This window comes from Lithobates pipiens, unplaced genomic scaffold (assembly GCF_037356315.1).
Source record: "Lithobates pipiens isolate NorthernLeopardFrog02 unplaced genomic scaffold, aLitPip1_a1.2 Scaffold_22, whole genome shotgun sequence".
NCBI lineage: Eukaryota > Metazoa > Chordata > Amphibia > Anura > Ranidae > Lithobates > Lithobates pipiens.
In genome coordinates, this window is record NW_027507784.1 from 46,933,849 (window position 1) to 47,078,027 (window position 144,179).

Sequence of the window (144,179 nt, forward strand, 5' to 3'; positions counted from 1 at the left end):
ACTTTAATGCCCTGTACACACGTTCGGACATTCGAACCACAAAATCTGTCAGATTTTTTCTGATGGATTTTGGCCAAAACTTGTGTTGCATACACACGGTCGGACAAAGTTGTCAGAAAATCTGATCGTTCGGAACGAGGTGACGTTCGTTACGTACGGCGGGACTACGTAGAGCCCAGTAGCCAATAGCTTTCGTCTTGTAATTTATTCTGAGCATGCGTGGCACTTTGTCTGTCGGAATTCTCTACACATGATCGGAAAAAGTCAGATCAGATTTTATTGTCTGAAAATTTTAGATCCAGCTCTCAAACTTTTTCTGTCGGAATTTCCGACGGAAAAAGTCCGATAGAGCGCCCACACATGATCGGATTTTCCGACAACATAATCCGATCGGACCTTTTCCGTCTGAAATTTCCGAACGTGCGTACAGGGCATAACTGACAATTGCGCACTGTACCCAAATAAAAAAAAATATTACCACAAACAGGGCTTTTGGTGGTCTTTAAATAAAAAAACTGACAATTTTGAAAAAACAAAAAAACTAATTTTTTTACTTTCTGCTATAAAACATATACAATTAAAAATGTAAAAAAAAATGTCATTTATTTTATTTTAGTAATGGCAGCAATCAGCCATTAATAGCGGGACTGCGTTTTTGCGGCAGCCAATCGGGCTCTAACTGACAATTTTGATGCTTTGCGGGAACCAGTGATCAGTGCTAAAAATTTGCACGGTCATTGTACTAATAACACTGGCTGGGAAGGGGTTAAGCATCTAGGGCGATCAAAGGGTTAACTGTGTCTAACCAGTGCTTGTGTTTACTCTGTGTGCTGCTTTTACTAGAGGAAGCCCCAGGAATACAAACCCCATTCCCCCGTCAGAACAGAACTCTGCCTTGTTTACATAGGTAGAGCTCTGTTCTGAATCTCTGGCTGATGGGAGGTGCCAATGGGGATTGAGCGGCTGGCACTCGCAGATCGGCTTCTGCAGTGAATAATGACAGCAGGAGCGGCCTGCCAGCGGTAAGCTTGCCTCCTGCAGGCGGTAGTACAGAATCACGTATGTACAGTATCTCACAAAAGTGAGTACACCCCTCACATTTTTGTAAATATTTTATTATATTTTTTGATGTGACAACATGTGTGATTTGTATTTGGGTGCTATTCACTCTTAAAGGTACCCCGAATGCGATGTAATTTTGCTGTAATTGTAAACATTTCTGCAAAATGCACCTTTCAAAATCGTGCGAAACGTGTCGCCCATAAAGTTGCAGGATCTTTTTTGGGCAACAAATGTGCAGAGGACAGCCCATTGAAGTGAAAGGTCTGCCTTATGAACAAAAGTTACTATTGTAGCTTTCACTCGTGAATTACACAAGTATACACAAAACAAATATTAAATTAACAACATTTTAGCCCCTTGTTAGCCCTTAGCAAACCCTAAATTGTATTAATTTCTTCATTCCCTTCTCTCTTCAGTTTTTTTGCCAATTTTTATTTATGCGTTCGTATGTGCACTTTTAAATCTCTCTATTTTGTACCACTGATTTACAAACCAAAAAAAAATAAAAAAATGTTCGTAACACTACTATGATTCTAGTGCCTTTCTAAATAAGACAAATCGCAGAATAAAATTTGTAGTTATCCCTAATTCTTTCAATTTATGCCGAATTTGTTGTTAACATTTTAGGAAACCCTTGTTCTTTTTATTAATTTCTTTATTCCCTTCTTCCTTTTTTTTTTTTTTTTTTTGCTAATTTGTTTTTCTTAATGTGTTTGTGCAGTTTTTAAATTTGCATTTGTTCATGTTGGTAGTGGCAAATTAGAAAAAATAGTAATACGATTCTAGAGTCTAGGGACAATTTGCAGAATAAAATTTGTAGTTACCCAAATTTTTTATTTTTTTTACTTTCAGATTTTTAGTTACAATTTTTGTTAAATTTTTTTTTTAACTCCTTCATTCTCTTCTCTTAGTTTGGTGTAAGCCCTTGTACACACGGTCGGACATTCCGATGGACAATGTCCGATAGGACCGTGTTGTCGGATAACCCGACTGTGTGTGGGCTCCATCGGACTGTTTCCGTCGGAGTATCCGACGGACCAAGTTTTCCAGCTGGGCTATAACATTTTCCGACAACATGATCCAATCGGACTTTGTCCGATCATGTGTAGAGAATTCCGATCAGACAAAGTGCCACGCATCCTCAGATCAAATTCCTAGACCAAAGCTATTGGCTACTAGCCTGAACGTAGTCCCGTCCTAATGAAATAACGTCATCACGTTAAGTACAATTGGATTTTCTGACAACTTTGTCCGTATGCAACAGTTTCGGACAAAATCCGTCAGACAAAATCCGATGGATTTGGTTGTCGGAATGTCCGACTGTGTGTACAAGGGCTTAGCTTTTATAGTTCTGAATTAAAGATGTGGGGGGTGGGGGTTAGAATTGGCCTATTCCCACTCTAATGCCCTGTACACACGGTCGGATTTCCAGACGGAAAATGTGCGATCGGATTGTGTTGTCGGAAATTTCGATCATGTGTGGGCTTCATGTGACTTTTTCTGTTGGAATTTCTGACACACAAAGTTTGAGAGCAGGATCTAAAATTTTCCAACAACAAAATCCGATTGTTTAAATTACGATCGTGTGTAGACAATTCCGACGCACAAAGTGCCACGCATGCTCAGAATAAATTACGAGATGAAAACAATTGGCTACTGGCCTCTTTATAGTCCCTTCATACGTGTTTTACGTCACCTCGTTCTGAACGGTCAGATTTTCCAACAACTTTGTGCGACCGTGTGTATGCAACACAAGTTTGGGCCAAAATCCGTCAGAAAAAATCCAATGGATTTTGTTGTCGCAATGTCTGACCGTGTGTACAGGGCATTACTCAAACAATGTATTGTGTTGGGTCCCAGTTTCTCAGACAGAGCAGAGCTGAACGAAGAAGCATGGTTCATCTCCTACAATGTAATGGGAGCTTATCCTATTATGGTCTGTGAATGAGTAGCTATGATGCAAGAGATAAAAATTGCGGTAGGCTTAACATTTTTCAGGTTGTAATGTCCAGTTTTCTATAGAAATGTAATACGGGGGGGGGGGGGGGCTGCCATTGCTGACCTCATTCTGAAAATGCTACTTGACTGGCTGTCACACTGATACACTGGCCTCAGAACACACCACCTACCTGAAACATGTATGCAGAATTTTGGTATAAAGGCAAAACTCCTTATTTTTGAATCTGTGACTCATTCACACTTGCGCATTGTGACAATGCGGTCTAAAACCCATGCGGTAATGCCTGTTACTACAATGCATGACATGCTCTGTTTGAGGTACTATTCATTGTGAATGAAACCTCAATACATTGTATAGCAAGACCCAAACTATGGAGCACTATGGCACACTACACCACATACTGTATACCAGTGGCAGCTGGTGAATCTTTCTGGGGGGGGGAAGGTGGCAAACAAAACTGGCCCCCCCGTTGCTCGATCGCCCCCGTAGCTCGATCGCCCCTTGATGGCCTGCCCCGCACTTCGCCCATCCAGGTCACTGCTTTGGCGGATTCAGCCCTGCATCCCTCTCTGAGTCCCAGTGGTCGCTTCTCCTCCCAGCCAATCAGGTCTTAGGAATCTCAGCCAATCGGATCTTAGGACTCACGGCCAAACGGGTCTCAGGACCTGCTTCCTGATTGGCAGGGAGGAGAAGCAGGAACACATTAGCAAATATTAATTTGCTAATGTCACAGTGGGTGGGCTCAAGTAGGTGGACTCAGGGCCCTTTTTGAAACCAATTAGAGCCTCAGGCATTAATCATGTGCTTCAAAGGAAAAGCCCTTTTTCTCTGAGCCCTTGAAGAAGCTGACAAGGTGAAACATGTCGGGACTGATTTGTGATTATCCTCCTAAATGGGATATTGATATTTTCATGTTTGATTTCTGTTTTTTGGATGAACCAAGCAGATATAATAACACTATTCACACATAGTGGGAGAAATCATGAATCTCAGGGGTGTTGGGCTTTGGAATGAGAGGATATACGTTTTGAGATATTTCTTCATTGGTTTTAAGGGATAGATATCCCTAATACAATTTTAATGTACTAATAAAACTACCCTTTTAATCTATTTTTGTGTCTGAATGATTATTCTGACACTTTGGATGTAAACCCAAATTTATTTATTTTTTGTCTGGCACAATATAGAGTATGGGATTTCAGATCAGCTGTGCCCAGTCTTGCCACAAAGAGTTTTATTCAGCTCTGAGAAATCCTCATATATTTTTTCAATGAAATAAAACAGACAAACTGTGAAATCTTTGTCCTTTCTTCCCCCTTGCTGTGATTGACAGGTGATTTACATATCTTGTGCACTAGCCTAAGACATGCGTTATATTTTAATTCCCACCCCCACTTTCTTCAGCAGCTCTGCAAGGATTGGCTGTTCCACACCTCAGCATGATTTGGCATGCTGAAGTCATGTGGGAACTTTTCTGGGTTTTGACTGGATGTTAGTGATCATAGAGGAAGTTCAGTGTAAGAAATACACAGGAGAAAATGCATGTTGATAAGGGGAGTGTAGAGGTGGACGGGGAGTCTACTGACATCACGACTTCACCCACCGAGCCCTGCAAAATAAACCCACCCACAAAATCTGTATTTTTTCGGGTCTCATAGCAGACAGAGGGGAGACATTTGACAGATAAGTATACATGCAGGAGGCATGTATATCCTTCTAGATAACCAATGTTGCAGTAGTTTAGAAAGGATGAGAGTTTACATCCACTTAAAAGTCCAACACTTTTTTCTTCTACTATTTGCATCTATACTGGGATGTGGTGTTGGGTGTTCAACTGAGCTCATGCTTATATATTCTGCATTAATAAGAAAGAACAGTAACAAATGGGATTCACACACACACACACAAAAAAAAGTCAAGAAGTAATGAATAGTGAGAGAAGGAATAGTGAGAAGGCCGCTGGCTGATGAAAGTGAAAGGCACAGTCAGTGTACACTTCCAACACGGATGATGATAATGATCAGAGTCCTTCCTTACTAATGCAGAGGCTGCCAGAACACACAGAGCACAGTCCTGGCACGCTGATACAGAAAGCAGTCTAGGGGTGTCTTTTTGTTGTTTCATTACTGAATAACTTGGATGAGGTGTAGAATTGTAAGGGATACTCCAGAACCACTAATGGAAACAGGAGGACGCTCTTCTCTATGCTGCAAACTATTCTGCTTAGCCCTGAACACAATCTTCCCATGAGAGACTAGTAGAGGCCAGAGGTGTGTACTACTGAAGAGGTGAACTATGTGACCCAGCTATCAAGGACTCCCACGAGAAACTAGAGGAGACTCATGTATCACTTAGGAGAGGAACTACGAGCAGGGCCATCTTTAATATTGATTGGACCCTGGGCAAAACTTTTCTTGGGGCCCCTCCCCCCATGCAGTTTTGCTCTCCAACTGCTCTGAGACATACAATAAATAGCAGCTAGACTTAAAATCAGTTACTGAATCAGATTGGGCGGCTATTGCGATTGTTTGCCAGAGGTTACAGTGTATCATGACCGCTTACTGACTGGTTGCTAGAGGTTACAGCACACATTACGGTTCACTGGTTAGTTGCTAGAGGTTACAGCACATGATTTTTGCTTGCTGATTGGTTGCTAGAGATTACTGTGGATATGGCCTCAGGGGGACATGATATACATATGAATGCCGCTGGCTGCTGCTATTTACATATGAATGTCGGTAATTTATATGTAAACACAGGGTCTGGAGGTGAGTCATCTGTACACAACAATAGGGCAGAGCTGGGCAGCATTAGTAGCAGCACTTCACACTGACGTATCGGGACACAGCACAGGACTAAACCCTCAAGGGACGAGGGAATTTAAACTAGGATAGTTGGCAAGTATGAGGCAGCTGCTTTGGGCCCCTTAACAATGACAGGGCCCAGGGCAGCTGCCCCTTTTGCCCTGCCTTAAAAACTGCCCGGACTACGAGGCCCAGCAATCCCAATAGAGATGGGCCGAACACCCCCCCAACCTCCAATGAAGTCTAGGGGATTTTATTTATTTTTTTATTTTTTGTTTACTAGTATTATGGGCAAATGTGACCCGTTGAGATGAGTGCTGGAGACATCATTATTACTATTATTATTATTACGATTTTTCAGTGGTATAGATAGATATCTAATGGGTTTGAAAATGAAATTAAATGTGTTTTTTTTTTGTTTTTTTTTCTCTTTGGGTGTGGCCCGTGGGAGTGTTTTGGGTGGAGCTCTGTGGTAGTTTGGCCACATGCATTTAGAGATCCGCACACACACTTACATATATAGAAACCATTGCCCGTCTAGGCTCTGAGGAAAGGGCTTCTCTCCTGAAATGTGTCAGCCATTGTGTTGGGGTATCGTACGATTTACTTGACATCAGATCCGGGTCTGTCGATGTTCGGTGAGGTGGACTCTGCTGTATTGATTATGCCTTTTATCAATACTCGTTTGTGAGAAGCCATTTTGCTATATGTTTGATTTTGAATAAAGCTCTGTCTATGGTAATGCACTAGGTCAGTGCGCCTTCCTTTTTTGTTTTGTTTTTTCCAGCGTTGAATACCCATTATTAGTGATGGACGAACGTTTCGCCCGGCGGTCGTTTCGCGGCGAATTTCCGACTTTCGCCGTCCGCGGGTTCGAACGCCTTTTTCCGTCGTTCGCCCCGGCGGACTTACGTGTTTAATGTATACAAGAACTTTAACCTTTCGTGACACGTTTATCATGTGTTACAGGACAACCAATTGAGACATGACAGCTCATGGACACTTGGACATTCCCCCTAACCTATAAATACACCCGATCCGGTGGCCATTTTACATTCTTTCTTCTGTCACTGTAGGGAAAGGATCCTGTGTGGAGTAGGGACAGAGAAAACGCTAGCTATTTGGTACACAAAAGTTCTTTTCAGGACTGGTATAGGTGTTAGGTCAGCAGCCTGAGTTTCTTTTGTCAGTTTAGATAAAGGGACAGAGCGCTGTATGCTGCTATTTTAGGGACAGCTCAGCCAGATTAGTCTTTCTTCATCATCATCATCATCATCATCATTAGCTGTTACTATCAGGTCCACAAAAGAGCTGTTCCAGCTAATCGTTCCAGCCTACTCTTTTTTGCCAATTTGTATAGGGACAGGCAGGAAGCAGTGTGTCAGGCAGTGAGGATAATTTTAAAGACTTGCTGTTACTATTAGTTCCACAAAGGTTCTTTTCAGGACTGGTATCAGTGGTACGGTAATAGGCTTGTACACGTATAATATTCTTTCTTCCAAATATAGAAAGAATATTATACTTGACTGCTGCCCTTCTGCTGCAGTCTGCTAATCATTCACAACTCACTTGTTCCACAAAGCTCTTTATCAGGACTGGTAACTTGGTCTGTCTAGGGTGCTACGGTACATAGGCTTGGGTGCGGTACAGTCTGCTGTTCTGTAAGGACCGCTATCGGTCCACAATACATAGGGTTGCCGTGCACTACTGCTGACCGCTGCCCTATACTGCAGCAGTCCTTCAGCGGTATAGGGACTGACGCACAGTCTGCTAAACACTAATACACAACCTGCTTGGTCCACAAAAGTTCTTATAAGGACTGGTAACTTGGTATAGGGTGCTACGGTACATAGGCCTGAGTGCGTTACAGTCTGCTGTTCTGTAAGGACCGCTATCGGTCCACAATACATAGGGTTGACGTGCACTACTGCTGACCGCTGCCCTATACTGCAGCAGTCCTTCAGCGGTATAGGGACTGACGCACAGTCTGCTAAACACTAACACACAACCTGCTTGGTCCACAAAAGTTCTTATAAGGACTGGTAACTTGGTATAGGGTGCTACGGTACATAGGCCTGAGTGCAGTACAGTCTGCTGTTCTGTAAGGACCGCTATCGGTCCACAATACATAGGGTTGCCGTGCACTACTGCTGACCGCTGCCCTATACTGCAGCAGTCCTTCATTGGTATAGGGACTGACGTACAGTCTGCTAATCACTAACACACAACCTGCTTGGTCCACAAAAGTTCTTATAAGGACTGGTAACTTGGTATAGGGTGCTACGGTACATAGGCCTGAGTGCGTTACAGTCTGCTGTTCTGTAAGGACCGCTATCGGTCCACAATACATAGGGTTGACGTGCACTACTGCTGACCGCTGCCCTATACTGCAGCAGTCCTTCAGCGGTATAGGGACTGACGCACAGTCTGCTAAACACTAACACACAACCTGCTTGGTCCACAAAAGTTCTTATAAGGACTGGTAACTTGGTATAGGGTGCTACGGTACATAGGCCTGAGTGCAGTACAGTCTGCTGTTCTGTAAGGACCGCTATCGGTCCACAATACATAGGGTTGCCGTGCACTACTGCTGACCGCTGCCCTATACTGCAGCAGTCCTTCATTGGTATAGGGACTGACGTACAGTCTGCTAATCACTAACACACAACCTGCTTGGTCCACAAAAGTTCTTATAAGGACTGGTAACTTGGTATAGGGTGCTACGGTACATAGGCCTGAGTGCGTTACAGTCTGCTGTTCTGTAAGGACCGCTATCGGTCCACAATACATAGGGTTGCCGTGCACTACTGCTGACCGCTGCCCTATACTGCAGCAGTCCTTCAGCGGTATAGGGACTGACGCACAGTCTGCTAAACACTAACACACAACCTGCTTGGTCCACAAAAGTTTTTATAAGGACTGGTAACTTGGTATAGGGTGCTACGGTACATAGGCCTGAGTGCAGTACAGTCTGCTGTTCTGTAAGGACCGCTATCGGTCCACAATACATAGGGTTGCCGTGCACTACTGCTGACCGCTGCCCTATACTGCAGCAGTCCTTCATTGGTATAGGGACTGACGTACAGTCTGCTAATCACTAACACACAACCTGCTTGGTCCACAAAAGTTCTTATAAGGACTGGTAACTTGGTATAGGGTGCTACGGTACATAGGCCTGAGTGCGTTACAGTCTGCTGTTCTGTAAGGACCGCTATCGGTCCACAATACATAGGGTTGACGTGCACTACTGCTGACCGCTGCCCTATACTGCAGCAGTCCTTCAGCGGTATAGGGACTGACGCACAGTCTGCTAAACACTAACACACAACCTGCTTGGTCCACAAAAGTTCTTATAAGGACTGGTAACTTGGTATAGGGTGCTACGGTACATAGGCCTGAGTGCAGTACAGTCTGCTGTTCTGTAAGGACCGCTATCGGTCCACAATACATAGGGTTGCCGTGCACTACTGCTGACCGCTGCCCTATACTGCAGCAGTCCTTCATTGGTATAGGGACTGACGTACAGTCTGCTAATCACTAACACACAACCTGCTTGGTCCACAAAAGTTCTTATAAGGACTGGTAACTTGGTATAGGGTGCTACGGTACATAGGCCTGAGTGCGTTACAGTCTGCTGTTCTGTAAGGACCGCTATCGGTCCACAATACATAGGGTTGCCGTGCACTACTGCTGACCGCTGCCCTATACTGCAGCAGTCCTTCAGCGGTATAGGGACTGACGCACAGTCTGCTAAACACTAACACACAACCTGCTTGGTCCACAAAAGTTTTTATAAGGACTGGTAACTTGGTATAGGGTGCTACGGTACATAGGCCTGAGTGCAGTACAGTCTGCTGTTCTGTAAGGACCGCTATCGGTCCACAATACATAGGGTTGCCGTGCACTACTGCTGACCGCTGCCCTATACTGCAGCAGTCCTTCATTGGTATAGGGACTGACGTACAGTCTGCTAATCACTAACACACAACCTGCTTGGTCCACAAAAGTTCTTATAAGGACTGGTAACTTGGTATAGGGTGCTACGGTACATAGGCCTGAGTGCGTTACAGTCTGCTGTTCTGTAAGGACCGCTATCGGTCCACAATACATAGGGTTGCCGTGCACTACTGCTGACCGCTGCCCTATACTGCAGCAGTCCTTCAGCGGTATAGGGACTGACGCACAGTCTGCTAAACACTAACACACAACCTGCTTGGTCCACAAAAGTTTTTATAAGGACTGGTAACTTGGTATAGGGTGCTACGGTACATAGGCCTGAGTGCAGTACAGTCTGCTGTTCTGTAAGGACCGCTATCGGTCCACAATACATAGGGTTGCCGTGCACTACTGCTGACCGCTGCCCTATACTGCAGCAGTCCTTCATTGGTATAGGGACTGACGTACAGTCTGCTAATCACTAACACACAACCTGCTTGGTCCACAAAAGTTCTTATAAGGACTGGTAACTTGGTATAGGGTGCTACGGTACATAGGCCTGAGTGCGTTACAGTCTGCTGTTCTGTAAGGACCGCTATCGGTCCACAATACATAGGGTTGCCGTGCACTACTGCTGACCGCTGCCCTATACTGCAGCAGTCCTTCAGCGGTATAGGGACTGACGCACAGTCTGCTAAACACTAACACACAACCTGCTTGGTCCACAAAAGTTTTTATAAGGACTGGTAACTTGGTATAGGGTGCTACGGTACATAGGCCTGAGTGCAGTACAGTCTGCTGTTCTGTAAGGACCGCTATCGGTCCACAATACATAGGGTTGACGTGCACTACTGCTGACCGCTGCCCTATACTGCAGCAGTCCTTCAGCGGTATAGGGACTAAGAGTTTTGTCACAGGGTGATTTAAAAAATGACAGGCAGAGGAAGAGGCAGGCCCTTCCGCAGGGGTGGTAGGGGTAGGGCAGGAGCAACAGCCTTGAGCCAAAGTGGGAAGTTGCAGAAGGTGCGTTCAATTACTTTAAAGGACGCACCAGACTTGGTTGAGTGGCTCACTCAGCCTTATTCTTCTGCACCCTCCTCATCCTCTCGATCTGCACCCTCTTCTTCACTCTCTGCTATGTGCACCCCCAAAGACACTACCACCAACAACACCACCACCACCACATACCTTCCGCTTGAGTGCAAATGGGGGCCTTCATGCTCCAGTGTTTTAATAGGGACCCCCGTATAAAAAGCATGAGGGTCAAGGACCAGTACTGGGTGGCAACGTACTTAGATCCCCGGTACAAACACAAAATGGCGGAAATGTTACCGCCGTCGCAGAGGGCTGTCAGAATGCAGCACTTCCAGGCCTTGCTTCGAGAAATGCTGCATTCTGCTTTTGCGTGCGCTGGCAGAGGAGCAATTCCCACTCCCAGAGAAGGATTTGCGGGTACCAATCCAACAGCGCCTGCAAGAAGAGGCCGGTTTGAAGATGTGTTGGTGACTTCGGATATGAGGTCATTCTTTCAGCCGACCCATCGACAGGTGTCATCCGGATCCAGCATCAGGGAACGCCTAGACCGTCAGGTGTCCGACTACATTGGGTTAACGGCCGATGTGGACGCTCTGAGGAGTGATGAACCCCTAGACTACTGGGTGGGCAGGCTTGACCTCTGGCCAGAGCTTGCCCAATTTGCAATCGAACTGTTGGCTTGCCCCTCATCCAGTGTCCTGTCCGAAAGGACGTTCAGCGCAGCAGGGGGGATTGTGACCGATAAGCGTACTCGCCTAGCTCACGACAGTGTTAACTACCTCACATTTCTAAAAATGAATGAGGCATGGATCTCGGAGGAATTCAACACATGTGATCAGTAGACCATGTATATGTCTATAAACAATTTTTGGAATCAAGCACACAGACCTTCTTAATTCATTTGGCTCACTTCCCTGACCCAAAAAAGCACACCGTACTATATGCCCCTACCCTCCTCTTTGAAGAGGTTGAGCGGTGTCATATTTCTACTGGGGCTGCTTATTATGAGGGGTTCCCACCATCCCTGTGCTGTGCTGACTTCCTCCTGGGTGTTCTTATTATGAGGGGCTCCCACCATCCCTGTGCTGTGCTGACTTCCTCCTGGGGGTTCTTATTATGAGGGGATCACACCATCCCTGTGCTGTGCTGACTTCCTCCTGGGGCTGCTTACGGTGCTGCTGTCAGCGCTGTATGTCACGGAGCTGCTGTCAGCGCTGTATGTCACGGAGCTGCTGTCAGCGCTGTATGTCACGGAGCTGCTGTCAGCGCTGTATGTCACGGAGCTGCTGTCAGCGCTGTATGTCACGGAGCTGCTGTCAGCGCTGTATGTCACGGAGCTGCTGTCAGTGCTGTATGTCACGGAGCTGCTGTCAGCGCTGTATGTCACGGAGCTGCTGTCAGCGCTGTATGTCACGGTGCTGCTGTCAGCGCTGTATGTCACGGAGCTGCTGTCAGCGCTGTATGTCACGGAGCTGCTGTCAGTGCTGTATGTCACGGAGCTGCTGTCAGCGCTGTATGTCACGGAGCTGCTGTCAGCGCTGTATGTCACGGAGCTGCTGTCAGCGCTGTATGTCACGGTGCTGCTGTCAGCGCTGTATGTCACGGAGCTGCTGTCAGCGCTGTATGTCACGGAGCTGCTGTCAGTGCTGTATGTCACGGAGCTGCTGTCAGCGCTGTATGTCACGGAGCTGCTGTCAGCGCTGTATGTCACGGAGCTGCTGTCAGCGCTGTATGTCACGGTGCTGCTGTCAGCGCTGTATGTCACGGAGCTGCTGTCAGCGCTGTATGTCACGGAGCTGCTGTCAGCGCTGTATGTCACGGAGCTGCTGTCAGCGCTGTATGTCACGGAGCTGCTGTCAGCGCTGTATGTCACGGAGCTGCTGTCAGCGCTGTATGTCACGGTGCTGATGTCAGTGCTCTGTATTACGGTGCTGCTGTCAGTGCTCTGTATCTCCTGCACCCTCTTGTTTGCCTACCCTGGTCCCTGACCTTCCCTCTCCTCCATTGTCTTCATTAGCTCCATAGTCCTGAATTGTCAGAACAATTTCCCAAATAAAAAAAAAATGCTTGTAGTTATCGATCCCAAATTCACCTCATACATGTATTATGCTATTGTCCAGGTGGTGGGACTACGTGCTACCCCCTAATAATTACCCCGTGGCCGCAAATTCGACCTAAAGGTTTGCGAAATTCGCCTCCCATTGAAGTCAATGGAGCCCGCGGCGAACGGTCGTTTTCGCGAACGTTTGTGTCCGTTCGCGTTTCGCGTTCGCGAAACGTCCCGTCGGAAGTTCGTCCATCACTACCCATTATTCTGAGGAGGGCTGCAAGACTTTTAGACACTACCTTGTGAAACTGTCGGTATCACACATTGAAGATCCAGACACCAGAGTGCAGGAGAAGTCGTTTCTTTTTTTTGTATAAAAATGACTATACAACCACCATCAGTCCACCAGCTGAAGCTCAACAGAAGATGGGTGTTGCAACAGGACAACGACCCAAAGCATAGAAGTAAATCAACAACAAAATGGCTTAAACAGAAGAAAATACGCCTTCTGGAGTGGCCCAGTCAGAGTCCTGACCTCAACCCGATTGAGATGCTGTGGCATGACCTCAAGAAAGCGAATCACGCCAGACATCCCAAGAATATTGCTGAACTGAAACAGTTCTGTAAAGAGGAGGTCAAGAATTACTCCCGACCGTTGTGCACGTATGATCTGCAACTACAGGAAACGATTGGTTGATTTTATTGCTGTGAAAGGAGGTGCAACCAGTTATTAAAGTGGGAGTCCGCCGGGACTCCGCGTTTTTTTTTTTTTTTTAAAGTCAGCAGCTACAAATACTGCAGCTGCTGACTTTTAAAATAGTGACACTTACCTGTCCAGCGCGCCCGCGATGTCGGCACCCGAAGCCGATCTCTAGATCGACACTCGAGTGCTGCCGCCGCCATCTTGGGTATGGGAATCAGGAAATGGAGCCTTTCGGCTTCATTTCCCGGTTCCCTACTGCGCATGCGCGAGCCGCGCTGCGCAATGAGGACGGTCCCCGCTGCCTCTGGGATCTGTGTGTTTCCCAGCAGGCAGCGGGGCACTTGCGGAAGGGGGCGGGCACTTGCGGAAAGGGGCGTAATGTACGCCCCTTTCCGCAGAGAGCTAGCCCGGAAGTGGGTGCAGTTACCTGGATTATCCAGGTAACTGCACCCCCCTCCCCCCTGAAAGGTGCCAATTGTGGCGCCGGAGGGGGGGAGGAATCCGATGAGCGGAAGGTCCATTTTAGGGTGGACCTCCGCTTTAAATGCAAGGGTTCACATACTTTTTTCCACATGCACTGTGAATGTTTACATGGTGTGTTCAATAAAAACATGGTAACATTTAATTCTTTGTGTGTTATTAGTTTAAGCAGACTGTGATTGTGTATTGTTGTGACTTAGATGAAGATCAGATCACATTTTATGACCAATTTGTGCAGAAATCCATATCATTCCAAAAGGGTTCACATACTTTTTTTTGCAACTGTATATATCTGTGTTTGCGACCTTTATCTTTGGGGACCTCCTTGGGGTATCTTGTCTGGCTCGGTGGCCGCGCCGAACCTCCAATCACACCAGCTGAATAATCGCATGTCTGTGCATTGTGCCATTCACTTCATGTGGTAGGTGTCCTTGAACATGGGAGGAGTGCTTATTCAACATGTTTTCTTATGCGTCTGTATCACAACATTTTTGTTTTGTTTACTCATTAGACAAGTTGTTGAACATATATTCTGCTGTATAAATACCACTGACAAAGGTCATGGACCTGAAACGCATCGGATACCAAAGACACTTTTCAGATACTGGAGAGGATTTGGATAATATGTGTATTTATGCAATTCGACATGTTTACAATGATTATGCAATGTATTCTTGTATCATGTGTTTTTAGATCACCACTTTTGTGACTAATCACATTTTAATATGTTCCAATAAACAATTGGTTTTATCTAATCTTGGTGGGGGTGTTGCCGTTTAAAATCCCATCATAGGGGGAATTTCATATTTTCTTTGTAATGGAATGACCAGAGGTCATTCCACCAGCAAGAATCTTCAGATTCTTGTCACAGGGATCCCAGCTGGCTGAGTGAAGGGGGCCTAAGACCCCATACACACTATTAGATTTTCTGCAGATTTTTGACATCAGATTTACCAAAAACATATAATATGCGATCAAACCTTAAAGCCTCTTACACACGATCGGATTTTCCGGTGGAAAATGTGTGATGACAGGCTGTTGGCGGAAAATTTGACCGTTTATGCGCACCATCCGACAATTGTTGTCGGGTTTTCCGCGGACAAATGTTGGATGGCAGGCTTTAAAATTTTCCCCGGACAAACGTCTGTTGTCGCATTTTCCGAGCATGTGTACACAAGTCCGTCGGACAAAAGTCCAAAGTACAAACACGCATGCTCAGGAGCAAGGGCGAGCCAGAAGTGGTCGGTCTTGTAAACTAGAATTCGTAATGGAGAATTAACATTTGTGACGATGCAAATTATGAAATCTCGAAATGCAGCGCACAATTCTCTTCTTCTTTAATGGGATAATAATGAAACTGCTTTGCTGGTGATACTGATGGAGTTATTGCAAACTAATTTTCATAGGCTTTTTTTTTCTAGTGATATCAAGAATAATATTATTATGCTTTTTTATTTGGGCAAGTTACCACAACACCATTATCCCGTAGTTTTTAAGATCAAAGATACAACTATGTTGGCGTCCCTTGTCATTTTTACATTGTATTTTTTTTAAATGTAACTGCCGACTCCCAAACTGTCATTTGAAGTAAAACGCATAGCCAAATATTATTCTACACAGTTTTTTTTATTGTGCATTAAAAAAAGAAAACAAATAAAATTAGACATGCTATCTGCCAATAGAACTTAACCAAAAAGTGCATTCTATGCATCCAAAAATATAGAAAATATACCAAATCAAATCATTATTATTCAACCAAAAAATAAAATAAAAGCCTCATGCATGTGTCCTGCTTCTTAATATAGGGGGTCAGCAATGCCAAAAGTTGGTGAAAGCAGGGGTTTGTTATCCGGAGATAATTCCAAAAATCATCAGGATTATTCTCCTGGAGCTCCCGCAGCAAAGGCATATGACATAATTGGTCACGATTAATAAAGCAACCAATTTTTGGTCCAAGAACTCCTCCTCCTCCTGTTCCTGGACTGGACTTGGGTCAAAGCAATAACTCCAAGGCCGATAATAAATAACACGTTATCTCCTCCGATTCAGCAACATGTCTGGTTAACGAACGGCTGTTCAGAAATGAACTGAAAAGCACGAAATGAAAAGTGCGAAATTAAAAGTGCGAAATGAAAAGCGCGAATCAACACTCACTAAACCTCTACTAACACGAAATTAGCAGAAAGAGCCCAAAGGGTGGCGCTAAAGAGCTGAAAAACCATGTAGCATGTCACTACGTTCATGTTTGCTGGCCGACAATTCCTTGCCTTTTGTATGCAAGACAAAATCCAGGCACACGCCTTCGGACAAAAGTCAGAGGTTTTGTCTGCGGAAAATCTGATCGTGTCTACGAGTCTTAATGCTGCGTACACACGATCAGAATTCCGGACAGAAAAAGATCAATGAGAGCTTTTCATCGGAAAATGCGACTGTGTGTATGCTCCATCTGAATTTAGCTATCCGAATTTCCGCCAGCCAAAAATTGATAGTATGTTCTCAATTTTCCCGACGGAAAAACTTTCTATCAGGCCGCGTACACACGCGGGGACTGTTCGCTCAACTTTGTCTGCTGAACAGTGTTTGGGCGGACAGTCCGCTCGTGTGTGGGCTTTCAGCGGACAGTTTCAGCGAACAGTTTGCTGAACAAAGTTTTTCGGAAATTCCGAAAAACTGTCCGCTGAAACTTTGTTTCAGCGAACAGTCCCCTCGTGTGTAGGCTTGTTCGTCAAACTAAGTTCCGCGCATGCTCAGAAAGGATTTACACGGCGAAGTTTGCATTGCAGTGTATAGGACGTCGTTTTCTAGTCCCGTCGTACGTGCCGTTCACGTCATCGCGCACGGTTTCAGCGGACTGTTCGTTCGTCGTGTGTGGCCAAGTCCGTCCATGCTAATTTTGAGCGGACTGTCCGCTGAAACTGTTTGACGGACAAAGTTGAGCGAACAGTCCCCGCGTGTGTACGCGGCCTCGGTAATTCCGATCGTGTGTATGCAATTCCGACACGCCAAAAATCACGCATGCTCAGATTCAACTACGAGACAATAGCTATTGGCTACTGGCTATTGAACTTCCTTTTTCTAGTCACGTCGTACGTGTTGTACATCACTACGTTATAAATGATCGGAATTTGATGTGACCGTGTGTAGGCAAGACAGCTTGAGCCGAATTCCGTCGGGAAAACCAGCAGAGCCTTTTCCGACGAGAATTCCGATCGTGTGTACGCGGCATAAGACTTTCAATTTGTATACAATAAGGCAGGCCCTTGCACTACATGATTTTGGTAAATCTGAAGACAAAAATCTGCAGAAAATCTAATAGTGTGTATGGGGTCTAACCTAATAGTCCTTCAAACTTATCATATGTAAAATCTTGGATATCTACACCACCATATAATTTTCAGCAAAAGTGAAAACTTCCATCAGCACTTCTTTTGGGAGTGCGCTAATCTTTATTGATGGACCCGTTTTCAGGGGGTCAAACCAGAATCTATCCCTCCAAGGGGTATTTTTTTTTGCTGTGACTGGAGTTTTCGCCTCAGGCTAAGTTCACATCAATGCATGTCAAGAACGCACACAAACGTGCACACTTTCCCCTTATGCACAGAAACACATTGCCATTTAGTAGACGTGTGGCAGTGCCAATACTTGTTAAAGGCACCCCCATGGATCTGCAAACGCGCACATTTCCATGCCTGCCAAACTGCATGGTGCCGCAGCATTATGTGCTTCATTCCCACGTGTTTTTGGAAAAGAGTCAGACATCTTTTCCACGTTTTTGGTCCTTAATTACATTTTTTTTTTTACACTGGAAAACATGTGAACATACTGAAAATACATGTAAATACAACTCCGTAAGAAAAGCAAATTAATAATGATAAAGAAATAATAATAAATGAAAAAAAAATATTATTATTCATGTAGCACTAACCCTAGGGTTGCCACCTTTTCTTCAAGCCAAACCCGAACTCTTTTGCAACTTTTGGAATTTTTTAATTTCTTTTTTTCTGTAAACACTATAGGATTATAAAAGACCTGGGATACATTTAGGTGCCCAAGGAGAGTAGTAATGTAATGCAAAGAGTGCACCTTGGCACACGGTAGCTGTGGCCAAATCACTCAGCCACAGCCTGGTCTGAATAATGTGTCCAGGTTTCAGGTGGACTGAAATCCGAACACATGATTCAAAACCCAAACTGTCCGGGTGAATCCTGGACAGGTGGCAACCCTAACTAACCCCCGAAGGAGCTGCTGGTTTTATTCAGGCTTACCGTTACCTCTTCTGCTCGCCTCTTCATCCTAGCGGAGTCCCGTGGAAAGTAGCCCAAATGATGATATATCAGACACGTGGTCCTTTTTGAAGATTTATTTAGGAGTAACACTAAAGAAAGACACAAGACACAGTCCATCAATAGAGGGTTAGAGGATAAGGGGAGTTCAGGCACTTGGTAATTGTGGGTTAGAGGTATCAGTCAGATCCAGAGGACAATCAGCTCCACAGACTGGATCCAGCAGTCACCGGATAGGCCCCTCTCACTTGACCCAGCAGCCGATGAGATGCCAAACAAAGTCTCTGCCACAGACTTAATTAAACTTAGAGATTCTTGAGAGTTTTGGGAAGAATTACCATACAGTACCAGATTCTTTCAGCCAACCCGGTGATACTGTAAGGATATTGATCCAGGTTACGTCATCAAACTGACTTTCCAGGCTCCTCCAGAGACACCAGCCTTGCGCTCGGTCCTCCACTATAAAAGTCCTCCCCTGGATCCTCCAGCTTTCCTTGGCTTCTCCCCGCAGGCGAGACAGCACAGGACCACCCCTGGATCAGTAAGCCCCAAGACATTCCTGGGCCTACACTCTCAGCTGCGAAGCCTCGGGCCAGCACCGAGGCGCAAGACCATGTGACACAGACTCCAGGCCAGGAGGGCCCTGGGGTTGGGATCACAGACCCCGGAAAACTAACCCAGAAAAATGGCGTCGGTACCTTAAAAACCCTCTCCCAGAATGCACAGCGGGGAAAACACACCCACTGAACCATTTCTGCGCAAGAAGCGGTATTCAATACATCCAGCCTGCTGCTATTCCACACCCACCGACGGTGACAGCGAAACACCTACGGTCAGGTGGGAATCAGTGCAACCCAGCTGGACTGGTACAGAAACCAGAACTTTTAGAGAAATTAGACTGAGCCAAACTACAGCTTCAGATAATTAAATTTGAAAAAACAATAGCGTCTGCTCATCAGGAGCAGGGCGCTACATTAATAATAATAATCAGAATAATTAAAAAAGCGCTGAAAACGCATCCCAAATAAATTACCAATACAAGTATTGGGCGGCACAGTGGTATAGTGGTTAGCACTCTCACCTAGCAGTAAAAAAGGTCACTGGTTCAAATCCCAACCACGACACTACCTGCCTGGAGTTTGCATGTTCTCCCTGTGCCTGCGTGGGTTTCCTCCGGGTTCTCCGGTTTCCTCCCACACTCCAAAGACATGCAGGTAGGTTAATTGGCTTCTGACCAAAAAAATTGGCCTTAGTATATGAATGGGGACCTTAGATTGTGGGCTCCTTGAGGGTAGGGACCAATGTGAGTGTGCAATGTACAGGGATAGGGGTAGACACTCACTCAGGTTGAACTGGATGGACTGGTGTCTTTATTCAACCTTACTAACTATGAAACTATGAAAGTAACACACCACTGCGGCTTTGAAATTGCACTACTATAACACAATTTCAAAGCCACACATCAGTGTGATTTGTACTGCTGATTTCATTGCGGCTTGAGACTTAATTTAACGCAAGTCGCAATGAAACTTTTTCATATTCGCTGCGACAGGAGTCATGGCAATATGAGCGGTTCCACTGCAAGCAAAAGGTTCCCGACTTGTCATGTGATTTGGAACTGTCTTATCGCATGACAAGTCGCTTTAGTGTGAAGGGGGGGGGGGGCGCTAAGCTGATTTGACAGGTCAAACTGCATGATAAGTCGCACCCTAATGCCGGCATTCGTATGGTGTTAATCGGTGCGATGCCAACTTTGCAGTGCCACGTTGATTCGAAAAAGTAGTTCCTGCACTACTTTTAACGATTTCAGGTGCGACTTGAATAGACATCTGTGCATGAAGCCGCACTGATGTCGGCTTTGAAATTGTGCGATTTCAGATGAAGATGCACAATTTAAAAGCCGCAGTCAATGTGAAGGCTAAAGGTACTTAGATTTTTATTTTTTTTTTATTATTAAAATAATCACAGTGCCATCACCTACATACAGAAATAGAAGGGAGAATGTAAAGTAAACGGTGTGTTTAGTAATAAGGAGATTGCGGTGTAAACGCGTCCTTAGGACACATTCACCGGTCGGGGGGTTTCGGTAAAGATAGGTTGCTGAGCTGCAAAAATGACCCCAAATCACCAGATAAAAGTAAAGAAAGAAAGAAAGCCTAAAACAGAAAACGAATGCAGTCATCACATCGGCTGCAACCTAAGAAATGTTTCCTCTGGGTTTATTAGCACATTGGGAGCAGGAGGCACCATGACAGACAGGCGACCAGCATTCCCAGAGAAGATCTCCCCCCCTCCCCCATATGTCACCCCCTCATGTCACCAACTCGCACACTCTTCTACCATCCTGGACCGTAGTGGCAGTGAAGAGTGACGTCAGACACACCCCCTCCTGACCCCGCCCCTCCTCTCTGCCCACCTGGATGACAGGTAAAGGGCGTTGTGCAGGTGAGTCCCCGCTGCGCATGTGCAGTCCTCCGCTCGCCTTGACTACGTTGCAGCCTCATCTCACCTGGGTCCAGCAAAGCGGAAGTGTCACCCGGCAGCCCTTGTCTCCTGAGCTGTCATTATCCTCGGTGACAACCTCCTTCCTCCGACCGGATCCTCCTCCGTCACCTACCTCCCGGATCGGGGGTCCCAGAGCTGAGCATCGCTTCTCCCGTCCGGCCGCTCCATCACTGACTGTGAGTACAAAACTTCCCCGAACTTTCCCTGCTCTGCCCGGCGAGGGAGGGAGAGGGGAGCGGGGGATGGATGGAGGGATGGAGGGAGGGATGGATGGAGGGATGGAGGGGGATCACTCCGGAGATACATTGTATGATCATTATTATCACATGTCACCTCCTCCGATCTCTATACACAACCCGGAGAGGAAATATTACACTTCTCTGCCTACCTACCGGCTCTACGGTCAGTGCTCAGCACAGGAAATCATTATCTTTCCCTGTGTACCTGGGATGCCAAACTCCAGTAAATTTACTGACAGTTTGTCAAAATTATTGATCCCCCCCCCCCCCTTCTTCTTTTTTGTTTACTTTTACATTTGCCAGTAAATATCAAGGCTGATAATTCTCATGCTGTGTTGACTTTTTAAGTACAAATCAAGCAAATGACTTTATGAGGTGATATCAGTGTTTCCAGATCACGTTTATACTGTTCATGTATTCACTGTGTTCGTTTTCAATAGGAGTTCTGTCATTTCTCAGGTGACCAGTAAAAAAATAAATAAAAAAAGGTTCCGCCAGTCAATTCTCCATGTTTTGTCAGTAAAAAATGCTGCAGGAGGTTGGCAACCCTGCCGTGTACCTACCTTACCTGTGTACCTACCGCCCCTACTGTCAGTGCTCAGCACAGAAAAATATTATCCTTCTCTGTTTCCCTGTATACCTACCTGCCCGACTGTCAGTGCACAGCACAGGAAATATTATTCCCTGTGTACCTACCTTCCCTACTGTCAGTGCTCAGCACAGGAAATAAAATCATCAGAGTAATAATAATAATGAAAAAATATATAATTATTATACAGGATTTATATAACGCCAACAGTTGAAGCGCCTCACAACATGAGGGCAGACAGTACACTTACAATACAAATCAATACAGGAGGGACTAGAGGGCCCCGCTCATTAGAGCTTACAATGTACAAATATATATATATATATATATATATATATATATATATATATATATATATATATATTATGCACTAATGACATTTTATGTGTGTGTGTAAATTTAAAAAAAAAAAAAAAAAAAAAAAAAAATTGTAAAATTGTATATATGTATGGAGAAAAAAAATAAAATTGTAAAATCGTATATATGTATGAAAAAAAAAAATGTTTTATATATATATATATATATATATATATATATATATATATAATATATATATCTCTCTATCTATCTATCACACACAGAATTAGGTAACGTCTGCACTAATGAAATTTATATATGTGTGTATGTAAATAATAATAAAAAAAAAAAAATATATATATATATACATACATACATACATACATACATATAATCTCTCTCCTAGAATATAATGTAAATATATCTATTTTTTTCAAAAGTATTGGGTCACCTGAACTTTAGCGGGAATACCTGCAGATACACTGTAAGGAGTGACACCAAAGTGTACAGATTGAGATCCAGGTGCAGAATGTTGATAGAGACCTTGTGCACAGGGCAGGATGGGGTTGTTGGATGTCCACTGTCCAGCCCCTGTGGCCCATTTCCCTTTTGTCTGATGCCCACTAGGAGGGTTTAGGCCCCCTTCACACCTGAGTGTTTTGTAGCCTGATCCCGGGAGCTACGAAACGCTGGGGGGGAAAAAAAATCTATTATTCTCTATGGAGATGATTCACATCTCCAATCCAAAACGTCTGAAGCTCAAACAAGCTCTGGACATTTTTTTATTTTATTTTTTAATTATTTTTAGGCAGATTACAGGCACTTTTCTTCTTTTTACATTGGTGACACTTTGACCTGTGCAAAATCGTGCGCCTTTCTGCCTGAAAACGCTACGCTCAGGTGTGGGGCCTTAGGGAATCTCCTGTAGGGTATTCAGAACCAGTGCAAGGTTTTGCTATGGAGCAGAAGGGGTTCTGTCCTGTGCCCCACCGTTGAGGCTGCTCTGGTAGATAACTCGGGGAGGGTTGTGGTGCGCTTGTCTTTAGCAGAGCGAAGTGCTCAAGTTGGCACCTGGAGCCACAGGGAGGACTGTGTTTCTCTTAAAATGAAAGCGGGACTGTGCACACAGAATGGGCCTTTGCACACCTGAATGTGTTGTCAAATCAATTGTTTACCAATAAATACTGTAGCGTTGATCTGTTTTAAACAATGATCACCATGTGCCAATGAATACACTAAATAACCATAAGTATTGGGACACCTTTACATGCACTTTTAAGGTGGTGACGATATCACGGCTCCGGCCACTCACAGCGCCGGAGCTGTGATACCCGGAAGACACACCAAGGGAACATATCCGCTCCCTCGGTGTGGATCATCAGAGATATCGGGGCCTCGTTCTTAGCTAAGTATTTCATAATGAGCTAGTATGCAGTGCATACTAGCTCATTAAGCCTTTTCCCTTGCAGGTCAGAAAAAAAAATGTCAGCGGGTTTACTACCGCTTTAATGGCATCCCAGCCTTAGTCCGTAGGGTTCAATATTGAGTTGGTCTCCCTTTGCAGCTATAACGGCTTCAACGTTTGTGGGAACGCCGTCCACAAGGTATGGGAGTGTTTGCCTATTCTTCCAAAAGCCCATTTGTGAGGTCCGGCACTGATGGTGTTCTATCAGGTTGAGGTAAGACCAGTCAAGTTCCTCCACCTTGCTTTTGTGCACTGATGTGCAGTCATGTTGGAACTGGAAGTAGCCATCCCCAAACTGTTCCTACAAAGCTGAGAGCATGAAATTGTGCTGACATCTTAATGCCCCATACACCCGATCGGAATTTTGGTCGGAAAAGGCTCTGATGTTTTTCCCGACGGGATTTCGCTCAAGCTGTCTTGCATACACACGGTCACACCAAATTCCGACCGTCAAGAACGCGGTGACCTACAACACGTACAACGGGACTAGAAAAAGAAAGTTCAACACCTAGTAGCCAATAGCTTCCATCTCGTAGTTGAATCTGAGCATGCGTGAGTTTTTGCGTGTTGGCATTGCATACACACGATCTGAATTTCCGATAGAAAGTTTTTCCGTTGGGAAAATTGAGAACATGCTATCAAGTTTTTGCTGGCGGGAATTCGGCCAGCTAAATTCCGATGGAGCATACACGCGGTCGCATTTTCCGATGAAAAGCTCTCATCGGTCTTTTGCTAGCCAAAATTTGGATCGTGTGTACACAGCATAAGAGTTCCCTTCACTGGAACTGAGGGGCCAAGCCTAACCCCCTGGTAAAACCACCCCCCCCCCCCCCCCCCCCTTCACCAAATAATTTGGAGGGGTGGCCCTATACTTTTTGGCAATATAGTGTGGTGTGTAAAATCAATATTTTGGTGTGACCACCCTTTGCCTTCAAACCATCATCAGTTCTTCTAGGTACACTTGCACACAGTTTTTGAAGGAATTTGGCATGTAGGTTGTTCCAAACATCTTGAAGAATTAACCACAGATCTTCTGTAGATGTAGGCTGCCCCAAATCCTTCTTTATCTCCATGTAATCCCAGATAGGCATGGTGATTTTGGGATCAGAGCTCTGTGGGGGCCAAATCATCTCTTCCAGGACTCTTTGTTCTTCTTTACTCTGAATATAGTTTAATGGCATTGGCTGCACGTTTGGGGTCATTGTCCAGTTGCTGAATAAATTTTGGGACCAATCGCACACCTCCCTGATTGTATGGCATGACGACTTGTGTGCATTCATAGATTTACTTCAGAGCACCGGTGTGAATTTATGCATATTATGTGGCAGCTGGGTCTCTCAGGCGTAGAAATGCACCTGCAATTTACATTGTACGGCCCTATGTGCACCTGTGGGGGGGGGGGGGGGAATAAAACAAATGCAGCCTCCACATCTGAAGACTGGTAAGATGCAATCTATTACATTATGTTCATGGCTTTAGATGCACTGGGGCTGATTCACACCACATATTCTGCATTCACATTTTTAATGTGTTCTGGTGTATTTTTGATGTGTTCCATTGAGGTTTCTCCCCCCCCCCCTTTTTTGTTCTTTATCCCAATTGTGCATTTTTATGGCTTTTCCCATATTCCAAATCCATACAGAAAAAAATGCAACATGTTCTACTTCTGGTGTCTGTACTGGAACTGGCTGCACTGGTGTAAACTAGGGCCATTGGAATCCATGTTAAACGCTGCCCATGGGTTTTTGATACAGAAATGTAAAATGTACTGGACTGCTTCCGGTGGGACCCATTAAAGGCGCATTCGCACCAGAACACGGCGTTTCCTGCACTGTGTTCAAAATACACAACAGTTGCGATCCGCAGCGAGTGTCAGTGTTAAACTGGTTGTAAACCTCAGACATTAAAAATGAACAAAGCATATCCCTCTATAGTGGGTACTTGTCTCAATCCAGAGCACTAAGGCTGCATTCACATCATAGCATTTTGAATCGTGGTCAGATTTGCCGCAAATCTGCCCACGATTTGAAAGCACTGATGTGTGCATGGCAAATCGCGGTGCTCGCATTTGAGATGCCATTAATTTGAATGACACCTCAAATCCCGGTGCAGATCTGCCGCAATTGTCGCACGATAGATTACGGCAACGCGCTTCACGGGAAGCATGTCACCCCAAAAGTAGCTCCTGAAGTTTTTTTGGGCGGCATGCTTCCCACGATGCGCGTTGCCACGATCGCAGCACGATTTATCATGGCAGACCCGCGCCACAATTTGTGGTGCCATTCAAATCAATGGCAACTCAAATGCAAGTCCCGCGATTTTCCATTCACACCTCAGTGCTTTCAAATCGCGGGCAGGTTCGCAGTAAATCTGCCTATGATTCAAAACGCTGAAGTGTGAATGCACCCTAATGCCCCATACACACAAGCGGAATTTCCATCGGAAAAAACATCAAAAAATTCCGCTCAAGCTTGGCTTGCATACACACGGTCACACAAGTTCTCTGAACTTTCATCCGTCAAGAAAGCGGTGACATGCAACCCTGTGACGAGCCGACGCAATGAAGATCAATGCTTCCGAGCATGTGTCAAATTGTTTCTGAGCATGCGTAGGAATTTTGCATGTTGGAATTGCTACAGACGATCGGAATTTCCGATTGGAACTTTTTCAGAGAAATAGAGAACCTGCTGTCAATCATCTTTTGCTGGCAGAAATTCCGCCAGCAAAAGTCCAATGGAGCATACACATGGTTGGAATTTCCGACCAAAAGCTCACATCAGACTTTTACTGGCGGAATTACTGATCGTGTGTATGGGACATTAGTGTCATTTCTGGCTGCTGCCTCATTCCTCTATCAGCAGGAATCACTTGTGACACGTTTTCCTGACACCAAGAGAAAAATGGTGACGGGGAGGACCTCCCAACTGATTGACAGCCTCAGCTCTGTTCCTGTGTGCTGTGTGGAGGGGAGTGCGTCCCTTCCCTCCAATCAGCTGTCAGAGCTCTCATCACTGAGCTCTCCACCTCCTCCCTCCTTTTTTTTTTTTTTTCTTAAAGGGCCCCTTTCACACAAGGCATATCCACTAACACAAGATCACTCCTTTTAGATCTCCGCTGAGCCAGCAGATGACAGGTCCATCTCTGCTCACTGAATGGGGAGGGACCTGTCAGAGCGCCACTGATTTCGTTGGAGAGATCGGAAGAAAACGGACAGCACGTCCGTTTTCATCAGATCTAATCCGATCCACCATACGTCTGTTTTTAGTGGATGGGATGGCAGATGGGTGTCAGCGGACACGTATCGACTGACAAACCCCTGCCCATAGTCAGTCAATGATGGTCCGCTCTGATCTGCCTGAAAAACGCACAGGTGGATCTTTATCGAAAGGGGCCTAAGGCAATCTTTATAATTCAGCACTTTGGCTATAGAGAAGAGGGCTTCCGATAAATAGGTATATCTGCTTATGTAGGAGGATTTGTTTTAATTTCTGTGTATCCCCTGTGGATAGTCACCTCCCGGGGTATATGGAAGGGTTTACAACCACTTTCAGTTAACCAGATCCTAAAGCAGGTTGCTAACGCAGTTTGTTTGCCTGCACCAAATTACATGGTATAGAAACACTATCTGATCCGGTTGCAGTACGTTTTCAAATGTAGCACATGCACTATTTTTGGAGATTGTATAATCGATATGTAGTGCGTATGGTGACCGCAATTCATGGAACAGACCGGTATGGGTTTACCTTATTGCACAGAGTGGAATCATTGTAGTGTCAGTGATGAAAGCTTCCATTGTCATCCGTCAGCTGCAGTGTATACCGGTGATGTCTTCACTGCGACAACACTCCACATTGTAAACAGTTATTGTTCTGCACTTCTGTGATTGGTTGGAGGTTTGCCTCAATTTTTCTTTTTTGCTTTATAAATTAACAACTTTAAATTCATTTTTTTTTTGGGGGGGGGGGGGTTTGCATTTCCCATAATTTCTCTGATCACAATTATTTGATGATTTCTCTATAGCAATGCACAGGCTGGCTGACAGTTTGGATTACTTCAGTAATCAAAAGGTTTTGTTTATAAAGTATCTATATTGTGGTACCCCAGCCATACCGATGTTTTGTATGGCTGAAATCGCATGTGCTCTGCACAGAAATGTGGTGCGAATCACATGCAATGTCTGCACAAAGTCTCAGTTCACACTGGTGCGATGCAGGAACCAGCACAATTCCTGGCAAGAGTTCCCACATTGCATCTGACTCGCAGTTCGTACTGACATCTGTGAACCGCTATGGGTGTCAATAGAAAGTTAATGACACCCCCAAATCGGTTTGCAGAACGCAGTGTGAACTGTGGAATTGGATTGCATGGGTCTTAACACCCATGAGATCTGGTTCCAGTATGGACCAAAAAAAGGGGTCCTGCACCATTTTTTTGGTGCGAATGCGATTGTGATTTCAGCCATACAAATGGAAACTGTATGGCTGAATTTGTATCGCACAGACATTGCATGTGATGTGCACAGCAATGTGGTGTGAATTGTGTCAAATGTCTGGGATTGCATACGTGTGAACCAAGCCTAAAGGATAGCTCCACTTTTGTGGGGGAAAAAAACAGTAAATAAATAATATAGCGTATACAATTGACACAAGTCATACTGTAAAATGCAATATGGCAGAACAACTCCCAGAAATGTAATTTCCTGATTTGGCCCACTGATTTTCCCAGAAGTCAGATTTTGGACATCCTCTGCAACAAAAAAAAATAATTTTTGGTGAGATACTCCCAAAGGCAGAGGTGTCCAACCGTTTGGCCTTCCTGGGCAACATTGGAAGAAGAGTAATTTCTCTTGGGCCGCACATAAAATACATTAACAATTAGGATAGCTGGTAGGAGAGCAGAAAAAGTCAGATTACAAGTTAATGATCATTGATATAGAATGGTCTCCAAACTTTCTAAACAAAAGGCCAGTTTGGTGTCCTTCAGCCTTTTAGGAGGGCCTAACTGTGGCCATTGGTAGTAGAAAAGGTCTTGACATCAGTGGGGCAAAAAAATAAAATAAACGCCCCCTGTTTGGTGTCAGTGGGAGGGATTGTGCCACATCGCAATGTACAGAGATCACCCAGAGGGGAATGCGTTTTCTCAACAAAAGTGGAGTTACTTTTTAGGGCTCCATTCACATTAGCCAATTTTTTTTTTTTTTTTTTTTTTTTTTTTTTTTTTTTTATATATTTTTTTTTTTTTTCAAAATGATGTTTATTAAATTTCACAAGATACAAAAGCATGCATAGCAACTACATCCAATACAATTCTTGGACGTCATATATATAGTCAGCATAAACAATGACGATATCAACAACAATAACTTCGGCACATAGGTGTATCTAAATCAGAAAACAGATATTAGCATTGTGTAACTCAAGGGTGTGCCTTTGAACATAGTACAGCAGTAAAAGTGGGGTAGAGGGTAGGGTAATGAAGGGAGGGAGAGACGGATAAAAAGAAGGGAAAAGGATGGGGGGGAGGTTGGGGGGTGGGAGGGAAGGGGGGGGGGGGGGTTTTGAGAACAAAGTATGGAATGATGAACCAGCAATCACAAGTAAGTTAACAAGAATGATATTCATCAGGAACAAAGTCAGGTTATCTGGGATGAGTACCATTTGTGCCATGGGAGCCATTGGGCCTGGGTTTTTGCATAGGATGGTAGGCCTCTGGACCCAATCAGCTCGTATGTATAGTGGGAGTGCACTAGTGTGGTAACGTCTATGATGCTAGGTATGGTAGAGGATTTCCAGTTTCTGGTTAGGAGTAGTCTAGTTGCTAGAAGAATATGAGTAAGGACTGTGCGGCATGTATGAGGGACATCGTCCGGAAATATGTTGAGTATAGCAAGTTGTGGTGACAAAGAGATTGGAACATTGCTTACGTCCCGAATAAGTTTCGCAACGTCTGACCAAAGGAGATTAATATGTGGACATTGCCACAGAATGTGGAATAAAGTTCCTGTATGGTTGCAGTTGCGCCAGCACAGTGGGGCAGTGCCGGGTTGAAATTTAGCGAGTCTATGGGGAGTCATATACCAGCGAAGAGTAATTTTTGACGTCAGTTCCCATAAGCCTGTGCACCGTGTGGCTTTGTATATAGAAGTAAAGGCTTGTTGCCATTGGGCGTCAGAGAAGTGGAGAAGTGTGTCTGATTCCCAATCTAGGAAGGGTTTGGATTTGAAGAAGATATTTTTCTCCTGCAACAGGGGGTAAATAATCGATATACCTTTTATATGTGGAATCTTGTTTGAAATAGTAATTCCACAGTTTCAAGGGTATTGCACCCTCTATGTTTTTTTTTTTTTTTTTTTTTTTATTTCAGCAAATTTTGGAATTTCTGTCTTTGATTCCAAATTGTGACAAAACGCGTGAAGCAAGTTTGGGTACCGTTATTCTTTATTAGCACCCCAAACACATTTCTCCCCAATACACATATGATTGTGTGATCTCCTTCCTTTTTTGAGCACTTGCTCAGACTCCTGTACTTGTTATGTAATATTTTTTTAATGTAAACTCAAGAATATTGATAAAGAAATGTGGAGAAACTTTAGGATAATACTTCTCCATGTAGAATTGGATTAATGCCTTGTAGCTAATCCGTGCTGTTGTCACTCCCTTGCACGGTCAACAGTCCTTTTTATTTTTGGCCCCGGTCAATGCCAATGTGACTCAGCTGATGTGCCAGACTGCCTCAGACACCCCCAGCTGATAAACTCTCCATTATATTTATATATATATATATATATATATATATATATATATATATATATATATATATATATATATATATAATATACACATACATATTTTTTTTTTTTTTTCCTGCAGATTACAATTATTTCCCATTAGGTACAGCCAATGGTCTCTTATGCTCTCAGCTCTTCTTTGCCATGAATATTTAAAAGTGTGCTCATGGCATAAATTGAAAGTCATTTATTAGAAAATGACGATCAGTTGAATCATATATTTTTAGGGGACACACACACTTACTTTTTAGGTGCCTAATAAACTGTCTTTAAAGTGATTGTAAACCCCGAAAATGAAAAGTGAACAAAGCATATCCCTCTATAGTGTAACCCAAAGCACCTACTGTGACCTCTATCTGTGCTGTCATTCCTCTTATATCTGCATGAGTGACTTCTGAAAGTCTATGCAGACACCAGACAATCTGTAAGTGTGTCTATTTCCTCCACTCAGGTCTCAGATTACACCGAGCTCCCTGCTCTATGCTATGCAATATTTGACATCAAATCCCTGCCCTCTGCCTTCTGAAGGTCAGACATGCTACTCTGTATCATGCATGCCTAAGAGGTTGTAGAAAAGTGAGAGTTGCAGATAAACAGGTACAACTTATGTAGGAGGGTTTGTTTTTATCTCTGTGTATCATCTGAGGCCATTCCATTCACTTTAGACATATGGCAGATAGGCTATAAATGAGTAGCTGGTCCTGTTAAGTATCATAAGAAAATTCCTTGTCCTGTTGGCTACCTCTTCCCATGTTGGCGCCTCAAGGTTTTCTGATGTAATTGTCTCATAATCAAAGATTACAATTACCTACCTATGAATGTGTGGTGTGTGTTGTTTATTTTTTATTTTTTTTATATCTACCTTTTTTAAATTAGCTAAATATTTTTAATCCAATTCGGTCCAGAGGAGGCAGTGCTGACGATGGCTGGGCCACAGGACCTATGGGTCATGGCTCCTGGAATTCACAGCCATTGTTGAGCTCTGATCGGACCTGAGTTGATTCAAAATAGGTAAGTACACAGATCCCCCCCTTATTTATTTAAAATACAGGTTGGGCAGGATAGGTGTGTGTGTGTATTGCTGTAGTGCAGGAACCCAATACTTTTTTTGTTTGTAATCTGGGAACTCCTACTTTGTGATGCAGGAGGGGGATTCCCAAACACACCCACTGCAGGCTCATTGATGTATCTCTCTTATATACAAATACCACCCAAACGGTCCTCTGCTCCTCCCGTGCTCACTTCCAGGACTTCTCCCTAGACTCTCTCATCCTCTGGAACTCTCTACCTGAATCTGTCCATCTATATCTCCTACTCTGGCTGCCTTTAGGCGATCCCTGTAAACTCATCTCTTTTAGAGAAGCCTATCACACCTCCCAACTAATTGAACTTTTATCACTTTAATCAGCTCACCCCTCTTACATATAACCCTTTTTTTTTTTTTTTTTAACCACATGCCCTACCCTATTAGACTGTAAGCTCTAATGAGCAGGGACCTCTTGTATTTTATTGTATTGTAACTGTACTGCCTCCCTTTTTTAGATTGTAAAACTGCTGGCACTATATAAATCCTGTATAATCATGCATGGAGGGCAATAAGTATGCAAGCACCAAGATTATTATTTATTTTACTGTTTTGTTTTTATTTATTTTTTGGGCCATGTGCGTGGAATTTATTTTTTTTACTTCTCAGAAATCAACACTTGTACCAAAAAGTCTGACTTTCTGCTTTGTAAGATTCAAAGGTTATTTATTTTTCTTGATTTGTTTTTAAATTATTAATAATAATAATAATAATAATAATAATAATAATAATAATATTATATATTTATTTTAACCATTTTGGTGCTTAATTGACCCTTTTGTTAGCCTGTGTGTGGTCAATAGTGGTGAGTGGAGAATTTCGGCAAAATTGATTTCCAAAATCTAAGCCGGGGTTAGGCTATAAAAAATACAAATAGAAAGACAAAGAACTGCGCTAGCCACAAAATACCCAATATGATTAGGGTATATGAAAGTGCCAGACCCGCACTGTGGGTTTTAGTATCTAGTGTCTCAAAAGACCACCTCCAAGCGTGGTATAAACCATATACAGATAAGTGCAATTGAATTCAAAAAACAAAAAAATAAATGTGTATCAATAATGTGAATTCCCCGAGCTCAATATATGTGTATCAAACTCTGTGTATAAACCCCTAAACCATAAAAGTAAGAATATAAAGCATATATATTCACTATTAAGCATAAAAATGACCTATCGAAGAAATAGTAAATCTGTGTTCAGAAACACTCTATGTAATGTCCATACAGTCATATATCAAAAATTGAAAAATTAAATTAAAATAAAAATAAAAAGTAAATATCCATATAGTGAATGAACACCAGTGGTACAAAACTTCAAATGAGGTACGGTAGTAAAGAAAAGTTCCAAACGGTTAAACTGCAAATACACGAATTGAAAATCTTCTCCAAAGATGTGGTGTGCTTATCCCATCACCGAAATGAATGAATCAGCTCCTTACCAGATCCAGACGACCCCCCGTTACAGAGGGTCACCACAAGCAGTAGCAGTCAAAAGGGTGTCCGGATAGCGCCTCCTCCTCAGATGGTCACGAATCTTCCACGCGATAGGGTTATGGCTGTTACTCACTCCCAACTCGACGTGGTGTCACATAAGGGAAAACATAGGCTCCAGATAGTGTAAAACCAAATGACTTTAATTCTTAAAAGCGAACGTAAACACTTACATAAAAGACTTTAAAAGCAGGTTCAAAACAAAGACGTGCACCGGCCGGATACACGCCAACGCAAAGACCAACCCGTCCTTCCTGGTCCACAAAGAACGAACACGACTTGGGGTGACGTCGACACGTTCGCTTTTACAAATACAATTATGCCAAGCTTTTAACATCTCACAGAGCACTGTTCAATCCATCATCCGAAAATGGAATGGTTTAGATCAGTGATGGTGAACCTTGGCACCCCAGATTTTTTGAAACTACATTTCCCATGATGCTTATGCACTCTGCAGTGTATTGAGCATCATGGGAAATTTAGTTCCAAAACATATGGGGTGCCAAGGTTCACCATCACTAGTTTACATCAAAGCATATTCATGTGTTAGAATGGCCCAGTCAGAGTCCAGACCAAAATCCAATTGAGAATCTGTGGCAAGACTTGAAAATTACTGTTCAGACGCTCTCCATCCAATCTGACAGAGCTTGAGCTATTTTACAAAAATAAGAATGGGTAAAAATGTCACTGTCTAGATGTGCAAAGCTGGTAGAGACATCCCCAAAAAGACTTGCAGCTGTAATTGCAGGGAAAGGGGGTTCTACAAAGTATTGACATTTTTAAATTCTGAAAACTTTATCATTTTTCTTCCATCTCAGAATTATGTGGCACTTTGTGTTGGGTCTGTCACCATAAAATACATTTACGTTTTTGGTTGTAACATGCCAGACTATGGAATTTTTTTTATTTAATTTTTTTAACCGTAGATTACATTTTAGTTGCATGCACTGAAGTCCATGGTATTGTGAATTTCACCTGCAGTGGTTTTACAAATGAAAGTGTCAGGATATTTGCATCATTGGCTGTAACTGCTGGAATGTTAGTACCGGTACAAAGCGGTGCAAGGTTGGTATTGGCAAACAAAATTATCATAGACTGCAATAAAAAAAAAAAGAAAAAAAAGAAAAGACAGACAGGTTTTAACCCTAATGCTGCATAGACTTTCTGGCAGACTAGGTCCGATGGTCTTCCCGCCAGACTTTTGGCGGGGGTTCCGACGGACTTTCCGAACGAACGGACATGGCCACACATGAACGGATTAAGTCCATTCAAAAGTCCGTTCGTTTTTGAACGTGGGAGTAAAAAGGAAGTTCAATAGCTTCCCTTGCGTCGTATTTTGGTCTGTCGGACCAGCATACAGACAAACGGTTTTCCCACTAGGAATTGGACAGATTTGAAACATTTGTTCTAGTTCTAAGTCTGTCTAAATTTTTTTTTTTTTAAACGAAAAACGATCGGATTAACCCACACACACGATCCACACCCACACACGATCGGATTGTTCCACGGACTGATTCCGTCCTAAACCTAGTCTGCCAGAAAGTCTGGTCGTGTGTACGCGGCATAAACTATCCAAATATGAAAAAAAAAAGTGTGAGAATAAGTGTTGGAAGAATAGGTTGGGAGGCATGGATACCTACACAGTACTGCACATTCTTGGCACAGAAAAACCCATACCCCAAAGTACCACAGCGGGTTTTAAATGCCAAGAACTAACATGACACAAAACTATAGATTGTACTAATCTGCATTGTTACAGGTTCAGATTCAGGGGCACTGAAAGGATGAGGATGCTGCTACCTATAGGGATTTACATAACAGGATAGCCAGGTGCAGAAAATGCAAACCAGGATGAAAATTAGAGCCAGTCAGTTGATATTCAGTTTAAATGTAAATTTTTATATATATATATATATATATAATATATTATAAATTATTATTATTTTTTTTTTTTGAGAACTTTGCTCTAACCTCATCATTTCATCTTCCTTTTGCAGCTTTATCTTGTCCTACAAATGCAGATCTCATAATAAGGGCTGGATATCTGCATAACCAACCAAGACCATGGCTTAGCATGGCAAGGCTGTCAGGGGTGGTGTACAACCACCAACACATCAAATTGTTAGTAACGCATTCCATGTATAATGAAAAGTTCCAGATTGACGCCTTGCTTGCCGAAACAAGCAAGATGGACTCGTATTAATGCTGTCCCTGGACAGTTTTTTGCTTATTTTGTTGGAGTATTGTACCGTCTCCACACTTCTACAACTCAACTGCTAACAATGCTGTTCTTATTTTTCTTTTTGTCTGCTGTAAAGTGTCTTGATGTCTCTCCACCCGCAGCCTAGGTGTGCCTTGTGTAGGTGACATTACTCCCTTATTAGTGCTCTACTATGAATAGTCCTTGAACTGTGGAAGGAGAGGGGACCACACAATAGTTGGCTTGAAGGATCAGATGTATTAGTCTGGTCCTGCTCATAGTCCTGCTACTCTCCCCTTCCCTGCTATGTGCCTCTGAGCTTGTATAGGTTTCAATAGCAACCTCTGCACTTCGGCCACACAACACCATCAGCAGCAGCTTGGCTGTCATAGACACACTATCTGGATTACAGGGGTTTTGTAGTCACGGCCGTTGTGTCCTGTATGAGTGTTACTAGTGGTAGTGTACGTAGAAAGCTGCAATGACTTCCTATAGACATTCTCCCCAGAGGCAGCTTATGGGAACTGGAAAAATATATGGAATGCGGCTTTAACCTTAAGAGCCCTTTCACACTGCCAGCGCCCGGGCATCCAGCAGTAAAGCGCTTTACCATTGTTTTTGCAGTGCTTTTAGGGCGCTATCGGCCGAACAAAGGGTTAATAGCGCCCGCAAAGTGCCACTGCCAAGGTGCTTTGCAGGCGCTTTGGTGGCACTGCTTATTGATTTTAATGGGCAGGGGCGCTTTAGGAGCGGTGTATACACCGCTCCTAAAGCGCCTCAAAAAAGCTGCTTGCAGGACTTTTTTGGACGTCCTGCCAGCACAGCGCCCCACTGATAGCAATTTACAGGCGCTATCTTTAGCGCTAAAGAGCCTTAAAAAAAAAAAAAATTAAAAAAAAAAACCTCAGTGTGAAAGGGGTATAAATCAGAACTCCAGCCAAATGGATAAAAAAAAATTGCACATCAACCCTTTTCTTTGGCAGAGCCATTTTTCAATATTTTACACACATGCTTAAATCATTTTAGGACTGAAGAATACATAAACCCTACACAACATTATATATTTTCTGAAAGCAGACACCCTACTGAATAAAATTAGTGGTAGTTCCATTTTATTTTTATTTTTTTATTTTTTTTTATGTTACACAATATTACCACAAAGGTCTAAGGAACGCAACATTTCAGTTAAAATACAGTCATTTTAGGGCACACAAGCACAATAAATTACCCAATTTGTTGACAAAATATAAAAGATGAGGTTGTACTGAGTAAATGGATACCCAACATGTCAAACCTTAAATTTGTGTACGCCCATGAAATGGTGACAAACATTAGTCCCCAACATTTTGCATAGGCAGAGTATTAAAAGCCCCCATATCATCAGTGTGTTATCATTTAGTGTTACGGAGGAGTTTTGTAACCTGTGTATCACAATCTGAGTTTTCGTGCGTAGGCATGCATCTATGTTCTTGCGTGCGTTTTATGTGGGGGGGCCTCAAACTTTTTTTTTTTTTGCAGGGGATTGTATGTAACTTTAATTTTTTACTATTTAAAAACTTTTTTTTTTTTTTTTCCATCACGTAGGGGACAAAGTCCCCTATGTGATTTTGGGTGACAGATTTCTCTTTAATGAGACATCTGGGGTCTAAAACACCCTGAATGTCTCCCCTGTGCTCCACTGAATGTAATGGAATGCAGATCACATTGCATTACATTGTTTCCCACCTGACATTCAGGAGTCTGCTCGTCGGATTTACATACAATCCCAGTGGCTGTAGTCGGGAATGTGTGTAAAAAAAAACAAAAAAACAAAAAAAAACACTATGACGTACAGACCTGGCAGCGAAAGGGTTAAGACAAAATCGTAAAACCAACTTTTGATGCAATAATCGCCTTTTTTAATCCAGCAATTTTCCCTGTGGTACCTTTTTCTGCCATTAGATGTCCTCTGTCTGATGGCTAGCTTTGCTTAACCCCACTTCCTCTGATCCCAAGCTGTCCAGTCACAGGCTTGAGCAGGTCCAGGACAGTGAAAGGGGAAGCAGCACAATGATGAGCTCATCTCTCTGTCACTCTGCTCCTCTCCAAAAGTGGAAGGAGGTGTGGGGAGCCAAAAAGGGGAACTTCTTTCTTCTTCTTTCTTCTTTTCCTTCTCCTCCTTGGCTTTTTGTACTGCTTCTGCTCCAGCACTGCTGTACAGGGACTATGAGAGGTCAAATTGACACTGCTTGTCTTTACAAAATGTAGAACTGTGACTGGGTAAGTATACTGTATATACTTTGAGGGGCTAACAGAGCGGGGGTTCAGGGTATGGGGAAGGATGTGACCCCCCCATCTCCTATATGACAGTGCGGAGGCCTTATTTAGGGTTGCCACTTTTTTTTTCTTCTTAAAAACAACCCCGAAGACTTTAGCGGCACACAGCAATTTTTTTTTTTATTATTTATTTATTTTTTTTATTTTTATTTTTAATCTTTTTTCTTTATAGGATTGCAGCAGACCTGGGAAACCTTTGGGCGCTCAAAGAGAATAGTAATGTGGCATGCGTACTGCCCCCTCACCCTCCTGTCAGGCCTTGTTCCAATTCACATTTCTGTCTGAATACTGTAGGACAGTCCAGGTTTTGAATCATGTGTCCAGGTTTCAGTCCATTTCAAATCCCAGGCTGTCTGGGTGAATCCCAAACAGACGGCAACATCAGAGCTTAAAGAAGTCCCTCACCAGTGCTGACATCTTCTACTGGGTGCCAGCCTTTGGCCATCTTGATTGGCTGGCATGAGATGCAGTCACTCCTGCACATGCACAGGAGTGCCATCATTTGGGCACATGGGTAGTGTGCCAGAAAGTAAACAGAGCTGTGCATGTGCAGCTCGGTGTACACTCTAGGGATAAGGAACCCATGAAGAAGTGGAGAGCTACCTGAACAACATGGGAGAAGTGAAAGATCACCATGCAGGGCGTTGCCTCCTCACACCTGATTTAAACCTCTAATTGCTGTACTATCATGTCGCAATCACGTGCATTGAGTCGCAACATATCTCCTCCTCACCACCTGTCAAACTTGGATTGTTTTTCAGAGGAGCAGCAGTGCCTGCTGCACTGTGAATGGGCCCTTAGTTTCATTCAGCAGCGGCACCCTTAGGTGTCTTGGGGGGGGGGGGGGGGTTAAAACCCTACAGTTAAGTCGTGGTTTTACTGCCCCCAATCCCTACCTCCTTTAGCTGCTGAAGCAACAACTAAGGGTGTACACGTGCTGACGTAGGAATTAAGCCCCCTGTTGCTTTTGGTGGGTGCTATCGCCTGCCAATTGCGACCCATTCAAGTAAATGGGGCCATTCTGCAAGTGTCCCACAACTGCATGCTATTGTGCGGTCCAAGGGGTTAAATCAGGTGGTCAGAAAGCAACAACTTTAAAAGTAGTCCCTCTGCATTGGACTATGTTTAATACTCTGGAATGGCAGGTCAGTAAGCCCAGACGGCGATCTACCATTTACCTGGCAATGATCCACTGGTAGATCCCGATCTACAGGTTGCTGACCCCCCCACTCTATAGTGCAGTGATGGCAAACCTTGGCACCCCAGATGTTTTGGAACTACATTTCCCATGATGCTTATGCACTCTGCAGTGTAGTTGAGCATCATGGGAAATGTAGTTCCAAAACATCTGGGGTGCCAAGGTTTGCCATCACTGCTATAGGGTATTGCAGACAGGCAGGTAAGTGTATGTTATTGCAGAAGACTGTATGTTCTGCATCAAAGAGCCTGCCTGTTCTCAATGTTTATTATTCCAGAGATGCTGCCACAAGGGACCATGGTTGGGTAAGTACACGTGTCTTGGGGTAGGCAATGTACAGTCTTCATAAATTAAAACTCAAAACGGATATAACACAAATTATTACGATTCTGTAATCATTGGAGTACATTCATATGGAGGCAGATATGTTTGTGCTTATATAATGCCCAGCGAATATTGCACAATCGCTAAGTTTCGTTCTTATAATATTTCCAGAAAACGGAGTGCAGTCATTGCATTATTTCCTTTTTAAACAGAACAGGATGTATTTAGTAACTTCTTGTAACTGACATTCTAACCTCCCGCACTGATCTTATTCGGAGCTGCACTCGCATGGGCCCAGCCTGCATAAGTGATCAAAACTCCCTTTTATTTTAAAGGTGAGGAATGAAAAGATTGTACAATTCCAAATGTCTTATTCTAGCATGAAAAAATGTGTTCTTCACAAATACCATTATTTTGGGGGTCAGTTATGATTTCATTGTCAACAAGCAAGTGTTTTCAAACTGTTAACTTTAGATTATTATTATTATTATTATTATTATTATTACAGTAAAACCTTGGATTGCGAGTATAATTCGTTCCGGAAACATGCTTGTAATTCAAAGCGAATTTCCCCATAAGAACTAATGGAAACTCCAATGATTTGTTCCACAACCATTTATTCATAGGTACTTCAGTTTATAGTCCATATAAAAAGATTATAGCAATGTGACCAGGTTGTGTAACCATAAAATGTCCACCCACAAGGGGATTAGAAGCAAAATCCAGCAGGAACTAGAGAGTATAAAGGAGAAGAGAGGCGCCTCTAAGTGTAGCAATATGGTTACATTTAATGAAGGTACAACATTTAGCAACTCACATGGTTGATGATTAAAAGAGGCACATCTGATGCTGCGTACACACGGTCGGACTTTCCAGCAGAAAAGGTTCGACGGAATCATTTCATTGGATATTCTGATCACGTGTGGGCTTCATCTGACTTTTTTTATTTTTTTAATTCTGGCGGACCTAGAAATAGAACATGTTCTAAATCTTCCTGACTGAATCAATTCCTATTGGGAAAACCGTTCATCTGTATGCTATTACGACGGACCAAAAACTACGCAAGGGCAGCTATTGGCTACTGGCTATTGAACTTTCTTTTTCTAGTCCCGTCATACGTCATTGCGTTCTAAACGAACAGATTTTGGTGTGATCGTGTGTAGGCAAGTCCATTTCAGCAGAACTCTGTTGGAACTCCAGGAAAGATCGTCGGAGTTTATTCTGATGGAAAAACAGTTGTGTGTACACTGCATAAGTATGCAGGCATCCGGGGTAAAGCTGTCCACATAGACCAGTGATGGTGAACCTTGGCACCCCAGATGTTTTGGAACTACATTTCTTATGATGCTCTTCCACTCTGCAGTGTAGGTGAGCATCATGGGAAATGTAGTCCCAAAACATCTGGGGTGCCAAGGTTCACCACCACTGACATAGACCATCACCCACACTACTGACTCTCACCGCTATCAGTCTGCAATCGTGACCAGGAAGACTACCCTGCAGTAGAATGATCTGAAAGCAAGGTTTGAAGAGCTTGTGGATCGCAGTGTGGAAGGGATGACGTCGATGGCAGTGAGGAGGATGGTCTATGTCAGTGATGGTGAACCTTGACACCCCAGATGTTTTGGAACTACATTTCCCATGATGCTCTACTATACTGCAAAGTGTAGAAGCATCATGGGAAATGTAGTTCCAAAACATCTGGGGTGCCAAGGTTCGCCATCACTGGTCTATGTGGTCTACCCCGAATGCCTGCATACCCAGATGTGCCTCTTGTAATCATCAAGCATGTGAGTTTCTAAATATTGTACCTTCATTAAATGTAACTGTATCGCTATTTTCAATGTTTTCCACAAACTAAAAAAGCTGAAGGCTTAGTTACTACTTTAACTGCACATGGACAAAAAAAATAGGCCTCCTGGCCTGTGAGGCAGGGTTGTGTTTGGCAGAGCTAGGTAAATCTTAGAACTGGATGGACAAAGAAAAAATTCTATAGTGGGGAACTCTTCCTGTTAAGTATATTTATAATTGTCTTCCTTGTAAATGTACCATTTGCCAGGTTGTTGGCTGATGATTTGAATGTTTTCCTGACCTGGGGCATAATATAAAGTTAGTGAAGAAATGTTGACATTTTGTGAACAGCCAGAAGACTCCTTAGTTTCAGAAGATGCCAAGGTGTTATTCTCAGCTTTAAATGTGGTTTTGGAAAGAAAAAAGAAAAAAGTATTGTCTGGTTAAAACTTAGTGTTACTAAACCCACAATAGTAATATCATTCTGTATATGCAGTAACACATGCTTGTTATACTCACTGTGGAACCTAAGGGGTTAATCCTCTGCATTGTGTAAAAAGAATGTTTGATACTTCCCTTCCACTGACTCCAGTCCATTTCCTGATGGAACAGAGCATTAGGGGACAGGCTGCACATGCTCAGTTTGCTGTGTATTGCTAGAGAGGTTTGTCTTCCCTTTTTTTTATTGTATTTTCCTCCCCTCTTCTTCTCCTGGGTTTAGTAACACTTTAAAATTATTCTAAAGCTTAATTTTTCCTTCTAAAAATACAAACAAGTTATACTTGCCTGCTCTGTGCACAGAGCAACCGGACCACCACTTCTTGCATGCTAGGCTCCTCCTCTTCTCGGTGCACCCCCCCATAGGAGGCTGCTTCCTATAGGGGTGCATCTGTGGGCTCGCTCCCAAGCAGCTCAGAGTGCTACTCAGCCCCGCCCCCCTCCCCACTGGCTGTGATTGACAGTAGCAGGAACCAATGGCTCCCACTGCTTTCATGCACATCTATAGATGCACACAGTACAGCTCAGCCCCCCTTTTTCCACTCACAGAATTTGGCTGACAACAGCAGGAGCCAGTGACTACCTCTGCTGCCTCTGTGTCTTGTGTGCACAAAGAGTTAGGAGAGAATCACTGCAGACGGGCACATTGCTGTATCAAAATAGGACTCGTGTAAGTATAAAGGAAGGTGAAAGGGCGATATAAATACAGGGACATTTTTTAACTTAATGCAGGGAATGCATGAAGGTAAAAAATGTCCTGGCTACTATTGGTGTGTTCCGGATCTGCCTGTTCCTGGTCCTAAATATAAAAAATATAAAAAAAAAAATAAAAAAATGTCCTGCGTTTATAACCACATTAATCCTATGGCATTATACAGATTGGTCACAACCTTCAGTAAATATTGCTTTGTTCAGTATGTTGACCTTTGCTTGGCACACAGATAATCTACATTTCTGTACACCAAACAATGGGATAACATTATTTGCATTATTTAAAAACTCTGATGGGCTTTTGGCTGAAACTTGTTTTGATAGTTGGTTGAGTCTCTTTCTTCACTTTTTCATAGCGAGAGGAAAAAAAAAAATGTATAAGTGATTTTTATATCTGATGTATCTCAGCCTGAGTCTTTATACTTTAAAAATCAAATTGTTGTAGATTATTTGAGATGGATAGAATGAAGGTTTTTTTTTTTTTTTTTTGATCTGCCCAGGACCTGACCACATTTCTGGTCACATATTTGTGTTTGTAGGTATAGAGACGTTTATGACCCCCCCCCCCCCCATTGATGCTGTATCAATTGCCAATTAAGCCAATCAATTTGACACATCTGTTACTAAAACCCTCCATTCTGTAAGGGTAGGTTCTTAACAACAGGGCTGCTCCACTCTGGTCCACTACACGGATCTGCATTATTATGCATTGTGTTAAGGCGACCCATTCATTTGCAAGGGCTGCCGGACACCAAAATTGACAAAAAATGTTGCATGCAGCATCTTTTTGCAGCACAGTGCATGCTAGCATATTGCTGAAGGTGTCAATCGATGGTTTCAATGGAAGGAACAGTGCCCCATCATTGGTGTCAATGGAGGGGCACTATTCCTTCCATTGAATCCAACGATTGGGCACTATTGCTGTTGTTGGTTCCATTGGAAGGAATAGTGCCCCATTGTTGGTGTCAGTGGGAAGAATAGTGCTTTAAAGGGCCACGGTTTGGCGACCACTGTTCTATACTATTTTTTTTATTTTTTTTTTGACCCTGTAAAGCAATGGAAGGCATAAAATGGTTTCAAAATGAGATCACAATTTTCCCAGTCACTTTCAATGAGATTGCTGTAGCTTCTTTCTATTTTCAATTCAACAAACTTTGACGCTGTCCATTTATGGCCCTTCACAGTTGAATGAATTCTGGAGGCCGATCGAACTAGAGAGTGGTAGATTGCTTTGTTTCTTAAGATAACATCTAATATTTTGAATTCCCAGTTGAAAAGTGTTGGGAATTAACTAAAAATTGCCATGTGTATAGCAAGCTTTCTATTGGAAATGATGATATTCAGGTGTAGATGTTTATGTGGAAATGTAATACACATATGTATATGAAATAAAAAATCAATTAGACAGCTGCATTTTAAGTTGAAATAAATGGCTTTATAAATGTAGGCTACATTAGTGCTGTAATTTTGTCTTGTTTTCCCCAAGCTCCAGCCCATAGAAGCCAGTATATCAGTGTATTACACACCAAGAAATCTCTCCGGTAATCGTGTGTATTTAATGCTATAGCAACCCCAACCTTTAGGGATAGTGTTGCCTAGTGTTATTGTTGGGGATTTTATTTCCCAAACCTTTTTTGACTTGAGCCATGCTATACCCACAACATACAAAACTACTGAATGAGTGTGTGAATGAGCTGAAAAACAATTTAAACAGCTGGTATGGAAATGATCTATGACTCAATGGCACCGATCGTAGATAGATTAACTATACAAATTATATAATGACCTACAATACAACATATATTACCAAAACCAATCCAAAAGGGCTCATTCACACCATCATAACAATTGTTTTCTATGTGCCCTGCCAGACTCGGGTGCGTTGCATATAAATGTGGCAAGTCTGCGTTTTACGTAGGGCATGGAGCAGAATGAATTGTAATTTTTGTAACATATGAAATAATAAAAAAAAAGTAAAGCATAAAATGCAACTGATCACACCTCATTTTACTACTACACTAACATGCGCATGTTATATTGATCGTAATGGTGGAGGTACCAACAAGGAGACCAACAGCTCAAATTATGACCAATTCAGCAGGATTTGCTCGCATTTCCAACAGTGTATGCTAGAATATAAGGAGAGGTCATCAACGGCAGGCTCCATTCTTCATACTACCGGGTAACCTCACACTGTCTGGAAGGTCCCCTTTTATTTTTTTTTATTTTTATTTAGAAATATTGTTCTTTTTTGAAAATTTGTAAAGTACAGTATAAGTAGCAAAAACCTTGTCCAATAATGCCATTTGCTGTTTGGTAGCCTTTTAAAAAATGGTTCTAGCATTAGATATATTTTTACACTAATGCCGCGTACACACAACGGGACTTTCCGGCAGAATAGGTCAGACGGAATCATTGCATTGGATAGTCCGATCGTGTATGGGATAGTCCGATTTTGTTTTTTCTTTAAAAAATTCAGACGGACCTAGAAGTAGAACATGTTTCAAATCTGTCTGACTGACATACTCAATTCCTTGTCAAAATATTTCATTATGTATTCAAAGGTAAATTCTACAAGTGCACAATATAATCTGTTATCAATCAAATTAATGAAGCTCAGTTATATAAATGCAAAGAATAGTATAGATTGCTATTATATATTATTAAATAAAAGTAATAGTTATAAGCAATTGTTGATCTGTATTTGAATGAGATATCTTAATTTATACAGTTACAATTATAACTGTAAAAATTCTATATGATCATAGGTAGCATATGTGGGAGCTTCCAAATTCAAGAAGTAAATATGGAAAAAATAAGAAGGGAAGAATGGTAGAAGGAAAGAGAGGGATGTATAGAGAGAGGGTAATGAGTTCCGCAGGGTTCGGGTGGGAGCCACCACAACGTCCTTGAACAACCATATTTGAAACTAAACCAAATTTACTACCATGGTAATAATACTCTGTTATCAAATGTTTATGGCAAAAAAAATTCTATTCAAGGTTGCCATATTTTTTTTTTTTTTCATATTTTTAGGGATTTGGTCTGTTTGAAGAGCTAACATTTTCACTTGTATCGTAGTATTATACATTCTATTTACGGTCTCATTGATTTCCAAAGTCAAGGATCTCCACGCTTTCGCCAGCGTTTGTTTCGCCGCCGTAAAGAGCTGTATCAATAATTTAAAGCGGGTATGCGATAAGAATTCTGGTTTTAAATCGAGTTTGTAATCGAGATGTAATTTAGATGCAATGTTAAACATTTCCTTCCAGGAGGCTTGTGCAATAGGGCAATCACACCAAATATGAAAATAAGTACCCAAACCTGTACAACCACGATAACATTAAGCCAAATAAGTTTGGGTATATTTAGCTCCCCTGACTGGCACAAGGTACCATCTTGTTAGTACCTTGTAGTTGGCCTCCATTGACATTACATTAGGAGAGGCTGATTTGGTTACTGACCAAATTCGGTTCCAGTCTACATTTTCAGGCGTTTTCTCTAGGTCAACCTTCCATTTCTGAATGTATGAAGGATTTTCTGAGTTGGGTTGAGTTAATATTTGAGGTTATAGAAGGGATATTATTCCTTTGGCATTTGGTTCATCCTTACATATAGTTTCAAAATTAGTTAGTTTTGTTTAGGGGAGTGTTCGTGTTTAAGAAGGGTGAGAAAAGTTTTTAATTTGGAGATATCTAAATATTTATTTATGGGTTAAGCCATAGGTGTCACAAAGGTTGAGGAAGGGGATGAAGGATGAGGAGTCTACAAATTTTTGCATGGTCAGGATATTTAGTGATACCCATTCTTTAAAAGATTTAGGAGAGACCAATGCCAGATAAAATGCTGGGTTTTTATAAAATGATAATAGCAGATTATGTGTAGATTGTAAGTGATTTTCTATTTTAAACCTATCCCAAAGAGATATAAAATGTTTAGTGATAGGATTTCTACGATCTCTAGGAGAGATCCAAAGAAGGTTTGATATGGAAATAGGGTCACACTCGGCTGCTTCTATAGACACCCATAATGGGATTTCTTTTCGTGCATGATATTTAGTTAAACTAGCTAAGTGTCCTATAATGGCATGCAAAATTCGGACATCCTAATCCTCCATTACATTTGGGAAGAAATAAAGTACGCTGTTGTATTCATGGTTTGGAAGAACCCCCATATGAACAGCATTACTCTTTTCTGTATAAGCCTTAGGAAATAGGCAGAGACAGGGATTGGTAAAACACAGAATAAATATAGTATTTTTGGTAGGATCGTCATTTTTTTTATGGCACTGATTCTTCCAAACCACGATAACGGGAGGTGGGGCCAGGATTTTGATAGATTAGATATATTTTTCAGAATGGTTGGATAATTAACTGAGAATAAATTTGTAAAGGAAGCCGACAAATGAATCCCTAAATAAGGGATCGATCTGTCAGCCCAAGTAAAAGGGATCTTTGCTGAATTTAGTTCTACATTTGAGAGGGATATGTTTAAGGCTTGACATTTTTTAGGATTAATATGAAGACCAGAAAATAATGCGAATTCATTTAGGATTGGAATTAGGTTGGGGTCGATATTTGTGGAGAGGGAAAGAAATAGAAGGATATCGTCCGCAAATAGACATAATTTATGTTGGTAACCGCCAATTTCAATTCCAGTTATAATATGGTCCGATCTCTTTTCTAGTGGTTCTATAAGGAGGGCAAATAATAGTGGAGAGCGTGTACCTCTATTTATACTAAAGGATTCAGATTTAGAACCTGCATATTTAACATATGCTTTTGGGTTATTGTAAAGGGCTATAATCCAGTTTATAAAGTTGGGGCCAAAAGCCCATTTTTGTAGAGTATAATACAAGTAAGGCCAGGAAACTGAGTCAAATGCTTTCTTAAGGTCTAATGAAAAGAAACAAGCTGGAATTCGACGTGATGTAGCAATCTGTGCCAATAGTACCGCTCTACGTATGTTATCGATTGGTTGACGTGTTGGCATAAAGCCAACCTGATCACAGTGAATTAGGGTTCCTATTGTATCTTTAAAACGAGTAGCTAGAATTTTTGCTAAAATTTTCATATCTGTTTTATCATGGAGATGGGGCGAAAATTTGTGCACGATGTTTCATCTGAATGTGGTTTTGGAATTGTGCAAATAATAACCATTAGTGATTCTTGTCTAAAAGAGTTATTATCCAAGATATTATTGAATGCTTTTGTCAATATACGAGAGATGATATCGGTGAAAGTGCGGTAATCTAGGGCTGAGAAGCCATCTGGACTCGGTCTTTTGTTTAATTTCAACTCTTTAATAGCTGCTATTACACCTTCTACCACTATAGGTTGCTCTAATTTGTTTTTATGTAAAGGGGATATTTGGGGTAGATTTATTTTCGAGAAGAAGGAATTCGCTTTGGTGGAATCAAGAGTTGGCTTCTGAACATAGGTTTTTCAGGTGAGACCTGGATTTTTTTTTTTTTTTTTTAACTATTTTTAGAGGATTACTCGTATATGTATTTTTAGTCAGTTTAAGTTTAATAGATTTATTGATAGAATTAAGTGCTCACGCTAAATAAGTACCAGGTTTGTTAGATTTTATGTAAAATGCATGTCTGGTGCATTGCAATTTTTTTTCTCAGCAGAATCAGTGAGAAATAAATCATATTCCAATCTTGCTTTTTCTTGTTTATTTTTTGCTGATGGAGTGGGATTAGTTTGAAAGGCTGTAAAAGAAGAATTAAATTAATTTTCCAATTTCCGCGGCAGGTTTGTGCGTTCCCTCTTGAGTATTCCAATTTGTTGCTGGAATGTCCCTCTCAGAACCAGTTTATGTGCCTCCCAGAGGGTTAATGAGGAGACTTCTGGGCATGTATTATGTTTTAAATAATCTTTCAGAGCCTGTTCTATGTGGTATCAAGTGCTTTGAGTATAAGAGATGCAATAGAGGTGAAGACTACGTTATGGTCAGACCATGGGATAGGATAATATTAGATGCAATTATTTCTGGCAACATTCCTGCCGTCAGAAATATGTGGTCAATTCGACTGAATGTTTGATGTGGCTGGAAGAAATATGTATAGTTTCTTTTGGTCGGGTTGTTTTTCTCTCCAAGAATCAACTAATTTATAGTTAGAAAGGAGACGAGAAAGTGATTGATTAGTTTGGTTTCGGGATGAAATAAATGGGGATCTGTCCAGAAATGGGAGGATGACTTGATTAGAATCTCCACATACAATGAGTGAGCCCATTTTATGAGAGTGTACTACCTGAAATAGGTGTGATAAAAAGGGTACAGGTTTTTTGTTAGGCGCATAATATGAAACAACAGTTATAGCCGTGCCCAAAACATATCCAGTTAGTATTAAATACCGTCCCTCAGGGTCTAGAGTAGAGTGATGCAACGCTATTAAGGTGCCTCCGACATACTCGATTCCCATTGGGAAAACTGTTCGTCTGTATGCTGGTCCGACAGACCAAATACGACACAAGGGCAGCTATTGGCTATTGAACTTCCTTTTCTAGTCCTGTCGTATGTCATCACGTTCAAAACGAACTGACTTTTGAACGGACTTTAGTCCGTTCGTGTGTGGGCAAGTCCGTTAGTTCGGAAGTCCGTCGTAACCCTGAAAGTCCTTTGGGAAGACCGTCTGATCTTTTCTGCCAGAAAGTCCAGTAGTGTATATGCGGCATTAGGCTACTTTCACACAGGGGCAGGGGTTGTTAGCGGTAAAGCCCTGCTAATTTTATGGACGCTTTACATAGCATCACTTTTCACTTTTAACCCCCCGCTAGTGGCCGAATAAAGGGTTAATAGTGCCGCTGCCGAACCCCTTTGCAGGAGCTTTGGCAGCGGTGCCCATTGATTCCAATGTCAGGGGCGGTGGAGGAGCAGTGTATTCACCGTTCCCGCACTGCCCAAAATATGCTGATTGCATGACCTTTATGTGTCACTTTGTGTTGGTCTATCACATAAAATCCCAATAACATACATTTATGTATTTGGTTGTAACAGGACAAAATGTGGAAAATTACATTTTCAAGGCACTGTAATTATGTATAAAATACCCATTCCTGGCATTCTCATCCTTTAAATCTAAACTTACTACAGAAAGTTCTGCTCCACTCATGTGCTTTCTCCCCCTCTCGGTTGCCATGTTTTGGCACTTTTCAGGGGGGGGGGAGTGGGGGAACAGGTATCGCTACCAGGCCATTCACAAAGCACACTGCGCTATGCACAGTAGGGAATTGGCTGTAAAGCTGCAAGGCTTCACTACCAGTTTCCCTTAAGCTACTTTCACACTGGGGCGGTGCCGGCATTAGCGGTAAAGCACCACTAGTTTTAGCACTCGGGCTTTCACACTGGGGAGGCATGAAAGGCACTTTTCGGGCACTATTTTTAGAGCTAAAACGCCTCCATGTGAAAGGGGTCTTGCAGGCAATGGCAGCACCCGAGAGCTGATGGAAACATCGGCTGGGATGCTGACATCGCTGGATTCCAAAACGGGTAACTGTCCTAGTATTAAAAGTCAGCAGCTACAATATTTGTGGGGGGCTGGGCCTCCTCTTTAACCACCTCAATACAGTGCACTTACACCCCCTTCCTGCCCAGACCAATTTTCAGCTTTCAGCGCTCTTATGGTTTGAATGACAATTACTCAGTCATGCAACACTGTGCCCATATGAAACTTGTCTTTTTTTTTTTTTTTTTTTTCACACAAATAGAGCTTTCTTTTGGTGGTATTTAATCACTAGTGGGTTTTTTATTTTTTGTGCTATAAATAAAAAAAGACCGTAAATTTTGTGGGAAAAAAAATGCTTTTTTCTTTGTTTCTGTAATAAAATTTTGCTAGTTAGTAATTTTTTTTTTCTTGATAAATTTTGGCCAAAATTTATACTGCTACATATCTATTGTTAAAAATAACCCAGATTTAGTGTATATTATTTGGTCTTTGTGAAAGATATAGAGTCTACAAACTATGGTGCCAATCACTGAAAAAAAAATCACATCTGATCAGGCCTTCAGTACATCAGGTGTATCTCCTTTCTTGAGACGGTAGACATTCCAAGGTATTAAGTAAGTAGCATGGTGAGGTTTTTTTTTCCCACAATACTTTGCAAAATGAAGATTTATACCTTCTTTTTTTTTTTACAAAATTGTCATATTATCAGGTTATTTCTCACACACGGCATATGCATACAAAAAATTACACCCAAAAATACTTTCTGCTACTCTTTCCGAGTATGGCGATACCACATGTGTGAGACTTTTACACAGCATGGCCACATACAAAGGCCCAACATTGACGTGGCACTTTCAGGTGTTCTACGAGCATAAATGACACATCTCATTTCTCAACCACCTATTACAATTTTGAAGGTCCTGGAGCGCCAGGACAATGGAATTGCCCACAAAATTACCCCATTTTGGAAAGCAAACACCCCAACATATAATCTATGAGGCATAATGAGTCTTTTGAATGTTTGTTTTTTTTTTATTTATTTTTTATTTTTTCCTGAAGTTTTTGGAAAGCGTGGGAAAAAATAAACTTTGTCTAAAAAATAAAAAAAAATAAAAATATAAAAAGTTGTACGTTTGTAATATATTTCCAACACATAGCATGCATATAGCAAAAATGACACCCCAAAACACATTCTGCTACTCTTCCCGAGGATAGTGATACCACATGTGTGATACTTTTATACAGCCTGGCCACATACAGAGGACCAACATTGAAGTAGTACCTTCAGGTAAGCTAGGAGCATAAATTACACATCTCATTTTCCTTCCTACCTATCACACTTTTGAAGGTTCTCGAGCACCAGGACAGTGGAATTGCCCACAAAATGACCTCATTTTGTAAAGCAAACACCCCGATGTATATTCTATGAGGCATGGGCTGCAGATAGGGTACTCTGATGGGCTGGAGACAGGTACTTGGGTAACTTGATGAGCTGCAGACAGGTACTTGGGTATTCTGATGGCCTGGTGACAGGTACTCGGGTACTCTGATGGCCTGGTGACAGGTACTCGGGTACTCTGATGGCCGGGTACTTGGGTACTCTGATGGCCCGGGGACGGGTACTCTTGGGCTACAGATAAGTACTCTGATGGGCTGGTGACTGGTATTTGGGTACTATGAAGGGGGGTGACAGGTACTTGGGTACTCTGATGGACTGTGAGTGGTACTCGGGTACTCTAATGGACTGTGAGAGGTACTCGGGTATTCTGATGGACTGTGACTGGTACTCTGATGGACTGTGAGAGGTACTCGGCTGTTTACCACAGTCGGTGACAAGCAGTGTCCCTGGGAACACGCCGCCACCGATGTGCACGGGCAGCGTGCTCCAGACTGCGCGCATGCGCTGTGCACAGTGGGGCGGTACCACCTGTGATTGGTCGTGACTTCATCACGGCCGATCACATGGTAAACAGCCATGCCGAATGGTTGTTCACCCCCCTCGGTGGCGAGTGGTGTCTCTGTGATATGCCGCCCAACGAAGGAACAGGGATGCGCTTGCACGATTACGTGCGTTCCCTGTTTTAAATGGTAGGCCTTCATATTACGACCGCGAGTGAGGAAAAGTCGATCAATGGCTCTTCCTGTTTACATCATGATAAGCAGTGATTGGACATGGCTGATCATGTGGTAAAGAGTCTCCGTCAGACTCTTTACCTAGAGCGGAGTTGCGGTGTGTCAGACTGACACGCCGCAACAATGATCGCCGCGGTGCATGCCTCCAGGGGCACGCAGTGGCTTGTTATCCTGACCACATTATATGATGTCCGGTGAGGATAACACAACCACTTTGCCAACAACATTTTGCTATATGGCGGGCGGCAAGTGGCTGTAAAGTCTCTTTGTTATTTTTATAGGGGCGGGGGGAAGTTTTTATACTTACCTGCTCTGTTGCAGTGGATTTTCACAGAGCAGCCTGGATCCTCCTCTTCTCAGGTGCCTCTTAGCTGCTCCTAGTCCCTCTCTCCTTGCTTGCTGGGGGCACCCGAGCTGAGTCGCAGCTCCCTGTGTCCATTCAGACACTGAGCCCCGACCTGGCCCCGCAACCTATCTCCCCTGATTGGCTCCCTCTGCTGTGAAAGTCAGCTAGCTAATCAGGAAGGAGAATCTTGGATAGCTGAGACATTCATGGACATTGCTTAACAGAGAGGGACCTCAGGTAAGTATTAGGAGTGCTGGGGCAGCTGTTGCACACAGAAGGCTTTTTATTTTAAAGCATAGAATACATTAAGATAAAACCTTCTGCCTTTACAACCCCTATAAAAGAGAAGTATGGGAATATTATTATACTTTAATTTTTTTAATCCTACTTGCCTAGATGGATGCTGCATCTGTCCCTGCCGGCTCTAACGCTGAGATCTGAGCGATCAAACACCACCGATCACTCGGTTCTCAGAGCACCGTGAGTGGAGAGCCATACTGTCAGTCACTGGCTCTCTGCTCACAGAAGTGAGTAGAGAGCAATCTGCACTCCTGAGATCCACAGGAGAAGTAAAAAAAATAAAAGCTTTTGGGAGAGGGCTATAAAGAAAGAATGATACTGTTGCTGTGTATTGTGACATGTCAGGAATTTTATTCATGCAGACTGAAAGGTCCACTATAATAGCTGACTTATTTGGGAACATAATTAGCAGGGAGTTAAGGAGTGGACATATTTCAGCAAACAGGGCTGATTGTCAACAGATACGATGGGTGGGGGATTTGAACAAGACCTGTATAACAGTAATATTCTGGTCTGTCGCCTTAATAGCTTTTAAAGGGCAACTCCTCCCAAATCTGATCCTGCAATTTTTGCATGTTTAATATCTGTTCAGGCTTGCTTTTTTTTTTCCTCGGTCAGGTATTTCTGTGGAGAGAAATCCCCACCAGAATTTCCAGTTCTGTGCATCTGCCTCAATTGTGACAAGTCCAGGTGATGGTGTTGTAATTCCCTGATGAATGTTTCCTGATGCACAGTAAATAAGTCACTGATCGTTCCAGCTGTACGACCGTGACATCCTCATTCTCTGTCCTTATACAGGAGGAGAGACGCAATTTACTGCGGGGAAATTTTATCACTGCAGTCTATACGAAATGGTCATGCTGGGCAATATCCCCCATTGGCGCCCACCAAAAACTGACTGGGTAATGGGGGAGGGTGAGGGGGGGGTTGCCATTGCTGGACCCCTTTTAGAGTCCGTATTGAGTTGCTGACCTGGAACAAGCATGCAAGTTAACGTGAAGACGGAACTCCTAGTATTGCTGAGGAGCCTCATGATTTGTAGTTGCGCCTATGGTATCCACTGTGGGATTATGGAAATGTTGACATTTGTCTGTAAAGTCGGTCTATAGCAACCTTTCTCAACCAAGGTTCTGTGGAACCCTAGGGTTCCTCTAGGTTTCTAGGGATTCCTTGAGAAATTAGCAAATTCAGCCTCCCAGATAAATAACTGCTGACACCAATGATTCTTTATTGCTATCTGTAAGGAGGTCTTCTTCCCAATGTTAAAAATTGTAAGGAGCATTTCTCCCAGTGACCTTCACAATAATGTAGTGTAACCTGTAGATATAATAATTAGCAGGGGTTCCCTGAAGCTGACCTACACTAGTAGAATTTCATTTGAAAATATTCGATAAAGAAAAAAGGAGGGAAGGGGCAAAAAGTGGGCAACGGGACTTTATATGAAACAAATTACTTAGGGTAAATTAATTCAATCAATATAATATATCAAATTACTAATTTATTGGAAACGCATCAAGAGGTAGTACAGTGGGTATAATAATAAAATATATAATATACAAAATTAAATAATATAATTAATATAATTGTCGCATAACCCAATACAATTCATGATACAATATTATTGAACATGGTAAAATAAACAATAAACCGACAGTACATTCCAGAGTGTGTATACAGTAATAACCAATAAATTGGCGTAATGATTGAAGTAGATCAAACCCATAGTAGAATTATGGCCACTGGGGCATGGCATCCATTGGTAAAGAGCTTGACGCGTTTCGTGGATTATATCCACTCATCAGGAGCAGCTGTATATTGGAACACCTGTGATAGATCATATATTATAATGATAATCAGTGATAATTGATTATACACATAGGCAAAAGGGGGAGCATAACAATGGTCCTAGCCACTCTTACCTATGGATGACGGATAAAATATATAGTAAATGATAATAGTAGTATACATCAAAAGCGCTGGGAGGGGTATGATAGCCTCCCCGGGAGCTGGGGTGACATCCTGGATTGGCAAACGGGCCATAGAAATTAGTTGAAAGGTCCTTGTGGATGGGATTCATTCGGCCAAATAGCACTCATAGGAATGAACCCAGAAAAGCTGGTGACAGCAACAAATAGGGCTGTTGTTAGTGAAGTGTACACTTCACTAACAACAGCCCTATTTGTTGCTTTCACTAACAACAGCCCTATTTGTTGCTGTCACCAGCTTTTCTGGGTTCATTCCTATGAGTGCTATTTGGCTGAATGAATCCCATCCACAAGGACGTTTCAACTAATTTCTATGGCCCGTTTGCCAATCCAGGATGTCACCCCAGTTCCCGGGGAGGCTATCATACCCCTCCCAGCGCTTTTGATGTATACTACTATTATCATTTACTATATATTTTATCCGTCATCCATAGGTAAGAGTGGCTAGGACCATTGTTATGCTCCCCCTTTTTGCCTATGTGTATAATCAATTATCACTGATTATCATTATAATATATGATCTATCACAGGTGTTCCAATATACAGCTGCTCCTGATGAGTGGAGATAATCCACGAAACGCATCGAGCTCTTTACCAATGGATGCCATGCCCCAGTGGCCATAATTCTACTATGGGTTTGACCTACTTCAATCATTAAGTCAATTTATTGGTTATTACTGTATACACACTCTGGAATGTACTGTCGGTTTATTGTCTTTTACCATGTTCAATAATATCATCGTATCATGAATTGTATTGGGTTATGCGACAATTATATTATTAAATTTTGTATATTATATATTTTATTATTATACCCACTGTACTACCTCTTGATGTGTTTCCAATAAATTAGTAATTTGATATATTATATTGATTGAATTAATTTACCCTAAGTAATTTGTTTCATATAAAGTCCCGTTGCCCACTTTTTGCCCCCTTCCCTCCTTTTTTCTTTATCAAATATCGGGGATGGAGTCCTGTGTACTGGATGGTCACGGCTCATATAAAGTCCCATTTGTTCCTTGTTTTTTTTTTTTTTTTTTTTTATTTGAAAATATTCATTTTTCTGATCAATCATTTGATTATCTCAAGCAGTGGTCTTCCAAACTGTGGTCCAGAGGTCAGATGCAGCCTTTTACTTGCCTTTATCCAGCCTTTGAGACACAATTTTTGCACTTCTTCTACAAGGCTGTATTCCTTTCAGTGACACCCACAGGTGGCACTATTCCTCCCACTGACACCAACAATGGAGCACTATTCCTCCCACTGATACAAATGATGGGGCACTGTTCCACCCACTGACACAAATAAAGGGGGCCTATTCCTCTGACTGATACCAAGGATGGGGCCCTATTTCTCCCACTGATACACTGACCAAAATCCCTCAAAATCTGCAGGACAGTAAACTAGCCCTTTTGCTTGGAAAGTTTGGAGACACCCCCCGATCTAAAGGTAAGTAATTACTATGTGGATTATAGTCCACCTTCAGGTGCTGGACACTGGCACACCCTAAACAGGAAGTTGCCTCCCTATATAATCCCATAATAGGAGCATCTCGGTTTTTTCCACCCGTGTCTAAGGTGTTGGTCACGATGAAGATGTGCTGTGCTGAGCTCCTCTGGAGCAATCCTTGCTGGGGCTATGCAGCCGGATCCATTCAAAGTGTCTTTTAGGCCAAATTGAATGGTGCCTGGGCCTTGTATCCGAAACCAGGTTTTGCTTTTAAGAGCTTCTCTTTTTAGAGAGCTAGACCCCGGGATCCAGTACTTTTGGTATTAAGGCCATAAAGTTTTACTGGTAGGATGCTATTTCAGGTCCAGGATTGTGGATTCCACGAGGGTCCCTGGTTCCTGAAGGTTTGTTAATGGAACCCACCGTGAAGGCTGAATATTGAGTCTGTTTTACCACAGAAAACCCTGTGGCGGGAAAGGTAGGTGGGGTTTTCTAAGGAATTTTTAAATTTTCTTATGAAATGTCTCCTTTTTAAAGTAAATGTTGTCATGCCTAAGTGTCACCACTTGGGGCTGTATGGAGCACATACCTTCTCATGCTTTGCTCAGAGATCACGCTGTGTCACAGAAGCGACAGACTTTTTTTTTCCTCTTGCTAGCAGGCAGACCTCCGTAAGTGGGGGGTTTTGCTTCCTCCAGACACTCCCACCTGGGCTGAATTCTTCCCCTCTTCATGAGGCTGAGTATAAGGGAGAACTGAAAAGGATCGGCAATGCCGTTTTCTTTCACTGCCCCTACTCAGCAGCGGCTTCCAGGTCTCCTCCGTGCCACCCCTCCCTCACTCGCAAGCCAATCCCGTCCGATTGAATGCCTATGCTTGTGCGGGAAAACTTTTTATTTATTTATTTATTTATTTTTTTTTTTTTTTAAGAGAAAGGAAGGGGGTCACGATGCGAGGCGGGGCTTAGCCCGGGATCCAGAGAAAAAGAAGTCTTTCTCTCAAGCATTGGACCATCTTTTGGAAAAAAGTGATCATGGTGGCCCCCATGTAAGAGCAGAGGTTGAGGTTGGTTAAAGCCAAATGAACATTCTGGATCTCACAAATCTAAATTAAATTCCTGAATATAACCACTCCTTTTTTTGCGCATGGAGTCAATCCAATCAGTTATCTCCATCCTACAAGGAGGAGAACTTCTGGCGGCAGTCGACCAATCTACTCCATATGCCTATTTTCTCGCTCACTAGTAATATCTACTTTTTAAGGTGGAAAATATTCATTTTTCAGTGTGTAGCTCTGCTTTCCGGTCTAGCTACTGCACCTTGAGTGTTTACAAAGGTTTTGGTCCCTCTTATAGCCAGATTAAGGGCCCAAGGTATAACAAATATGGTTTACCTGGACGATCTGTTCTTGATAGTTCAGTCGGTAGCCTGCTTAGACCAAAGTATGGTCGCCACATTCAACTACCTGGAATATCTAGGTCGGATTCTCGGCCTAGGAGAAATCTTCTTTAAAACCGTGAAAAGGGCTTGGGTCTGATCATAGGTACACCCAGAAAAGGGTATTCTTGCCCCAGGCAAAGATCAGTGCCATAAAGGAACTGATTTAGGTGGTCAAAGCAAGATGAATTCTTCTATTCAACTTTGCATGAGGTTGTTTGGAAAGATGGTGGCTTCATTCAAGGCCATTCCTTATGCTCAGTTTCATTCAAGACTGCTGCAAAACATAATCCTATCAGCTTGGATTCCCAATGTGTCTGACTCCAAAGCCTACAGCCACATCACCCCAAAAGTGCCTGATCTCGTATGATCTTGGTGGCTAAGCAGGGTCTGGCCTGGTTAGTACCCGCAATAGACTACCTGTAAATACCAGGTACTGTAGGCTGAGTACGCCAGAGCCTCAGTTTATGGTTAATATCCAAAAATCTGCAAAGGGGGGGGGAAATCCTTTCTTCAGTTACCACGAAAGTGGCCTAGATCAGAAATGACCTTGCCCATTATCATTCTAGAAATTCAGGCAGAGAATTTGGTTCTGACAGCCTGAACGTTCAGTTTACGGTATTGTCCTGCTGGGATTCTATCTGACTATGCCACAGCAATGGCTTATATTAATCACCAAGGGGGCACAAGAAGTTGTGCGGCTCAGAGAAAGGTGAATCATATTCTATCTTGGGCAGAAAACCTGTGTACTTTGCCTGTTGGCAGTCTTTATTCTAGGAATAGAAAATTGGCAGGCGGACTACTTGAGTCGCCAGCAGTTGTTTCCGGGAAAATGGTTCCTTCTCCCCGATATCTTCCTGTCAATATGTCAAAGATGGCGGATCCCAGACATAGATCTGTTTTATGTCCAGGTTCAACAAAGAAATCGACAACTTTGTGTCAAAAACAGATGCCTTGCTATTCCTGTGGAATCGGTTCTCATTGATTATGCATTCCCTTCTATTCTGCCTGCATCCACAACTTCTTTGCAGGATCAAGCAGGAAGGGAAATCAGTGATTCTTGTGGCCTCCAGCAGGGCCCAAGAAATCTTTGTATGCAGGGATCGTAAAGATGACAGTAGGGGACCCATGGCCCTTACCGCCATGGCCAGACCTTCTTTCACAAGGTCTGGTATTCCATCCTACTTTACAAATGCTAAATTTAACGGTTTGGCTCTTGTGACCCACACTCTGAAGAAATGTGGGCTGTCAGGTTCAGTGGTTTCCATCTTGGTTAATGCAATGGAGTCTGGGAAGCATATGCCTCCTGGTGTGAAACCAGGGGTTGCACCCCAGGAAATGGGTCAAAGGTAGAATCCTTGACTTTCTGCATATGGGGTGAGAAATTAAGCTGGCCTTGAGTGCTTTCTAAGGACAGGTCTCGACCTTATCAGTATTATTTCAACGACCACTTGCTTCGTAACTTTATTCAGGGGGTAACATGGATTAATCCCCTGTTAGGTCACCCCTGAACCCTTTGGGAGTTGAATTTAGTTTTTGGCGACATTACATAACAGCCTTTCTTTGGACCAATGCAACATGTTGCCTTGGTCCTTTTTTGACAAGGATACTTTTTTTTTTTCTTTTTATCCTGATAACCATATCTGCCGCAAGAAGGGTATCAGAACTGGCTGCTTTTCTTGTAAAGAGCCATATTATTGTTCACAAGGGTAAGGTAGTATTGCGTCCTCATCTTAACTTTTTACCAAAGGTAGGATCAGGTTTTTATCTAAACCAGGATATTGTTCTATCCTCCTTCTTTCTTTTTTTTTTTTTTTTTTTCAGAACCCTGTTCTATGGAAGAAAAATCACTACATTCTCTTGATGTGGTGAGAGCAGTCTACTTAAAGACGACTGCTCAGATTCGGAATTTGTTCGTATTGCCTGAAGGTCCTAAAAAGAGGACAGGTAGCATTGAAATCCTACTATTCTGAATGGATTTGACTAAGGATTTGAAGTAATTGTTTTTAGCTTATGGTTTAAAGGGTAGTTTCTACCCTCTCAAATCAAAATGCACTCCTCTAGGGCTGTTAGTGCTTCATGGACAGTGCATCACCAAGCCTCCATGGCTCAAATCTGCAAGGCCGCAACTTGGTCTTCAATCCTCACATTTACCAGATTCTATCAGGTTGATGTAAAAAGACATGAGGATGTCGCCTTTTGGGTGTAGTTTACTGCAGGCGGCAGTATAAGTCCTCTGATCTCATGGTGCCCTACTTTTGTTGCGTCTCTCTCCCCTCAGTTTGGCATTGCTCTGGGACATCCCACATAGTAATTACTATGGCACTGTGTCCCGTGATGCACGATGAAAGAAAATAGAATTTTTATAACAGCTTTCCTGTAAAATCCTTTTCTTTGAAGTACATCACGGGACACAGAGGTGATGTCCCACCCCTCTTGCTAGTATACACATGTATTGCTTTGCTAAAAAATTGAGATGCTCCCGGTATGGGAGGGTTTCTGTAGGGAGGCAACTTCTTGTTTAGGGTGTGCCAGTGTCCATCACCTGAATGTGGAATATAACCCACATAGTAATTACTATGGCTCTGTGTCCCGTGATGTACTTAAAAAAAAAAAAAAAAAAAAAAAAAAAAGGATTTTCAGGTAAGCTGTTATAAAAATACTATTTTTCACAAACAAAATTCTAAGGCCGCGTACACACGGGCGGATTGTCTGCCCAACTAAGTTCGGCAGACAATCCGACAGACAGTCCGTTCAAAATTAGCATGAACGGACTTGACCACACACGATGAGCAGACAGTCCGCTGAAAGCGTGCGTGATGACGTGTACAGCACGTACGACGGGACTAGAAAAACGACGTCCTATACACTGCAATGCAACCTTCGGCCGTGTAAACCCTTTCTGAGCATGTGCCATACTTAGTCTGTTCAACTTGCCTACACACGAGCGGACTGTCCGCTGAAACCAAGTTTGGACGGACAAAACCAAGTTTGAACGGACTGTCTTACGGAAATTCCGTAAGACTTTGTTCGTCAGATTGTCCGCTGAAAAAGTCAGCTGAAGCCCACACACGAGCGGATTGTCCGCTGAAACACTGTTCAGCGGACTAAGTTGGGCAGACAGTCTGCCCGTGTGTACGCGGCCTAAGTGAATATAGTTTTTATTTGGGGAAAATCATACAAATTGTAATGAAACCAGTTTTATACACCTGCGATTCCATTGAAATAGCAGATCTGGAAGAAATATAAAGGGCTTTCAACAGTTCACTTAATGAATTTTCTGAAAGAATGTTCTGCTGAACAAGTCTGCTACAATGTTCGAATGAAACCATAACCGTGTGTGGCCTGCTAGAAAGTTATTTCAATGGTTCATCTTGAGAGAGGCTGGCTTACACCATTTGTACAGTTTTTTACATGGCAACAATTGAACATTCTCAATTGGAAATTGACCTTATGTCTTTTCACGAACGCCCCCCACCCCTCTTCTGTCAAAAAAGTTGGTAATACACGATGTCTTTGCAGAGCAGTGTGTTCTGGTTTATGCAAGTTTTGAAAGAGAGAGAACATTGAAGATCCCTTTTTTTTTTTTTTTTTTTATTGTGATCCTATCAGTGATATAATTTGCTTTGGATTTCTCCGGGTTCTCTGGTACACACTGCACCCTTTTCCAGCTAAACTGGCTCTTCCAGTGGTCATGTCACGTTGATTACTGGCAGTTCCTCCAGCATGCAGAATTCTGTCCCACTGAATGGCCAAATTTACATCAACTGCTAACAAATGACAGACACCTGAGCACAATAACACACTGTAATTCAAGCACAAGCTATCTGCTTTTACAGGGACAACATCTGTACAGACCTGAGCAAGTTACAGGCACAATACCTGAGGGCAGATTCCAATTCTATTTTTTTCAGCTAATCTTGCAAAGTCTCTAGAGCAGTTGGTGGGAACTTCTGTTGTCTCTATAGCTCTAGACAAAACACAAAGTGACAGATGTATGAGTCCCGGTTCTTCTGCTCCACATATTCACCATACTGACCTCCTTTCTGATAGGCAAGCATATATGAATGGTCATTGGACATTTCATCTGTCCATCTCCTGTTTTATAGCTGTTGTGGTGAGATGAGTACCAGTTGCCTTTTTTGATTTCACTTTTTTATATGTGGATATTTCTGTTTGTAGAAATGTTGCTGGTTTTTAAAATTGACCACTTCTGTTTTTAGGGCTCTTGCACATGGGCCAACTGAGCCCCATTCAGCATAACTGCCAGTGTTTTTTCACTTGCCCAGGGAGCCCTGTTCTTTGCATGTGCCCATACATGGTACTGGCTTTTAGGACCGCACCCTCATATACATACATACACATATATATATATATATATATATATATATATATATATATATATATATATATATATATATATATATATTAGAGATAGATCAATAGATATATATTAGAGATAGATCAATAGATATATATTAGAGATAGATCAATAGATATATATTAGAGATAGATCAATAGATATAGATATATATTAGAGATAGATCAATAGATATAGATATATATTAGAGATAGATCAATAGATATAGATATATATTAGAGATAGATCAATAGATATAGATATATATTAGAGATAGATCAATAGATATAGATATATATTAGAGATAGATCAATAGATATAGATATATATTAGAGATAGATCAATAGATATAGATATATATTAGAGATAGATCAATAGATATAGAGTATAGCAGTACACAGGCATTTATGTCAATGACAGGCTGTACAATGCAACTGGAATGTCTGGGCGCAGAACATATACTGACAATTGCACTAAATGGGCTCAGCCATGTGCCTTTTCGGGTAACAGATCTAATCAGTCCATGGATTGTGGATACTGTCTGTCGTAACTGTTCTAAACATTACCTCGATGTGTGTAGTAGACTGCTGACAGATTCCAGAGTGTGGCTTCTTGGTGGGTCTGATTCCCAAAGTCTGGGATTTTTTTTAAATTTTTTTTCTTTTTTCTTTTTTTTTTTTTTTTTAGATCTGTCTAGAAATGCTGGAAAAAAAATGCTAATTGTACCTTTTTACGGTACATGCTGGGCAAGGGCCAGTGGAGAGTGTAAGGCTTGGTTCACACCAATGCTTGTGACTGAGGGTGCGGGAATTGATGCAACCATCCACAGTGAAAATGTACATGTAATGGCACCCTAACGCATATAAAATCGCAATGCAGGTGCAGGGAAATTATATGGTGATGTGATTTCCCTGCAGGCTGTGTTCTTAAAAAGTTGCATGGACCTTTCTGTGCAGGAAACGCAGGCACGGCAGAACCTTAAAATGAAGTGGCTGTCGTGCCCTGCAGAAATGCATAGATGTTAATCTAGGGTAAAATCTAGTGCAGTTTGGCAGTTCACTAACCAGGTTTCCAGGTTTTTTTTTTGTTAAAGATTTATTGAACAAACTGAAGTTAGAAGATGATTGGCTACTATGCACAGCTTGACAAGATTTTTGCACTCCAGTTTTAGTCAATGAACCCCTATAAGCCCTTGTACACACGGTCGGAGCTTCCGACGGAATGTGTCCGATCGGAGCGTTTTGTCGGATATTCCGACTGTGTGTGGTCTGCATCGGACTGTTTCCATTGGAATATCAGTCGGACCAAATTTTCCAACTTGTCGGAAATATTTTACGACAAAATGCTCCGATCGGACATACTCCGATCATGTGTAAAGAATTCCGATCGGACAAAGTGTCACGCATGCTCAGATCAAATTCCTACATCAAAGCTATTGGCTACTAGCCTGAACATAGTCCCGTCGTAACGAAATTACGTCATCACGTTAAGTACGATCGGATTTTCCGAAAACTTAGTCCGACCGTGTGTATGCAACAGTTTCGGACAAGATCCGACGGACAGAATCCGACGGATTTGGTTGTCGGAATCTCCGACCGTGTGTACAAGGGCTTAGTCTCTTTTGCAGTTATCCAAATAGTTGTTTTGGAAATAAATTTCCCATGATGATCATGCACTCTGCAGTGTAGCTGAGCATCATGGGAAACGTAGTTCCAAAACATCTGGGGTATCAAGGTTCTTCTTCACTGACATAGAAAGTTGAGAATGGGAGTAAAATTACAAAAAACATATGCAGAGTATTAACAAAAGCCAGTGATAAAAGTGGAAAAAAAAGTTAAAAAAAGACACCGCACAGCACTCTATCTTCCATCCTTTAAAAATAACAGATGACCCCTTGTCACAGGCGCTTTAAAAAACAGAACAAAAAAAAAAACGAATTTTCTAAAACTGAGTGAAATACAAAAACTAGAGTTTTCAGTAATAACACATTAGGCAAAGGCCAGAAACTGCTGCCAAAATTATGTTTTTTTTTTTTTTTTTTTTTTCATAAGAAGGGTTAATTCTCTGTCTATAGGAGAAAAAAGTAGCTAAGAGACAGAAGATAAGAGCATGAAAATCAAACTGGCTGACACTAAAGCTACTCATGATTCCATGATCAGGGACCTTGTATAATGATATTGACTACAGCTGTCAGGTCTAGAAGAGTCAATCGGCAGGGTTTTTGAAAACATTCCTCATTGCTATTGTTGCCCCCTGAGGTAAGTGGTGCTGGCATCATTTGTTTATGCTTCTAATCCAGGGATCCTCAAACTATGGCCCTCCAGCTGTTGCGAAACTACACATCCCATGAGGCATTGTAAAACTCTGACATTCACAGACATGACTAGGCATGATGGGAATTGTAGTTCCTGAACAACTGGAGGGCCATAGTTTGAAGACCCATGCTCTAATCGAATACCCCTTCTCTTCATTCACTGTAATGCTGTAACCCCCCCAGTGGTCTGGAGTGTTTCAATTCACTCAGATTGTTTCTAGCGGTCAGACCACACACTGATATCTGTGGGCACCTTAAGATCTCTTTTCATACTGGGGGCAGAATGATGAGAGATCTTAGGGCCTGTTCCCATCTAATAGATTGCGCCGACTGGAAAGTTTTTACAGTGAGCTTGTACTTTGCCCATACTTGGTAAAGGAACACATTTTCTTAGTAGGAGCACTATAGCCAGGGTATATTTGCCTTTTCCACATTCCTCAACTGCAGGAGCCCCTGAAATGTCTGTTTTATGTTTCCACTTTTTTTTAAAAGTCAAAACCAAGCCTTCGTAAGCTCTTCTACGGGGTCTGGCAGATTTGTGCTCAAGTACCCAGAACTGTGTTATAAGAACTCAGAGTGTCACCTGTTCCCTTGCTGAAAACACATAGTCCAGCAGTGCCTATTAAAAAAAGGTAATTTTTAGTTTGGAATTAGGGATGCACCGAATGGGTTTTTTGGTGCCGAAAACCGATACCGAAAATGAAAAATACACTAGGCCGAAAACCGAAACCGATACCGAAAATGACTGTTTTAAAAAAATATTTTTATACAGGAGGTGGTCAGAGACTGGGGACATGGTACAGGAGGTGATCAGAGACTGGGGACATGGTACAGGAGGTGGTCAGAGACTGGGGACATGGTACAGGAGGTGGTCAGAGACTGGGGACATGGTACAGGAGGTGGTCAGAGGCTGGGGACATGGTACAGGAGGTGGTCAGAGGCTGGGGACATGGTACAGGAGGTGGTCAGAGACTGGGGACATGGTACAGGAGGTGGTCAGAGACTGGGGACATGGTACAGGAGGTGGTCAGAGACTGGGGACATGGTACAGGAGGTGGTCAGAGACTGGGGACATGGTACAGGAGGTGGTCAGAGACTGGGGACATGGTACAGGAGGTGGTCAGAGACTGGGGACATGGTACAGGAGGTGGTCAGAGACTGGGGACATGGTACAGGAGGTGGTCAGAGACTGGGGACATGGTACAGGAGGTGGTCAGAGACTGGGGACATGGTACAGGAGGTGGTCAGAGACTGGGGACGTGGTACAGGAGGTGGTCAGAGACTGGGGACGTGGTACAGGAGGTGGTCAGAGACTGGGGACGTGGTACAGGAGGTGGTCAGAGACTGGGGACGTGGTACAGGAGATGGTCAGAGACTGGGGACGTGGTACAGGAGGTGGTCAGAGACTGGGGACATGGTACAGGAGGTGGTCAGAGACTGGGGACATGGTACAGGAGGTGGTCAGAGACTGGGGACGTGGTACAGGAGGTGGTCAGAGACTGGGGACGTGGTACAGGAGGTGGTCAGAGACTGGGGACGTGGTACAGGAGATGGTCAGAGACTGGGGACGTGGTACAGGAGATGGTCAGAGACTGGGGACGTGGTACAGGAGATGGTCAGAGACTGGGGACGTGGTACAGGAGGTGGTCAGAGACTGGGGACGGGGTACAGGAGGTGGTCAGAGACTGGGGACGGGGTACAGGAGGTGGTCAGAGACTGGGGACTTGGTACAGGAGGTGGTCAGAGACTGAGGACATGGTACAGGAGATGGTCAGAGACTGCAGACGTGGTACAGGAGATGGTCAGAGACTGGGGACGTGGTACAGGAGATGGTCAGAAATTGCACACATGATACATGACACATGATACAATTGATACAATGCAGCCAGCCAGTGTCCCCTGTTGCAGCCAGCCAGTGTCCCCTGTTGCAGCCAGCCAGTGTCCCCTGTTGCAGCCAGCCAGTGTCCCCTGTTGCAGCCAGCCAGTGTCCCCTGTTGCAGCCAGCCAGTGTCCCCTGTTGCAGCCAGCCAGTGTCCCCTGTTGCAGCCAGCCAGTGTCCCCTGTTGCAGCCAGTGTGTCCCCTCGTAGCAGCCAGTGTGTCCCCTCGTAGCAGCCAGTGTGTCCCCTCGTAGCAGCCAGTGTGTCCCCTCGTAGCAGCCAGTGTGTCCCCTCGTAGCAGCCAGTGTGTCCCCTCGTAGCAGCCAGTGTGTCCCCTCGTAGCAGCCAGTGTGTCCCCTCGTAGCAGCCAGTGTGTCCCCTCGTAGCAGCCAGTGTGTCCCCTCGTAGCAGCCAGTGTGTCCCCTCGTAGCAGCCAGTGTGTCCCCTCGTAGCAGCCAGTGTGTCCCCTCGTAGCAGCCAGTGTTTCCCCTCATAGCAGCCAGTGTCTCCCCTCATAGCAGCTAACCTGTAAAGAGAAGAGAGAAGAGGAGAGTCGCCTCCGTCGCCTGTTTGATCACAGCAGGGGAACATCACAGCTTTCAGTTCAATAGCTGTGTGTTCCCGGCCGCGTGCCGTCACGTAAGCCCCTCCCCCTTGTCAGGGCACTTTGATAGACAGATCATCCGTCCAATCCTACGGGTGATCTGTCTATCAAAGTGCCCGGACAAGGGGGAGGGGCTGTACGTGACGGCGCACGGCCGGGAACACAGCTCTGTGATCAAACAGGTGGTGGAGACGGCTCTCCTGCACTATTTGGAATGTTATAGCTTTTCATGATGGGCGCACCAGGGGTGGGGGGCGGAGCCCCGCCCCCTACCCTGGCCCCGCCCCATTTTCGGCTCCATTATCGGCCGTTTTTCTCTTTCGGCAAATTGCCGAAAAGGGCATTTTCGGCCGATATGTTTCGGCGGCCGAAATTTCGGTGCATCCCTATTTGGAATACATTGTCATGATATTTATTGAACATCAAGTACAGCCAACATGTTTCAGGAGGTGGACTACATGCATGCATACACACACACACACACATGTAGCACTGACCCCCGAAGGAGCTGCTGGTTTTTGTTGGGCGGTTTTTGTTGGGCTGACACAGCCTTGGATGTAGAACACTTGAGAACAAAAGTCTCTGCCGCAGACTTGGATGTAACTGAGGGACGTAGATAAATTTTAGAGAACTATCATACGGTACCAGTATCTCTCAGCCGGTGATGCCGTATGAATATAGATCCACAAAGTGTCCTTCAACTGATCCTCCAGGCTCCTTCTAAGAAACCAGCCTTGTGCATGGCCTTCTCCCGAAGAGTCCTCCCATGGATGCTTCTCCAGTTGCTTGGCCTCTCCCTAGATGAGACGGCACCCGGACCACCTGGATCCGCACCCCATGCCAGGAGGGCCATGGGGGGCTGGTCAGGAGGACCAGGACCAAACAGACAGAAAATATCTTCTGGACCGGAACGGATGAAGCACGTGATCTCAGTACCTTAAATACCATCCCCCCCCCCAGAATGCACATCAGTAAAACGCTCCCACTGGGCTGGTTCAGAGAAAAGGATGGCACTCAATACGCCCAACTAGACTGCGTTCTACCACTTGCTGGCGGTGACAGCGACACCTGCAGCCAAAGAGAACTCGGTGCAATCCAGCTAGACTGATACTGAAACCATAATGTAGCAAAATTAGCCCTAATGAGGTATCTTTCTTGGAAATATAAATTCCAAAAAAGATAATACAATTTCCAAGAAAGATACCTGTGTGGTTGGTTTATTTTTTTTTTATTTAGTTTTTTTAATAGGAGCTCCCAGCCATATATCTAAGATCTTATGTTCTGATGAGTGATCAGAGGGATTGCAGCCTAGGATCTGCATTAGACTTTAATATACCATACTGGTGTACCTTCACTAAAGAGACTCCCCTTCCTTTAGGTCCACAATTAAACCAATTTTCATTCCTAGTGGTTAGGCACCCACATAAACTCCAGTTCCCCATACTAGAAACTAAGGCCGCGTACACACGCGCGGACTGTTCGCCCAACTTTGTCCGTCCAACAGTTTCGGCAAACAGTCCGCTCAAACTTAGCATGGACGGACATGGCCACACACGACGGACGAACAGTTTGCTGAAACCGTGCGCGATGACGTGAACGGCACGTACGACGGGACGAAAAATACGACGTCCTATACACTGCATTATAGCTTTCGGCGTGAAAATCCTTTCTGAGCATGCGCGCAACTTTGTTTGACGAACAAGCCTACACACGAGCGGACTGTTCGCTGAAACAAGGTTTCAGCGGACAGTTTTACGGAATTTCCGAAAAACCTTGTCCGTCCAACTGTCCGCTGAAACTGTCCGCTGAAAGCCCACACACGAGCGGACTGTCCGCCCAAACACTGTTCAGCGGACAAAGTTGGACGAACAGTCCGCCCGTGTGTACGCGGCCTTATAGTTACCCTGTTTCCCCTAAAATAAGACCTAGCGTGATTGTCGGTGTTGGCTGCAATATAAGCCCTACCCCCCAAATAAGCCCTACTCTGTTTCCTCTAAAATAAGCCCTACCCTGAAAAGAAGACCTACAAGGACTTTAACTAGGGCTTATTTGGGGGTAGGGCTTTTATTGAAGCTATCACCGACAATCACACTAGGTCTTATTTTAGGGGAAACTGTATTTACTCAGGGCTCCAGTAGAGGGGAACTTTGAGTAAGGTGAGTCAAGCCACCTTATGGTTCCTTCTATAAAGCTAAGCCACTAGTTGTCTAGTATTGGCAAAAGAATAGGCTTTTTTTATTTCAACTTTTTATCACTTACCGTATATACTCGAGTATAGGCCGACCCGAATATAAGCCGAGGCCCCCAATTTACCCCCAAAAAAACTGGCAAACTTATTGACTCGTGTATAAGCCGAGGGTGAGACATGCCTGTCCATCCCTGTGTGTGTGTCCGTCCATCCCTGTGTGTCCGTCCATCCCTGTGTGTCCGTCCATCCCTGTGTGTCCGTCCATCCATCCCTGTGTGTGTGTGTGTCCATCCATCCATCCATCCCTGTGTGTGTGTGTCTCCATTTATCCATCCATCCATCCCTGTGTGTGTGTGTCTCCATCCATCCATCCATCCATCCCTGTGTGTGTGTGTCTCCATCCATCCATCCATCCATCCCTGTGTGTGTCTCCATCCATGTGTGTGTGTGTGTGTGTGTGTGTGTGTGTGTGTGTGTGTGTGTGTGTGTCCAGCCTACCTTTGTCCCGAGCCTCCGTCCCGTGCCTTGCCTCCTTGCCTCCGTCCCGTGCCGTGCCTTGCCTCCTTGCCTCCGTCCCGTGCCGTGCCTTGCCTCCTTGCATCCGTCCCGTGTCGTGCCTTGCCTTGCCCCCGTCCCGTCCCGTCCCGTGCCGTGCCGTCCCGTGCCCTCTTCGTCGGCGGCCATTGTAAAGTTCAAAAGCTGCGCCGCCGCCTTCGCCTGTGATAGGCGGAACACTGAATTTCCCAGCAGCCTGTGTTCCGCCTATCACAGACGTCGTATCATCCTCGTCCGTAGTACGAGGATGATACGATGTCCGTGATAGGCGGAACACAGGCTGCTGGGAAATTCAGTGTTCCGCCTATCACAGGCGAAGGCGGAGCCGGAGGCGCGGCTTTTGAATAGAATGGCCGCTGTCTGTCTGCTCGACACGCTGATCGAGCGGGCAGACAGCGATGACTCGAGTATAAGCCGAGGGGGGCACTTTCAGCCTCAAAAAAGAGGCTGAAAATCTCGGCTTATACTCGAGTATATACGGTACTCGTGTAAGGGTTTGGCAAAAATAAATATAGATTAATGTAACAGATTCCTTTTCAGGTAGTAAATCATTAATGAATTTACGCTGGCTAAAGTGTGATTATCTGCAGTGTGTTTTAGCATTGCACACATCATTTTTGGATTGTATAAACAAATTTTGAAGCATGAAACCAAACTGTAGAACATTTGTAAAACTTTTTCAAAGTGCATTCTTTTGTGTACCTATTTGTGATACTGCAAAAAAAAGTGTTTCTAGCAAGAAAGGAGTATATATTATTTTTTTTTTTTTTTTGACATTAGATGAAAGATTTTTGGAAAACATTTTTTTCGGCCTAAGCCCCCATTCACATTTTGTGCATTCTGGGTGCTAGAAAAAGTGTGGGTCTCCTCCCATGTGTGTTTTTTATATACTTCACAATTTAGTTTGAAGAGTACAGATACATGGTGAATGCATGCTTTAGGGTTTATGTAAAATGTGTTTGTCATGTTTCATACAATGCCCTGCTGCACAGGGCATTTACTGTATGTGCTGTACATTTTATATACAAGCAAAATAAGGAGGTGTGTGTGTGTGTGTATATATGTATATGTATGTATATGTGTATATATATATATATATATATATATATATATATATATATATGTATATGTGTGTGTGTATGTGTGTGTGTATATGTATATATATATATATATATATATTTATTAATATTATAATTTTAATTCTAAACAGCCATGCTTGCTCTCTTTGATGCAGTTTTCATCTAAACATGTTACATAAGGTTCCAGGGTAAAGCGTCTAAAATGCATGTAAAAGCACAAAATGCTAATTTAATAGTTGTCCCTATTATCCGTTTTGATCCCAATTAAAGCGGAACTAAACTCAATTTAACAGTTTAAAAAACTGATTACATGTGCAGCACTATGGTAGTTGCAGATCAAACAGAAGCTAAGATTGCAGCTTCCTTGGCTGAAAAGCATAGAGTTAGTTCTGCTTTAAGAGCATTTTACGATTCTCTAATGTAATTGTTATTATATATATATTTTTTTTTTTTTCAGGTACTTTTATAACACCATTAATTTACACAGTGCTAATCCACATTTCTGATAAGTTTATATTTTAGGTCACCTTGCTGTGTTCTTTTTTTACAAAGCACCGACAATATACTTTGCCAAAAATATTGTCTTGTATGTGCTGGAGGCTATTTACTGTTTGAGCAACCTGACACCCTGGAGGTGAAATTCTGATTGAATTTTAATGAGCATTGCACTGATGGAAGAATAATTTACAGTGCCTTGAAAAAGTATTCATACCCCTTGAAATTTTCCACAATTTGTCATGTTACAACCATAAACTTAAATGTGTTTTTATTGTGATTTTATGTGATAGATCAACACAAAGTGGCACATAATTGTGAAGTGGAAGGAAAATTATAAAAAAAATTTTTTTACAAATAAATATTTGAAAGCGTGGCGTGCATTTGTATACAGGCCCCTTTACTTTGATACCCTAACATGTAGTGGAATCGATTGCCTTCAGAAGTCACCTAATTGGTAAATAGAGTCCTCCTGTTGGCACTTTAATCTCAGTATAAATTTAGCTGTTCTGTGAAGCCATCCAAAGGTGTGTAATGCCACGTACACCCGATCGGACTATCCGGTGGACAAACCTCCGAACTTTGAAGCGGAGGTCTGCCGGACTTTCCAAACCTGCAGACCTGCCCACACAAGGCCGGACTTTTCCAGTGGACTAGGTGCAGCGGACAAACCGCCGGACTATGGCCGGACGTTTGAAATTAACGGACTGAGGAAAGTCTGTTAATTTTGAACGCAGCTCCAGGTAGACGAGACTAGCGAAGGAGGTCAATGTCGCTGCCTCCATCGGTGAGATTGACACCTCGCTGGCCCTGTCACCTGGTATGGACTTAAAGTGGAAGCCCTATGCCGAAAAAACGGCATGGGGGTCCCAAGGTCCATATCCGACCCTTATCTGAGCACGCAGCCCGGCTGGGTGGGGACGAGCGAGTGCCCCCCCCCCCCCCCCCGAGTTGTACCAGGCTGCATGCCCTCAACATGGGGTTCTTTGGACATCTCGTGGAGCACGGTTTCCATTTTCAGATGATGCATTGAAGAGTATGGCACAACTGCAAACCTACCAAGACATAGCTGTCCACCTAAACTGACAGGCCGGACAAGGAGAGCATTAATCAGAGAAGCAGCCAAGAGACCTATGGTAACTCTGGAGGACCTGCAGAGATCCACAGCTCAGGTGGAAGAATCTGTCCACAGGACAACTATTAGTGGTGCACTCCAAAAATCTGGCCTTGTGTAGAAGAGTGGCAAGAAGAAAGCCATTGTTGAAAGAGAGCCATGAGAAGTCCCATTTGCAGTTTGTGAGAAGCCATTTAGGGACACAGCAAACGTGGAAGAAGGTGCTCTGGTCAGATGAGAGCAAAATTCAACTTTTGGCCTAAAAGCAAGACGCTATGTGTGGCGGAAAACTAACACTGCACATCACCCTGAACACACCATCCCCACTGTGAAACATGGTGGAGGCAGCATCATGTTGTGCAAATGCTTTTCTTCCACAGGGACAGGGAATCTGGTCAGAGTTGATAGGAAGATTATGGGAGACAAATATGAATGGGCAAACATTTCACTCTGTAGATGTGCAAAGTTGGTAGAGACATCCCCCAAAAAGAGTTGCGGCTGTAATTACAGCAAAAGGTGGTTCTACAAAGTATTGACCTAGGGGGGCTGAATACAAATGCATGCCACACTTTTCACATATTTGTCTCCCATAATACTTTTTCAAGGCACTGTAAAAGGCTAATGCCTATCTTGCGCAAATGTAAAGGCAACATTTTTTATTTATTTTTTGTTTTGGATATAATGTTACGGGATTATATCTTCTGTCGTGTTTTAATTGTGGTCTGTGTATTCCCTGGGGACAGGGCCCGGACAAGGGATGGGCAGGAGGGTTGGTTGCCCTGGGCACAGTGGTATCATGTGAGATGGGGGGTACCACAAGGAGGTTGAGGGAGGTGATTTGTTTTGAGAGGGGAAAAGCTGGGGGTGGTAGGGGATAATTGTTTTAGGAGAGGAAATTTGGGGAGGTGTGCTAGGAGTAGTGAATTGAGGGGATTTTTGTTGGGCTGGGGAAAGAAGATTTGAGCTAGGAGAGGGAATTAGCTAGGAAATTTAATATGGTAGTGGTGAGGGGATTTATGTTAGGATGGATGATTGGGGGTATTTGTGATAAGAGCGGAAACTTAGGGGGGGGGTGTTGATTTTGTGCTAGGATGGGGGATTAGGCAGACTTTTTGCTGAGAGGGTGGGATTTGGAGTGGGGGGGATTTGTGCTCAGAGGCCACATTTGAGGGGTAGAGGATTTATACTAGGAGGGGGGAATTTATTTCAGGGAGGGGGTGGATTTATGCTGATGGCACATGAAAAATGAGAGGATTTGTGCCAGGGGATGGGGGGTTGGGGGCAATTTGGCATGTTTGCCCTGGGCTCTAGATGATGTTGTCGCAGCATTGTCTGGGGAGAGTCGCCCCTCTGTTTGGCTTGGTTAACTTTGTCCCTGAAACAGAAAGTAAGGGGAGAGCCTACATTTTTTTTTTTTAATGAGAGAAAGAGGTGAAGAAAAATCTTCCAGTACGGACAAATATTCTAATAACTGTCTAAGATGGCTTTCTTTTAAGTTTGACGAGAGTTTCCTGGCATAATCTTACATTTTTAAGATGGAGTGAAGGGAAATCTTCTCAGCATGAACACTAACAAAAGTAACCTGATAGGGGTTTTAATCCTTTTTTGAATTAAAAAAAGACATCAGTAAAGTTAGCCCTATTTTTTTTTTTTTTTTTTTTTTTTAAGTAAATTAATACCCAACATGTCATGCTACAAAATTGTGCCCGCTCATGGGATGGTGACAAACTTTTACCTTTCAAAATCTCCATAGGCGACGTTTAAAAAAATTCTAAAGGTTGCATGTTTTGTGTTACAGAGGAGGTCTAGGGGTAGAATTATTGCTCTCGCTCTACTAATCGCGCTGATACCTCACATGTGTGGTTTGATAACCATTTTCATATGTAGGTTTTTTTTTTTTTTACACTGTTCTTTTTAAAAACTGTCACTTTTATTCCTATTACAAGGAAAAGAATAAAAAATAAAAAAGCATGACGGGACCTCTTAAATATTTACACTAAAATGCAAAAAAAACAAAAAAAAACAAAATTGTCATCCGCCCTGCAATGGTATGGAGACAGGTGGGGGCCATCTTCCCCTCACTCGTCTCCATACCAAGCCAGGAGGAGGACCCGATCACCTCCGCCGCTACTGACTGCTCTGGTAAGCGGCGGAGGGCACCGGAGAATCCGTTGTAGAGACCACTTTTATCTGATACCGGACCACTCACTGATGAAGAGGATACCGGGGTTATGGCAGCTAGCTGCTGCCATAACGCTACCCCCCCCCCCTTCAAAGTGCCGACGTATATCGGCGTGAGCCGGCCCGGAAGTGATTAAAGGTTTTTTTTTTGGTAAAAATAAAAAACATGCTGATTTACAAAGAAAGTATAATCTCCCACAGACAGTGTTCTACCGGTACCTACAGGTTCGCTACGCTTTACAAGCCCAGTTTTTGTAATTAATTCACCCAGGTCTCAGGACCCCAAGGGCTTAATCTCTGATGTTTACTCCCACCTTGGAAAAAGGTACTTACAATATTATCCCAAATTGTATCTGTTCCGGTGCCATGTACTCCACAGATCTGTTTGTTGGGTATTCTAGATGAGGAACAGTGGCCAAAATTCACTAGAATTCTGTTGAGAGAAACAATTGCAAGGCCATAGCGATTAAATGGAATCGAGCTTCGCCTCCATCTACCGGACAGCGCCTCCCATTTGAAAAAAATTCTATTTTGAGCATAGGGGCTGCCCCACTAAATGAGGAGTGGAACCCGTCGGTGTTCATCCACTCTCACAACTACCTTAGAACTTAGAGCCTATACTTGGTTTATAAATCTAGACGTGCTCATACCTCCATGCCTGATAGTTTTGTCTGGTGCCCGACTCACCAATACTTCGCTAATAAGTGACTGCATGTCATCCGTTTTATGTGAAGAATGTATCATTGAATTCTGTATATATAGCTGTAATTGTATAATGAACTGTATTTTCATTGTGCTCATGTTGAGGACCTTGGTCATTGTAACAACATTCTTTCCTTTTGTACATCTTGTCAATAAAAAAGAGTTGAAAAAACAAAACGAAAAAACAAACAAACATGTCATACTCTGTATAGAGGTTTTTGCACAGAGCAGCCCAGATCCTCCTCTTCTCGGTTCTCTCATCGGCGCTCCTGGCTCCTCCCTCCTGCCAAGTGCCCCCACGGAAAGCAGCTTGCTATGAGGGGAATCTGAGCCAAGCCACTGCACTGTGTGTCCATTCAAGCTCCGGAGCAATGGCTTGACCCCCCACCCCCTATCTCCTCATTGGCTCATTGACTTTGACACCAGTCAATAGTGCCCACTGCTGTCTTAGCCAATGAGGAAGGAGAGTTCTGGACAGCCAAGACTCTTGTACGACATTGCTGGATAGAGATTGGGCTCAGGTAAGTATTAGGGGGACTGAAAGGGGCTGCAGCACACAGAAGGTTTTTATTAGAATGCATTAAGATAAAAAAAAACACCTATTGCTGGCAATAGAACCACTTTGAGTCTTATTATTATACAGGATTTATATAGTGCTTTCATATGTTACAAGACAAGGATGCAAACAGGTTTAGAGGGCTCAGTTTGTGAGAGCTTACAGTGTAAAAGGGAGGGGCAAGTGGTTCAAATTATAATAACTGTGAAGGTTGAGCTGATGGAGAAGGTAGAAGTACAGTTTTGAGGTGGAGGTGGGATAGTCTTCTCTGAAGAGATGATATTTCAGGGATCGCCTAAAGGAGGATGGGGTAGGAGGACAGATTAGGGTAGGGAGTTCCAGAGGAGGAAAGAGGCTCTGGAGAACTCCTGGAGGTGGGCACAGGAAAAAGTAATGAGGGAGCTAGAGAGCAGAAAGTCTTGGGAAGAGCGACGTGGACGGTTTGGGTGATATTCTGAGATGAGGTTGGTGATATAGCTTGGGGCTGAGCTGTAAATGCCTTGTCATTTTCTTCGCTGGTGGTTCCACGCAGCTGAATTCTTGTTTCAGATTACAGCCGTTTTTTCTGTGTCTACAAGCCTAAAACATATAGAACTGCATTTATTTTCAAGTTAATCATATATTAGGGAGGCTCGTGTTCTTTAATTACTGCAAATTCAGTCATTATAAAGGTCATACGAGTCTACAATCAGCATAGCCTTGTGTAGAGCAGATGTGGAGCTGTGCTAAATGGCCACACCTGTTTATTCAGCGTATTCCTTCTGTATATAATGGGTTGTCACAGTCATGCAGATATCTTATTCTGGGAATTAATACGCTTCATGACTTTCACATGAATCACTGAAAACTTTATTTTAATAAATGTTAAAGGGTGGCTTATGGAGAAATGCTAATCTAGAAGGTTTAACTTGCGTTAGCTACTTAATAACGTAATTACTTAATGACTTCATTAATGTCTACCTATTTACACCTATTTATAGAAAACTTTCATGAAAGAAATATGTAGGCTGCCATTGCTGAACTCCTGGAAATACTATTTGCTTGGCTATCTTTGGCTTTAAGTACTTTGAGTCACAGAAGTAGTCAGTGATGTCTGAGAGCCGGTTCACACAGGGGCGACTCAGATCCGACTTCAGGTCGCCCCTAGTCGCCTTAAGTCGCGCTACATGTAAAAATCAACGTAAGTGAATGAGAGCCGTCTTAATGCACACTACTGAAGTCTCTCCGACTTCAGAAAAGATTCCTGTACTACTTCAATCCGACTTGTAGGCGACTGGTACCCATTGATTTCAATGGAGGTCGCCTCCAAGTCGGATCTCCGTCTGTACGGAGGCGACTCTCACAGAATTATCAGCTCTCAAGAGGGAACTCCACGCCAAATTTATTAAAAAAAATTTGGTGTGGGTTCCACCTCCGAGAGCATACCAGGCCCTTAGGTCTGGTATGGATTTTAAGGGGAACCCCCTATGCCGAAAAAATGGCGTGGGGGGTCCCCCCAGATTCCATACCAGACCCTTATCCAAGCGCGCTACCCGACCGGCAAGGAAAGGGGGTGGGGACGAGCGAGCACCCCCATCCCCCCACCCCAAAGCACCTTGTCCTTTCCTGGCCTGCCGGGTAGTGTGCTCAGATAAGGGTCTGGTATGGATGGGGGGGCATTTTTTTTCGGCATAGGGAGTTCCCCTTAAAATCCATACCAGAGCTAAGGGCCTGGTATGCTCTCGGAGGGGGAACCCACGCCATTTTTTTTTTTCCCAAAAAATTGGCGTGGAGTTCCCCCTTGAGAGCTCATTCTCTGATTGGCCACGGCAAAAGTCGCCTGGCCTCGGGCGACTTAAAGTCGTGTTGTATGTCGCCCCAAGTCGTGTCCAAGTTGCCTCCAAAAGTCATGTTGAAAGTCATGTTGCCCCTGTGTGAACCGGCTCTGAGAGAAGCTAAACTACCTAATCTGTATAAATATTATAGGGCTAAGATTCAACAGATTGAAGACCTCATCGTGACAGCCAGGCAACTGCCTTTTTTAGCTGGAGAAGTCATCAATGGCAGTTTACACTCCTTTACCTTATTCCTTGCTAAAGTGGGCTCTAGCACGCCCTCTTCTCTCTTGCTTCATGTAAAATGTAAGACTATTGGTCCTGCATTGTATTTGACATCAGCGCGTGACCGGCGGGCGATTCGCCTTGGACAAGAGACCCCTGCTGCTAGTATTCACAAGCATTTAACCCTTGCAGTGTTGTGGCTGGTAGGAAAGAACTGGAAGTGTGTGTGTGTGTGTGTGTATATGTGTGTATATATATATATATATATATATATATATATATATATGTATGTGTGTGTATATATTATTTTATATATATATATATATATATATATATATATATATATATATATATATATATATATTTTTTTTTTTGGCTGGAGACTAGGTTCACACCTATGTGTTTTGCAGTGCATTTTCCGTTTTGCAGAAACGCACTACAGTCTATATTTTAACATGATTTCCTATGGGTCATGTTCACATTTGTGCGTTTTTCACCCAGTGCGTTTTTTGGAAAGGGTCAAAGACTCTCTTGCCCACAGCAGGTTGTGTTTTTTTTTTTTCTGGTTCCTCCCTCATGACAACACACCTCCTACAAGCGCAAAACTCATCAAAAATCCATTAAAATGTACCGGGAAAACGAATCAATTGCAACCTGCATAGGTGTGAATCTAGCCTTAAAAAATTCTCAATGACTGTTCCTTGAAATTAAAAGATGTACCTCTCCAGTGCAGCGTTACCTTCCAATGTTTTTTTTTTTTTTAACTGACAAAACATGAAACATTTACTGATGGAGCACAATTTTTACTGACAACCTAAAAAAATAAGACGATTAATATTTAAACACTATAAACACCATATAGGAAACGCCGAAAATACCCATGACAAGTAATTTTGCCTGGTTTACACTTAAAAAGCACAGCATGACAAATTATTAGTCCCTGATATGTACAGATGGCTGTAAAATTCACAGATTTTTACAAACTGAGTAAATTTACTGACAGTTGGCAACCCTGCTCCAGCAGCCTGTCTCTCCTACCTCCCCCCTCCATTTCCAGCACTGCTGAAGCTCCATCCTCTAACCACTAGGTTGCTGGTGTTGATGTTGGACGATGGTACCATAGCATGCAGCGGGGGACTTGGGCATTCAGCACTGCCAGAAATGTCAAAAGCCACTGAGGTTGATGCTATATATGTATAGTAGGTACGATTTCAAGTCTGTCATGTTTTTATTTCTAAGGAAAGTGCAAAAATAGTGTTAGACCTGTAAGATTATCTGCTTGGGATTGCTATCTTAAGATGTTTATCGATTTTTTTTTTTTTAGGCAGCCTTTACTCTCCCTAGGATCTCCATGGTCTCTTTGACTTGAACTGTAATATAACAATAATGTAAATTGAAGCATCACACCACTGATTTTATTCCAATAAAGATGAGGGGTAAAAAGAGTAACCAACACATTTCAGGAGTCTAAAACTGCCCCATTCATCAGGGCTTGAGATTGAAAACCGTATAAATAGACTGGATGTGAACAGGACCTTTTTAGCCCTCGTTCACACTGAGGGCGGGTTTGAAATCCTACGAGTTCAGCTGAACTTGCACAATTTCAAACCGCCATTTCAGTCCGACTTCGGCCGGTGATTTGGCAGACATCTGTGTGGGTTCAGGGACAGATGTCTATTGAAATTGCCCCCTGAAGTCACCAAAAGTAGTGCAGAAAATACTTTTGGGAATCTGTGCGAGGCTGCAAAGTCAGCATTGCACCAATTCGGATGATGATATTGCCAGCAGTAGGCTCTGATTTGGCATGCGATTTGACATGTCAAATCGCATGCCAAACGGGCCCAATGTGAATGTGGGCACAATGGTAGTTCTTCTGGTGTCACTATTACAGGTCTTGTCAGCAGGTTCGGCAGATGCTGACAAGACTTGTGCTTGTAAAGGTCTAGTTCACTTCTAGTCCATTTATGCTTTCATTCTCAAGCCCTGATGGTGGGGAAGGGGGGGTTGGACTCCTGAAATGAGCAAGTCCTGACTTGGAAAAGTAGAAATTGGTTGCAGTTGTCTTTACAGTTTAGTTAGAACTGAAAGTATAACTAAAGGTAAAACTTCTTCCTTCTTCTTTTCTTCTTTTTTTATTTTTTTTTTATTTTATTGGGATAGAGTGGAGGTGGATTAGAACCCCTGTCAGTTTGTATTGTGGTCTGTGCCCCCATTTGGGGGATTCCCCCTCTCTTGGTCCGTAAAAGAAAATCCAAAATTTTGGGTTGTCTCCAATAAAGTAATAGAGGGCAACTCGTCCAATTGGGGCACTATTTCTGGTGACCTGGGGGGGGGGGGGGGGGTCATCAAGAGAATCCTTTAATTTGCAGGGATTTCCTCTCACTTCCTGTTTGGCTATGGGGCAGAGAGTGAAGGTAAATCTCCCCAGTGGGACAAAGATGGCAAAAAAATAAACCTTACAGGGGTTTTAACCCTCCCGTACTCTAGGCAAAACTTCTTTTTTTTTTTTTTGGATAGAGTTTTACTTGAAGTTTGGCATCAGACAGCAGACTATTATGATGTGGGCCTTGGCCTGAGTGTTGGATTTCACCATTTCTTTTTGTTTTGCTACTTTGTATATTTTAAGTCCTTTTAAAAATCTTTTGTTTTATAGATCTTGGAAGATGACGTTACCCCGAACATAATGGCTACTCTGTAGATTACATTTTCTCCTTGTTGTTTGACGATCTCAAAAATAAACATGTCAAACTTTAAAAGGCTGGTTCTAGGCCAGCGATTCATGCACTGGAAGCTCGGTGCCGTCACTCTCGTTTTTATGGCTTTTGTGTTCTTAATACAAAAAGAAGTAGTTGATCGAGAAATGGACGAACTTGCAGCACATGATGGCTCCCATGTGAAGAAAAAAAAGATCTTGGACGTGGTAATGAATGCTGTAAATAACATTAAAGACTCAATGCCAAAAATGCAGATCAAGGCGCCTGAAAAGCAGCTTGATGACGGAAAAAGACGGTGTTTACCTGGATATTACACAGCGGCAGAACTTAAGCCTTTCCTTGAGCGTCCACCTCAGGATCCAAATGCACCAGGAGCTGCTGGAAAGCCATTTAAAATGGACAAACTCACCCCTACGGAGGAGGAAGAGAGGGAACAAGGAGAAAAGAAGCATTGCTTCAATGCCTTTGCTAGTGACAGAATTTCATTACATCGGGACCTGGGACCAGACACAAGGCCTCCTGAGTATGCTCGACATCGAATTATTGGCATGTTACATTGTCATGTATTTTTAGGCAACACAATAGATGATAGACTATCTAAAGCCAAATCTTATTTTATTCATTTTGGTTAGAGCGTCTCATTGGAGAGATTTTTCCCTAACAGAACAGAGGCGTAAATCTCTCCAAAATTTGGAAAAATGCCCTGTTTAGACAGCTGTCGCCAGAAAATGTGTCCCTATTGGAAGATATTTTTCCCTCTTTTCTGTTATGGTAACCGCTCAAAATTTTGTATTTTCTTTCACTTTCAGTCCAGTTGACAATAGCCGCCAGGACAGATAGGCATTGGATCTCCCTAGTAGGACACATAGGCTGAAATTAAAACCTGACTGGTTCCAAACCCTCACCATACTATTCAAGACATGAGAACATTTAGCTTTAAGGACACTTTAAAGAGTTTGTGAACCTATTTGTATAAGTCTATGGCAGCCCCTCTATTAAAAGCTGGCATAGCACACTGTGTAAAGCATTTTTAAAAATGAGCAGTGTAAATACCGATTTTTATTTATTTATTTTTTGGCCGTCTTCAGGCTGGTCACGTGATTCGCGGCCGCTTTCCAGCTCCGATGGATGGCTGCTCGGGAAGGGGACATGATCTCCCTCTGATGGCAGCCGGGGAGATCACGTGGTCTATGGTCTATACACGTGGTGTATGAAAGGATACAGTACATATGGCACTCCTAGGAGAAGTGCACTTGGTCTATTGGAACTTTCATCTGTATCTTTAGACCATAAACAGATTAGAGAAAGGGATGAGGTAACTGGATGAATGGATAGTTGGCTGAGCAGGAGAAGGGACCGAGACTGGAACCTCTGCATCTCCCACAGAAGATCTGGTTAGGATCAACTCAACGTAAAAGAAATGAACGGCAGGGCACTGAGGTCAGTATCAAACTAAAATCACTTTATTAAAATAAGCAGCACACCTAAATTTAAGTTGGCATGAAACAGCATGTGTAAGGAACGAGGATGTCAGGGAGCCAGCTAGCTCAAGGTATGGATATGCATGGCGGCTTTCTTAGTTACACACTAGTATGACAGCTGTCAATTTCCGGGGACTTCACCCTCTTTTTCAAATGCTTGGTCTCCGGTATTCCTTATCCATGCTGTTTCATGCGAACGTCAAAGTGTGCTGCTTATTTTAATAAAGTGATTTTTATTTGATACTGACCTCAGTGCCCTGCTGTTCATTTTCTTCTGCCTCCTAAAAATGCTAGTTATCTGGCTGTCCTTCAACCCTCCAACGATTCCATAGTGCCTCTTGCTAAGATTGGAAACCCTTGCCAATAACTTTTAGTATGTAGTGTATCCTCCCGCTGCTCAAAACTCTATGCAATACCTACTGCTGAATGCACAGCATAACTAATAAACCTAAAAAGAGTAGGAAGTAGAGAGACTTTAATGGGTGGAGTTGGGAATCCGTGGATAATTCAGGATTAGATATTCAAAGGCTTTGGTAATAAACCATGCCTGAAAAAGGAAAGTGTTTTTGAAAGCTTGCACCTCAGATATTTGGTCAGTTAGCCATGTGAAAGGTATCGCCTACATTTTTAGTTTTGTACTACTATGTATGGCTAACACCGTATAACACTGTACTGCAATATCCCAAAAAGCCAAACTACTGACAACTAAAAGATAATGGGTGGTTTGCATTGCAAGAATGGGAAGCAGAGGCTCCGGACAAGTTGGCTTTTTTAAATCTTAATATAGGTGCTTGTAATATAGCTTCACTTTTTTGCTAAGGTTGTTTTTGTTGCAATTGGTTAAAGACATAGCGATAATAATTTTGCTACAAGTTGCAAGAGAACCTTCGAGGGCTACAAGAGAATTTTTATAAAAGCCACCCTTGGATTTGACTACCACCTGGCAACTTTTGGTTTCTTGGTGAGATATCTATATTCATGTGATGGCACTTTTATATAATGTCCTTTAAACCAAGTTGTGTGTGTTTGCCTTGAGATGGGACAAGGCTCAGGCCATAGATGAGATATATTATCTTGCACTATGAATACAGAATCCTACAGTATATAGCACAGTGGATACATTCCTTCCTCCTACTGAGGAGTGGACTGGGGTATACTGTTTTATCATCCTTTAAAAGATAATTCCACCTAATCCAGAACAAGTCAGTAATGAATGGAATCTGCTGTATTTATGAACACATGAAGGTCTTATATATTTCTTTTATTTAATAACTACTAGGTAAAAAAACCCTGCTTGAATAACATTGTTTTTTTTTTTTTTTTTTTTTTTTTTTTTTTACTTTTTGTATACAAAAACCATAGTACAATTTCCTGTGATGTTACGTAGCTATTCCTGTTCTATTCCATGTAGGTGTATTGAACAGAAGTTTAAGCGCTGTCCACCTATGCCAACGACTAGCATCATAATTGTGTTCCACAATGAGGCCTGGTCTACTCTTCTGCGCACTGTATACAGTGTTATATACACATCACCGGCCATTCTTCTCAAAGAAATTATTATGGTGGATGATGCCAGCACAGATGGTAAGTTAATTGGACCTTAAAAAAACAAATTTGGTTTTGCATCATTGTAACATATATTGTATTTTGAATTACTTGTATTACAAATTACTCTAAAGATGGGTTTAGTCTGTTATGGTATTTTTGTTGAATGGAGTACAGCTTTACTTCCAAAATGTTTAACACCTAAGCCAGGTTTAAATTTAACACAATATCTGATGGCTATATTCTGTTTTGGGGGGTAAAAAATACACAATTCACAAAAGGACATTGTTGTACTAAGGCTTTAGAGTTGTTTTTTAAGCACTCCCCATCCAAACCTGCTGCTAAAAGATGATAAGGGTTCCTAGTCTAAAGCTGATCATAGACCATAATAAGTGATTTGGAATGCATAGACTTTTGACCACTAATTGTGCATCCCTAAAAATAAGCAGTTGCATTGCATGACTGTTCATGTTTGGGATTTTACAGAGAGGTAGAGTTTGTGTATTGCTAAAACTTTCCAAGGATTTAGTATTTGGACAAGGATTTTTTTGGGGGGGGGTTTCATAATCTTTTTATTCAGTATGAAAATAAAAAATGGCAAAGTAACAAAATCTGACAAGAAAATACAAGGGCAGCCACACAATCGATGAACTGATAGTGACACAGCCCTCAATGACAAGGTTAAGCAACATAGAAACATAAAATGCAGGTTTTAATCAGAGTATAAAGCATAGGGACTCGTCAAATATGTGGAGAGATTTTTAGGCTTAGTGTCTAGTTGCCAAAATCAAGCATATAAGTATTAGGGCACAGGAACCTAGATCAGAAAATGGACAAGGATTTTCATTCTGTCTTATTTCCCTTATCTCCAACACAGTGAGTGCTATGTGTTGGTATACTACCGTCACTGCCACTGTTTTACATAAGCTTTTGACCCAGTCGCTCACTGTTACTGTACCCCAGCCTCCAGTTCAGAGTGTGGATAAGGGAAGGTATCCCCCCCCCCCAGAGTGCAGGCATGTAGCCCTGCCTCTAGATTTACCTTAATAGGTGGAAGCTGACAGTTCCGGCATCCTTGTGGCAGCTTACTCCCCCCCGTGGATAAATAACCTGATTGGATTATTTCCTGATTGGACACTGAGAGCCAGACTTTTTTAGTCTCAGCAACCCTTTTTACAGCATTCTTTTTATATTACAAAAAGGTGGTTTAGACACTTTCATTTTTTGAAAACATCAGGATTTGAACTAAAATTGTCTTTTTTTGACATTTTGTTGCAAGTTTGATTTTAACATCTTTTTTATTTTTGTCTTTGGAAGATTACTTGAAGGATAAGCTGGATGACTATGTGAAACCTCTGCAGCTTGTGAAAGTGGTCAGACAAAAAGAAAGAAAGGGGCTTATTTCAGCCAGACTGTTGGGCGCCGCTGTTGCAACAGGGGACACATTGACCTTTTTGGATGCACACTGTGAGTACAGAATGATTGTTTTGCAAAGTGATATAAAAAGTAATTTTCTCTCTTAATTTAAAATCAGTAAGTAAAGTTTTTTTTTTTTCTTTTATAATACCTCTGGGCAGGGGGGTCAGCTTTATCCTGATTGGCTGGTAAAGTGGGGAGTTTGCGATCAATGGTGCAAAGTAGCAGCCAAGGTCATGGTGGTTTCTAAGCAGTTAGGTTGTCCATATGTTTTTGTTTTTTTTTCTTTTTAGTCTTTGTGATTCTGCCCGGGACAAGGTCTGACTGGGACATCAGTCGGTTTTCCATTAATGTACTGGGCAATTAGGGACTGTTGGCAACTATGCACCACCCTGTTGGTCACTTACCATGATTGGTGGCTTCCATTACCAATTGGGAGGTAAAGAGGGGCAGCAACATGCCGGAGTGCCACCATGTAAGCCTTGGTTGACATTTACTTAATGGAACATGCCAGGTATTTGGGTTCCTGAGCCCCTTCCCTGGATCCTCTTGTTATACCTTTCTGAAGCCAGTTTATGATATTTCAAGGTCTGTTTAAGACTGACCCAGGGGCTTAGTAGCATTATATTTATTGGCCCCTATTGCATATGTTTACCCCTTCTTCCAGGGCTCCTACCATTTAATAAAGTGATGTATTCTTTATCTTTCCCTCTATAACTGCGGTAATAGGCATGTCTTGTATTTAGGCATACTGAACTTTTTTAGTTGCTGTAAATGTCCAGCTGCTTTTATATTTTACTGAAGAGGACTTGTAATGAAAGGCTCAGCACATCCATTACAGGTTTTCAACATAAAATTTTGAGAACACAAAACCGCAATTATAAGTGCAAAGCAATTCCAGTGACTGAAGAGATCAAGTTGTGCTTGTGAAGCACCTCGCAGTCTTCATTGTGAAAAGAGAAGGAAAGCATAATTCACATAGTTCATAGTACACATCCTCTGCTTGTTCCAGGCGAGTGTTACCATGGTTGGCTGGAGCCATTACTGTCAAGAATTGCTGAGAACTACACTGCGGTGGTGAGCCCAGATATTGCCACCATTGATCTCAATACATTTGAGTTTGTCAACCCTTCCCCATATGGAAATAACCGCAATCGGGGGAACTTTGACTGGGGTCTGTCATTTGGATGGGAAAGCGTGCCCAGTTCTGAAAACAAGAAGAGGAAAGATGAAACCTATGCAATAAAGTAAGAAACCATCATGAGATTACTGGTATAATGTAAATACAATGTGTGTCAACAAATGGGATTTAAAAGTATTTAAGATTTCAGAATTATGAGTCATATTTAAGTGAGCGTTTTCATAGATATTTCTACACAGCTTTCACCCAGGATTCACACATCTTTCTAATTTGACCTATTTGGGAACATGTGTCACTTCTAGGTGAAAGTTGTGTGAAAACATGTATAAATTATAAGAAAGGGTTTAAAACATGAATGAGCCATGTTATTACATAGCAACTCATTACAATTGTGAATATGCCTTAGACCAGCCTTTCTCAACCTTTTCAACACAGAGGAACCCCTCAAATAGTTCTCTGGTCTCGGGTAACCCCTGCTAAAAATTTGAAATCTATAACTCATGATACATTAGTGTGGTGGTCAGTGGGAAGAATGATCCTTACACTTGTGGTGTGGGAAGAATTACCTCCTTACAGATAGCTAAAAAGATCAATGGCGTGAGTGGGAACTTATCTGAGAGTCAGAAATTGCCCAATGCTGAAGGAACCCCTAGCAACCTCTGGAGGAACCCTGGTTGAGAATCGCTGCCTTAGACCATGGAGGCCCAGAGGTGTTCTAATGCAGTTCTTGGACAATATGAAACTTTGCAAAGAGAGAAATTCTAGATGATTAAAATGATCACAGACCTCCATAGGTATCTGCATCTTATATAAAGCAAAATCTGCCCTAATAAATGGTCCATATGATCACGCCTGATTTAAGAAATGGTCAAAAAGGGGAAGATCCCCATACCAGTGTCTTCCAGCACAGGAGAGGTTAGTCTACAGCACACAGGCTCCAAAGGCAGGAGAGATCAAACATGAAGAATACAGAAGCACATGATCCTCATTAGCATGGCAGTATACATTCAATCAGCGAAAAAAAATAAAATGAATAACACCCAGTTAAAATTCTTGAAACTCTGCATGGGTAGTAGGAATCGCCAAGATGCCTACAAAGCAAGGCTGTGTGCAAGAGCGGCAACCAAGAGTTAAGCTGAGCACATGTCTGGAGCCCGTTGATTGCATGGTGGGGCCTACTTTGCTACTGGGGACTATTAGTGGAAAACGTTGGACAGGAGGCTGTGGACTTTGGCTCAGCAAGTCCCTCCTAAATGCAGATTACAGAGAAGGTGTGCATTGTCATGGTGAACTGGGAATTAACAGGGAAACCGTTAGTGTCAGTGTGCATGGTGTACATTCTTTAAGGCTGGGTTCACACTGCTGCGGGGGGAGATCCGGATGTGATTCGCACAGCAAATCACATCCGATCTCCGTAGCACTGCGAGTTCAGCCATACAGATAGTATGGCTGAACTCGCAGCTGTCCCGCAGCAAACTCGCACAGGACCCTTTTTTGGGTCCGCAACGGAATCGGATCGCATGGGGGTTCACACCATGCGATCCGATTCCTGTGCGAGTCGGCAGATCGCACTGCGATATGCCGACGGATCTGGGGGTGTCATTAACATAACATTGACACCCCCAGCCGTCCGCATAGGGCAGTGTGAACTGCCGGCGGGAGGTATGCGATGCGGGAAAACGCCGCGGATTCGCGGCGTTCCCGCATCGCAATAGTGTGAACCTAGCCTAAAGGTTCGTACACACTATAAGAAAATCGGCAAACATTTTCGTTCAAGAATCAATCGTACGATTTTCCGATGGTGTGTAGACAACTTTTGACAGCAGATTCCAACCTTCCGAACAAAAATTTACAAAGGGACAAACTCCACGGTCTTTCTTGTATGGGAACAGAACGCACAATTTTCATTTAATGTGCAAAGTTTTCGTTTAATAAAAATCAGAAGAGAAAGACTGCGCATGATCAAAAATGATAAACGATAAAAAAAAAAGCCTTTGTCGTACAAGAATTTTTGTACATTCGCCTGATGTTCTTGTGGTGTGTACCCTATTTAAGAGTGGAGGCCCGCCTTAAGATTTTAAGGTTGAGTGTTCCCTCACGGAAGCCTCAACCTTGTCCCAGGGCATTGATGAAGATGACACAACCTAAGGTACCCTATGTGCGCAGCAAAGTGACACTGTAACAAAGTGCCTAGCATAGCCCAGAAGAATCCACCCTGGGGTAGGATCCTCATGTGACCCTTGCTTCGCGCCCAACAAGGAGGGTAACATGGAGGGAGTGACAACCACTACCCTACCCTTACAACCTTGTCTGTTGGTCGTCATGATGTTATGGCTCATCAGTGTATGTACAGATGTGCTCATAAGTTTACATACCCTGGCAGAATTTATGATTTCTTGGCCATTTTTCAGAGAGTATGAATAACACAAAAACTTTTCTTTCACTCATGGTTAGTGTTTGGCTGATGCCATTTATTATCAATCAACTTTGTTTTACTCTTTTTAAATCATAATCGCAGCAAAAACTACCCAAATGACCCTGATCAAAAGTTTATATACCCCAGTTCTTAATACTCTGTGTTACCCCCTTTAACATCAATGACAGCTTGAAGTCTTTTGTGGTATTTGTGGATGAGGCTCTTTATCTTCTCAGATGGTAAAGCAGCCCACTCTTCTTAGCAAAAAGCCAAGTAAATTCTTGGGCTGTCTTGCACGTTTTTGAGATCCCCCCCCCCAGAGTGGCTCAATTATATTGAGGTCAGGAGACTGAGATGACCACTCCAGAACCTTTACTTTTATTCTGCTGTAGCCAATGACAGGTCGACTTGGCCATTATTATATTGGAATGTCCAAGTACGTCCCATGCGCAGCTTCCTGGCTGATAATAGAAGTGTTCCTCCAGCATTTTTTGATAACCTATTGCCTTCATCTTGCCATCAATTTTGACCAAATTTCCTGTGCCTTTTTGTAGCTCACACATCCCCAAAACATTAGCCATCCACCTCCGGGTTTCACAGTAGGAATGGTGTACCTTTTCATCATAGGCCTTGTTGACTCCTCTCCAAATGTAGTGTTCATGGTTGTGGCCAAAAAAGCTCAATTTTGGTCTCCTCACTCCAAATGACTTTGTGCCAGAAGGCTTGAGGCTTTGTTTGGCGTACTTCTGGCGGCTCGACAATGCATCCCATCATTCTTCACGTGGCTCCTTTTTTGTGCATCTTGAATCAGCCGCACCACATGTTTTCAGAGAGTCCTGTATTTCACCTGAAGTTATTTGTGAGTTTTTCTTTGCATCCTAAACGATTTTCCTGGCAGTTGTGGCTGAAATATTTAGTTGGTCTACCTGACAGGGGTTCTGATGAAACCAAACCACGCATTTTCCACTTCTTCATTAGAGTTTCAACACTGCTGATTGGCATTCTCAGTTCCTTTGATATCTTTTTTTTTTTTTTTTTATATCTTTTTTTCCTGTTTTATACAGTTCAACTACCTTTTCCCACAGATCCTTTTTGACAATTTTTTTTTGCTTTCCCCATGAAATGTCAGTGCCGCACTGGATGAAAGATGCAAGGGTCTGTCAGGAGTCCAGACACTCATTGCCATATATATATATATATATATATATATATATATATATATATATATATATATATATATATATATATATAATATTACACACACTAATTACAAGCAAACAGATCACAGGTGACGCGATGGTTACCTTTTTAATAGCCATTCAAACCCCTTTGTGTCAACTTGTGTGCATGTTATCAGGCCAAAATCACCAGGATATGTAAACTTTTGATCAGGGTCATTTTGGTGGTTTCTGTTGTGATTATGACTTAAAAATAGTAAACACGGTTGATTAATAATAAATTGCTTCAGCCAAACACTAACCATGAGTGAAAGAAAAGTTTTTGTGTTATTCATATTCTCTGAAAAAGGGCCAAGAAATCATAAATTCTGCCAGGGTATGTAAACTTATGAGCACAACTGTATATTGTGTGTGTGTGTGTGTGTGTGTGTGTGTGTGTGTGTGTGTGTGTGTGTATATATATATATATATATATATATATATATATATATATATATATATATATATATTTTTTTTTTTTTTTTAACATCCTATAATATTAAAACTGCAAATCCTCTTCCTAAAGATGATTTCTGTTGTGTTTTGGTCCTTCTATGTCATTGTCACAGATTTGTTTTAATTTCCTCCATTTATACAGGACACCAACATTTGCTGGGGGCCTTTTCTCAATCTCCAAGGAATATTTTGAGCACATCGGAAGTTACGATGAAGATATGGAAATCTGGGGAGGAGAGAACATTGAAATGTCCTTTAGAGTAAGTATATTGTTGTAGTAATGTGGTTTCTGGTGGGCTGGAGGGAAGTGGTTGCTGGTGTTTAGTCTGATAATCGTTGCTTTGTGCTCAGCTGTGTTTACTACACTGTGTTACTCCTGCCACATGAAGCCTGTGTTATGCATAATTTATGAACAAGAGCATTGGAAATGGTTATGTAGGGAGTATGTAGTTTAGAGTATTCACATCATGAAAGTATATGAAATGAGCTTGTGCCAAACATAAATCCTATGGTACAAAATGCCGTTTAAATGTACGAAGTCGCTGTCATTCTTGCCATACAGTATTGAGATCCTCCTGAGTTCAAATCCCACTATGTACAGTATCTGTGCAGAATTTATATTTGCTTTCCCTAGCTGCTAATGTTCCCTGCCACAGTCCAAAGATATACTGGTAGAGTAATCAACCCAAACTATCTCAGTTTGTTATTCGTGCATATTTCCTTGACTGTCAGAAGGTATTAAAGTCTAAGCTCCTATTATCTTTTTACTAGAGAAATGTTTTTTTCTTTTTGTTTTATTCTTTTAGTTTTTGCTATATAAAACAAAAAAAAATGATATTCTGTTCTAAAACCATATCCAATAAAATAACATTTCTTCATAAATGTAGGCCAAATTTTTTGAAAATCAAGAATTAAAAAAAAAAAAAATTTTTTTATTTTTTTTATTTTTATACCTACTGTCACACGTGCAGTGTCTTCATATATGACTGGTCTGGCAGTGATCAAGGAAAATGACTGGTGACTATATGTTAAAAAACAAAACAAAACAAAAAAACACATTACTGCGCACCCTTAACCCGGTACTGGCTGGATGACCTGCATGTACATGATCCAGCCTGCCTATGCCGGCTGCCCGCAGTAAAAGTACTGTTTTTGGTTGGCAAATGGTTAGCAGACACACAACAGAATATTTAAATCAAAAAGGGCTGGCAACTCTGATGCTCTTGAATAAAAGTCCTTTATTGGTTACATGGGTACAGGCTATATACGCTGATGCGTTTCGGCTAAGAAGCCTTCATCAAAGCTAGTCACTCTGGGGATGATGCAAGATATGGTCATAGACTGTGGAAATAATGAAGGAGATGGTCAAAGATTGCAAACATGATACAAAAAGTGGTGAGAACCTGCAGTCATGCTGCAGAAGACTGTCGGAGACTGTGAACATGCTAGTTTTTGCATGCTTCAGGTGACAGTCATAGACTGGAGACATATTACATGAGAAGGCTAGAAATCACTATTATAACAAGACAATAGGGAAACATAGATTCGTGTCTGCAGGGGTCGCGGGGGCTGTAAAAAAGTGACCAAGGGCCACAGGTTGGGCTCCAGGGCCTTGAATGTATACAAAAACGCACTTTAGGAGTGAAGCTTTTACAGTAAATGATTTTTATTTATTTATTTTTAAGCTTAAAAGTTACCTGGGCTATTGTGGCAACAATAATGTTTAAAAGAGAATTATGGGTTTCCTTTTATTTATTTATTTATTTATTTATTTATTATTATTTTTTTACTTGCATCTATTTTTGTGATTTGCTGATATCTTTAATTCCTTCCAGCCCTCTCAGAAGTGCCCCCTTTCTGTTAAAAATCAAGCTAAATACCTGTGGGAGGGTCCACAGAGTTTCATACAGCAGAATATCACCAATGGTCTGGCTCTGGAGTCTGGATCCACCCACTTTCCTGTCATTTTGCTTGATTGATGTCCTCTGCTCACTTCCAAGACATCAGAGTGTAGCTGCTCCCCTTCCCTTCTCTCTCTTCTCCCTCCTCCCTTCTCTCTCTTCTCCTCCCTCCTCCCTTCTCTCTCTTCTCCTCCCTCCTCCCTTCTCTCTCTTCTCCTCCCTCCTCCCTTCTCTCTCTCTTATCACTCCTCCCTTCTCTCTCTCTTATCACTCCTCCCTTATCTCTCTCTCTTATCACTCCTCCCTTCTCTCTCTCTCTTATCACTCCTCCCTTCTCTCTCTCTCTTATCACTCCTCCCTTCTCTCTCTCTTCTCACTCCTCCCTTCTCTCTCTCTTCTCACTCCTCCCTTCTCTCTCTTCTCCCTCCTCCCTTCTCTCTCTTCCCCCCTCCTCCCTTCTCTCTCTTCCCCCTCCTCCTCCCTTCTCTCCCTTCTCTCTCTTCCTCTCTCTTCCTCTCTCTTCCTCTCTCTTCCTCTCTCTTCCTCTCTCTTCCTCTCTCTTCCTCTCTCTTCCTCTCTCTTCCTCTCTCTTCCTCTCTCTTCCTCTCTCTTCCTCTCTCTTCCTCTCTCCTCTCTCCTCTCTCCTCCCTCTCCTCTCTTCTCCCTCCTTCCTCCTCCCTTCTCTCTCTTCTCCCTCCTCCCTTCTCTCTCTTCTCCCTCCTCCCTTCTCTCTCTTCTCCCTCCTCCCTTCTCTCTCTTCTCCCTCCTCCCTTCTCTCTCTTCTCTGTCTTCTCTGTCTTCTCTCTCTTCTCTCTCTCCTCTCCCTTCTCTCTCTTCTCTCTGTCCTCTCTCTTCTCTCTGTCCTCTCTCTTCTCTCTGTCCTCTCTCTTCTCTCTGTCCTCTCTCTTCTCTCTGTCCTCTCTCTTCTCTCTGTCCTCTCTCTTCTCTCTGTCCTCTCTCTTCTCTCTCCCTCTCTCTCCTCCCTCAAAGCATGTTTCAATGGTCAGAAGAGTTGGTAGAGAGAAGAGCACTTCAGTCAGTGACTAAGGTAGCAGTCACGGATAGTGCTGTGTATGTAAATGTCCTCTACATATCTACCAGAGTGAAAACAATATGTCTAAAGCAGAATACACATATGGATGTGACAGCACACAGGCATTCCATGCATTACTGGTATAGTAAAATGAAAAAAAAATCGGAGCTAAAATTGTGAATGAATTCTTTTATTGACGATCTGTATTTTTATATGAGACAATGAAACCTTCCATTCACATCTACTTGTATTTTCATACTGAAGCCCAGAGCTCCTCAGACATGGACAGAGCTTTGCTCCCCCATAATTGGTGTATTACTTAGTACTCCTATAATAATAATGTTTCCTTCATTGTAAATAGAGTATTACAGGATCACATGCCGCGCAGAGTCATCACATGTTGTACATTGCCATTCATTGCCGTATGGGGATGATAGGACTCTATAGGAGTATAGTGACAGAGGGATTATTTGTATGTACAATAAAAGACTCTTGCACCGTGCACATTTCAGAGAACAGACATAGGGCACAGGTCACTATGCTCCTCACCATGTCTTCTCTTCTGATATAACACAATGCTATGTATAGAGCGTGATTGTTCTAGATAGCAGCCTGGGTGTGTACCTCTTCACCAAACACACCCAGAGGTCCTCCAGAGGGAGGGAGTGAAGTAGGGGCTGGATTGTGGAGATGTTTCCACCCCTTGGAAACTTTTGAACTGAGAACCATTAGAGGCTGATTCTGGGGAAAAAAAGAAATTCAATGCAGGTATGAGGGTAGCATGTACTACCTATTTTTGCTTTCCCACACTTCTCCTTTGAGGCTTTAACAAGGAGTGTTAGATATTACAGCCCTTTTAATCGCAGCTTAGAATTATGATGTGAAGAATGTTTTAGATCAGTGTGTGGTCAGGCTAGAGACCTCTGATGTACCGATTACAAGACTTACCACAGCTGTGTCAAGACATGTTGGTCTTTGCGAGAAAGTAGTAAAATCCTTTGGAAGAATGAAAACAGCTATTGGTGTGGTTGTGAGTGTCCTTTTTTATTTTATTTTTTTCAAAGCTTAGAATAGTGGATACCCTCCAAATGACACAGCATCACTGTAGTGATAACATTTTTTTTTAAGTGATTGGTTACCAAAATGAGTCAACACCAACATCCCTTTGTAGTAGAGAGAAAAAAAAAAACCCTGTCAAGGGATATATAGGACTTTCTGAGTGCTATTCATATACTCCTCAACAACAACTTTTGGTTAAAAATTTTTCTTTTTTTATTTGTACACATTCACAGAAGGAAAAAGGTATACAGGAATACATTTCTTCCATACAAAAATACCACACTTTTGTTATACATGTTTCGCCTTACAGGTTCCTCAGGAACATGCGTGGATATACTTATCTAATGAGTAAATATACACAGATTATAAATACATGTCTTAATACTCTTAGAACACAACATTTGAATTCGATTTTATCAAGTCTCACTAAGCAACATATGGCTGTACCTGGATAATTGCAGTCAGAGTATATGCAAACTAAGATGGCGTCAGAGCAACTTATCGGCCACAAATTGCATAACCCTCAGGCCGCGTACACATGGGCGGACTGTATGGCCTACTTAGTCTGCCGAAACACATTTGAGCGGACAGTCCGCTCGTGTGTGGGCTTCAGCGGACTTTTTCAGCGTGCAGTCTGGCGTACTAAGTATTTCGGAATTTCCGTAATTCTGTCCGTCATACTTTGGTTTCAGCGGACAATCCGCTCGTGAGTAGGCTAGTTCGACGGACTAAGAATGGCGCATGCTCAGAAAGGATTTACACGGCGGAAGGGTGCATTGCTGTGTATTGGACTTCCTATTTCTAGTCCCGTCGTACGTGCTGTACACGTCATCACGCAAGCTTTCAACTGACTGTTTGTGCATCCGTGTGTGGTCAAGTCCTTTCCATCGAAAGTATGACGGACTGTCCGTCGGATTGTATGACGGACTAAGTAGGCCATACAGTCCGCCCGTGTGTACGCGGCCTAACATTCACCTCCAAAACAGCTCCAAATCTCCAAAGTGGGGAATATTGATCTTAATGCTGTACTGTCTTTTCCAAAAATCTAATCACCTATAAATAATTAATACATTGGTATAATATTTAATTCATCAATGCATACCGTAGTATTATATGTTAGAAGCTTTTACTAAAGAGTAAAAAAGAAAAATTGTGCTTACATAACAGATTTCATTCGAATCATAAATCTAGGAGCCATAATCCAGGATGTTATCAATTGCAGATATTTGAACTGTATTTTAAAAGTCGGCACTCACGTTTGTTGGTCTAATCAATAGGCAAAGTAAAAAAAAAAAAAAAAAAAACATAAAAATAATGTATATAGAGATCTAATGTGGCATCCACTCATGCTGTGGATTAGCCACATAATATTCACTATTATTACATTTCATATTTGGGCCGTGCTGGATCGGAAGTTCTGTCAACAAACAAACATTGCGAGAATAGGAACGTTATTCCCCATGAATGTTGTTCCAGAGTTACAGGTGTATAACAGCAAAAATGTGATATATTCCAAAGGAATGAGCATTTTGTTACCAGTCTGCAGTTTGTAGGATAGTATGGCTCCTAGAAGACCCTGCGGTATGTGCACTGCCGCGTGGGTCTATTTATATGTCCCACTTATGCGTCAATAGCGGTGCAGCGTGTGATCTCACTCCGCTTCCGAAGCTGTACCGGACATGTGTGGGTGGTGTCTCGTGTGGTGGGGCGGAAACCTCCTCCACAGGCTGACCAGGAACTGAAGAGGGCACACAACATCGGGGGGAGGACCTGGTTCTCCCCGGCGTGTGTGTGCCTCTCTGTCGCTGTGGCAACAGTGTGTGCTATGGTTGCCAATCGCCATGGAAGCAAAGGGTGCGGTCACTAAGTACCGCACCCGCCCCACCCCCCCCCCCCCGCCATGGACATCACCACTGTTCCGGACACGCATAACACTACTGTCTCCACAGGGGTTCAGCACATACCATGATCGGGCCATGCTGATGTGTGCCCCTAGGCACCCATTGTGGAGACCCCTGCTGGCAGGGAGGCAGAATGCACAGGAGCTGTGCCTGAGAATTGCTCTGAGAGAAAAAAAGGAGAGAGATAAAAAAGTAAATAAAAACAACAAAGAGAAACGTGAGACTGTTAATACTGATAAATGTGTTGCTGCATGCGACTAATCGCATGCTTCAAGGTTTCATACAGATACTGCATACAATCAATTAATTCATGGTTTATACAGCCATATTGAGAATTACATATTGTATATACAAGGATAATTATGACAACAATACCCTTAGTTTTCATATAGACCTATAATTTAATAGGACAAAAGAGGGGGGTACGTGACAGCGAAAAAGCAGTGTTGCATCCCACCTCTATTTAGTGGTCAGCATTCAGATGGTCAATCAGGTGCAGGACATCAATGGGAAACAGAGGCTAAACAAAAATCGGCAAGAGCAAGGGTACAAGTAAAACCGGCAAATGTAACTTTCAAATCACTTTTTGCTGTCTCCGATCTATATTGTTATAAAAAATGGCTTATAACTAATGCCCTCATTCAAACCTGAATACCTTGTGGCCTGGAAGAGGTAAATCCATTTAGCTTCTAATTGAAGAAGTTGTTTGTCAGCATCTCCACATCTATCATGTGGGGGAATGTATTCCAGGGCGCCGCAACATTTCTTGAGTTAAACTTGAATCGATTGACATGCAACTCTATGTTTCGGTGCCCAAACAGCACCATTTGGAAGATCTAGATTTTTGACCCGCAGAATGTAACGACAGTAGTTGCAACTGCCACAGGGATATGTGCCTCATCTATCTGATTGGACCTGCTGGTTGTGTAATGACTCGACACCATGGTGTCCTTAATGGATCTCTTAAAGGTAATCTCAGGAAAGGGTTTGACATATTTATTAATTTTTATCATCTGTTGTGAGGAGGTACCAACATTTTTTATAGATCTTTCAAATTTTTTGATGTCTATTATATCTGGTCACAATTCTGTTGAATCTTCTTTTATTATCCTTCCTTGGTTTATATATCAATTTGTTCCTATCTAACAATCTTACTTGTATGCCCTTTTTTAGGCAAGCTTTGGTATAACCCCTTACCAGTCAATGTTCATATAGCTGAGTTGCCTCTCTCTTAAAGTCTTCCTCTTGGGTGCAGTTGCACTTTAATCTGATATACTGGCTATATGGAATACTATTGACCAGTGGTTTAGGGTGCAAGCTAGTGGCATTTAATAATTTATTACCTGCAGTTGGTTTTCTATATAAAGTTGAACATAAATTGCCAATTTCATTCTCAAAAATGTCTAGGAAAGTAATCTTTTTCTGGCTGTAGTTATATGTGAACTTTAGATTTTAACTATTATTTTGCAGGTTTTCCAAAAATTGTATTAGCTCTTCTTTTGATCCCGCCCAAACCATTAGAATATTGTCTATATAATGATGGCAGGTCATTACACTGTTCAAATCGACATTCATTTTTCCTTGTGAAAACAAATCACGCTCCCACCCCCCAAGATACAGGTTGGCATATGGGGGGGCGCGACCCGCCCCCATAGCCACCCCCTGTATCTGGAGGTAGTGGGAATGCTTAAACAAAAACATTGTTTTGAAAGGATAAATTCCAGCATTTCAATAATAAAGTTATTGTATTTGCGAGAGTCCGTGTCTCTCTCGTTGAAAAAGCTACATACTACTTGTGTTCCTAATGTGTGGAATAGAATTGTACAATGCTTCGTTATCTATTGCAACTAGCCATGCCTCTTTTGGTATCTGTAGTCCATCTATTATTTTCAGAAGCACTGTACTGATATTAATATAGAATTATATCTATAGAATTATAGTGCCTTGAAAAAGTATTCGTACCCCTTGAAATTTTCCAAATTTTGTCATGTTACAACCAAAAACGTAAATGTATTATAATGGGATTTTATGTGATAGACCAACACAAAGTTGCACATAATTGTGAAGTGAAAAAAAATGATAAATTATTTAATTATTATTTTTTTATTTTTATTTTTTACAAATATGTGAAAAGTGTGGCGTGCATTTGTCTTCGGCCCTCTTTACTCTGCTACCACTAACTAAAATCTAGTGGAACCAATTACCTTCAGAAGACCCCTAATTAGTAAACTACTAGTTAGTCCATCTGTGTGCAATTTAATCTCCGTATATAAATACAGCTGTTCTGTGAAGCCCTCAGATATTTTTTAGAGAACCTTAGTAAACGGTATCCTGAAGGCCAAGGAACACACCAGACAGGTAAGGGATAAAGTTGTGGAGAAGTTTAAAGCCGGTTTAGGTTATAAAAGACTATTCCAAGCTTTGAACATCTCATGCAGCACTGTTCAATCCATCATGCGAAAATGGAAAGGGTATGGCACAACTGCAAACCAAACAAGACATGGTTGTCCACCTAAACTGACAGGCCAGGCAAGGAGAGCATTAAAGTGGATGAAAACCCGATTAATGAAATTTGACCTGGGCACCTATATCTGCAATGTTTTCTTATCTCCCTTTAAAGCACTTAGTCTGCGGCTTTCTCCTGCTCCCTCCCTCTGTTATCCGCATGATAACTTCTGACAAGTTCTTCGACATGTGATAAAATGAGGCTGAATTTTGTGTCTGGGTGGGTGTTATAAATAGATTAGCAGAAAGCTGTTATACTCACAGGACAGCTCTGAAAGTCTCTGCCTGGGGGGGGGGGGGGTGCCTTTCCTCCAATCGGCTGTCTCCCAGTGTAATCCAACCCTACACTGGTACTGCGGAATGAGGAAGTGAAAATTCTAACACCATATGCAGTATACAAAGCTGAAGACCGCAGATATGCATGTAAAACGTATGTTAGGAGGCTTTGTTTCATGTCTGTGTATCATCTGAGGCTGTTCGTTTCACTGGGTATATGTAAGGGTTTACATCCACTTTAATCAGAGAAGCAGCCAAGAGGCCCATGGTAACTCTGGAGGAGCTGCAAAGATCCACAGCTCAGGTGGAAGAATCTGTCCACAGGACAACTATTAGTTGTGCACTCAACAAATCTGGCCTTTATGGAAGTGGCAAGAAGAAAGCCATTGTTGTTGAAAGAAAGCCACAAGTAGTACCATTTGCAGTTTGTGAAAAGCCATGTGGGGGACACAGCAAACATGTGGAAGAAGGTGCTCTGGTCAGATGAGATCAAAATTGAACTTTTTGGCCTAAAGGCAAAACGCTGTTTGTGGCGGAAAACTAACACTGCACATCACCCTGAACACACCATCCCCAACGTGAAACATGGTGGTGGCAGCATCGTGTTTTAGGGATACTTTTTTTCTTCGGCAGGGACAGGGAATCTGGTCAGAGGTGATGGGAAGATGGATGGAGCCAAATGCAAGGCAATCTTAGAAGAAAACCTGTTTGAGTCTGCAAAAGGCTTGAGACTGAGGTGTAGAGGTTCACCTTCCAGCAGGACAACGACTGTAAACATACAGCCATAGCTACAATGTAATAGTTTAGATCAAAGAATATTCATGTGTTAGAATGGCCCAGTCAAAATCCAGACCTAAATCCAATTGAGAATCTGTTGCAAGACTTGAAAGTTACTGTTCACAAACCCTCTCCATCCAATCTGACAGAGCTTGAGCAAAGAAGAATGGGCACAAATTTCACTCTCTAAGTATGCAAAGCTGGTAGAGACCTACCCAAAAAAAGACTTGCAGCTGTAATTGCAGCGAAAGGTGGTTCTACAAACTATTAACTCAAGGGGCCTGAATACAAATGCACGCCACACTTCTCTCATATTTATTTGTAAAAAATTTCAAAAACCATTTATCATTTTCCTTCCACATCACAATTATGTGCCACTTAGTGGTCTAGCGCATAAAATCCCCCAAAAAATATATTTAAGTTTTTGGTTGTAACATGACAAAATTTGGAGAATTTCAAGGAGTATGCATACTTTTTCAAGGCACTGTATATAGCCATATAGAAATGAGATGCACTGGCTTAGAATCAAGTGCTTGTGTGTGCCTGGGCACACCCTAATCACCAAGATTGCCAACCATGCAGTGTCACTAAAAAGCCAAGGCTACATTTTGCTCCACATCTCTGCTGCCTCCTTGGCTAATGGGAAGGACACTGTACCTTCCCCCCTTCCCCGGTGTGCCTTATTTAACTTTACAACAGGTAGTTTCAGCAGCTGGAGAGGGAGGAGTAAATACAGATTGCAGTGTGGGATGGACTTCAGCTTACCAGGAGAAGGTAAACTGGGCTGAGCACAATGTAGTCCTACACATACATACACAGGCATGCATGTGTGCTGGAGCTTTGATGTGCACACCTATCACATCAATCTCATACTTGCTATAACTTTGAATCCTAGTTCATGCATGCTGTATATTCTTGAGAATTAATAGGTAAATGTTTAAATAGAAAAGTAGATTTGGTTTACTGGAAATTTTAGGTATAATCTCCTAGTTTCAGAAGTTATAACATCTCTGTTATGACCTAGGTGTGGCAATGTGGGGGACAGCTGGAGATCTTGCCCTGTGCAGTTGTGGGCCATGTATTTCGTAGCAAGAGTCCTCATACCTTTCCTAAAGGAACACAGGTGATCATCCGGAACCAGGTCCGTCTGGCTGAAGTTTGGATGGACGATTACAAAGAAATATATTACCGGAGAAATCGTGAGGCAGCATTAATGGTACAGCAGGTATGTGAAATCATCACAATAATGTCTACACACACTCACAGAAAAATGACTAGCATTCCGATTTATAGAATATTCATGGACAAACCAGGTCTGTATACTGTTAAGGAACCACAAGTTTTTGAGAGGCAGTCACATTCTGGGGACATTAGAGAGTGTTTAGGACACACTTTAGAATTCCGTCATGCCCTTGCATGATAGTAGCAAACATTGTGTGGGTAGCAACTTATTGTGCTTGTTGCAAACACTGTGTGTGGACACTATGTCCTCAGGGCAGCTATGCTTCCTCCTGCCATGACCGCTGTTAGAGCAGCAACCTAGAATTTTTAAAGCTGGGTGGGCAGAGCTTAATGGGGATTCAGACCCACTAGTTCCTATAGAATTTGTCCACTGCCTGCCTGGAATCATAATTGGTTATCGAACATCGGACTCCACCCACGGTTAGTGTCACTGGCTGCTAAGAGGCTGCCAACTGTAAGACCAACAGCATTCTTAACAACTAGTGACCAGTAGAGGGGAGGAGGTAGCGGTGGCAAATATGGCTGCACTGTCCTTGTCTCTGCACACCGTTGGTCTTAACTGGCTTCAGTTTCATTATCTATGACCTGGAGGGAATTTGTTTTTTAATTTTGATGCACTAATAGCATCACTTTGCAAAAATGGCGCTATTAAGAACTAACTGAATCTACTGCATGTGTCAGTATAGTTACAGAAAAGAGCAGAAGGGATTTTTTTAATCTGATGCAGGCCATTTTAAATGGCCATACTGTCAGAACAGTGTCACTGAGACTTTGATTCCTGCACGTGTATTTGTAGATTTGCTTTAGAGCTTGACCATTGTTTAACCATTTCACTTCTCAGAGATGCACACCTCTATGGGTCAGAGCAAATTTTGCAGCTGTAGACCTACAGTCTGTGATAATGTTGGCATTACTTAAGATAACAAAGAAGAAACTGTTGGAAAGAAAAAAAAAACGGGTGGAGAGCTGCTGCTTGAGCAGAAAACTTGCAACAAAACACTTGTAAAAAGCTCATGTTGTGCTTTTCAGGCATTTTCATTGAAGTCTTGTACTTTTTTGAGCAACAGGTGTATTGCTACAAGCGACAGGATGCTCAGATGTGAACAAGGGTCATTGAAAACAATAGGTTTTTCCTCGTTGAGCGTTTCAGAGCTTTGAGCTACAAGCTACAAAATACCCATGTGATTGGGCCTAAAATGCTCAAACCTAAAAAAAATCTATGGTTTTCTGTGGTGCCTGTTCACACCTACCTGATCACATAAAAAAAAACCTGTAGCTGAACCTCTGTAGCTCAATAAAGTTCTGTAGAAAACGGCATTTTTGGAGCAGTTTGAGTCCCATAGAATTGCAATAGGTGTGTGTTTTAACATGAGGATTCCTTCACACTTTGTTGCTGGATGCTGTGACGGACGGACGAATACTTGCATTGTATCAAGGTGCTCTCTTTATGCGGTGTTATCACCTCTAAGAGTATTCATTGGCTCCCAGGACTGGTTGCTTTGCCCTAGTGTCTCTCTCGGGCTGGGAGCTCTTCAGCTCTTACCTGCCTACATACGCAAGGGGCTTGGTCCCATTATAACATTCTGCTGGCTATTTGGCCTCTATTGTCGGAGTGATCGCATCTAAAGGCTTCGAGGGGGCAAAACATTCATCGGCAATAATAGTTTTCCTGGCCTCCTGTCGTGTTGCTAATCATATACTCTGATGGAATGTGTACACTGTTATAAACATATTATTCATTATCAATGTACATACCCCCTGAAGAAGGAGATCTATTTTCTCCAAACGCGTAGGGTATTTTGAATAACGTGTATATGTACGGATCATCAGTGTATTTATGTACTCTTTTTTTGTTTTATGTAATTTTTTTTTAACCTTTTCAATAAAAAAAACTTTTTTGTATTTTAAAAAATCTGATATTGACTCAAAGTGCCTTAAAAGCCCATCTCTAGGGGTATTCCAAGATTCTGATCTAACTTTGGATGTGGCACACAAAATTGTAGAATTATTGCCTCGCGTGTGTGTGTGTGTGTGTGTGTGTGTGTGTGTGTGTGGCACTGACCCCCGAAGGAGCGGCTGATTTAATTGGGCTTACCGTTACCTTCTTGACCTCGTATGTCTAGGGGGTTTCCCGAGGTAGGTGGCCCAAGAACTGTAGAGTGACGCCAGATCTGCTTAAGGGATTTTTATTTGCAAAAAGGAGTAAACTAACAGTCTCTGAAAGAAGGGTTAGAGGGTTTAGGTAGGAAAGTCCAGGTACTCTTAGAACTAATTCAAATAGAAAAAAAGAGTCTCTCACATTAAGAAATCCAGAGAATAGCCATTCACAGCTGGATCCTCACCCTTATCGGATAGTCCTTCTCTCACCAGGCCTAGCAGCCAACAGGGTTTTTAAATCAAACAAAGTCTCTGTCACAGACTTGTTGTAGAACGCTTGAATAAACTGAAAGCTGTAGACACTCAGAGAACCCTCGTGCAGTACCAGTATCTTGCAGCCAGTCCGGCGATACCATACGAGATCAGATTCGCTTGGGGTCTTTCAACTTGGCCTCCAGGCTACTGCTGAGAAGCCAGCCTTTGCATGGCCTTCTCCCAAAGAGTCCTCCCCAGGATGCTTCTACAGTTGCTGGGCCTCTCTACAAACCGAGATGGCACCGGACCACCTTCGAATCCTTCTTTCAGTTACTTTGCCTCAGGCCAGCCAGCCCCGAGACTTGGAGTCGGGTAGATCCACACCCCAGGCCATGAGAGCCTTGGGGGCTGGTCACGAGGACCAGGACCAAACAGCCAGAAAGCACTTCTGGACCGGAAACCCCCGGAGCACTTGACGTCAACACCTTAAGTACCCTCTCCCAGAATGCACAGCAAGAGTGACACTCCCACTGGGCTGGTTTTCCGAGAGAGAACTGGCACTTAATGCACCCAACTGGACTGCGTTCTAGCACCTGCTAGGGATGACAGAACCACCTATGATCAAGCAGAACACAATGCAATCCAGCCAGACTGGTACTGAAGCCAAAATTTTAGAGTAATTAAACTCAAAACCAAACTGTGGTTCCAGGAATATTAAATGCCAAAAACACATAGCACGTGCTCTTCAGGAGCTGGCACTACATAGTGCTCATGATGAGATTATATATATATATATATATATATATATATATATATATATATATATATATATATATATATATATATATATATATATATATAATTAGATATATAGATAGAGAGAATATATATTATAAAAAAATTCCAATGCCATCAACTTTGTTTCATCGCTTGCGAGTTTCAGTTGTCTGGTATTTGTAATAATTCTTTGTTTTGAGTATTAATTTTAGTAAAGCGTTCTGGAGCATATCTGCTGACCCTAGAGCTACAACAATACTACTCTTCATTTCTATTTACCTTTTTAAAAAATGTTACTGTACTTTTCTGTTTTGGCAGAAATCATTTGGTAATATTTCCAAGAGGCTCCAATTACGGCAAAATCTTCAGTGCAAAAATTTCACCTGGTATCTGAAAAATATCTATCCGGAAATGTATGTCCCAGACCTGAACCCACTTATCTTTGGTGATGTAAGTATTAATATACAGAAATTATAACAAGCTGGGTTGTCAGAAAAGTCAAATACATTCAGAGCTTTTGCATTTTGCAGCCCCCCGAAAGTTTATTCTTTATGCTATAAAAATTACAGTACTATTATGGTGTTTTATATTTTAATTTTTTTGTTTTGGACTGATGTTACCACTAGCATATTTTCTCTCCATTACTATCCCAGTGTCATATTTTGGGTTTTCTATAACTTTTGTCCCAGTGACCATGGTCACTGGGACAAATAGAGAAAGAAGGTAGGAAGGAAAACTACGCAGTGGGACAGTAATAACCAGGGATGATATCCAGGCTCGCTGCTATCATATGTTCGTGGTGAATCCCTGGTATTTGTGAAGTTTGTGGATCTTAAACTTTTGGCTAAAAACTTTGCAGGTTTGCCACCAGAAATAAGTAGGAACCTATAAGGCCTCAAACATGTTGTAATAACGTTATGAAAAAGCAAGAAGCTTTGCAGTGAGTTTTTCAGCAGTTCTGCAATAGCATTTTTTTGTGTTTTTAAGAGTTTAATGTTTTTGATTTAAAAAAAAAAAACAAAAAAAAAAACACCAGTGACGTTAGAGAATTTTTACAGCTGAAAAAACTCTTCACAGAATGCACTAGTTTTAGGGTTTTTGGGGATTTATTTGACTGTAGAAAAAAGTCTGATGCCAAAAACAGCAGCTGTAAAAATGTCCAGTATGCATGAGGCCTTATGGAGCGCTCAGCCTTTATCCCTAGTCAGCTGAGTCACAAGAAATAATTTGAAGGAATAGATAACCCAGTCCCATTTTATGTTAACCTCTTCCCGCCCACCCGCCCTATAGCCGAATGACAGCTATAGAGCAGGCGCTTTCGTCCGGGAGGCCGTCCGTGGACGTCTTGATTTTTACTTCCGCAATGCGCGCCTCCGCGGGCGCGTATCGGGGAAGTTCTGTGTTTTTTGTGTCCCCCGGAGACAGTCAAACACAGATCGCTGTAAACGGCCAATCACAGCGGCCGTTTACAGAGCGATCGGCGTGTCCAATGTGAGATGATCTCATATGTAAACATATGAGATCATCTCGCAGCGCCGCTCTCCCTCCTCACACAGACAGTGTGTGAGGAGGGAGAGATGAACGGCTGCAGCGGCCGTAAATGTGAAAAAAAAAAAGTGCCATCCTGCCCCAGTGCCATCCTGCCCCAGTGCCACCTGTCATCAGTGCCACATATTAGTGCCATTTGTTATCAGTGCCACCTGTCAGTGTCACGTTTCATCAGTGCCATCTGTCATCAGTGTCACGTGTCATTGTCCTGGTGCTCCAGGGCCTTCAAAAGTGTAATTAGTAGTCAACAAGTTAGATGTGTAATTTATGCTCCTAGAACACCTGATGGCGCTCCCTGCATGTTGGGCCTCTCTGTGGCCAGGCTGTGAAACACACATGTGGTATTGTAATACTCAGGAGGAGTAGCAGAATTTTTTTGGGGGTGTCATTTGTGGTATACACATGCCATGTGAGAAAAATAACCTATTACAATGACAATTTTGTGGAAAAAAAAATGAAAAATCTTAATTTTGCAAAGAATTGTGGGAAAAAAATGACAACATCAAAAAGCTCACCATGCCTCTTACTAAATACCTTGGAATGTCTACTTTCCAAAAAGGGGTCATTTGGGGGGTATTTGTACTTTCCTGGCTTGTTCGAGTCACAAGAAGCGAGATCGGCCACCAGTACATCAGATGTGATCAATTTTGTGAGATTCGCACCACAGCTTGTAGACTCTCTAACTTTCACAAAGACCAAATAATATCCACTAATTTGGGTTATTTTTACCAAAGATATGTAGCAGTATAAATTGTGGCCAAAATTTATGAAGAAAAATTAATAATTTGCATAATTTTGTCACAGAAACAAAGAAATATGCGGGGTTTTTTTTCAACATTTTCAGTCTTTTTTCATTTATAGCGCAAAAAATAAAAACCCCCAGAGGTTATCAAATACCACCAAAAGAAAGCTCTATTTGTGGGAAAAAAAGGACAAAAAATTAATTTGGGTACAGTGTCGCATGACTGAGTAATTGTCATTCAAAATGTGAGAGCACCGAAAGCTGAAAATTGGTCTGGGCAGGAAGGGTGTTTAAGTGCTCAGTAAGCAAGTGGTTAAAATATGGGCTCATCACAGCAGCCATATTGACAGTGTGTGTTGGAGCTTTAGGGGGAGCGGACAGTTCTGTCAATATCTTATCTTATGCATTGGTGTACATCCCCATAGCAGTACCATGCTTCCCATGTGTTTATTGTTTTAAAAAAAAAATATTTAAAAATGTACTTATTAGTCTTACAGATGGCCAGGATCGAACAAGATTTGCCCTCATAGACTTCAATGGGGGTTCAACGCAAAATTAGCAAACTTCAGTTTAAAAAAACTGAAAACCGAACCATGGCAGATTCATACATCCTGAATACAAACCAATTCAGGGTTTTAGGATTTCCTCACTCTCTTCCAAAAGTAAAGAAATATTTGGGCTGTAAAGCTGTGAAAATTGGGTTTTTATCACTCAAGATGCACACAACTTTTATTCAAGATTTGCCCACTTCCCCATTAGCTCAAATTACCAGTAGTTAATGTAAAAAATTGAATTAATTACATTTTGGATGAAAATATTGCTAAATAAACCCCTATATGTATGCTTTCAGTAAAAACCAACCTCATAAAATGCTGAATCGTTGACTTTTGTGCTGTTTGCCTGATTTCAATAAGTTGGGTAATCTCTTACTTAAATTTGCCAGTTTTGGCAGGAACTGGCCACATTTCGATCCCTTTCTGTTCAACAAAGTTAGATTGTTGGACCAGCTTCTGTTGAATGGTTTTGCTGGTTGATTGACATTGGCTATTGAAGTGTACTTCTCTTTATTAATTGTATTTCTATATGTCCTAGTAAGAGAAGTGTTTATTGGTTGGAACATTGCCATGGTTCTTCCAATGACAGTTGCTTGCAGACAGTGCCTTTTGTACATTCATACGCAAAGCTGATTGCCAGGCAAACAACTAAATATGCAGTAAAAATAAGAATATATGCTGTTTTATACCTGTGCATTCTTTTTTTTTCTCTTTTTCCAGTTCCTTGTCAGCAATTGTGCATGCAGGACACTTGATTAAACCCAAGTACTTCATTTTCCTAGTCCAGTCTGAATATTTTTGTAGAGGGGATTACATGAAGCTTAAATCAACCTAAATACAGCTGTTGCAGATAGCTGCATTAACATAAAATAGTTGCAGTAATTTGCATTTCTTTTAAATATCTATCTGAAGCATAATAAACTAGAACATCTAGGAACATCTCAAATAGCCAGAAGGGGTAAAAGTAGTCTAAACCATATTTTTTTTGCCTCCTTCTTTTTTTTTTTTTAGATTCTAAATGTTGGAAGTCAGAGGTGTTTGGATGTTGGAGGAGATAATGGCAATGGAGAGAAACCTCCAATCTTCTACAGCTGTCATGGACTTGGGGGAAACCAGGTAAGATATATACATTCAATATATTTTTTTTTTCCATAAAATTAATCCTTATTTCGTTTTGGAAATCAAACCAAGCCATTGCAACTTATCAATCTGTTTCTCTGTCCCTCTCAAAGAACAATTGATCTTGTTATATACAGCAACCACATAGATTTCCTAATTTGTTCTTTCAGTTCTCTGAACTGCTGGAGTCCCAGGAGGACACAGTGTAAGTCAGAAGTATGTGGGCACCCATCTAAATGAATGAATTCAGACATTTCCAGTTAGGGCTACTATCAATGCTACCAATACAATTTAGACAATGGAGCACTTCCAACTTTTTGTAAAACAGTTCAGAGAAGGCACGACACTGCCCCCGTACACAAAGTCAGCTCCATACATTGATGGGTTTGGTGTGGAGGAACACTAACTATATGGCCTGAGCAAAGCCTTGCCCTCAACCTTATTGGATACCATTTGAGATGAATTGGACTGACAGGTCTTCTCATCCAACATCAATACCTGACCTCACAAACCCTCGCTTGGCACGCATTCCCCTAGACATGCTCCAAAACATTGTAGAAATCCTTCCCTGAAGAGCGGAGGCTATGATTTGGAATAACCAGCTTACATAGGTGTTGATGATGAAGTGCCCATATAGAGTATAAGATATCTGTGTATCTTACCTAAGATATTGAAATGACAGTTTGTGGATGTCCCAAACCTCTTTGCACTCAGGCACACAATTTTTTTTCATACAGTTGGATAATGGTGTATCTTGTTGTTGTGTGTTTTTACTTGCAGTATTTTGAATATACGTCAAGCCATGAAATTCGACATAATATCCAGAAAGAGCTATGTTTAAGAGCTAGTAAAGGAATTGTGATGCTCAAAAGGTGCGGCTATAAAGGAAAAGGCACTGTAGTGTTACTGGAGGAGAAGTGGGAGCTTCGACAGGTGTGTTTTGATAATTTTATATATGTAGTATGTTGGGTACTTGTTTGCAAATACTTCAAAGACCAAGGTGAAGTTAGAGTCCCACCTGGGCAAAATGGGGTTACTTCTTATGAACTATTGAGTTTTTGAAACTGGGAATCAATTTAATAAATTGAGCAATCCTTGACAGTCTTCTGAGTATTTAGAGTAAAGCAATGTTAACCGCACCCTTGTTTCTGCATAGACACATCTATTTATGTAATGCTAAGGCAGGATTAAATATATACATTTGGAAACCACATTTCTAAACTTGGAAGAATGTCAGTGGTACGATTGTACATGGTACTCCTGACACGTCACAGGACTATGTAAGACTATTCACAAATTATAGTAGTACTAAGAGAGAAGGTGGTAAAGCTATAACGCACGTTGGGGATTTTGCAATTTTAAATCTTAACTCTAGTTTGAAATTAAATTTTTTTGACAGAGCGGGAAAGGGTTAAACCTCTATCAATATTTTATTGCTGCCTTCTTCCATTTGGGGGACTTCTACCTATGACCTGTCTATATGATGGGTGTCAGACAGAACAGGATGTTGTCAGAGACACCTCCTCCAGTCTTTGTCCCTATTAGGTAGATCTCAACTGGGACATACAGCATCAGAAGTTCTGAAGCTTCACTAATACAATTGTCTGTCAGGTTTCTATTGCTCAATAGTTGTTCAGATGGTGAGGAGCACTGGATTACTCGGGGTGTATTTGAGTCAACTGGCATCTCTGTTTGTCTTAGGACTTCTCTATTTGGTGCTTAGGCAAATGTAAATATCGGTTAACCACTTACCTTCCAGCGTCGTACTGGTACGTTGCTGGATCGCAAGGGTGATATCTTGGTCAGCGCTGCAGCAATGATCGAGAGATAATTGGAATAACTGCCACCTAATAGTGCAAACTGAGCGAATGAATTAAAAATAGCTGCTGCTGTCAACTATGTGTTCAAACAAATAAAAAAAATCATATATATATATATATATATATATATATATATATATATATATATATATATATATGTGTGTGTGTGTGTGTGTGTGTGTGTGTGTGTGTGTGTGTGTGTGTGTGTGTGTGTGACAGCTCTGCTAATGAATTAATAGTTAAAAAATGACAATCACATTTAAATTGTGCATAAAATTGAATAAACATCCAAAGGTGACATAATAATTAATGTCAGAGTGAAAAAACTGTGGGTAAATTTGCGATTGTGCTTCACTGTGACTCCACACCACTAGTTAAGGTACTCCCACCACCGAGTGCAATGCACGCTCACCTCCTTATAAGACCCTGCAAGGGTTCAAACACACCTTGCACACAATGAAATTCTCCTTTTTAAGGATGGCTCCACACTGGTCCTTACTAGTTCCTGGTAAGGTTTGTAAGGGTATAGCTCACTCTGCACCCAATGCAATATCCTCCCAATGTAGCCGCTTCAGAGTTGGCTCCACATTAGTCTCCAGCGAATTAAAATGACATGAAAAAGACAAAATTTCCTCCAATAGTGCAGTATCCTCAGTGTTAAATGACCAGAACCTCACCACCCCACTTAATAATAAACTCACATTTAATTAAAAGTATAGATACAAAATCCAAATGGGTCTCACTTGTAACAAACAGGGTTCCACCGCCAGGCTCCCCCTCTACTAGTTACGGCACCTACCTCGTGACTTCATTCCTCCAGATGGTTACTGTGCAGAGCTAAACCATATTTTGCACTCTACGGTTTTAGGAAATCTCCCCCAAAGTCTCACCTGAACAGGAAGTGAGGTTAAATCTGTCCAGGGCAAAGACAGCAGAAGAACCTAAAAGAGAGGATTACATCCTAACCTGCTGTTTTCTTCATCTTTTTGGAGGAGAGATTTATGTTTGCTTTCAAGGTGGCCATAAATGTATGGTATGTATGGCCATTCCCCGCTCTAACAGGAATGTTGGAAAACTTTTGCTGAACATCAACCGCAGGCACTGATCAGTGTATTCTAAGCCCCTGTACACACGGTCGGACATTCCGACGGAAAATGTCCGATCGGACCGCGTTTTCGGGTAAACCGACCGTGTGTGGGCTCCATCTGACTTTTTCCATCGGAATGTCCGACCAACAAAGTTTGAGAGCTGGATATAAAATTTTCCAAAAACATGATCCGATCGGACTTTGGCCGATCGTTTGTAGAGAATTCCAATCGGACAAAGTGCCACACATGCTCAGATCAAATTACGAGACCAAAGCTATTGGCTACTAGCCCGAACATAGTCCCATTGTAACGAACGTCATCACGTTCCGAACCATCGGATTTTCCGACAACTTGTGTATGCTCACCAGTTTTGGACAAAATCAGACGGATTTTGTTGTCGGAATGTCCGACCGTGTGTACAAGGGCTAATAGCGGACAGTCCTGCTGTCAGAATACAATGACACAGTGGGGAGTATTCCTCCATCCACCTAGCTTGTATGGATTGAGGAATCTGTTTTTTTTCAATTAGAACACTGTTCTGGAGACATGGGGTTTCAGACAACAGGATCATCCAGAGATGTTCATATCTTTCCCCACTAAATCCAACAAAAAGAAAATGTTCTGGTTAGAGTTGGGTTTTAATAATCCAGGTTTAGGGAATTTCACAGCTCAGGATGTATAACATTGGTGAAATCATATTTTCTTAATGTCCTCTTGTCCTTTTAAACAGTTCTTCGTATTAACGAGATGTGTTTTTTAATTTTTTATTTTTTTTGTCTTACTTTGCCTCCTTACCACCACTTAAAATTAAATTGGCAAACAATATCTATAAATTGTATAACACCATAGATTATTTAAGAAATATTCCATTGCCTTGAGGGGCCCCATAGAATGTTTCCCTGTTAGAGAATATTGGTCCCTCCTTTTATAAGGGTTTTTTGTTAACTAACTCTGGATCACCTGTAGGCGTAGAATTTTGAGGATGCAGGATTTTAAATTATTTATTTTTGTCTTTTGGTTATACAAATGGAATATTTAGAGCAGTATTGCATCCCAATCAGATGGCTCTGTCTGAGGTTCTAAGTTCGAAATATCACTACTAAAGGCAGACCGTTTCTGCTGTGCCACTTTGTTGAGTGACATATTGGGGTGGATTTACTAAAACTGGAGAGTACAAAATCTGGTCCAGCTCTGCATGATCGCCAGTCAGCTTCTAATTTCAGCTTGTTCAATTACAGGATAAGTTCACCTTTCTGAACATGTTGCACATTACACCCATTTTTATGGTGTAACATGTTTAGCATCAGACCCCTCTCCCTTCGACCCCCCCCCCTCCCTTCCTTGTGGCAGAGAGGCGGGGATCTTCTCCCTGTACTTGCTGTCACAGTTCAAAGAGAGCATGGCCACTCAGGGCTCTGCCCACATGGCCACATCATTGATTTACAGATCCTTGTGAATCAATGAACTACAAGTACCAGCTTATGCATCGGTCGGCCTGTAGTTCTCAATGAACTACCAGGGCACTGTTGAGCATTCTAGGTAATTCATTGAGCTTCCTGTATCTGAGGTACGGGCACACAGCTACACACAGTCTGCAGGACCGTGGCATTACACCCACAATCTGCTGACTGTGGGTGCAAGGCTTTACAGGTTCATAACAATAAAATGAATAGTTCTGCACTTCCAGGTATCGGGCACAAGTGTGCGCTGCCGGCGGATCGCTCCCGCTAGGATTTTACACAGCGGGACCCGTAGATTCGATGTCCACAGCCACCCGCTGATCATTCGGCACATTGATGGAATGGCAGTCTATGTAAACAAGACAGTTTGTCGTTCTGTCAGCACAGAAGGCGCATGGATCCTGTGTTTCTGTAAAGCAGAAACACCGATCCATGCCTTCCACTATTAAAAGCGCCTCCCTCGCTACACTGAAACATTAGCTAGGCACACAGTTAACCCTTCGATTGCCCCTGATGTTAACCCCTTCCCAGCCAGTATCATTAGCACAGCGACAGAAAAAAATATTACAGCGCACACATACAAAAATTACCTTTAAATCCTGCAAGGCTATTTAAAGCACCTGAACATATTCAGCAAATGATCAAAAATTTGGTCACACCATATGGCCATACAGTGCTTAAAGCGGAGGTCCACCCTAAAATGGACCTTCTGCTCATCGGATTCCTCCCCCCCCTCCGGCGCCACAATTGGCACCTTTCAGGGGGGAGGGGGGTGCAGTTACCTGGATAATCCAGGTAACTGCACCCACTTCCGAGCTAGCTCTCTGCGGAAAGGGGCGTACATTACGCCCCTTTCCGCAAGTGCCTGCCCCCTTCCGCAAGTGCCCCACTGCCTGCTGGGAAACACACAGATCCCAGAGGCAGTGGGGACCGTCATCATTGCGCAGCGCGGCTCGCGCATGCGCAGTAGGGAACCGGGAAATGAAGCCGAAAGGCTCCATTTCCTGATTCCCATACCCAAGATGGCGGCGGCAGCACTCGAGTGTCGATCTAGAGATCGGCTTCGGGTGCCGACATCGCGGGCGCGCTGGACAGGTAAGTGTCACTATTTTAAAAGTCAGCAGCTGCAGTATTTGTAGCTGCTGACTTAAAAAAAAAAAAAAAACGCGGAGTCCCGGCGGACTCCCGCTTTAAGCCCTGCGCAAAGTACCCCATTATTAGTACAGTGACCGTGTGTAATTTTAGCACTGAAAAAAAAAAAATCCCATAGTTTGTAGACACTATAACTTTTGCACAAACCAATCAATATACGCTTATTGGGATTTTTAGTTTTTTCTAAAAATATGTAGCAGAATACATATTAGCCTAAATTGATGAAGACATTTTCATTCTTTACATTTTTTTTATTTGATGTGTTTTAGAGCAGAAAGTTAAAGGTGTTTTTTTGTTTTTTCAAAAACGTCGGTCGTGCTTTATTTATAGCGCAAAAAATAAAACGGAATGAGGTGATCATATAACGCCAAAAGACAGCTCTATTTGTGGGGAAAAAAAGAGACACACATTTTATTTGGGTACAACGTCGCACGACCAAGCAATTGTCAGTTAAAGCAATGCAGTACTTTATCGCAAAAAATGGCATGGTCAGGGGGGGGGGGAGTGGTTAAATATATATTTATACACACATAAAAATTGTTTTAAATTCTTTAAATGTAATGTAAAACATGAATTTATTTATATTTTTTTTAAACTGATCTTGGATGGAATTTTGGATCTGTATATAAATTTCTGTGTTTTTTTTTTCTTTCTTTCCAGGAGCAACAGTTATTTAATGCTGCGTACAACATGTGCCTTACAGGAAACGGGTTGAACCCAAGCCTTGCACCCTGTAACCCTGAAGATTCTTTCCAAAAATGGGTGTTCCGTCAAAGCACACAATGAGATGAAGGAAGGCTGTTTTTACTTAACACTGTGATGAGAGTACACTGTAACATTTTATGCAAATGCAGCTGACTTTGATTATGGTGTAGACTGAAAAAAAAAAAAAAAAACTGAACACTTTGCTATGAGGAAAGAACACTCTGGACCTTGTGTCAGCTACATATGCCAAAGAATGTTTTAATCTGTTTATTTTCCTGTGTGTTTTACATGTTAATTATTAGGTCAGGGATTGCCGGGGGGTGTTTTGATGGTTTACAATGAGTACCGATTTTTCGATGATGTACTCCGAGGGCTAAGCACAATTACGTGTTTTGTTTTCAGCACTTGTGTTCCGAAAAAGTACTTGTCTTTACTACAGAGGGACTATAAGTAAATGTCTCCTTGGAGAAACATTAAAGTGGTAGTAAACTCCAAATTTGGATAATCTGTGGACAGGCAGGGTATTTCTAAAAAGAAGTGGCCCTAGAGGTCTCTTCTGTCATAAACATTCCTCCTGCCTGTCAGCGGGTAATTTCATCTGAGCCGTACATGCGCAGCTCCGATCGCATTTACAGCCTGCTCCGTACACGGAAGGAAGACCAGGAGAGTGTGGAACCCGCCAGGGACTAGGTAGGGCCCTGACTTGGACTGGCATGGACTTCAATGACAAAGTTCACACCAGTGCAGTGCGTTCAAGTACTGTCCAATACAATACCAAAAGTATTGCCTCTTTCTGCAAGAAACTGCACTGGGATGTGACCAAACGCATCAAAAAAGCACCGGCCTGCATTACAGCAAAAAAAAAAAAAAAAAAAAACCTTAAAAAAGAGGGGAAAATGCTTGTTTCTTTGGTGTGAACCAGCCCATGGGTTTCTGTTGACCTTTTTGAAAATGCTAGTTCCTTGCCTGAATGTTGAATTTCTGTGACCCATACTGGCCTGGAACTTAGAGTATGCAGATCAGGACCACTGCCAGGACAGGGTCATGTAGAGCCCAGGGGCGAACATGCCAAACTACACCCCTCCCCCATATTATGTCTGCAAACCCCCCACTAATCTGCATTCCTACCCCCCCCAGCATAAATTCCCTCTTCTCCCAGTACAAATCCGCTCCCCTGATGAAATCCCCTCTCCTAGCTCAAATATCCCCCCCCCCCCCCAAAAAACCAACAAACATCCCTCCTAGCATAAATCCTCTGCCCCTCAAATGTTCTCCCTGAGTACACATCCTCTCCCCCACACTTCAAATTGCCCCTCCCAGCACAATCCCCCCCCCCCCCCCCGCCCAAATCCTTTTTGCTAGCAAAATTCCCCCCCTCTACCATATCACCTATCTAGCACAAACCCCTCAAATTCCCTCTCCAAACACAGATCCTCTTATCCCATCTCCTCCAAAACACAAATCCTCCTAAATCACCACCTTGGCACACCCATTCACTAAAATTCCCTTACCCCCCCCCCCCCCGCCGCCCCCACCAAATACCCCCTCCCAACCACAGTGCCCAGGGCAGCTGGCCCTCCTGCCCACCCTTTCTCCCAGCCCTGATCAGGACACCCACATGATATTCACTCTACCAGTGTTCTTTTACCGCTTCTTCCACCAATGCAGTTGGGACCAAAACCCCCAGCGTCTGCAGGTGTGGGGGGATGATTTAAAGTGGAACTAAGGGTAGAATAAAATATTACATATATGATGAAGTCTATCAATCGAAATAACACAGCCATTGTTTGCATTTCCTTTACCTAAGCTTAAATAGAAAGAAAATCTGTGCTCAATGTCTAGTTATCAGTTGGCAGAATACCCCGATAACTGTTATTTAAAGAATTCAGGGTAATGCCTGAATTTGCATATTAGATGGCAATTTTAATTGATTCTTTTGGGTTTAAAATTTCTGTATGCATTTTACTTTTTATGACAATTTCCATTACATAGTTTGCCTATTGATCCTGCTGGTAGAGCTGTTATTTTTTTTTTTCCCTGAAACGGACCAGGTCACCCAGGAGAGGAGGCAGTTACAGGGTTTGGAATAAACGATATATAGATGTATATATAGATATTTAGTAGTGCTTACAACAGTCAAATGTTATTCCTTCCAGGTTTGCGCTCTTGGCCGTTTGGCCGGGCTGCCATGATGTCACTTCCGCACATGCGCCACAATTGGGCCACTCAATCGTGCCATCCATTAACAGTGTGGTGCGCATGCGGTGTACATTAGAAGATATTCAGTGTACATACAGGTAAGTCGTATTATAGGCTTACCTGTAGGTACAAATGGAAAGGTGGAATTTACTACCCCTTTAATGGATGAACTGCTTATTCAATAAAGCAGAGAAAACAGTGGAACACATCGGATCTACATTTGCAAAAAAATATATAAAATCAATCGATGACCCAGATTTGAGTTAAATAATGTGGCTCAATAAAGAAACATGCTACTGCATACTACTTACTCTACACCACTTTTTGATTTAATAAGTCGTTGTATTCGGTTATTAAAATGGCTCATTTCCTTTTTGTGTATTTATAACAGACTATATTTTGATAGTTAATGTACATTTTAATTCTTAAATTATAAATGAGTGCAGGACTTAAGAGATTGTGGGTCCAATGATTGAATATTGTAAATAAGCTACCGCCCACTTAAAAGGCAACTGTATCCGCTTGGTGCCTCCAGCACTTTTGCTATAATGTAGAAGTATGCAGGGTATACTTGTATTTTATGGCAGTGTGTCCTCCTACTTCACCCCCATGTATGCAGACGGGTATCCCTCCCAGGCTCTTATTTTCCGTATTTGTAAGATATACTTGGCAGTCCATGTACAGATAAATTGTAAGTGGAGATGGAAAAAGGTCTAATGGCAGAAGAGACAAGCAAAGTCAGTCTATTTGCGAACAATTTTAATTCTATTTTAACCACTCCAGCCCTGGAAAGATTTACCCCCTTAATAACCAGGCCATTTTCTGTGATATGGCACTGCTTTACTTTAACTGACAATTGCGCATGTGACGCATCCAAACAAAATTGACGTCCATTTTTTCCCACAAATGATGCTTTCTTTTGGTGGTATTTGATCACCTCTGCGTTTTTTAATTTTTTGCGCTATAAACAGAAAGACCCGCAATTGAAACGTTTTTTTTTACTTTCTGCTATAAAACATATCCAATAAAAATGTGTAAAAATTCTAATTTCTTCATCAATTAAGGCCCATTTGTATTCTGCTACGTATTTTTAGTAAAAAAAAATCCCAGTTCGCGTATATTGATTAGTAGGAATCGCACAGATTTGTCGTTCCCTGTCTGACAGAATGACTGTCTGCCTTGTTTACATGCCTGTCATTCCCAAGAAGGATCGTGGGCTCCACTGATTGGCTCCTGCTGTGTCCAATTGGAGCAGGTTGCCGGTGGTGCACGAGCATCCCAGACCAGGGAGCGTGAACAACATACGGGCACGTTGTTTTATGCAGCAGGGTTGCCCTGCTGCAGTATATGTGTGGCGGGCGGTCCAGAAGTAGTTAATAAGACAAACGTAAACATGCAAAAAATACTGCATTGCAGCCAAATAGCGGTCATCTTCATTACAGTTCTGACTGCCTGGAAGTCAGAACTGTAATCTGATTGGCTCCCATGACTTATTTCCAATTTTTCATTTATTTTGCACATCTTTTTTTCAAAGAGAAATTCCAGTTTTGTTATTTAGAGAACAATTCCCAACTAGTCAGTACCGTGCACTGGTCACATTTTACATTTACTGCAGATCCTTAGCTGGTTTTGTTTTGAATATATAGAGAAAGGCCAAGGCAGAGCGTTTACTGAAAGTGTTAAATGCTCGCTTTCTGCAAGGTCGGGCTAGGGTAATTTCAGAGTCCATTCCAAGTTTGTGGTGGGACTCATGACATTCCTTCATCTTTGTCTCACTAATAATGAAATTCTTAGGGCTGCTTCAGATGGGCAGCTGGGGGGTGGTAAAAAAAAACAGGCTGCTCCTCCCCAGCTGCCCACCTGAATTCTAACAATGCACATGCCACAACCTCAGTACTTTGCATTTTTAATTTTGGGTACAGAGTTTGATGGGCGGCACTGCTATCAAACTTGCCCATTGATTTCAATGGTGGCCGCACCTTTATCTTGAGCCAAATGCTCAGGTTGCAGTTGCAGCGTAGCCATGCAATGTGCACTCGTCATTTGGCAATTTAAAAGTTATAAACAGGAATTCAGGAGGTGGACGAAAAAGACATAATTTAGGTTCCAGAGGTAGAGAGGTAAAGTCCAACTAGACCACTGTGAGTGCAGGCAGGGACAGAGCTCATCCTAGCCCCAGGCTGCAGCAATGTCAAAGGAAAAGGTCCATAAGCAACACATCATGAAGCTGACCCGTGTGCATGAAGTGAGATGACTAGCAGTCTCAGCCTGGACTCCAGCCAGGCCACGCCCCCAATGTATTTCGCTCCGCCCCTTGGGTGATTAAGCTCCAATGGGCAAGGGCTGGCTGGAGTGTGGGCTGAGGCTGCCATTCATCTCATTTCATGCACATGGGTCTGCTTCATGATGTGCGACTTATGGACCTTCTCCTTCGACATTCAAGACGTTGCAATCTCCCTCCTGAGCGCCTGCCAGCCATTGCTATAATGCCCTCTGAAAAATGATCCACCACGGAACGCTTTTTAGGGGGAGTAAACAGTACTGCTTATATGAATACATAAAAGAAGCCTTTACGTGAATGCAGTGCTGGGGTGCCTGTGTTTTGGCCTCAAGTTTTCAAAAAGCAGATTACGAGGGCAGGAGAATCCCACCTACAAACTGATTGTTCCCATGGTTACAGGGAACCATTTTTCCTCCCAGTGTGAGATATAAATGTTTTTTTACTGCAACAATTTTAAAAGGTGATTGCTGGTTTTGTATAAATTTTAATAGAAATGTATATTTTTACATTTTGAAGGATCTCTTTCAATGGTCATATTGGCCAAAATGGTGTCTTATGTTCTCCCTTATATATAGACTATTAAGCTTTTTTTTTTTTTTTCTTTTTTGTTGTTGTGAAGGGTACATTTTAGTGTGGACTAAAGCTCAAACACATGTCAAAAAAAAAAAAAAATATATATATATATATATATATATATATATATATATATATATATATAACTATATAACCTGTGAGTTTTTTTTTTTTTTTTTGGTTTGTTCAAGGTTTATATGTCTTATGTATGTTTTCATTATTAACAAGAGTCCAGTATTGTAAAAAAAAAAAAAAAATAGAGATGTGCAGGGGAGGGGAAAAGGAGGTGTTGTTTTTGCTATCCAATCAGTTTCTTACTTTTATTTGGTAGTTTACACTCTCAAAAAATAAATGTTTGAAACTGATTGGCTGGTTGTAGCAGCATGTCATCTTCCCCTTTCTCCTCTTAGGATGATGTATTTACTGCAATGTGTATAGCACTGATGTGTATACTACAGTGTTTATTGAAATATTCTTAATAACATTCCAGCAGTGATGATGCAATAAGACTAGTGGGTCCATTTTTTTTTTTCCATTTACTTGTTTTTTTTTCCCTTTGTTAATTCATTACTATAATGTAAAAACAAATGAAAATCAAATCCAATTTAATCTGCCGCCTATGTGTTTTTTTTTTTTTTTTGTGTATTTTTAAAGAATATATTACTTACTTTCATATTCCTGTTATGTGTATTCTGTACCATCTACTTGTGTTAAAAAAGTATCCTGTTTCCTTGTTATTGTTTGCTTTGTATGAAATACCTGGCGTTCCCTGCTCTTCTGTTTCAAACTGACAACACTAGGAATGAGAGCACATCCATACTAGTGTGGTCAGTCTTGTCTTGTTGCTAAGCTTACTTGCCTGTCCTCCAGTGGTCAGACTTGTGCGGACCCCCCTCCGCAACTTCCATTCACCAGGACGATTAGTACCCTGCTATTTCTCTACCCCTAGTTCTCCAAGCTGAAAACAGAGATTATGTGATCACGTAAAAAAATTTAATAAATAAAGTTTAAATAATAAATATCACATGGAGCTTCCTGATGAGGACTCGTTGATTTGGTCAAAACGCATGGAGGCTTGATAGCATCAGCGAGACCCATTTCCGCCTACGTTATTACAAGTACTGAATGCCTGGCCAGGAACCCGCATTTGATTGAGCTGTACACAGCGGGTGCCAGGTTAACGGGCATCTGAAAATTTGAGTGTAAATCTTTTTGGAACATACATTTTATAGTGATGGTTTTATCCTACGAGTCCTTCCTCTGTGTCATCCCCCATATACCACCTTCTGAGGAATTTAATATTGCAAGGTTCCATATGCATTGACATCATCAAGAGGAATATCCCCTCTAAAAGACCACACTAGAGATAGGTGACCACACAGTGTACGTCTATGTGGGACGCCTTGAGCACGGTTGGAGTCAAGCTGTGGAAAATTGTTCTTAGAGCATGAGCACTTTATTACAGGATTGAACAATTGAATTCAGCTGATTATAAATGGAATATGATGCAGAAAAGGACACGGAGCACAGTGTCCTTTTCTGTATTCACTGACCACATGAAAACTCATTTATTCAGGGAAGCCTATCCCACACCCACCTAACTGTCCCCGAGCCACCTCCATCAAATCATTCGCTGCAGCTATTACCTTTTGTACCACCACCCCCTCCCTTTAGAATGTAAGCTCTACGAGCAGGGCCCTCCTGTACCTTTTGTATTGTACTGTAATTGTGTTGTCCCCCCTATACATTGTAAAGCGATGCGTAAACTGTTGGGGCCATATAAATCGATAAGAATAATATGTCGTATTCCTATACTATGTCCCTTGTGTAACCCACCCTCATATTAACTCTCCCTGTAACCATAAGCCTAACACTACCTGTAATCCAACTGTTAGACTAACCCTTCCCACAAATCTAATCCCAAGACAGGCATTGGTCCTCCCTGTAATTGAACCTTTACCACTAACTTGTAACCCATCCCTCACACTAACCCTTTCTGTAACCTTCAACCTCTGTGAAATCTAACCCTTCCACTAAATATTCCTTTTGCCCTAGGTATAGATCGCCAGCACACCACAGATCTTTGAGGTATTGTCCAAGTTATTCAGATGATATTGCACTGGTAAAGTGCAATGTTTTGGGGCCACGCCGGACCCCTTTGTCAGGGATGTCTTCACATGCCCAATAAAAGGATCTTGCTAGGCCCTGAAACACACACCTCACCAATGGGATGTATTCATCTAAAAGCAGGGGTCTTTAAATTTTCGAAACAAAGGGCCAGTTTACTGTCCTTTTTAAAACTTTAGGGGGGCTGGACTGTGGCCAGCAGTAGAAGAAAATGTCCTGGCATCAGTAGGAATAAGCAATGCCCCCTCATTGGTATCAGTGGGAAGAATAGTGTCTCTTTATTGGTATCAATAGGAGGAACTGTGCCACAGCATTGGTGTCAGTGGGAATAAACAATGCCCCCTTATTGGTATAAGTGTAAGGAATAGTGTCCCGTTACTGGTATCAATGGGAGGAACAGTCCTGCATCATTAATGTCAGTGGAAGGAATAGTGCGCCACTATTGCTGACAGTGGGGGAGGGGGTTAATGTCCCCAAGGGCTGGATAAAAGCAAGCAAAGGGCCACTGTTTGGAGACCACTGATTGAAATACTGCCTGAACATTTTTTTTTTTTTTTTGAAGATACAAGGTTTTCTGTCTATTTATACTCTGGTTTAAGATGTCACCAGTTTCAAGCTTGTGGCTGCCACAGTGCCCACTTCCCTTTGTCCATTTCCAGGAATATATGCAAAGGAAATATTATAAATGGTCTTTTATTTGCCCTAACTTCAAACTAGGCACTGGCCCTTTCTGTATCCCTCACCCCAAGCTGTACATCAACCCTCTCTCTAACCCATGGGTCTCAAACTGGTGGCCCTCCAGCTGTTGCAAAACTACAAGTCCCATGAGGCATTGCAAGGCTGACAGTTACAAGCATGACTTCCAAAGGCAGAGGCATGATGGGACTTGTAGTTTTGCAGCAGCTGGAGGGCTGCCTGTTTGAGACCCCTGCTCTAACCCTAACCCAAAGTTTGACTCCAATAAACTCCTATTTCAGGGAATGCCTAAAATTATGTGTAGCACCCTCTACCAGAAGGTAGGTGCTAGTAAGGATTGTTTTACTAGGTTTGTTCAGCACAGGCAAACTTATGCAGGCCTATGCTGCAAGTTAGGCCTGTCTGTTTTGATCTTGCGGCTGGGAGTGGTTAGAGTAGCAGTGGGTGTGATCACCTGTGCTGCTGTCTGAGGCGTCTCCCCTGCTTCCAGGGAGAATGTTCTGGAAGTGGAGGCTGGGCCTAAAGCTGGAGTGACAGGCAGCACATGTGAGAGCCCTGACCAACCCCTAACTCGCATTGGCAGGGGGCAGCCCTCCTATATATGCTGAGGTCACGCGCTGCTGGGGGCGAGTAGTCAACTGGGTGACATGAGGAACGGAGTGGTAGACACCAGCAGGAGCACACCTCCCTCTGAGGGAGTAGTAGTGATCGCAGGAGGAGGCCCAGGGAGAACTGTGAGGGGACATTGCCTCTACACAGTCATTGGCAACATCTCTGTCACCACACGGTCAGTGGCAGGGAACTCTTGGAGCAGAGGGGCAGGAGACGCTGTCACAATGCATGGTCCAGACAAGTTCCTCATCAAGGACTCAGGGCTGGAAGGCTGGTAAGTGTTACCACAGTGGATAGCTAGAGGTGCCAGGGATTCTGTAAGGGAACTCTGCTTCTAAACAATCACTAGCAGAGTCTTTATCATGCACACAGTGGATGGTGAAGAGTCCTGGATCAGAGAAGAGACTGTGTGGATGATGTGTGTCAAATCAGTGTGGCTGGCTGGCACATGGTTTGCAAGTTGGACTGGCTGGGAGCAGTAGTCCATTTCCTAGAAAATAGACTTTAACCTACTGGGCCTCCAGGGAGAGGTTCTGCAGGACTCAGGCCTAGTAGCAGCGAGTCTCCAGAGCCAGTAGAGGGGCTTATACAGAGCGAGTTCTTCATACCCATTAGAAGATGTGCTATATGTCTCAAATGTAAATTACCAGTTGTGGAAGAGGAAGCAACATTGGGAAGGAGCTGAAGAGATCCAAGACCATTTCTTTTAAGTGATGTTTCTGTCCCTCACACGGTGATGGATGGAAAACTCTTATGCCCCGTACACAAGATTGCAAATTCCGCCAGCAAAAGTCGGATGTGAGCTTTTAGACGGAAATTCCAACCGTGTGTATACTCCATTGGACTTTTACTGGCGGAATTTCCACCTGCAAAAGATTGAGAGCAGGTCCATTTTTCCGACGGAAAAAGTTCCGATTGGAAATTCTGATAGTCTGTTGCAATTCTGACACGCAAAATTCCTACGCATGCTCGGAAACAATTTAACGCATGCTTGGAAGCATTGAACTTCATTATTCTCAGCTCATCCTAGTGTTGTATGTCACCGCGTTCTTGACAGTCGAAAGTTCAGAGAACTTTTGTGTGACCGTGTGTATGCAAACCAAGCTTGAGCAGAACCAGCCAAGATTTTTCAGACATAAATTCCTCTTGTATGTACGGGGCATTAGGAACAGTAGTCTGAATGGAGATGCAGAGAGAGTAACAGTCTGCAGGAGAAGATTTCTACCTAGTCAAGCATGCACATTCAATCTTTAGGCTCTAACCAGGGGCGGACTGACCATTTGGCCACTCGGGCACTGCCCGAGGGCCCCATGCCACTAGAGGGCCCCATCAGGGTTGCCAGCCTCAGTAAAACCAGGGACAGTATGTAAAAATTCGTTTTTTTTTTATTTTTTTTTTACATCTGTCTCTGAAATGTCCCTTACCGACATCCTTTTGGTCTAAAAATCCAGAGATTATAGCTGCCCCACCTCTCCAGTACCTTCTCAGCCAATAGAAACATGTCTGTGTATACTGTGTGGCCCCATAATCTCTGATTGCTTGGGGGCCCCATAATCTCCTATTGCCCGGGGGCCCAATGAGTTGTCAGTCCGTCCCTGGCTCTAACTATGATGAAAGTATACTGAAATCTAAATATGATGGCAATGATTAATTCTATGAGCATCACATATCCATATCCAAGTTGTACCCCCCAATAAAACAACAAAAACAAAGCTCGCAAAAGACTGTTCATTGTCTCTGGAAAGGATGCATGAAGTCTGGCAGTGGTGTGATTTGGCAGATTGTTTGTCAGTAGTGCTAACACCATGGCTACATGTATTTGTATCCAAGTGAAGACCTCTAAAATAAAACTAGTGAGCCAGTCATATAAGCAAGAACTTTGTTTTCTGAGGTTCCAGCATAACATCTCCCTACCATATAGCAAGGAAACAACATTTTTATCTTTTTACTGTTTTACAAATTTTGAGAAGCTGCTGGCTTGTACAATGACTATAAGGCTGCTTTCACACTGGGGCGGGAGCGGCGTCGGCGGTAAAGTGCCGCTATTTTTAGCGGCGCTTTACCGTCGTTTTAGCGGCGGTCTGCGGGCGCTAGCAGGGTGGTTTTAACCCCCGCTAGCGGCCGAAAAAGGGTTAAACCTGCCCGCGGTATTGCCGCGCTGTCCCATTGATTTCAATGGGTAGGAGCGGTTTAGGACCGGTGAATACATCGCTCCTTCACCGCTCCAAAGATGCGGCTAGCAGGACTTTTTTCACCGTCCTGCCAGCGCATCGCTCCAGTGTGAAAGCCCTCCGGCTTTCACACTGGAGTGAAAGGGGCCGGTTTTTTTCAGGCGCTATTTTTAGCGCTGTAACGCCTGAATACCGCCCCAGTGTGAAAGCAGCCTAACTGGTATATTGGGATAAGTTGACCTTTGGGAACATGTTACATGCTCCCTCAGATTTTAGGGTGGAACATTTTCCCGCTGCTGCAGCCTCTCCCTGACCCGCCACCTCTCGTTTTAGCAAGCCGGGGGATCTTCTCCCCGAACTCGGTCACAATTTTAAAAAAATTAATAAAAAATGCGGCCAAGCGATGTTCCGCCCACCCATTCGCATCATATATTCACAGAGTTCTGTGAATGGGAGAACTACAATTACTGACACCCTTTGCAGCTGTCAGCTTGTAGCTCTCAATGAATGATCAGGGCGCTGTTGAACACTCTAACTACACTAGGTAGTTTATTGTTCCTTCCTGTCATTGTGTAACTGCCGTATCTCCGTACAAGGTATGAGCAGACAGCTTACACTGACCTGTGATCTGATCTCACGTGCAATGCTTTGCAGGCTCCTTATATTAAAAAATAAATAAATAAAAGAAGATAATAATGCATTTTTTTTTTTACCTACAAAAAGATGTGCATTTATTATGGGTTTTTTTTGTTTTGTTTTTTTAACAAAAGGGGAATTTCTCCTATTTCCTACTAAGTTTTAAGCAAAATAAATAAATAAAATTAATAGTAAATGATTTGATAATGTGTTCTACAAATGTAAAATGTGAGTTTTAATAACTGTGTGCTACCTTGATTTGTCTAATCCATGTTGTTTCCTGACTTCAGATTGCTATGTGTGGGAACACACTACTTGGAATATTTTAATCTTCAGACAGAATGTAAAAACAAAAAAAAAAAACCCCCATCCAGTGGTTAATGATAATTCTCTTCCATCCGGTGTTGTCTGAAGTCTTTTCTCATCAGTTTGGCAGCTGTCTTGTGGCTTTCACCCACGTTTGTAGCTGGCCACTTCCTTCACCTCCAAGGCTGGAGCCTACTGCTGCCTAATGTCATAATGGTTAAATAAAACAGGCTGAATAGAGCGAGAGGCTTAAATTAGATGCTGGAGATATTTAAATGTTGTTTTTTTTTTGGATCCCTGACCACAAAAGTTGGTGGAAATTTTCCGTGTGTATTGCCTCACCATTTAAAAGGATAAAAAAAAAAAAAAGTAAGTAGAAGCCCGGTGCTTCTCTCATGGGAGTACATCTTTTAGGAGGATGAGGGAAAGAAGTAGGGCGTGGAACTAGATGACTCAGCATGCCTAAGAGAGGCCAGCAGGGTATATTGATACCGCAGTTCAGACACGTTGCCTAAAGCAGAACTAAACCCTCAAATTAAGGCCCTTCGCACACGTGAGTCATGATTTACTGATCTTTACTTGGGAGCTTGTGACGTCCGGGTGCAAGGGGCCAAAAACTGTATGTAAACACCTGAGTAAAGATGTATAAGCGTATAGACGAGTAAAAATCTTTTTCATTGCTGTTATTATAATAGTCTAATTTTTTTCTTATGACACCTGTGTGCCCAAGGCACACGTCAGTGATTTGCACTCAACTAAAAAATTTTTTTTTTTTGCTTTACTGCTCTGTACTCCATGCTGTATTAGCGCACTTTCACACGGAGGCGCGTTGGCGGTAATGCGCTGCTAGTTTTGGCGGCTCTTTACCGTCGTTTTAGAGTCGCTTTTCAGCGGATAGCTTTTCCTCGCTAGTGGCCGAATAAAGGGTTAAAATTGCCCGCAAAGCACCGCTGCGCTTTGCAGGCACTTCGGCGGCGCTGCCCATTAATTTCAATGTGCAGGGGCAATTTAGGAGCACTGTATACACACCTCCTAAAGCGCCTCAAAGATGCGGCTTGCAGGACTTTAAAGCGGAGGTCCACCCTAAAGTGGACCTTCCGCTCATTGGAATCCTCCCCCCCCTCCGGCGTCACAATTGGCACCTTTCAGGGGGGAGGGGGGTGCAGGTACCTGTACAGTACAGGTATCTGCACCCACTTCCGGCGTAGATTCTGCAGAAGGTACGCCCCTTTCCACAGAATCTACACCCCTTTCCGAAAGTCGCCTGCTGGGAAACACACGGATCCCAGAGACAGCGGGGACCATCCTTATTGCGCAGCGTGACTCGCAGTAGGGAAACGGGAAATGAAGCCGAAAGGCTCCACTTCCTGATTCCCATGCCCAAGATGGCGGCGGCAGCACCCGAGAGATCGGCTTCGGGTGCCGACATCGCAGGCGTGCTGGGCGGGTAATTGTCACTATTTTAAAAGTCAGCAGCTGCAGTATTTGTAGCTGCTGGCCTTTAAAAAAAAAAAAACGCCGGAACTCCCTGCGGACTCCCGCTTTAACATCCCGCAAGCGCACTGCTCCAGTGTGAAAGCCTGAGGGCTTTCACATTGGAGTGGCAGGAGAGGCGATTTACAGGCGCTATTTTTAGCGTTCTAGTGCCTGTAAAACGCCTCAGTGTGAAAATAGCCTTACTGATCTTTAAGCAGCTGTGTGCAATGTCCCATAGACAACAATTCATCTCATTTCAAATGCATAAAAAAATTCAGCATTTTTTCTACTCCCATGTTAATCATTATTTTCCAAAACAGTTACACTGAGGGCTGGTTCACACCACAAAAAAAAAAATAAAATAAAATAAAAAAACAATCCAGATCCATTTCTGCATACGTATTTTTAACATGTTTTTGGTGCGTTCCAGTGCATTTTTCATGCATTCCTGGATGCTTGCCAGATGCTTTCTTTTCTTTTGTTTTTTTTCACTGGACTGGGGTCCAGTGTGTTTTTGATGCATTCCAGTTCATTCCTGTGTGTTTGATGTATTTTGCCACGTTCCAGTGTAGGAAAAATGCAGCGTGTTCTATTTTTTTTTTTTCTGGAAGTGCAACTGACGGCACTGATGTGAACTATGCCATTGGAAACCATATAACCTACTTCCCATGCATTTTTAAATGCAGAAATAATAATAAAAAAAAAAAAAACAACGTCTTATGAACTGGCCCTCAAGGCATGTTGTGAATAATAATGTTCACATTTGTTTCTGCTCTTGGTGAAACTGTCAAGCCAGCAAATGGTTGGTGTCATAACTGATCACATGTGCAGAATCGTGGTAACTTCAGATCAAAGAGAGACCAAGATTGGCGGCTTTTTTGCCTGTAAAAGATTGGAGGTTTAATTTTGCTTTAGGGCCAGTTCACACCACATGCAGTCCAGTGCATTATTTTTTCTGCATCAAACAAGGCAAGACGATTATTTGTTTCCAATGGCATAGTTCACACTGGTGCGGTCAGTTCCAGGGCATTCCAGTTCCAGGAAAAAAATAGAACATTCTGCATTTTTACTGCACTGGAATGCAGTAAACCACATAAAAAAAAAAGCACCACCCCCAGTACAGTGGAAAAAAAAAAAAAGGCCAAGAAAAACAAACAATCAATCAATCAAAAATTTGCATGCAGAAACACATCTGGATAGATCTGCATTGCATTTTTGTGTGTGAAGTGGACTTAAACCCTGTAGGAATGTTGGGGGTTAGGCTAATAAGATACAATGCCATAATGTGACATCACAGATTTTTTTTTTTTATTATTTTGTTAAAGTTGAGGAATGTTGGGAACAGGGGCTTTAAGTTAATAGATATCATAACATGGCTGGGAAACTTATGCAAGAAAAAGTTTTTTTTTTTTTTTTTTTTACAGAATACACATCAAAACATTTACTTTTAATTGGACACTAGAGGGAGCTGGTTTTAAACACTTTTAAAGGTTGAGCTTATAGATCTGTTGGCTCGGTTACGCCATTGGTGTGTTTTAAAAGAAAATAAAGAATGAAGCAGGCAATGTTAGTGCAGCTCTTAGAATTAACAAAAAAAAAGCAAACAATGCACTACTTTATAACAGATTGCAGCACACATTTGCATTCTACAAGCGTTTATGTTCTGTGTGATATGAACAAGACCTGAATATGGATTTTGTTAACTGATAAAATAAATAATTTTGAAAATATTTCAAAATGATCAGCCTTGATAACTAACACCGATCGTTACAATACCGAATGCTACTGAGATGCAGATGTGGATCTGAAAGGAGCAATTATTGGCAAATACAGTGCTTTGCAAAAGTATTCACCGCCTTGGCATTTTTCGTGCTTTGTTGCCTCACAACCTGGATTTTACATGGATTGTTTGAGGATTTGCATCATTTAATTTACAGAACATGCCCATAACTTTGAAGATGTTTTTTCTTTCTTATTGTGAAGCAAACAACAAATAGGACAAAATAACAGAAAAAGTAAATGTGCATAACTATTCACCCCCCTAAAGTCAATACTTTGTAGAGCCACCTTTTGCGGCTATCACAGCTCCAAGTCGCTTTGGATGAGTCTCAAAGAGCTTGCCACATCTTACCATTGGGGCTTTTGTCCATTTCTCCTTGCAAAACTGCTCCAGCTCCTTCAAGTTGGATGGTTTGCGCTTGTGAAAAGCAATCTTTAAGTCTGACCACATATTTTCTATGGGATTAAGGTCTGGGCTTTGACTAGGCCATTCCAACACATTTACACGTTTACCATTAAACCACTCAAGTGTTGCTTTAGCAGTGTGTTTGGGGTCATTGTCCTGCTGGAAGGTGAACCTCCGTCCTAGCCTCAAATCACACACAGAGTGGTACAGGATTTGCTCAAGAATATCCCTGTATTTAGCGCCATCCATCTTTCCCGCAACACTGACCAGTTTCCCAGTCCTGACTGCTGAAAAACATCCCCACAGCAAATGCTGCCACCACCATGTTTCACTGTGGGGAGGGTGTTCTTTGGGTGATGTGATGTGTTGGGTTTGCGCCAGACATAGCGTTTTCTTTGATGGCCAAAAAGATCAATTTTAGTCTCATCAGACCAGAGCACCTTCCTCCATACATTTTGGGAGTCTCCCATATGCCTTTTTTGCAAACTCAAAACGTGCCATTTGTTTTTTTGCTGAAAGTAATGGCTTTCTTCTGGCCACTCTGCCATAAAGCCCAACTCTATGGAGCGTACGGTTTATTGTCGTCCTATGTACAGATACTCCAGTCTCTGCTGTGGAACTCTGCATCTCCTCCAGGGTTACCTTAGATCTCTGTGCTGCCTCTCTGATTAATGCCCTCCTTGCCCGGTCTGTGAGTTTTGGTGTGCGGGCGTCTCTTGGCAGGTTTGCTGTTGTTCCTTGTTCTTTCCATTTGGTTATGATAGATTTGATGGTGCTCCTAGGGATCATCAAAGATTTGGATAATTTTTTATAACCTGACTTATACTTCTCAACAACATTGTCCCTTACTTTTTTGGAGAGTTCCTTGGTCTTCGTGGCAGTGTTTGGTTAGTGGTGCCTCTTGCTTAGGTGTTGCAGCCTCTGGGGCCTTTCAAAGAGGTGTGTATATGTAATGACAGATCATGTGGCACTTGATGTCCACCTGTGTGTCTATTACACCAATTATGTGACTTCTGAAGGTAAGTGGTTGCACCACAGCTTTTTTTTTTTTTTTTTTTTTAACAAAGGGGGTGAATACATACACACATGCCAATTATCAGTTTTTTATTTCTGAAAAATAGTTTTATGTATATATTTTTCTAATTTTACTTGACCAACTTAGACTAGTGTTCTGATCCATCACATGTAATTCAGATTAAAAAAAAAACATTGAACTAAAGGCTGTAATGTAACAAAAAAAAAAAGTAATAAGCCAAGAGGGGTGGATATTTTTGCAGGGCACTGTAGATCTTGATTGGTACCCTGGGCTGGTAAGTTTCCCATAATTCCCTGTTACTGTGAACACCTTTCTAGATAACCATGCAATGGGGATATCTAAGGAATCATCACAGCTACATTCTTTCCCTTAATGCCCTAGGGTTCTTTCGGACAGGCGGTAATGCTTACTGATCTCGGAAAAGTGATCTGCAGTGGATTGCTTTTCAGAGGGTGATATAGTAGCAGCTGTCAGGTATTCTGGAGGCGCTACTGCCACCTCCTGATGCCTATTTTTTTTTTTCTGTCTCTTGGCTCATGGTTGCGGTGTGGCCCCATTGATTAGAAAGGGTGAGCTTGACGCTGTAGCATATGTACAGTCTTGCCAGGTTGGAATATTCAAATTTCTGTGGATGGCTGAGGAAAGGAGGAATGGGGTAAAAACAAGGCTCAACTGCCTGTTTTAAACCAAAGCCCAAAAAAATCATTTCTCTCAATTGTTTTCACTTTCCATGAATGAAAAACAAAAATCGGCTTTCATTTGCAACATTAGTATTTTTTGTACAGAGACAGGAGTTTGTCACTGCCTCTCATTCCTTAATATCCCAAAAAAATAAAAAATTGACATTGTATAAAGAATTAAGAGCAGATGCAGTAATTTTTTTTATAACAGAAAGGCAATTCTACATTTTCAAACATATATATATATATATATATAACATATAATCCATATCATTATAAAGACAGCAAAATACTGAAACATTAAGATGTGTCCTATTGCATTAAAAATTCTAATACCCTTAGGGACTGCATCACAATGACCATTTACTTGTCCTTTGTTAAACACTCTTTGAAGTTAAGAGGCAGTATGAGGCAAAGTAAAAAAATGATTAAGTGCACACTAAAAATCAAATCACTGAAACCTCACATATCTGCATATTTCAAATTTACATTTCCCCAGTTGCTTAACCCCTCCAAAAAGTGTGGAAGAAGATTAAGGTATTTCAGAAAGAGCAGAACGGTCAATGGAATCATAGTACTGAAGGAAAAAGGGGAGAAATTCAGAATACAATTGCTCAGGGATCTCAACATATGGAAAGCTCACAATACATGCTACCATCTGACTGTACAATCCACTTTAGATCTATCAGAACTACAATATAAGGACCTATGTGAACTATCCAAACAATTTGTATCCAATCAAGCATGCCCTTGGACTGCATACTTTGGTAGAGTAATACTACCTAGGTATTGGTATCTAATAATTTCCTAGATGGTGGTAGATCCAACAGACATAATGCGTAATTGACCTTAAAATGGAACTCTACTCGCCTTCTCTCCAGCAATGCAACACCTGCAAACGTCCTTGACGGCACTGAAATCTTCTTTCAATCTTCTTCCGGGTTTGGGATTTCTCTCAACTTGATGCCAGGATGACATAACATTCAAAAAGCTGGCCACACATGCTAAAATTAAGAATGAGATCAAGATTCAATCTAAACACAAATTTGGACTTTTGTCTGAACGCCAGACTTAAAGTCCACTTGGTGGGAGATTAACATTGTATACAGTATGGAATTTTACCTGATATCATGACAATGGTTGCCAACAAAGTGGTAGCTACTGGTACCCACTCCATCCTTGGCAACCAGAATTGTCATCTGGCCTCATTCATTTTCTGACCAGGAATCCCCGGCCATGTAAAATAAAGGGCAAGAATAGCGAGACATCACGAACTATGGCGATATTTGCTCAAAGATGTCAGAGAGGCCCGTTTGTTTACTTTTAGTGGTGGAGACCCAGGACTTGTTAATTGGTGCAAGTCAGCAAGGGGATATGCATGTCCAGGATTATTTTCTTGCATGAGGCATCGTTAACTGTGACCAACATTAATCTGTATATGATCTGGAGGATATGACTGATAAAATAAATCCTTTATCTGACTTTTTTTTTTAAAAGACTTTATTTACTGTTTTTGTGTCAGTTTCCTTTTTGTGTGATTGAGTAGAAGTTCAATGAACTCCTTACTCATTTATAAAGGATTTTGAAGGTAACTTTAAGATTCTGACAAGCCCCCACCCACAGACCCACACAATCATAGGGCCAGGGTTGCAGGGAAGATGCCCTTGTTCTCACCAACAAAGTGCTTTGCCAGCGATATCCCCCTGGCAAGGTACCCATCCCATGCTGAGGGATTTCCTGGCTTGCTAGTCTACATATTTTGGAAGGTATTGAGGGGAAACCTCAAATTTTTTTGTATGTCAGGGGTCCCCCCAATAATATCTAGAAGAAGGTACTGGTGTAGATGAAGGGAATCTCTAGCTACTTTGTTGAAAAAGCAGGGCACTTTCATTTGCCAGCAATTTTTCCTTGTAAATGTCAGTTTTGCTGCAGGTGGTTATATACATCGTACAGATGTGCCACTTCACAGGCACTGTTGGGGAATCCCCAGGCATGTCATTTAAAGTAATTTTGCATTTTAATGTATCTTTTTAAGCATTATTAAAATTGCTGCTCTATATTCCATATGGAATTTTAAACGTCTTTGTTTGTTTGACCTAGAGGGCGTTGCAGGGCCCTATAAACCATGCCAAATTGTTTGACAATCCCTTACCTATTTTTTTTCTCACATTAAAGTTTTATCGAAATATGAAAACAGTACATAGAAAAGTTCCCTTACCTATTAGTCTAGATAAAAAAAACAAAAAAAACAAAGTCATGGCCATTTTCTAAAATTTTTCCCCTGTTGAATTCTGAGTTCGGAAAACCTGCTTTAAATTGAACCCAGGTATGTACGGCTCATCCCTCATTACCGTATCTACATGCACAACCTACATTTTCAATTACAATTTTAAATCTAGTAATAGGGATTGATAAAATTGAGCGTTTTCATTCCCTTGTAATTTTAATGTAGATTAGGAGATTTGGGCAAAATGCGTGTCTTTTGGTAAAGAGATTTTGGGCGATTTATAAGGGTAGGTTGGGCTTTAAATGGATCCTGACAGTTACAGGTGGTCAGTAAGGATAAGCCAAACACCTCCCAGGTCGGTTCCCACCAGAACTTGCGAACAGGCAAAAAATTTGGACGAACACCGTTAAAGTCTATGGGACACAATCATAAAAAAAATCAAAAGTGCTCATTTTAAAGGCTTATATGCAAGTTATTGCCATAAAAAGTGTTTGGGGACCCGTGTCCTGCGTCAGGGCACACATGCATGGTATCAATGCAAAAATAAAAAGTTTTAAAAACAGCAGTTTTTTCGGGAGCAGCGATTTTAATAGTGCTTAAAGTGAAAAAATAAAAATGAAATATTCCTTTAAATATAATGGCTGGGGGGTGTCTATAGTATGCCTGTAAAGTGGCACAGTTTTCCTGTGTTTAGAACAGTACCACAGCAAAATTAAATTTCTAAAGGAAAAAAAAAAGTCATTTTAAACTGATCGCGCCTATAATGAATTGACGGGTCTTCGCAAGATAGATAAAACTCATTGAAAAAAAAACGGCATGGGCCCCCCCCCCAGTCCATTACCAGGCCCTTTGGGTCTAGTATGAATATTAAGGGGAACCCCAAACCAAAAAATGAAAAAAAAAATTGTGTGGGGGTCCCAAAATCCATACCAGGCCCTTCAGTTCTGAGACCTGACAATTCATTGCAGCCGCGATCACTTTTAAATGACTTTTTTTCCCTTTAGAAATGTCATTTTGGGCAGGTACCATTCTAAACACAGGAAAACTGGGGCATTTTACAGGCATACTATAGACACACCCCCCGCTACAATATTTAAAGGAATATTACATTTTTATTGTTTCACCTTAACCACATGCCGACCAGCCGCTGCAACATGGCTCGGCTGCGATATCAATGGTCCTAAAAACGTGTCAAAATTGTCCGATGTTTCCGCTATAATGTTACAATCATGATAAAAATCTCTGATTGTGGCCATTACTAGTAAAAAAAAAAAAAAATTATTATTAATAAAAACGCCATAAAACTATCCCCTATTTTGTAGAGGCTATAACTTTTGCACAAACCAATCAATATACGCTTATTGTGATTTTTTTTTACCAAAAATATGTAGAATACGTATCGGCCCAAACTCAGGAAAGAATTTTTTTTTTTATATATTTTTGGGGGATATTAATTATAGTAAAAGTAAAAAATTATGCGTTTTCTTCAAAATTGTTGCTATTTTTTTGTTTATAGCGCAAAAAATAAAATAAAAAAAACTGTAGAGATGATCAAATACCACCAAAAGAAAGCTCTATTTGTGGGGGGAAAAAAAAAGATGTTGATTGCCTTTCCAGACCAGCTCTGGAAAGGCATTCTTTAGATGGATGAAACTACAATCAATCTGTACCAGGATGACGGGAAGAAAAAAAAAAAGTGTGGAGAAGGCTTGGAACAGCTCATGATCAAAAGCACACAACATAATCTGTAAAACATGGTGGGGGCAGTGTGATGGCACTGGCATGCATGGCTTCCAGTGGCACTGGGTCATTGATTATTGATGAAGAGCAGAAGCAGCCTGATGAATTCTGCAGTGTTTAGAGATATGTTGTCAGCCCATATTCAGCCAAATGCAGCAAAGTTGATTGGACAGCCCTTCACAGTACAGGTGGACAATGATCCAAAACACTCTGCAAAAGCAACCCAGGAGCTTTTGAAGGAAAAGAAATGGAATATTGTGCAATGGCCAAGTGAATCACCTGATCTCAATCAACCCAATTGAGCATGCTTTTCACTTGAAGGCAAACCTAAAGGCAGAAAGACCCACAAAAAACAACTGAAGACAGCTGCAGTTAGAGCCTGGCAAAGCATCAGAAAGGAGGAAACCCAGTCTTTGGTAACGTTCATGGGTTCCAAACTTCAGACAGTCATTGCCAGTAAAGAATTATCAAAAATATTACAAATGAACATTTTATTTATGATTATATTCATTTGTCCAATTACATTTGAGCCCCTGAAAATGGGGGGGGGGGGGGGGGCTGTGTATAAATATTGTTGCAATTCATAAAATTTGTACTTGACATTTATGTTCAACCTCTTGAATTAAAGCTGAAAGTCTGTAATTCATTTGGATTGTTTGATTTTCATTTTATTCTTGTGACATACAGAGCCAAAATTCTGAAAATGGTGCATGTGCCCAAATATATATAGATCTAAATGTAGGTCCTCCTAAAGCATTGCTGTTTGTACACTATTCCTTACATTTACTATCAGGCAATATATAACTAGTTTAAAAGTGGCTACCTTTTCCTTTAAGAAAATCTCTCATGAGAACTAGCGGGGTGGCTGATGCTGATACTTAAAAAAAAAAAAAAAAAAAAAAAGGGTTAGGATCTAGGCCATTATTTTTGTGTTCTGGCTTCAACATTTTCTGAGTCACTGCCTCAGAATCTGTTAGGAGATCAGGGGTTGCGATTTCTTTGCATGTTGGTCTACATAAAAACTTTACAAAGTATTAAAGCAAAATACCTAGAATTTCTAGGTCTGTAAGCAGGTCCCATATGTCTGAACACTAAAGAAAGTTTTCTGGTCTAATATAACAAGCAATTGAAATAATGCAATTTTAAAGCAAAGCTGCTCTTGGGAATGGAAACGACTCCATTTGTTATAGCACCAAGTTTCTAGCTAACATTTGTAAATTAAATTCTAAATCTTACTGGTTACTAAAAGCAACACTAATATGAAAAGGAAACAGATTTGGTTGCTGAGGGCATAAGACTGGCACTGTGCCTTAGGAAGGTAAGTACGGTATGTAGCGTTTTAACTTGGCCAATTCAGATTTTACATGTCCCCCTTAAAGAGGAAGTAAACCCTGATGAGTTTACTTCCTCTTTCATTCCCTGCAAAGGTAAAGCATAATGGACTACTATGCATCACATAGTAGTCCATTATGTGTCACTTACCTGACACAGGAGCCAGCGAAATCACCGATGTCCCCTGTAGTCCGGCGCATCCTTCTCGGTGGGTCTCGCCGCTCCGCCGCTGTCATTCGGCAAAACCGCATGACGTCACTCCCGCGCATGCACACAGGAGCCGCCACGCGCGGCATATCGCCGTTGATGGGTGCCACGCTCAGTGCGCCTGCGCGCCGCTGTCTACGGCGCTTGCGCCGTAGACAGCGGTGCCTGTCTTTCGCCAAATATCTCCTAAACCGTGTAGGTTTAGGAGATATTTCTTGGACCTACAGGTAAGCCTTAATCTAGGCTTACCTGTAGGTCAAAGTGTGTTGTAAGGGTTTACTACCACTTTAATATTCTTTGAAAGCCTGACTCCAGAAGGAAATTTATTTTCTCTTTTTTAGATTGCGTACAGAAGGATAATGGAACCTCCGACAGGTTTTTATTGGTATATAGAAAAGGGGAGGTAAGGCTTTTACCCTGCAAAAACCTTATTGCTTTATCAAAAAATGTATGTGATTAAGGCTAGGTTCACATTGCTGCGATGCGGGAACGCCGCGAATCCGCGGCGTTTTCCCGCATCGCACACCTCCCGCCGGCAGTTCACACTGCCCTATGCGGACGGCTGGGGGTGTCAATGTTATGTTAATGACACCCCCAGATCCGTCGGCATATCGCAGTGCGATCTGCCGACTCGCACAGGAATCGGATCGCATGGTGTGAACCCCCATGCGATCCGATTCCGTTGCGGACCCAAAAAAGGGTCCCGTGCGAGTTTGCTGCGGGACCGCTGCGAGTTCAGCCATACTATCTGTATGGCTGAACTCGCAGCGCTACGGAGATCGGATGTGATTTGCTGTGCGAATCACATCCGGTTCTCCCCCCGCAGCAGTGTGAACCCAGCCTAAAACTAATTGAAGGAGACCCTGATTCCAGTAGAATATTAATATGGGACCATCAATGTTGTTTTGATACCTTAATTTCTTTTAAAAGACACATCATGCAGAAAATCTTAATTCTTTTACAAAAAAATATTTTCCTAATGGCAAAAATTGGCCACCTTGGCTTAAAAAAATAAATAAATAAAACAAGCCACACCATATACAAGGGATAGCACATGGTAATCCACATAAGACTGCATGTGGAAAGTTAGATCCAAGCTATCGCTAATGTCATTGTTAGAAGGATGTCTCAAAACTACTAAAAGGTGGATAAGTATAGTAAATATAGTGTAAGATTCTTCTTATTCCAAACTTCCCCAAAAAACGTGGATCACTGGCAATTATGAAATCAAAAAAGGCAAATATAAAAACATCCACACTTTGTACCTTGATTCCAATTCTAACCATATTCCGCAGAGACCAATCTTAACCCATTGTATGCAATATTCTTTTTTCACTGCCATCCATAGTTGGATATAAATGGAGTTAGGTACTTCATATGATCAAATCATAGATTTATATATCAGGGGATATCTGTGTTTAAGTCCCTGATGTGTCTAGAGATAGCAGTCACCGTTTGATAGTAAGGGTATCTGGCATGAGATTCACATACACTATTTTGCCAAAACTATTAGGACGCCTTCCTTTACACACACATTTAAACCAACCCCAGGGTAGGCATCTCATGTGACCCTTGCTTGGTGCCCAACAAGGAGGGGAACATGGCTGACATGACAAAGCACCACCACCATCCTACCCTTACGACCTTGCCTGTTGGTGGTCATATTGTTATGACTGATCAGTGTATATATACAGTGCATACTGTGTACTTGTGTGCGTATATATACACTGTTGCCAAAAGTATTGGGACACGCCTTTGCACGCACATGAACTTTAATGTCATCCCAGATGTTTGATCTTTCAAATGTTTTATTCCGTTAAAGCTTCTTAAAGAGCATTTTAGAAGAAAAAATATACATAAATACATAGTTAAGATAAAGCCATCAGCCATTCGATAGTTTTTAAATTTCTGACTTAGGAACAGATACCAGTCTGCTATAAAACTTTGTCTCCTAAAAACACTTTTTCAATGTGCCTTTTGAAACTAGTTTCACTTTGTATCTGGGCACCTGACTACATGAGCAACATCCATTCTTTTATATTAGAGTGTCTTTATTAGCCATTATAGTGCTCCATGTAGACCAAGGTTTCTCAACTCCAGTCCTCAAGTACCCCCAACAGGTCATGTTTTCACTTTTTCCCTCAGATGAAATGGCTGTGGTAGTTACTAAGGCAGTGAAACTGATCAAAATCACCTGTGCAAAATAATAGTAAACCTGAAAACGTAACCTGTTGGGGGTACTTGAGGACTGGAGTTGAGAAACATTGATGTAGACAACTTGATGGAAGAGGGACTCCAGGAAAGTCAAACACGCAGGGGTAGATTTACGAAACCTGGTGCACTCAGAATCTGATGCAGCTGTGCATGGTAGCATAGCTCCCAACTGTCCCTGATTTTGAGGGACTGTCTCTGATTTGGAACAATGTCCCTCTTTCCTCATTTGTCCCTCATTTTGGTCTGATCTATATAGATGCGTATAAAATGCACTTTTTAGCTTTCAAAAAGTGTTTCACAGTGCTAAACCTTTCATCTAGTTTCTAAATTTCTGCATTTGTAAATTTGAAAAGCCAGTATAAAAGGAATAGTAGTGGTAAAAAGAGGTTTAATTAATCAATGTTTTTGTAGAATTCTCCTTTAAAGGGGGCTTGATAGAGGGTGTGTCTGATGCCTACATACTTTTGCTAATAGGGGTCCCCTTGTTCCCATCTCAAAAAGTTGTAAGCTTTGTGGCAACCAATCCACTTCTAACTTCAGCTTTTTCAGTTAAGCTTTGGCAATAAAACCTGGAAGCAAATTGGTTTCTATGCAGTGTTGCACCAGATTTTGCACTCTCCAGTTTTAGTAAATAAACCCCATAGCAACTAATGGAAGCTAGTTTTAGAGAAGCAACATAATGGATGATGTTCTGGCACTTGAAGTCTTCTCAACTGCCTGACCTCATATACTGTACAGTTTCTAAATGTGCAACAGTAGTTACAATAGCCATTCATATGACCTGCTCATGAAATATTTAGTTAGACATGCATACCCTAGATGCAGTTTCTTCTAATTTAGGGTGTCATGGCTTACTCTTACCTGGTTACGGTTTAATGCCTCTTTGGAGCTGACCAGTTGCATCCAACACGTTTTCCCTGCATCCCCCCACCATGGACTGCGGTTTTATCTAATTGGCCCCACATCATTGCAGGACACAGTGGTAACATAGGGCCACCAAAACCAACTAGAGTGCATCAGATGTTTGCCAGATGTTGAAGGGGCTTGAACAAGATTATCTCAATATGGCCACGTTTGATACTGTGGGTGGTGGGACAGATAACTAATAAGCATTTTCGATAAATTATCTTTCCAAAAGAAACTGACTCAAAAGTAGTTAATGCTTAATAAAGCAGACTCAATTAAATATTTCAGGTAAGCCGTCATAATGAAAATTATTAAATATATTGTGAAAATGAGCAAAGTGTAGTTACCAGGCATGAGCGATTCACATTAGGTTGGTAAAATCTGCAGAACAGGGGGTTTCAAAATCATTACTATGTGCCCCTCATTCAGGGGATATCTGAATTCCAAGGGACAACAGTCTGAGAAAGATCCAATGGGGATCTCAAGTTTACTTGCTAGCACAGGATTATGGTGCAGGATTCCTTCCTATGCGACAGGATTATGGGGCAGGAGTCCCCGTCCATGTGACATTATTTCCTCAGTAATGAAGAAGGCCCAATAAGTATTGTATTTGCTTATTATGCAAGGTCAACACCTAAAAATTTCCAGTTCCCTTTCTTAGGCAAAGGTTGAAACCAGACTGGATCTCATTCATGATACCCTAATGAACGGAGTTAGAGGTCCATTTAAACATATGTATACTAGTTAATTAAGCATGGCGAGCACATAGCTATGAGAAAGTGTCAGCATACACTTTCACAATTACCAGTAGAGCATTCAACATTCTTTCATAACCAGCAAAACCACAACAGCCAATCAGAATTCTTCTTGCATTGATCACACTTCAGTAAACAGAAACATGACGGAACTTTAATAATGGCATGTTCATGCCGGTGATTATGGTAATGATGAGTCAGTATTTTGTACAAGCATTTGAAAATAACATGCTAATTACAAATGCTGAATAGTTCCAGGGTTTATTCAATATCTACACTTATGAAAGGTGCTTTTAATTTTTAAAAGTTTATTGGATTGTACTGGCCTTATATAAAGTGCATCGATATAGGAATACATTTACCGGTACTCAGCTGTAAATGTCAATTCTTCAGCAATACTGGGTTCACAAGGAAGATTTTGTTCATGTTGGCCCTGAAATAAAATTCTTTTTACATCTAATAATTATGATCTTGGTTTGTTGAAAGGTACTCATATTTATTATCCAGTAGAACGGTCTGTATTATAGTGTTCTGTATAGCTTTAGGATATACTCAAGTGACATGTGACCCATATCTTCCAGTAGATGCTTAATATAATATTTGAAGCACAGACTATTGGGGGAAATCAATTTCTATGTAATCTTGGACAAGTAATCGATATAGCACTTTGTCTTTTTTTTTTTTTTTAATCATTTGTTCAAGAACAATTTCAAACAAATAAAATCAAGCAGTGGACTACTGTGTTATTCATAAGTAGAGTGGAACTTCAGGCAATTATAAAAAGACAATGGGGTTGCTTTACTAAAACTGGAGCGCAAAATTTTGTGCAGCCCTGCAGAAAAACCAAACAGCTTCCAGGTTTTTTTTTTTTTTTTGTCAAAGCCGAATTGAACAAGCTAAAGCTAGAAGCCGATTGGCTACTAAGCAGAGCTGCACCAGATCGTACACTCTCCAGCTTTAGTAAAATCAACCCCAGAGAGTGCATTAAGGCCCCTTTCACACAGAGTAATTTTTCAAGCGATTTGATGTTAAAGCGGAGGTCCACCCTAAAGTGGACCTTCCGCTCATCGGAATCCTCCCCCCTCCGGCGCCACAATTGGCACCTTTCAGGGGGGAGGGGGGGTGCAGTTACCTGGATAATCCAGGTAACTGCACCCACTTCCGGGATAGCTCTCTGCGGAAAGGGGCGTAGATCTACGCCCCTTTCCGAAAGTCCCCCGCTGCCTGCTGGGAGACACACAGATCCCAGAGGCAGTGGATCCATCCTTATTGCACAGCGCGACTTGCGCATGCGCAGTAGGGAACCGGGAAATGAAGCCGAAAGGCTCCACTTCCTGATTCCCATACCCAAGATGGCGGTGGCAGCACCCGAGTGACAATCGAGAGATCTGCTTCGGGTGCCGACGTCGCGGGCGCGCTGGGCGGGTAAGTGTCCTTATTTTAAAAGTCAGTAGCTGCAGTATTTGTAGCTGCTGGCTTAAAAAAAAAAAAAAAAAAAAAAAAAAAGGCGGACTCCCGCTTTAAAAAAAAAAAAAAAAAAAAAAGCACCTGAAAACTGATTTCTATTAAAATCAATGGATGCTTTCACACTGAGGCGGTGCACTGGTGGGAAGGTGAAAAAATTCCTGGAAGCAGCATCATTGGAGTGTGTTTGGAGCGCAAAAAAAAACAAAACCCACCACTCTCCATTGAAATTAATGGTTCTTGAAGCAGTTTTTGAGTCACGTGACCTTCAAAAAGCACACCGCTAAAGCCTCAAAATTGATTGAAAAGCGCCACAAAAGCGTTCAGCACTTTATGGGCAGTTTTGAAATGCCTCCGTGTGAAAGAGCCCTTACAGCATAGCTTTATCAGTGTGTTTAGCAAATTTGCCTGGAGTTCCGATTTTGGCCTCATGCACACTGGACATTATAATAATGTTGTAAAAATGGCAGTAGCTTTGCAGTGAGGTTTTCAACGTTTTCAAATGGGACAAAATTTTTTTTTTACAAAACGCTGGTGCGCAGCAGTTTACAGTTTTTTGACATTAGAGCGTTTTTACAGCTGAAAAATTCCTCTCTGAACCCACTTGTTTTGGGGGGGGGGGGGGGTTTACAGCCAAAGACAGTTGATAACAGCCTATGTGTGCATGGACACATAGGATAACATGCTGGAGAGTTTGAAAATAAGGAAGTAGTTACGGCGCTCTCCTATGCTAGTGGAATAAATCGCTTGCTGCTCATAGATGAAAATCGCATGACATAAAAATCGCATGTGGACTGAATTACCCCTATTCAACTTTCTCAAGTGTTAATGTTGCTGAATCGCAGTGAAAATAACATATTGATGCAAATTCTTTTAAACTCAAATGAAAAACTTATATGACAGTAGAATAAACATAATAGAAAAAACAAACAGCTGCTGTGCAAAAAGTGCTAAGGTGCTACAGTGTGAATTGATGCATCTAGTGCCCGACTAGCTTACGTTTACTTTGCATAAACAAGACTCTTTCATGAAGTGCATCAGAAACCTTTTCAGATTTTCAAAAAAAAAAAACAATTGAAAAATTCTTACAATTGCAAAAAATATATTCATTAAAAAAAAATTGAAAAAAAAAGTTTTTGTTTGGAAAAACAATCCTCAAGTACAGTCCCTCTGAAAAAGTTTTATTCTTCCAAGAATTTTTCATAAACCGTCAATCAAAGTGCCTCGTGCTCAGTGCCTTGGTGTATACTGGAAAACAACCGGTGCGCTATCCATGCGTTAAGCAAATTGCTGCACTCACCAGCTCCCCTGCCCCTGCAGGGGTTGACTTGCCTCCACAGTGTGAGCCCGCATCGCTATATAAAGCTGGTCCGGTGTGCTGTTCAATTGTTCCTCTTTTTCTCATATGTAAAGAGATACAGAAACTTCCATAGTGCAAAAACTGTATTACAAATCAGTGCCTTTATTGTAAAAAAAAAAACAAGTGGCTACTCCCATATATGTAGATTAAAATGCTCCAGACGACGTCCAATGACGAAACGCGTAGGGCGTGGCCTAGCGTACACACTCTCTCTCATAAGGCGGCGGCGGTGTTATTACTTGTGATAATACGAATGTTTTAATCTACATATATGCGAGTAGCCACTTGTTCTTTTACAATAAAGGCACCGATTTGTAATACAGTTTTGCACTATGGAAGTTTCTGTATCTCTTTACATATGAGAAAATGAGGAACAATTGAACAGCACACCGGACCAGCTTTACATAGCGACACAGGGGCCCACACTGTGGAGGCAAGTCAACCCCTGCAGGGGCAGGGGAGCTGGTGAGTGCGGAAATTTTATTCACGCATGGATAGCGCACCGGTTGTTTTCCAGTATACACCAAGGCACTGAGCACGAGGCACTTTGATTGATGGTTTATGAAAAATTCTTGGAAGAATAAAACTTTTTCAGAGGGACTGTACTCTCCTTGAGGATTGTTTTTCCAAACCAAAAAATTTTTTTCTTCAATTTTTTAATGAATATATTTTTTGCAATTGTAATAATTTTTCAATTGTTTTGTTTTTTTTAGAAAATCTGAAAAAGTTTCTGATGCACTTCATGAAAGAGTATTGTTTATGCAAAGTAAACATAAGCTAGTCAGGCACTAGATGCATCAATTCATACTGTAGCACTTTTTGCACAGCAGCTGTTTATGTTTTTTTTCTATTATGTTTATTCTACCGTCATATAAGTTTTTCATTTGAGTTTGAAAGAATTTGCATCAATACATGTTATTTTCACTGCGATTCAGCAGCACTAACACTTGAGAAAGTTGAATAGTGGTAATTCAGTCCACATGCGATTTTTATGTCATGCAATTTTCATCTATGAGCAGCAAGCGATTTATTCCACTAGCATAGGAGAGCGCCGTAACTACTTCCTTATTTTCATACAGCTTTTCCCTACTCATTTAGTTGGGAGTTTTTTTTGGTAGTGGCAGCCTCCCTTCCAAGCGGTTTTAGTTTGGGTTTTTTCTTATTTCCAACCACTGTCTCCATAGCGCAAACCCTACCCTCCTTTTTTTCATGCTGGAGAGTTTGACTGTAGAAAAAAAAAAAAAAAACATCTGAAGCCAAAAACATCCAGTGTGCATGAGGCCTTCATATTAATTCTTTGTGACCCCTTGCACTCTTTGCACAACAAGACCCTTAAATATGCTGCTAAGCAAGAATGAGCCCTGCCAATTTACTTCATGCAGCAGCATTTTGTTTTTCTTTTTGAAAGAAGGGTAGGTGGACTTGGGAATGCCTGTCCTGAATTATCACATGGGAAAGCAGCTGGTGTTCCATCACCACCATATTATTAGTAATGAATCTGAGGCAGTGGTTGGTCTGGATGAGAAACAGAAGTTCCCAGCAGGTTGGTTGTGTTCTCATATTGTGTTCCCATGTGCAATTCAAGGCTTCAGTTCTGCCTAAGGTGCACCATTAAATTCCAATTT

The 144,179-nt window shown here is 42.1% G+C and overlaps 1 protein-coding gene across 1 annotated transcript; it reads left to right on the forward strand.

Moving 5' to 3' along the window:
- Positions 1-20,766: 20,766 nt before the first annotated feature.
- GALNT3 (polypeptide N-acetylgalactosaminyltransferase 3) lies at positions 20,767-115,958 on the forward strand. The gene is made up of 11 exons (XM_077447552.1): positions 20,767-20,991; positions 79,628-80,211; positions 82,581-82,753; positions 84,032-84,181; positions 85,143-85,377; positions 89,503-89,620; positions 99,837-100,037; positions 103,502-103,633; positions 107,039-107,143; positions 107,927-108,079; positions 113,327-115,958. The coding sequence occupies exons 2-11, from the start codon at positions 79,715-79,717 to the stop codon at positions 113,450-113,452; spliced, it is 1,890 nt and encodes a 629-aa protein (XP_077303678.1). The 5' UTR covers positions 20,767-20,991; positions 79,628-79,714; the 3' UTR covers positions 113,453-115,958.
- Positions 115,959-144,179: the final 28,221 nt, after the last annotated feature.

What these genes read in the sequence shown, in the direction of transcription:
- GALNT3 (XM_077447552.1), top strand. Translation starts at nt 79,715, where the DNA reads ATGTCAAACTTTAAAAGGCTGGTTCTAGGCCAGCGATTCATGCACTGG. An exon ending in GGATGATGCCAGCACAGATG is followed by an intron (nt 82,754 to 84,031) that starts GTAAGTTAATTG and finishes TGTCTTTGGAAG; the next exon opens with ATTACTTGAAGGATAAGCTG. An exon ending in CAGCATTAATGGTACAGCAG is followed by an intron (nt 100,038 to 103,501) that starts GTATGTGAAATC and finishes CTGTTTTGGCAG; the next exon opens with AAATCATTTGGTAATATTTC.